Genomic DNA, 144,179 nt, shown 5'->3' with positions numbered 1-144,179 from the left:
AGACGCATAACTATGTGACGGTATACGTTAAACCGTAATTCTATATGACGTCATCCGTTATGACGTAGTACTATATGACGTTATACGTTATGACGTTATACTTTAGAACGTTACAAGTCATGGCGCAATACTATATGACGTTATACGTTGTACTGTAATTTTACATGAAGTTATACGTTATGACGTCACACAATATAACGTTATACGTCATGACTTATTACTAAGTGACGTTATACGCTATACCTTAATACTACATGACATTATACGTTATGACGTATTACTATGTGACGTTATACGTTATGGCGCAATACAACATAGCGCTATACGTTATGACGTATTGCTATGTGGCGGTATAGGTTAAACCGTAACTCTATATGACGTTATGCGTTATGACGTTATGCTTTATAACGTTATACGTCATGGCGCAATACTATATGTCGTTATACGTTGTACCGTAATTCTATATGACGTTATACGTTATGTTGTCACACAATATAACGTTATACGTCATGACGTATTACTATGTGACGTTATACGATATACCTTAATACTACATGACATTATACGTTATGACGTATTACTATGTGACGTTATACGTTATTACACAATAACATATAACGTTGAACGTCATGTCGCAATACTATATGCCGTTATACGTTATGACGTAATACAATATAGCGCTATACGTTATGACGTATAACTATGTGACGGTATACGTTAAACCGTAATTCTATATGACGTTATACGTTATGACGATATATTTTATAACGTTATACGTTACGGCGCAATACTATTTGACGTTGTACGTTATGACGTATTTCAATATGACGTTACACGTCATGGCGCAATTCTATGTGACGTCATCCGTTCTGACGTAGAACTATGTGACGTTATACGTTATGACAAAATACCATATAACGTTATACGTCATGACGCAATACTATATGACGTTATACGTTATGACGTAATTCTATATGACGTTATACGCTATGACGCTATACAATATAGCGCTATACGTTTTGACGTATTACTATGTGACGTTATACGTTATTACACAATAACATATAACGTTGTACGTCATGTCGCAATACTATATGCCGTTATACGTTATGACGTAATACAATATAGCGCTATACGTTATTACATATAACTATGTGACGGTATACGTTAAACCGTAATTCTATATGACGTTATACGTTATGACGTATTACTATGTCGCGATATACGTAATGACGTTATACTTTATAACGTTATACGTTACGACGCAATACTATATAACGTTATACGTTATGACGTTGCACTTTATAACGTTATACGTTATGACGTAGTACTATGTGACGTTATACGTTATGACGCAATACAATATAGCGCTATACGTTATGACGTGTTACTATGTGACGTTATACCTTATTACACAATAACATATAACGTTATACGTCATGACGCAATACTATATGACGTTCTACGTTATGACGTAATACAATATAGCGCTGTACGTTATGACGTATAACTATGTGACGGTATACGTTAAACCGTAATTCTATAGGACGTTCTACGTTATGTCGTATTACTATGCGACGTTATACGTTATGACGTAATATCATATGACGTCATTCGTAATGACGCCATACTATATGAGGTTATACGTTATGACGTTATACTTTATAACGTTATTCGTCATGGCGCAATACTATATGACGTTATACGTTATGACGGAATACCATGTGACGGTATACGTTAAACCGTAACTCCGTATGACGTTATGCGTTATGACGTTATACTTTATAACGTTATACGTCATGGCGGAATACTATATGACGTCATTCGTAATGACGCAATACTATATGACGTTATACGTTATATCGTAGTACTTTATAACGTTATACGTCATGGCGCAATATTATATGACGTTATAAGTTATGAAGTAAATCAATATGACGTTATACGTCATGGCGTGTTGCTATGTGACGGTATACGTTATACCTTAATACTGTACAACGTTAAACATTATTACGTTATACCATATAACGCTACACGTTATGACGTAACTCTATATAACGTTATACGTCATGACGCAATACTACATGACATTATACGTTATGACGTAATACTATGTGATGTTATACGTTATGCAGCAATACAAAATAGCGCTATACGTTATGACGTATTACTATGTGACGTCATACGGTATACCTTAATACTACATGACATTATACATTATTACGTAGTACTATGTGACGTCACACGTTGTGACTCTATACAAAATAGCGCTATACATTACGACGCATTACTATGTGACGTTATACGTTATAACACAATAACATATAACGTTGTACGTCATGTCGCAATACTCTGTGACGCTATACGTTATGACGTTATACTTTATAACGTTATACGTTAGGACGCAATACTATATGACGTTATACGTCATGACGCAATAGTATATGTCGTTATACGTTATGAAGTAAATCAATATGACGTTATACGTCATGGCGTGTTGCTATGTGACGGTATACGTTATACCTTAATACTGTACAACGTTAAACATTATTACGTTATACCATATAACGCTACACGTTATGACGTAACTCTATATAACGTTATACGTCATGACGCAATACTACATGACATTATACGTTATGACGTAATACTATGTGATGTTATACGTTATGACGTAATTATATATGACGTTATACGTTATGACGTAATAATGTACGACGTTGCACGTTATACCGTAGTTCTATATGACGTCATACGTTATGACGTAATACAACACAGCATTATATTATGACGTAATACTATGTGACGTTATACGTTATTACGCAATACCATATAACGTTATTCGCCATGACGCAATACTATATGACGGTATACGTTATGTCGTTATACTTTATAACGTTATAAGTCATGGTGCAATACTGTTTGACGTTATACGTTATGACGTAATACAACACAGCATTATATTATGACGTAATACTATGTGACGTTATACGTTATTACGCAATACCATATAACGTTATTCGTCATGACGCAATACTATATGACGGTATACGTTATGTCGTTATACTTTATAACGTTATAAGTCATGGTGCAATACTGTTTGACGTTATACGTTATGACGTAATTCTATATGACGTTATACGTTATGACGTCACACAATATAAAGTTATACGTCATGACGTATTACTACGTGATGTTATACGTTATACCCTAATACTACTTGATATTATACGTTATGACGTATTACTATGTTACGTTGTACGTTATGACGTAAATCTATATGACGTTATAAGTTATGTCGTTATACTTTATAACGTTATACGTCATGGCGCAATACTATTTCACGTTATACGTTATGACGTAATTCAATATGACGTTATATGTCATGACGTAATTCCATATGACGTCATCCGTTGTGGCGTAGTACTATGTGAAGTTATACGTTATGACGTAATTCTATACGACGTCATAGGTTGTGGCGTAGTACTATGTGACGTTATACGTTATGACGCAATACTATATGACGTCATACGTTGTACCGTAATTCTATATGACGTTACACGTCATGACGTAATTCTTTATGACGTCATCCGTTCTGACGCAATATTATATGACGTTATACGTTATGACGTATTTCTATATGACGTTATAAGTTATGACGCTATACAATATAGCCCTATACGCTATGACGTATTACTATGTGATGGTATACGTTAAACCGTAACTCTATATGACGGTATATGTTATGACGTTATACATTACAACGTTATACGTCATGGCGGAATACTATATGACGTTATACGTTATTACGCAGTACTATATGACGATATACGTTATGACCTTATACTTTATAACGTTATACGTTACGACGTAATTCTTTATGAGGTCATCCGTTCTGACGCAATACTATATGACGTTATACGTTATTACGCAATACCATATAACGTTATACGTCATGACGCAATACTATATGACGTTATGCGATATGACGTTATACTTTATAACGTTATACGTCATGGCGGAATTCTATATGACGTTATACGTTATGACGTCTTACTATGTGACGTTATACGTTATACCTTAATACTACATGACATTATACGTTATGACGTATTACTATGTTACGTTATACGTTATTACACAATATCATATAACGTTGTACGTCATGACGCAGTACTATGTGACGATATACGTTATGACGTTATACTTTATAACGTTATACGTCATGGCGCAATACTATATGACTTTATACGTTATCAAGTAATTCTATATGACGTCTTCCGTTGTGGCATAGTACCATGTGACGTAGTACGTTATGACGTAATTCAATACGACATCTTCCGTTGCGGCATATTACCATGTGACGTTATGCGTTATGACGCAATATAATATGACGTCATTCGTAATGACGCAATACTATATGACCTTATATTTTATAACGTTATACGTCATGGCGCAATACTATATGACGTTATACGTTGTGACGTTATACTTTATAACGTTATACATCATGGCGCAGTACTATATGATGTTCTACGTTATGACGTAGAACTGTGTGACGTTATACGTTATGACGGAATAGTATGTGACGGTATACGTTAAACCGTAACTATATATGACGTTATACTTTATAACGCTATACGTCATGGCGCAATAATATATGACGTTACACGTTATGACGTAATTCTATATGACGTTATATGTCATGGCGTAATATTATATGACGTCATCCGTTCTGACGTAGTACTATGTGATGTTATACGTTATGACGTAATACTATGTGACGTTGTACGTTATGACGCAATACAATATAGCGCTATTCGTAATGACGTATTACTATGTGACAGTATACGTTAAACCGTAACTCTATATGACGTTATGCGATATGACGTTATACATTATAACGTTATACGTCATGGCCGATTACGATATGACGTCATACGTTATGACCTAATACAATATAGCGCTATACGTTAAGACGCATAACTATGTGACGGTATACGTTAAACCGTAATTCTATATGACGTCATCCGTTATGACGTAGTACTATATGACGTTATACGTTATGACGTTATACTTTAGAACGTTACAAGTCATGGCGCAATACTATATGACGTTATACGTTGTACCGTAATTTTACATGAAGTTATACGTTATGACGTCACACAATATAACGTTATACGTCATGACTTATTACTAAGTGACGTTATACGCTATACCTTAATACTACATGACATTATACGTTATGACGTATTACTATGTGACGTTATACGTTATGGCGCAATACAACATAGCGCTATACGTTATGACGTATTGCTATGTGGCGGTATAGGTTAAACCGTAACTCTATATGACGTTATGCGTTATGACGTTATGCTTTATAACGTTATACGTCATGGCGCAATACTATATGTCGTTATACGTTGTACCGTAATTCTATATGACGTTATACGTTATGTTGTCACACAATATAACGTTATACGTCATGACGTATTACTATGTGACGTTATACGATATACCTTAATACTACATGACATTATACGTTATGACGTATTACTATGTGACGTTATACGTTATTACACAATAACATATAACGTTGAACGTCATGTCGCAATACTATATGCCGTTATACGTTATGACGTAATACAATATAGCGCTATACGTTATGACGTATAACTATGTGACGGTATACGTTAAACCGTAATTCTATATGACGTTATACGTTATGACGATATACTTTATAACGTTATACGTTACGGCGCAATACTATTTGACGTTGTACGTTATGACGTATTTCAATATGACGTTACACGTCATGGCGCAATTCTATGTGACGTCATCCGTTCTGACGTAGAACTATATGACGTTCTACGTTATGACGTAGTACTATGTGACGTTATACGTTATGACGCAATACAATATAGCGCTATACGTTATGACGTGTTACTATGTGACGTTATACCTTATTACACAATAACATATAACGTTATACGTCATGACGCAATACTATATGACGTTCTACGTTATGACGTAATACAATATAGCGCTGTACGTTATGACGTATAACTATGTGACGGTATACGTTAAACCGTAATTCTATAGGATGTTCTACGTTATGTCGTATTACTATGCGACGTTATACGTTATGACGTAATATCATATGACGTCATTCGTAATGACGCCATACTATATGAGGTTATACGTTATGACGTTATACTTTATAACGTTATTCGTCATGGCGCAATACTATATGACGTTATACGTTATGACGGAATACCATGTGACGGTATACGTTAAACCGTAACTCCGTATGACGTTATGCGTTATGACGTTATACTTTATAACGTTATACGTCATGGCGGAATACTATATGACGTCATCCGTTCTAACGCAATATTACATGACGTTATACGTTATGACGTATTACTATGTGACGTTATACGTTATGACGCAATATTACATGACGTCATTCGTAATGACGCAATACTATATGACGTTATACGTTATATCGTAGTACTTTATAACGTTATACGTCATGGCGCAATATTATATGACGTTATGAGTTATGAAGTAATTCAATATGACGTTATACGTCCTGGCGTAATTCCATATCATGTCATCCGTTATGACGTATTACTATGTGATGTTATATGTTATGACGCAATATTATATGACGTCGTTCGCAATGACGCAATACTATATGTCGATATACGTTATGGCGTTATACTTTATAACGTTATACGTCATGGCGCATTACTATATGACGTTATACGTTATGACGTAATTCAATATGACGTTATACGTCATGGCTAATACTATATGACGTCATCCGTTCTGACGTAGAACTATGTGACGTTATACGTTATGACGGAATACTATGTGACGGTATACGTTAAACCGTAACTCTATATGACGTTATGCGTTATGACGTTATACTTTATAACGTTATACGTCATGGCGGAATACTATATGACGTTATACGTTATGACGTAATACTATATGACGTTATACGTTATGACCTTATACTTCATAACGTTATACGTTATGACGCAACACTATATGACGTCATTGTTATGACGTAATACTATGTGACGTTATACGTTATGACGGAATACCATGTGACGTTATACGTTATACCTTAATACTGTACAACGTTCAACATTATTACGTTATACCATATAACGTTATACCATATAACGTTATACCATATAACGTTATACGTTATGTCGTAATTCTATATGACTTTATACGTCACGACGTTATTAGATATGACGTCATCCGTTCTGACGAAGTACTATGTGACTTTATACGTTATAAATTAATACTACATGACATTATACGTTATGACATATTACTATGTGACGTTGTACGTTATGACGTAATTCTGTATGACGTTATACGTCATGACGTAAGTCTATATGACGTCATCCGTTGTGGCGTAGTACTAGCTGACGTTATACGTTATAACGCTATACAATATAGCGCTGTACGCTATGACGTATTACTATGTGACGTTATACATTATACCTTAATACTACATGACATTATGCGTTATGACGTATTACTATGTTACGTTGTACGTTATGACGTAATTCTGAATGACGTTGTACGTCATGACGTAATTCTATATGACGTCATCCGTTATGACGCAATACTATGTGACGTTATACGTTATGACGCTATACAATATAGCGCTATACGTTATGACGAATTACTTTGTGACGTTATACGTTATTACACAATAACATATATTGTTGTACGTCATGACGCAATACTATATGACGTTAAACGTTATGACGTAATACTATGACGTTATACGGCATGGCGCAATACTATATGACGTCATCCGTTGTGGCGTAGTACTATGAGACGCTATACGTTATGACTCAATACTATATGACGTCATACGTTATGACGTAATTCTGTATGACGTTGTACGACATGACGTAATTTTATATGACGTCATCCGTTGTGGCGTATTACTATGAGACGCTATACGTTATGACGCAATACTATATGACGTCATACGTTATGACGTAATTCTGTATGACGTTGTACGACATGACGTAATTCTATATGACGTCATCCGTTGTGGCGTATTACTATGTGACGTTGTACGTTATGACATAATTCTGTATGACGTTACACGTCATGACGTAATTCTATATGACGTCGTCAGTTGTGGCGTAGTACTATGTGACGCTATACGTCATGACGCAATACTTTATGACGTCATACGTTATGACGAAGTACTATGTGACTTTATACGTTATAAATTAATACTACATGACATTATACGTTATGACGTATTACTTTGTGACGTTGTACGTTATGACGTAATTCTATATGACGTTATACGTCATGACGTAAGTCTATATGACGTCATCCGTTGTGGCGTAGTACTAGCTGACGTTATACGTTATAACGCTTTACAATATAGCGCTGTACGCTATGACGTATTACTATGTGACGTTGTACGTTATGACGTAATTCTGAATGACGTTGTACGTCATGACGTAATTCTCTATGACGTCATCCGTTATGACGCAATACTATGTGACGTTATACGTTATGACGCAATACAATATAGCGCTATACGTTATGACGAATTACTTTGTGACGTTATACGTTATTACACAATAACATATAACGTTATACGGCATGGCGCAATACTATATGACGTTATACGTTGTACCGTAATTCTATATGACGTTATACGTTATGACGTCACACAATATAACGTTATGCGTCAAGACGTATTACTGTGTGACGTTATACGTTCTACCATAATACTACATGACATTATAAGATATGACGTATTACTATGTGACGTGCGTTATGACGTAATACTATATGGCGTCATCCGTTGTGGCGTAGTACTATGTGACGTTATACGTTACACCTTAATACTACATGAAATTATGCGTTATGACGTAGTACTATGTGACGTCATACGTTATGACGCTATACAATATAGCGCTATACGTTATGACGTATTACTATGGGACGTTATAGGTTATTACACAATAACATATAACGTTGTACGTCATGGCGCAATACTAAATAACGTTATACGTCATGACGTATTTCTATATGACGTCATCCGTTATGACGTAGTACTATGTGACGTTATACGTTATGACGTAATACTATATGTCGTTATACGTTATTACGCAATACCATATAACGTTATACGTCATGACGTAATACAATATAGCGCTATACGTTATGACGTATAACTATGTGACGGTATACGTTAAACCGATATTCTATATGACCCTATACCTTGTGACGTATTACTATGTGACGTTATACGTTATGACGCAATATTATATGACGTCATTCGGACTGGCGCAATACTATATGACGTTATACGTTGTGACGTTATACTTTATATCGTTATACGCCCTGGCGCAATACTATATGAGGTTATACGTTGTTACGTAATTCTATATGACGTTATACGTTATGACGTCACACAATATAACGTTATACATCATGACGTATTACTATGTGACGTTATACGTTATACCTTAATACTACATGACATTATACGTTATGACGTATTACTATGTTACATTGTACGTTATGACGTAATTCTGTATGACGTTGTACGTCATGACGTAATTCTATATGACGTCATCCGTTGTGGAGTATTACGATGTGACGTTATACGTTATGACGCAATATTATATGACGTCATACGTTATGACGTAATACCATGTGACGTTATACGTTATCGCGCAATTCAGCATAGCGCTATATGTTATGACGTATTACAATGTGACGTTATACGGTATGACGCAATACAATATAGCGCTATACGTTATGACGAATTACTTTGTGACGTTATACGTTATTACACAATAACATATAACGTTGTACGTCATGACGCAATACTATATGACGTTAAACGTTATGACGTAATACTATGACGTTATACGGCATGGCGCAATACTATATGACGTTATACGTTGTACCGTAATTCTATATGACGTTATACGTTACGACGTCACACAATATAACGTTATACATCATGACGTATTACTGTGTGACGTTATACGTTATACCTTAATACTACATGATATTAAACGTTATGACGTATTACTATGTGACGTTCTGCTTTATGACGTAATTCTATATGACGTTATACGTCATGACGTTATTCTATATGACGTCATTCGTTGTGGCTTAGTTCTATGTGACGTCATACGTTATGACGCAATACTATATGACGTCATACGTTATGACGTAATACTCTGAAACGTTGTACGTCATGACGCAATACTATATGACGTTATATGTTATGACGCAATACTATATGACGTCATCCATTATGACGTAGTACTATGTGACGTTATACGTTATGACGCTATACAATATAGCGCTATACGTTATGACGTAATACTATGTGATGTTATACGTTATGACGCAATACTATATGACGTCATCCGTTCTGACGTAGAACTATGTGACGTTATACGTTATGACGTAATTTAATATGACGTTATACGTTATGACGTAATTCAATATGACGTTATACGTCATGGCGTAATTCTATATGACGTCATCCGTTCTGACGTAGAACTGTGTGACGTTATACGTTATGACGTAATTCAATATGACGTTATACGTCATGACGGAATACTATATGACGTCATTCGGAATGACGCAATACTACGTGACGTTATCCGTTATGAGGCAATACAATATAGCGCTATACGTTATGACGTTATACTTTATAACGTTATACGTCATGGCGCAATACTATATGACGTTATACGTTATGACGTAATTCTATATGACGTCATCCGTTGTGGCGTAGTACTATGTGAAGTTATACGTTATGACGTAATTATATATGACGTCAGCCGTTGTGGCGTAGTACTATGTGACGTTATACGTTATGACCTTATACTTTATAACGTTATACGTTATTACGCAATACGATATGACGTTATACGTAAGGACGCTATACAATATAGCGCTATACGTTATGAGGTATTACTATGTGACGTTATACGTTATAAATTAATACTACATGACATTATACGTTATGGCGTATTACCTTGTGACGTTATACGTTATAACACAATAACATATAACATTGTACGTCATGGCGCAATGCTATATGACGTTTTGCGTTATGACGTAATACTATATGACGTTATACGTTATGACGTTATACTTTATAACGTTATACGTTCTGGCGCAATACTATATGACGTTATACGTTGTAACGTAATTCTATATGACGTTATACGTTATGACGTCACACAATATAACGTTATACGTCATGACGTATTACTGTGTGACGTTATACGTTATACCTTAATACTACATGACATTATACGTTATGACGTGTTACTATGTTACATTGTACGTTATGACGTAATTCTGTATGACGCTGTACGTCATGACGTAACTCTATATGACGTCATCCGTTGTGGCGTATTACTATGTGACGTTATGCGTTGTGACGCAATATTATATGACGTCATATGTTATGACGTAATACTATGTGACGTTATACGTTATCGCGCAATTCAATATAGCGCTATATGTTATGACGTATTACTATGTGACGTTATACGTTCCACCTTATTACTACATGACATTATACGTTATGACGTATTACTATGTGACGTTGTACGTTATGACGCAATATTATATGTCGTCATTCGGAATGACACAATACTATATGCCGTGATACGTTATGGCGTATTACTATGTGAAGTTATACGTTATGACGCAATATTATATGACGTTGTACGTCATGGCGCAATACTATATGACCTTATACGTTTTACCGTAATTCTATATGACGTTAGACGTTATGACGTAACACAATTTAACGTTATACGTCATGACGTGTTACTATGGGACGATATACGTTATACCTTAATACTACATGACATTATACGTTATGACGTAATTCAATATGACGTTATACGTCATGGCGGAAGACTATATGACGTCATTCGGAATGACGCAATACTATGTGACGTTATCCGTTATGACGCAATACAATATAGCGCTATACGTTATGACGTATTACTATGTGACGTTATACGTAATTACACAATAACATATAACGTTGAACGTCATGACACAATACTATATGACGTTATACGTCATGGCGCAATATTATATGACGTCATTCGGAATGACGCAATACTATATGACGTTATACGTTATGGCGTATTACTATGTTACGTTATACATTATTACACATTAAAATATAACGTTGTTCGTCATGACGCAATACTATATGACGTGATACGTTATGGCGTATTACTGTGTGACGTTATACGTTATGACGCAATATTATATGACGTCATTCGGAATGACACAATACTATGAGACGTTATCCGTTATGACGCAATACAATATAGCGCTATACGTCATGGCGTATTACTATTTGACGTTATACGTCATGGCGTAATTCTATATGACGTCATCCGTTCTGACGTAGAACTATGTGACGTTATACGTTATGAGATAATTATATATGACGTTATACGTTATGACGTAATACTATATGACGTCATACGTCATGACGTAATACAATATAGCGCTATACGTTATGACGTATTACTATGTGACGTTATACGTTATGACGCAATACCATATAGCGCTATATGTTATGACGTATTACTATGTGACGTTATACGTTATACCTTAGTACTACATGACATTGTACGTTATGGCGTTTTACTCTGTGACGTTGTGCGTTATGACGTAATTCTGTACGACGTCATTCGTTGTGGCTTACTTCTATGTGACGTTATACGTTATGACGCAATACTATATGACGTCATACGTTATGACGTAATACTATGTGACTTTATACGTTATGGCGCAATACAATATAGCGCTATACGTTATGACGAATTACTTTGTGACGTTATACGTTATTACACAATAACATATAACGTTGAACGTCATGACACAATACTATACGACGTTATATGTTATGACGTAATACTATATGACGTTATACGTCATGGCGCAATATTATATGACGTCATTCGGAATGACGCAATACTATATGCCATTATACGTTATGGCGTATTACTATGTGACGTTATACGTTATGACGCAATATTATGTGACGTCATTCGGAATGACGCAATACTATGTGACGTTATGCGTTATGACGTCACACAATATAACGTTATACGCCATGACGTATTACTACGTGACGTTATACGTTATTATGTCACACAATATAACGTTATGCATCAAGACGTACTACTATGTGACGTTATACGTTATGACGCAATATTATATGACGTTGTACGTCATGGCGCAATACTATATGACGTTATACGTTTTACCGTAATTCTATATGGCGTTACACGTTATGACGTAACACAATTTAACGTTATACGTCATGACGTGTTACTATGGGACGATATACGTTATACCTTAATACTACATGACATTATACGTTGTGACGTATTACTATGTGACGTTATAAGTTATGACGTAATACTCTGGAGCGTTGTACGTCATGACGTAATACTATATGACGTTATACGTCATGACGTAATTCTGTAGTACGTCATCCGTTGTGGCGTAGTACTATGTGTCGTTATAAGTTATTACGCAATACCATATAACGTTACACGTCATGACGTAATTCTTTATGACATCATCCGTTCTGACACAATATTATATGACGTTATACGTTATTACGCAATACCATATAACGTTATACGTCATGGCGCAATACTATATGACGTTATACGTAGTACCGTACTTCTATATGGCGTTATACGTTACGACGTCACACAATATAACGTTATACGTCATGACGTATTACTATGTGACGTTATACGTTATGCCTTAATACTGCATGACATTATACGTTATGACGTAATTCAATATGACGTTATACGTCATGGCGGAATACTATATGACGTCATTCGGAATGACGCAATACTATGTGACGTTATCCGTTATGACGCAATGCAATATAGCGCTATACGTTATGACGTATTACTATGTGACGTTATACGTTATTGCACAATAACAAATAACGTTGAACGTCATGACACAATACTATATGACGTCAATCGGAATGACGCAATACTATATGCCGTTATACGTTATGACGTTAAACTATATGACGTTATACGCCATGGCGCAATACTATATGACGTTATACGTTATGGCGCAATACAATATAGCGCTATACGTTATGACGAATTACTTTGTGACCTTATACGTTATTACACAATAACATATAACGTTGAACGTCATGACACACTACTATATGACGTTATACGTTATGACGTAATACTATATGACGTTATACGTCATGGGGCAATATTATATGACGTCATTCGGAATGACGCAATACTATATGACGTTATACGTTATGGCGTATTACTATGTTACGTTATACGTTATTACACATTAAAATATAACGTTGTTCGTCATGACGCAATACTATGTGGCGTTATCCGTTATGACGCAATACAATATAGCGCTATACGTTATGACGTATTACTATGTGACGTTATACGTCATGGCGTAATTCTATATGACGTCATCCGTTCTGACGTAGCACTATGTGACGTTATACGTTGTACCGTAACTCTATATGACGTTATACGTTATTACGTCACACAATATAACGTTATGCGTCAAGACGTATTACTGTGTGACGTTATACGTTCTACCTTAATACTACATGACATTATAAGATATGACGTATTACTATGTGACGTGCGTTATGACGTAATACTATATGACGTCATCCGTTGTGGCGTAGTACTATGTGACGTTATACCTTTTTACACAATAACACATAACGTTATACGTCATGGCCGCAATACTATATGACGTTATACGTTATGACGTAATTCAATATGACGTTATACGTCATGGCGTAATTCTATATGACGTCATCCGTTCTGACGTAGAACTGTGTAACGTTATACGTTATGACGTAATTCAATATGACGTTACACGTCATGGCGGAATACTATATGACGTCAATCGGAATGACGCAATACTATATGCCGTTATACGTTATGACGTTATACTATATGACGTTATACGCCATGGCGCAATACTATATGACGTTATACGTTATACCTCAATACTACATGACATTATACGTTATGACGTATTACTATGTGACGTTGTGCTTTATGACGTAATTCTATATGACGTTATTCTATATGACGTCATTCGTTGTGGCTTAGTTCTATGTGACGTTATACGTTATGACGCAATACTATATGACGTCATACGTTATGACGTATTACTGTGTGACGTTATACGTTATGGCGCAATACAATATAGCGCTATACGTTATGACGAATTACTTTGTGACGTTATACGTTATTACACAATAACATATAACGTTGAACGTCATGACACAATACTATATGACGTTATACGTTATGACGTAATACTATATGACGTTATACGTCATGGCGCAATATTATATGACGTCATTCGGAATGACGCAATACTATATGACGTTATACGTTATGGCGTACTACTATGTTACGTTATTCGTTATTACACATTAAAATATAACGTTGTTCGTCATGACGCAATACTATATGACGTTATACGTTATGGCGTATTACTATGTGACGTTATACGTTATGACGCAATATTATATGACGTCATTCGGAATGACACAATACTATGTGACGTTATCCGTTATGACGCAATACAACATAGCACTATACGTTATGACGGATTACTATGTGACGTTATACGTCATGGCGTAATTCTATATGACGTCATCCGTTCTGACGTAGAACTGTGTGACGTTATACGTTATGACGTAATTCAATATGACGTTATACGTTATGACGTAATTCAATATGACGTTATACGTCATGACGGAATACTACATGACATTATACGTTATGGCGTATTACTATGTGACGTTATACGTTATGACGTAATTTAATATGACGTTATACGTTATGACGTCATTCAATATAACGTTATACGTCATGGCGCAATACTATATGACGATATACGTTTTACCGTAATTCTATATGACGTTATACGTTATGACGTCACACAATTTAACGTTATACGTCATGACGTGAAACTGTGTGACGTTATACGTTATACCTTGATACTACATGACATTATACGTTATGACGTATTACTATGTGACGTTGTGCTTTATGACGTAATTCTATATGACGTTATACGTCATGGCGGAATACTACATGACATTATACGTTATGGCGTATTACTATGTTGCGTTATACGTTATGACGTTATTCTATATGACGTTATACGTCATAACGTAATACTATATGACATCATCCGTTACGAAGTAATACTATGTGACGTTATACGTTATACCTTAATACTGTACAACGTTCAACATTATTACGTTATATCATATAACGTTATACCATATAACGTTATACGTTATGACGTTACTCTATATCACGATATACGTCATGACGCAATACTACATGACATTCTACGTTATGACGTATTACTATGTGATGTTATACGTTATGAGATAATTATATATGACGTTATACGTTATGACGCAGTACTATATGACGTCATCCGTTATGACGTATTACTATGTGACGTTATTCGTTATTTCACAATAACACATAACGTTGTACGTCATGACGCAATACTATATGACGTTATACGTTATGACGTAATACAATATAGCGCTACACGTTATGACGTATTAGTATGTGACGTTATACGTTGTTACACAATAACATACAACGTTGTACGTCATGATGCAATACTAAATGACGTTATACGTTATGACTCAATACAATATACCGCCAAACGTTGTGACGTATAACTATGTGACGGCATACGTTAAACAGTAATTCTATATGACGTTATACGTTATGACGTATTACTATGTGACGTTATACGTTATGACGTAATACAATATAGCGCTATATGTTATGACGTATTACTATGTGACGTTATACGTTATTACACAAGAACATATAACGTTCTACGTCATGACGCAGTACTATATGACGTCATCCGTTATGACGTATTACTATGTGACGTTATTCGTTATTTCACAATAACACATAACGTTGTACGTCATGACGCAATACTATATGACGTTATACGTTATGACGTAATACAATATAGCGCTACACGTTATGACGTATTACTATGTGACGTTATACGTTATACCTTAATCCTACATGACATTATACGTTATGACGTATTACAATGCTACGATGTACGTTATGACGTAATTCTATATGACGCTATACGTCATGACGTAATTCTATATCACGTTATACGTCATGACGCAATACTACATGACATTCTACGTTATGACGTATTACTATGTGATGTTATACGTTATGAGATAATTATATATGACGCTATACGTTATGACGTAATACTCTGAAACGTTGTACGTCATGACGCAATACTATATGACGTTATACGTTATGACGCAATACTATATGACGTCATCCGTTATGACGTAGTACTATGTGACGTTATACGTTATGACGCTATACAATATAGCGCTATACGTTATGACGTAATACTATGTGACGTTATACGTTATGACGCAATACTATATGACGTCATCCGTTATGACGTAGTACTATGTGACGTTATACGTTATGACGCCATACTATATAGCGCTATACGTTATGACGTATTACTATGTGACGTAATACGTTATTTCACAATAACACAAACGTTGTACGTCAGGACGCAATACTATATGACGTTATACGTCATGGCGCAATATTATATGACGTCATTCGGAATGACGCAATACTATATGACCTTATACGTTATGGTGTATTACTATGTGACGTTATACGTTATTACACATTGAAATATAACGTTGTTCGTCATGACGCAATACTATATGACGTTATACGTTATGACGCAATACTATATGACGTCATCCGTTATGACGTAGTACTATGTGACGTTATACGTTATGACGCTATACTATATAGCGCTATATGTTAAGACGTATAACTATGTGATGGTATACGTTAAACCGTAATTCCATATGACGTTATACGTTATGGCGTATTACTATGTGACGTTATACGTTATGACGTAATACAATATAGCGCTATATGTTATGACGTATTACTATGTGACGTTATACGTTATTACACAAGAACATATAACGTTGTACGTCATGACGCAGTACTATATGACGTCATCCGTTATGACGTATTACTATGTGACGTTATTCGTTATTTCACAATAACACATAACGTTGTACGTCATGACGCAATACTATATGACGTTATACGTTATGACGTAATACAATATAGCGCTACACGTTATGACGTATTACTATGTGACGTTATACGTTATACCTTAATCCTACATGACATTATACGTTATGACGTATTACAATGCTACGATGTACGTTATGACGTAATTCTATATGACGCTATACGTCATGACGTAATTCTATATCACGTTATACGTCATGACGCAATACTACATGACATTCTACGTTATGACGTATTACTATGTGATGTTATACGTTATGAGATAATTATATATGACGCTATACGTTATGACGTAATACTCTGAAACGTTGTACGTCATGACGCAATACTATATGACGTTATACGTTATGACGCAATACTATATGACGTCATCCGTTATGACGTAGTACTATGTGACGTTATACGTTATGACGCTATACAATATAGCGCTATACGTTATGACGTAATACTATGTGACGTTATACGTTATGACGCAATACTATATGACGTCATCCGTTATGACGTAGTACTATGTGACGTTATACGTTATGACGCCATACTATATAGCGCTATACGTTATGACGTATTACTATGTGACGTAATACGTTATTTCACAATAACACAAACGTTGTACGTCAGGACGCAATACTATATGACGTTATACGTCATGGCGCAATATTATATGACGTCATTCGGAATGACGCAATACTATATGACCTTATACGTTATGGTGTATTACTATGTGACGTTATACGTTATTACACATTGAAATATAACGTTGTTCGTCATGACGCAATACTATATGACGTTATACGTTATGACGCAATATTATATGACGTCAATCGGAATGACGCAATACTATAAGACGTTATACGTCATGACGTTATCCTATATGACGTCATTCGTTGTGGCTTAGTTCTATGTGACGTTATACGTTATGACGCAATACTATATGACGTCATACGTTATGACGTAATACTATGTGACGTTATACGTTGTGGCGCAATACAATATAGCGCTATACGTTATGACGAATTACTTTGTGACGTTATACGTTATTACACAATAACATATAACGTTGAACGTCATGACACAATACTATATGACGTTAAACGTTATGACGTAATACTATATGACGTTATACGTCATGGCGCAATATTATATGACGTCATTCGGAATGACGCAATCCTATATGCCATTATACGTTATGGCGTATTACTATGTGACGTTATACGTTATGACGCAATATTATATGACGTCATTCGGAATGACGCAATACTATGTGACGTTATACGTTATGGCGCAACACAATATAACGTTATACGTTGTACCATAAATCGATATGACGTTATACGTTATGACGTCACACAATATAACGTTATACATCATGACGTATTACTGTGTGACGTTATACGTTATGACGCTATACAATATAGTGCTATACGTTATGACGTAATTCTATATAACGTTATACGTAATGACGTAATTCTATATGCCGTCATCCGTTGTGGCGTAGTACTATGTGACGCTATACGTTATGACGCAACACTATATGACGTCATCCGTTATGACGTATTACTATGTGACGTTATATGTTATACCTTAATACTACATGACGTTATACGTAATGACGTATTACTATGTGACGTTATACCTTATGACGCAATATTATATGACGTCATTCGGAATGACGCAATAATATATGACGTTATACGATATGACGTCACTCAATATAACGTTATACGTCATGGCGCAATACTATATGACGTTATACCTTTTACCGTCCTTCTATATGACGTTATACGTTATGACGTCACACAATTTAACGTTATACGTCATGACGTGAAACTGTGTGACGATATACGTTATACCTTAATACTACATGACATTATACATTATGACGTATTACTATGTGACGTTATAAGTTATGACGTAATACTCTGAAACGTTGTACGTCATGACGTAATACTATATGACGTTATACGTCATGGCGTAATTCTGTAGTACGTCATCCGTTGCGGCGTAGTACTATGTGTCGTTATGCGTTATTACGCAATACCATATAACGTTATACGTCATGGCGCAATACTATATGACGTCATACGTTGTACCGTAATTCTATATGACGTTATACGTTACGACGTCACACCATATAACGTTATACGTCATGACGTATTACTATGTGACGTTATACGTTATATCTTAATACTGCATGACATTATACGTTATGACGTAGTACTATGTGACGTTGTACGTTATGACGTAATTCCATATGACGTTATACATTATGGCGTATTACTATGTGACGTTATACGTTATGACGCAATATTATATGACGTCATTCGGAATGACGCAATACTATATGCCGTTATACGTTATGGCGTATTACTATGTGACGTTATACGTTATGACGCAATATTATATGACGTCATTCGGAATGACGCAATACTATATAACGTTATACGTTATGACGTAATTCTATATGACGTCATCCGTAACGAAGTAATGCTATGTGACGTTATACGTTATGACGCAATACAATATAGCGCTATACGTTATGACGTATTACCTTGTGACGATATACGTTATGACGTTATACTTTATAACGTTATACGTCATGCCACAATACTATATGACGTTATACGTTATGACGTATTACTATGTGACGTTATGCCTTATTACACAATAAAATATAACTTTATACGTCATGACGCAATACTATATGACGGTATGCGTTATGACGTAATAAAATATAGCGCTATTCGTTATGACGTGTAACTATGTGACGGAATACGTTAAACCGTAATTCTGTATGACGTTATACGTTATGACGTATTACCATGTGACGTTATACGTTATGACGTATTACTATGTGACGTTATACGTTATGACGTATTACTATGTGACGTTATACGTTATGACGCTGTATTAAATGACGTCATTCGGAATGACGCAATACGATATGACCTTATACGTTATGACGTTATACTTTGTAATGTTATACGTCATGGCGCAATACTATATGAAGCTATACGTTGTACCGTAATTCTATATGACGTTCTACGTTATGACGTCACACAATATAACGTTATACGTCATGACGTATTACTATATGACGTTATACGTTATACCTTGATACTACATGACACTATACGTTATGACGTATTACTATGTTACGTTGCACGTTGTGACGTAATTCTGTATGACGTTGTACGTTATACCTTAATACTACATGACATTATACGTTATGACGTATTACTATGTGACGTTGTACGTTATGACGTAATTCTATATGACGTTATACGTAATGACGTAATTCTATATGACAAGATCCGTTGTGGCATAGTACTATGTGACGTTATACGTTATGACGCAATACTATATGACGTTATACGTCATGACGTAATTCTATATGACGTCATCCATTGTGTTCGTAGTACTATGTGGCGCTGTACTTTATGACGTAAAATTATATGACGTCATTCGGCATGACGCAATACTATATGACGTTATATGTTATTACGCAGTACCATATAACGTTATACGTCATGACGCAATACTACATGACATTCTACGTTATGACGTATTGCTATGTGACGTTGTGCGTTATGACGTAATTATATATGACGTTATACGTTATGACGTAATACTCTGAAACGTTGTACGTCATGACGCAATACTATATGACGTTATAAGTTATGACGTAATACTATATGACGTTATACGTCATGGCGGAATACAATATGACGTTATACGTTGTACCTTAATACTACATGACATTATACGTTATGACGTATTACTATGTGACGTTATACGTTATAAATTAATACTACATTACATTGTACGTTATGACGTATGACTATGTGACGTAGTACGTTATGACGTAATATTATATGACGTCATACCTTGTACCGTAATTCTATATGACGTTATACGTTATGATGTCACACAATATAACGTTATACGTCATGACGTATTACTGTGTGACGTTATACGTTATACCTTAATACTACATGACATTATACGTTATGACGTATTACTGTGTGACGTTGTGCGCTATGACGCAATTCTGTATGACGTTATACTTCATGACGTAATTCTCTATGACGTCATCTGTTATGGCGTAGTACTATGTGACGTTATACGTTATTACACAATAACATATAACGTTCTATGTCATGACGCAATACTATATGACGTCATCCGTTATGACGTAGTACTATGTGACGTTATACGTGATGACGCTATACTATATAGCGCAATACGTTATGACGTATTACTATGTGACGTTCTACGTTATTACACAATAACATATAACGTTGGACATCATGACGCAATACTATATGACGTTATACGTTACGAAGTAATACTATGTGACGTTATACGTTATGACGCATTACAATATAGCGCTATGCGTTATAACGTATTACTATGTGACGTTATACGTTATGACGTTATACTTTATAACGTTATCCGTCATGGCGCAATACTATATGACGTTATACGTTGTACCGTAATTCTATACGACGTGATACGTTATGACGTAACACTATGTGACGTTATACGTTATGACGCAATACAATATAGCGCTATACGTTATGACGTATTACTTTCTGACGTTATACGTTATTACACAATAACACATATCGTTGTACGTCATGACGCAATACTATAGGGCGTTATACGTTATGACGTAATACTACATGACATTATACGTTATGACGTATTACTATGTGACGTTGTGCGTTATGACGTGATTCTATATGACGTTATACGTCATGACGTAATTCTATATGACGTTATACGTCATGACGTAATTCTATATGACGTCATCCGTTGTGGCGTAGTACTATGTGACGTTATACGTTATGGCGCAATACAATATAGCGCTAGACGTTATGACGTATTACTATGTGACGTTATACGTTATAAATTAATACTACATGACATTATACGTTATGACGTATTACTATGTGTCGTTGTACGTTATGACGCACTACTATATGACGTCACACACTATAACGTTATACGTCATGACGTATTACTATATGACGTTATACGTTATACCTTAATAATACATGACATTATACGTTATGACATATTGCTATGTGAAGTTATACGTTATGACGTAATTGTATATGACGTTATACGTTATGACGTATTACTATGTGACGTTGTACGTTATGACGTAATTCTATATGCCGTTATACGTTATGGCGTATTACTATGTGACGTTATATGTTATGACGCAATATTATATGACGTCATTCGGAATGACGCAATACTATGTGACCTTATACGTGATGACGCAATACAATATAGCGGTATACGTTATGACGTATTACTTGGTGACGTTATGCGTTATTACACAATAACATATAACGTTGTACGACATGACACAATACGATATGATGTTATACGTTATGACGTAATATTATATGACGTTATACGTCATGGCATAATACTATATGACGTTATACGTTGTACCGTAATTCTATATGACGTTATACGTTATTACGCAATACCATATAACGTTACACGTCATGACGTAATTCTTTATGACGTCATGCGTTCTGACGCAATATTTTATGACGTTATACGTTATTACGCAATACCATATAACGTTATACGTCATGACGCAATACTATATGACGTTATACGTTATGACGCTATACTATATGACGTTATACGTTATGACGTAATTCTATATGACTTTATACGACATGACGCAATACTATATGACGTTATACGTTATGACGTCACACAATTTAACGTTATACGTCATGACGTGAAACTGTGTGACGATATACGTTATACCTTAATACTACATGACATTATACGTTATGACGTATTACTATGTGACGTTATAAGTTATGAAGTAATACTCTGAAACGTTGCACGTCATGACGTAATACTATATGACGTTATACGTCATGACGTAATTCTGTAGTACGTCATCCGTTGTGGCGTAGTACTATGTGTCGTTATGCGTTATTACGCAATACCATATAACGTTATACGTCATGGCGCAATACTATATGACGTTATACGTTGTACCGTAATTCTATATGACGTTATACGTTACGACGTCACGCAATATAACGTTGTACGTCATGACGTATTACTGTGTGACGTTATACGTTATACCTTAATACTACATGACATTATACGTTATGACGTATAACTCAGTGACGTTGTGCGTTATGACGTAATTGTGTATGACGTTATACGTCATGACGTAATTCTATATCACGTCATCCGTTGTGGCGTAGTACTATGTGACGTTATACGTTATGACGCAATACTATGTGACGTTATACGTTATGACGCTATACTATATAGCGCTATATGTTAAGACGTATAACTATGTGACGGTATACGTTAAACCGTAATTCCATATGACGTTATACATTATGGCGTATTACTATGTGACGTTATACGTTATGACGCAATATTATATGACGTCATTCGGAATGACGCAATACTATATGCCGTTATACGTTATGGCGTATTACTATGTGACGTTATACGTTATGACGCAATATTATATGACGTCATTCGGAATGACGCAATACTATATAACGTTATACGTTATGACGTAATTCTATATGACGTCATCCGTAACGAAGTAATGCTATGTGACGTTATACGTTATGACGCAATACAATATAGCGCTATACGTTATGACGTATTACCTTGTGACGATATACGTTATGACGTTATACTTTATAACGTTATACGTCATGCCACAATACTATATGACGTTATACGTTATGACGTATTACTATGTGACGTTATACGTTATGACGTATTACTATGTGACGTTATACGTTATGACGCTGTATTAAATGACGTCATTCGGAATGACGCAATACGATATGACCTTATACGTTATGACGTTATACTTTATAATGTTATACGTCATGGCGCAATACTATATGAAGCTATACGTTGTACCGTAATTCTATATGACGTTCTACGTTATGACGTCACACAATATAACGTTATACGTCATGACGTATTACTATGTGACGTTATACGTTATACCTTGATACTACATGACACTATACGTTATGACGTATTACTATGTTACGTTGCACGTTGTGACGTAATTCTGTATGACGTTGTACGTTATACCTTAATACTACATGACATTATCCGTTATGACGTATTACTATGTGACGTTGTACGTTATGACGTAATTCTATATGACGTTATACGTAATGACGTAATTCTATATGACAAGATCCGTTGTGGCATAGTACTATGTGACGTTATACGTTATGACGCAATACTATATGACGTTATACGTCATGACGTAATTCTATATGACGTCATCCATTGTGTTCGTAGTACTATGTGGCGCTGTACTTTATGACGTAATATTATATGACGTCATTCGGCATGACGCAATACTATATGACGTTATATGTTATTACGCAGTACCATATAACGTTATACGTCATGACGCAATACTACATGACATTCTACGTTATGACGTATTGCTATGTGACGTTGTGCGTTATGACGTAATTATATATGACGTTATACGTTATGACGTAATACTCTGTAACGTTGTACGTCATGACGCAATACTATATGACGTTATAAGTTATGACGTAATACTATATGACGTTATACGTCATGGCGCAATACAATATGACGTTATACGTTGTACCTTAATACTACATGACATTATACGTTATGACGTATTACTATGTGACGTTATACGTTATAAATTAATACTACATTACATTGTACGTTATGACGTATTACTATGTGACGTAGTACGTTATGACGTAATATTATATGACGTCATACGTTGTACCGTAATTCTATATGACGTTATACGTTATGATGTCACACAATATAACGTTATACGTCATGACGTATTACTGTGTGACGTTATACGTTATACCTTAATACTACATGACATTATACGTTATGACGTAATACTATATGACGTTATACGTCATGGCGCAATACAGTATGACGTTATACGTTGTACCGTAATTCGACATGACATTATACGTTATGACGTATTACTATGTGACGTTATACGTTATAAATTAATACTACATTACATTGTACGTTATGACGTATTACTATGTGACGTAGTACGTTATGACGTAATATTATATGACGTCATACGTTGTACCGTAATTCTATATGACGTTATACGTTATGATGTCACACAATATAACGTTATACGTCATGACGTATTACTGTGTGACGTTATACGTTATACCTTAATACTACATGACATTATACGTTATGACGTATTACTGTGTGACGTTGTGCGCTATGACGCAATTCTGTATGACGTTATACTTCATGACGTAATTCTCTATGACGTCATCTGTTATGGCGTAGTACTATGTGACGTTATACGTTATTACACAATAACATATAACGTTCTATGTCATGACGCAATACTATATGACGTCATCCGTTATGACGTAGTACTATGTGACGTTATACGTGATGACGCTATACTATATAGCGCAATACGTTATGACGTATTACTATGTGACGTTCTACGTTATTACACAATAACATATAACGTTGTACGTCATGGCGCAATACTATATAACGTTATACGTCATGACGTATTTCTATATGACGTCATCCGTTATGACGTAGTACTATGTGACGTTATACGTTATGACGCAATACTATATGACGTTATACGTTATTACGCAATACCATATAACGTTGTACGTCATGACGCAATACTATATGACGTTATACGTTATGACGTAATACAATATAGCGCTATACGTTAAGACGTATAACCTTGTGACGGTATACGTTAAGCCGTAGTTCTATATGACGTTATACGTTATGGCGTATTACTATGTGACGTTATAAGTTATTACGCAATACCACATAACGTTATACGTCATGACGCAATACTGTATGACGGTATACGTTATGACGTAATTCTATATGACTTTATACGTCATGACGTAATTCCATATGACTTCATCCGTTACGAAGTAATACTATGTGACGTTTTACGATATGACGTAACACTATGTGACGTTATACGTTATGACGCAATACAATATGGCGCTATACGTTATGACGTATTACTTTGTGACGTTATACGTTATTACACAATAACATATAACGTTGTACGTCATGACGAATACTATATGACGTTATACGTTATGACGTAATACTATATGACGTTATACGTCATGGCGCAATACTATATGACGTTATACGTTATAGCGCAATACTATATGACGTCGTACGATATGACGTAATTCTATATGACGTTATACGTATTGACGTAATTCTAAATGACGTCATCCGTAGCGGGGTAATACTATGTGACGCTATACCTTATGACGCAATATTATATGACGTCATCCGTTGTGGCGTAATACTATGTGACGCTATACGTTATGACGCAATACTATATGACGTTATACGTTATGACGTCACACAATAGAACGTTATGCGTCATGACGTATTACTATGTGACGCTATAAGTTATACCTTAATCCTACATGACATATACGTTATGACGTATTACTATGTTACGATGTACGTTATGACGTAATTCTATATGACGTTATACGACATGACGTAATACAATATAGCGCTATATGTTATGACGAATTACTTTGTGACGCTATACGTTATTACACAATAACATATAACGTTGTACGTCATGACGCAATACTTTATGACGTCATACGTTATGACGTAGTACTATGTGACTTTCTACGTTATAAATTAATACTACATGACATTATACGTTATGACGTATTACTATGTGACGTTGTACGTTATGACGTAATTCTATATGACGTTATACGTTACGAAGTAATACTATGTGACGTTATACGTTATGACGCATTACAATATAGCGCTATACGTTATAACGTATTACTATGTGACGTTATACGTTATGACGCTATACTACATAGCGCTATACGTTATGACGTATTACTATGTGACGTTATACGTTATACCTTAATACTACATGACATTATACGTTATGACGTATTACTGTGTGACGTTGTACGTTATGACGTAATTCTATATGACGTTATACGTAATGACGTAATTCTATATGCCGTCATCCGTTGTGGCGTAGTACTATGTGGCGCTATACTTTATGACGCAATATTATATGACGTCATTCGGAATGACGCAATACTATATGACGTTATATGTTATTACGCAGTACTATATAACGTTATACGTCATGACGCAATACTACATGACATTCTACGATATGACGTATTGCTATGTGAAGTTATACGTTATGACGTAATTATATATGACGTTATACGTTATGACGTAATACTCTGAAACGTTGTACGTCATGACGCAATACTATATGACGTTATACGTCATGGCGCAATACAATATGACGTTATACGTTGTACCGTAATTCGACATGACATTATACGTTATGACGTATTACTATGTGACGTTATACGTTATAAATTAGTACTACATTACATTGTACGTTATGACGTATTACTGTGTGACGTTGTGCGCTATGACGTAATTCTGTATGACGTTATACTTCATGACGTAATTCTATATGACGTCATCTGTTATGGCGTATTACTATGTGACGTTATACGTTATAAATTAATACTACATTACATTGTACGTTATGACGTATTACTGTGTGACGTTGTACGTTATGACGTAATATTATATGACGTCATACGTTGTACCGTAATTCTATATGACGTTATACGTTATGATGTCACACAATATAACGTTATACGTCATGACGTATTACTGTGTGACGTTATACGTTATACCTTAATACTACATGACATTATACGTTATGACGTATTACTGTGTGACGTTGTGCGCTATGACGTAATTCTGTATGACGTTATACTTCATGACGTAATTCTATATGACGACATCTGTTATGGCGTAGTACTATGTGACGTTATACGTTATTACACAATAACATATAACGTTCTATGTCATGACGCAATACTATATGATGTCATCCGTTATGACGTAGTACTATGTGACGTTATACGTGATGACGCTATACTATATAGCGCAATACGTTATGACGTATTACTATGTGACGTTCTACGTTATTACACAATAACATATAACGTTGGACATCATGACGCAATACTATATGACGTTATACGTTACGAAGTAATACTATGTGACGTTATACGTTGTACCGTAATTCTATATGACGTTATACGTTATGACGTCACACAGTATAACGTTATATGTCATGCCGTATTACTATGTGACGTTATATGTTATCTCTTAATACTACATGACATTATACGTTATGACGTATTACTATGTGACATTGTGCGTTATGACGTAATTCCGTATGACGTTATACGTCATGACGTAAGTCTATATGACGTCATCCGTTGTGGCGTAGTACTAGCTGACGTTATACGTTATAACGCTATACAATATAGCGCTATACGTTATGACGTATTACTATGTGACGTTATACGTTATTTCACCATAACGCATAACGGTGTACGTCATGACGCAATACTATATGACGTTATACGTAATGACGTAATACAATATAGCGCTATACGTTATGACGTATTACTATGAGACGTTATACGTTATTACACAATAACATATAACATTGCACGTCATGACGTATTACTATGTGACGTTATAAGTTATGACGTTATACTTTATAACGTTATACGTCATGGCGCAGTACTGTATGACATTATACGTTGTACCGTAAATCTATACGACGTGATCCGTCATGACGTAATTCTATATGACGTCATCCGTTACGAAGTAATACTATGTGACGTTATACGTTATGACGCAATACAATATAGCGCTATACGTTATGGCGTATTACTTGGTGACGTTATACGTTGTAACACAATAACATATAACGTTGTATGTCATGACGCAATACTATCAGACGTTATACGTTGTACCGTAATTCTATATGACGTTACACGTTATTACGCAATACCACATAACGTTATACGTCATGACGCAATACTATATGACGTTACACGTTATGACTCAATACAATATACCGCCATACGTTATGACGTATAACTATGTGACGGTATACGTTAAACCGTAATTCCATATGACGTAATACGTTATGACGTATTACTATTTGACGTTATATGTTATGACGTATTACTATGTGACCTTGTGCGTTATGACGTAATTCTGTACGACGTTTAACGTCATGACGTAATTCTATATGACGTCATCCGTTGTGGCGTAGTACTATGTGACGCTATTCGTTATGACGCAATACTATATGACGTCATCCGTTATGAAGTAGTACTATGTGACGTTAATCGTTATGACGCTATACAATATAGCGCTATACGTTATGACGTATTACTAGGTGACGTTATACCTTATTACACAATAACACATAACATTATACGTCATGGCGCAATACTATATGACGTTATACGTTATGACGTCATACAATATAGCGCTATACGTTATGACGTATAACTATTTGACGGTATACGTTAAACCGTAATTCTATAGGACGTTCTACGTTATGAAGTATTGCTACGTGACGTTATACGTTATGACGTAATACTATGTGACGTTATACGTTATGACGTAATACAACATAGCGCTATACGTTATGACGTATAACTATGTGACGGTATACGTTAAACCGTAATTCTATAGGACGTTCTACGTTATGAAGTATTGCTACGTGACGTTATACGTTATGACGTAATACTATGTGACGTTATACGATACGACGCAATACAATATGACGTCATACGTTATGACGTAATTCTATATGACGTCATCCGTTGTGGCGTAGTACTATGTGAAGTTATACGTTATGACGTAATACAACATAGCGCTATACGTAATGACGTATAACTATGTGACGGTATACGTTAAACCGTAATTCTATAGGACGTTCTACATTATGAAGTATTGCTACGTGACGTTATACGTTATGACGTAATACTATGTGACGTTATCCGTTACGACGCAATACAATATGACGTCATACGTTATGACGTAATTCTATATGACGTCATCCGTTGTGGCATAGTACTATGTGAAGTTATACGTTATGATGTAATACAACATAGCGCTATACGTTATGACGTATAACTATGTGACGGTATACGTTAAACCGTTATTCTATAGGACGTTCTACGTTATGAAGTATTGCTACGTGACGTTATACGTTATGACGTAATACTATGTGACGTTATACGTTATTACGCAATACCATATAACGTTATACGACATGACGCATTACTATATGACGTTGTACGTTATGACGTATTACTATGTGACGATATACGTTATGACGTTATACTTTATAACGTTATACGTTACGACGCAATACTATATGACGTTGTACGTTATGACGTATTTCAATATGACGTTACACGTCATGGCGTAATTCTATATGACGTCATCCGTTCTAACGTAGAACTATGTGACGGTATACGTTAAACCGTAATTCTATATGACGTTATACGTTATGACGCAATACAATATGGCGCTATACGTTATGACGTATAACTATGTGACGTTATACCGTATTACACAATAACATATAACGTTATACGTCATGACGCAATATTATATGACGTTATACGTTATGACGTAATTCTATATGACGTTATACGTTATGACGTTACAATTTATAACGTCATCCGTTGTGGCGTAGTACTATGTGAAGTTATACGTTATGACGTAATACAACATAGCGCTATACGTTATGACGTATAAGTATGTGACGGTATACGTTACACCGTAAGTCTATATGACGTTATACGTTATGACGTAATTCTATATGACGTCATCCGTTATGACGTAATACTATGTGGCGTTATACGTTATTACACAATAACATATAACGTTATACGTTATGACGTTATACTTTATAACGTTGTACGTCATGGCGCAATACTATATGACGTTATACGTTATGTCGTATTACTATGTTACGTTGTACGTTATGACGTAATTTAGTATGATGTTGTACGTCATGATGTAATTCTGTATGACGTCATCCGTTGTGGCGTAGTACTATCTGACGCTATACGTCATGACGCAATACTATATGACGTCATACGTTATGACATAGTACTATGCGACTTTATACGTTATAAATTAATACTACATGACATTAGACGTTATGACGCGATATTATTTGTCGTCATACGTTATGACGTATTACTATGTGACGTTATACGTTATAAATTAATACTACATGACATTATACGTTATGACGTACTACTATGTGACGTTGTACGTTATGACGTAATACTATATGACGTCATCCGTTGTGGCGTAGTACTATGAGACGCTATACGTTATGACGCAATACTATATGTCGTCATACGTTATGACGTATAACTATGTGACGTTATACGTTATGCCTTAATACTACATGACACTATACGTTATGACGTAGTACTATGTGACGTCATACGTTATGACGCTATACAATATAGCGCTATACGTTACGACGAGTTACTATGTGACGTTATACGTTATACCTTAATACTACATGACATTATGCGTTATGACGTAATACTGTGTGACGTCATACGTTATGACGCTATACAATATAGCGCTATACGTTATGACGTATTACTATGAGTCGTTATACGTTATTACACAATAACATATAACGTTGTACGTCATGGCGCAATACTATATAACGTTATACGTCATGACGTATTTCTATATGACGTCATCCGTTATGACGTAGTACTATGTGACGTTATACGTTATGAGGCAATACTATATGACGTTATACGTTATTACGCAATACCATATAACGTTGTACGTCATGACGCAATACTATATGACGTTATACGTTATGACGTAATACAATATAGCGCTATACGTTAAGACGTATAACCTTGTGACGGTATACGTTAAGCCGTAATTCTATATGACGTTATACGTTATGGCGTATTACTATGTGACGTTATAAGTTATTACGCAATACCACATAACGTTATACGTCATGACGCAATACTGTATGACGGTATACGTTATGACGTAATACTATATGACGTTATACGTCATGGCGCAATACTATATGACGTTATACGTTAGAGCGCAATACTATATGACGTCGTACGATATGACGTAATTCTATATGACGTTATACGTATTGACGTAATTCTACATGACGTCATCCGTAGCGGGGTAGTACTATGTGACGCTATACCTTATGATGCAATATTATATGACGTCATCCGTTGTGGCGTAATACTATGTGACGCTATACGTTATGACGCAATACTATATGACGTTATACGTTATGACGTCACACAATAGAACGTTATGCGTCATGACGTATTACTATGTGACGCTATAAGTTATACCTTAATCCTACATGACATATACGTTATGACGTATTACTATGTTACGATGTAAGTTATGACGTAATTCTATATGACGTTATACGACATGACGTAATACAATATAGCGCTATACGTTATGACGAATTACTTTGTGACGTTATACGTTATTACACAATAACATATAACGTTGTACGTCATGACGCAATACTTTATGACGTCATACGTTATGACGTAGTACTATGTGACTTTCTACGTTATAAATTAATACTACATGACATTATACGTTATGACGTATTACTATGTGACGTTGTACGTTATGACGTAATTCTATATGACGTTATACGTTACGAAGTAATACTATGTGACGTTATACGTTATGACGCATTACAATATAGCGCTATACGTTATAACGTATTACTATGTGACGTTATACGTTATGACGCTATACTATATAGCGCTATACGTTATGACGTATTACTATGTGACGTTATACGTTACACCTTAATACTACATGACATTATACGTTATGACGTATTACTGTGTGACATTGTACGTTATGACGTAATTCTATATGACGACATCTGTTATGGCGTAGTACTATGTGACGTTATACGTTATTACACAATAACATATAACGTTCTATGTCATGACGCAATACTATATGATGTCATCCTTTATGACGTAACACTATGTGACGTTATACGTTATGACGCAATACAATATAGCGCTAGACGTTATGACGTATTACTATGTGACGTTATACGTTATAAATTAATACTACATGACATTATACGTTATGACGTATTACTATGTGTCGTTGTACGTTATGACGCACTACTATATGACGTTGTACGTTATGACGTCACACACTATAACGTTATACGTCATGACGTATTACTATATGACGTTATACGTTATACCTTAATAATACATGACATTATACGTTATGACATATTGCTATGTGACGTTATATGTTATGACGCAATATTATATGACGTCATTCGGAATGACGCAATACTATGTGACCTTATACGTGATGACGCAATACAATATAGCGGTATACGTTATGACGTATTACTTGGTGACGTTATACGTTATTACACAATAACATATAACGTTGTACGACATGACACAATACGATATGATGGTATACGTTATGACGTAATATTATATGACGTTATACGTTATGGCATAATACTATATGACGTTATACGTTGTACCGTAATTCTATATGACGTTATACGTTATTACGCAGTACCATATAACGTTACACGTCATGACGTAATTCTTTATGACGTCATCCGTTCTGACGCAATATTTTATGACGTTATACGTTATTACGCAATACCATATAACGTTATACGTCATGACGCAATACTATATGACGTTATACGTTATGACGTAATACAATATAGCGCTACACGTTATGACGTATTAGTGTGTGACGTTATACGTTATTACACAATAACATACAACGTTGTACGTCATGATGCAATACTATATGACGTTATACGTTATGACTCAATACAATATAGCGCCAAACGTTGTGACGTATAACTATGTGACGGCATACGTTAAACAGTAATTCTATATGACGTTATACGTTATGACGTAATGCAATATAGCGCTATATGTTATGACGTATTACTATGTGACGTTATACGTTATTACACAATAACATATAACGTTGTACGTCCTGACGTATTACGATGTGACGATATACGTTATGACGTAATACTATATGACGTTATACGTTATGACGTAATACAATATAGCTCTATACGTTAAGACGTATAACTATGTGACGGTATACGTTAAACCGTAATTCCATATGACGTTATACGTTATGGCGTATTACTATGTGACGCTGTGCGTTATGACGTAATTCTGTATGACGTTATACGTCATGACGTAATTCTATATGACGTCATCCATTGTGGCGTAGTACTATGTGACGCTATACGTTATGACGCAATACTATATGACGTCATACGTTATGACGTATTACTATGTGACGTTATACGTTATATCTTAATTCTACATGACATTATAAGTTATGACGTATTACTATGTTACGTTGTACGTTATGACGTAATTCTCTATGACGTTGTACGTTATGACGTACTTCCAGATGACGTCATCCGTTGTGGCGTATTACTATGTGACGTTGTACGTTATGACGTAATTCTGTATGACGTTATCCGTCATGACGTAATTCTATATGACGTCATCCGTTGTGGCGTAGTACTATGTGACGCTATACGTCATGACGCAATACTTTATGACGTCATACGTTATGACGTAGTACTATGTGACTTTATACGTTATAAATTAATACTACATGACATTATACGTTATGACGTATTACTATGTGACGTTGTACGTTATGACGTAATTCTATATGACGTCATACGTCATGACGTAAGTCTATATGACGTCATCCGTTGTGGCGTAGTACTAGCTGACGTTATACGTTATAACGCTATACAATATAGCGCTGTACATTATGACGTCTTACTATGTGACGTTATACCTTATTACACAATAACACATAACGTTATACGTCATGGCGCAATACTATATGACGTTATACGTTATGACGTAATTCTGAATGACGTTGTACGTCATGACGTAATTCTATATGACGTCATCCGTTGTGGTGTAGTACTATGTGACGTTATACGTTATGACGCAATATTATATGACGTCATACGTTATGACGCAATACTATGTGACGTTATACGTTATGACGCAATACAATATAGCGCTATACGTTATGACGTATTACTATGTGACGTTATACGTTATGACGTCAATCTATATGACGTTATACGTCATGACGTAATACTATATGACATCATCCGTTACGAAGTAATACTATGTGACGGTATACGTTATACCTTAATACTGTACAACGTTCAACATTATTACGTTATAACGTATAACGTTATACCATATAACGTTATACGTTATGACGTAACTCTATATCACGTTATACGTCATGACGCAATACTACATGACATTCTACGTTATGACGTATTGCTATGTGATGTTATACGTTATGAGGTAATTATATATGACGTTATACGTTATGACGTAACACTCTGAAACGTTGTACGTCACGACGCAATACTATATGACGTTATACGTCATGACGCAATAATATATGACGTCATCCGTTATGACGTAGTACTATGTGACGTTATACGTTATGACGCTATACAATATAGCGCTATACGTTATGACGTAATACTATGTGACGTTATACGTTATGACGCAATACTATATGACGTCATCCGTTATGACGTAGTACTATGTGACGTTATACGTTATGACGCAATACTATATGACGTCATCCGTTATGACGTAGTACTATGTGACGTTTTACGTTATGACGCCATACTATATAGCGCTATACGTTATGACGTATTACTATGTGACGTTATACGTTATTTCACAATAACACATAACGTTGTACGTCATGACGCAATACTATATGACGTTATACGTTATGACGTAATACAATATAGCGCTATACGTTATGACGTATTACTATGTGACGTTATGCGTTATTACACAATAACATATAACATTGCACGTCATGACGTATTACTATGTGACGTTATAAGTTATGACGTTATACTTTATAACGTTATACGTCATGGCGCAGTACTGTATGACATTATACGTTGTACCGTAAATCTATACGACGTGATACGTCATGACGTAATTCTATATGACGTCATCCGTTACGAAGTAATACTATGTGACGTTATACGTTATGACGCAATACAATATGGCGCTATACGTTATGACGTATAACTATGTGACGTTATACCTTATTACACAATAACATATAACGTTATACGTCATGACGCAATACTATATGACGTTATACGTTATGACGTAATTCTATATGACGTTATACGTTATGACGTTACACTTTATAACGTCATCCGTTGTGGCGTAGTACTATGTGAAGTTATACGTTATGACGTAATACAACATAGCGCTATACGTTATGACGTATAAGTATGTGACGGTATACGTTAAACCGTAAGTCTATATGACGTTATACGTTATGACGTAATTCTATATGACGTCATACGTTATGACGTAATAGTATGTGACGTTATACCTTATTACACAATAACATATAACGTTATACGTCATGACGCAATACTATATGACGTCATACGTTATGACGTAATACAATATAGCGCTATACGTTAAGACGCATTACTACGTGACGGTATACGTTAAACCATAATTTTATATGACGTCATCCGTTATGACGTAGTACTATATGACGTTATACGTTATTACACAATAACATATAACGTTATACGTCATGACGCAATACTATATGGCGTCATCCGTTATGACGTAGTACTATATGACGTTATACGTTATTACACAATAACATATAACGTTATACCTTATGACGTTATACTTTATAACGTTATACGTCATGGCGCAATACTATATGACGCTATACGTTATGACGTAGAACTATGTGACGTTATACGTTATGACGGAATACTATCTGACGGTATACCTTAAACCGTAACTCTATATGACGTTATGCGATATGACTTTATACATTATAACGTTATACGTCATGGCGGATTACTATATGACGTTATACGTTATTACGCAATACCATATAACGTTATACGTCATGACGCAATACTATATGACGTTATATGTTATGACGTAATTCTATATGACGTTTAACATTATGACGCAATACAATATAGCGCTATACGTTACGCCGTATTAGTATGTGACGTTATACGTCTGGCGCAATACTATATGACGTTATACTTTGTACCGTAATTCTATATGACGTCATCCGTTATGACGTATTACTATGTGACGTTATACGTTATACCTTAATACTACGTGACATTGTACGTTATGACGTATTACTATGTGCGGTTGTACGTTATGATGTATTACTATGTGACGTCATACGTTATTACACATTAACATATAACGTTGTACGTCATGTCGCAATACTATATGCCGTTATACGTTATGGCGCACTACAATATAGCGCTATACTTATTGACGTATTACTGTGTGATGTTATACGTTATTCCTTAATACTACATAACATTATACGTTATGACGTATTACTATGTGACGTTGTACGTTATGACTCAATATTATATGACGTCAGTCGTAATGACGCAATACTATATGACGTTATACATTATGACGATACACTTTATAACGTTATACGTTATGACGTAGTACTATGTGACGTTATACGTTATTACGCAATACAATATAGCGCAATACGTTGTGACGTGTTACTATGTGACGTTATACCTTATACACAATAACATATAACGTTACACGTCATGACGCAATACTATATGACGTTATACGTTATGGCGTAATACATAACAGCGCTGTACGTTATGACGTATAACTATGTGACGGTATACGTTAAACCGTAATTATATAGGACGTTCTACGTTATGAAGCATTACGATGCGACGTTATACGTTATGACGCAATATTATATGACGTCATTCGTAATGACGCCATAATATATGACGTTATACGTCATGGCGCAATACTAAATGACGTTATACGTTATGAAGTTATTCAATATGACGTTATACGTCATGGCGTATTTCGATATGACGTCATCCGTTCTGACGTAGAGCTATGTGACGTTATACGTTATGACGCAATATTATATGACGTCATTCGGAATGACGCAATACTATATGACGTTATACGTTATGACATTCTACTTTATAACGTTATACGTCATGGCGCAATACTATATGACGTTATACGTTGTACCGTAATTCTATATGACGTTATACGTCATGACGTAATACTTTATGACGTCATCCGTTCTGACGCAATACTATATGACGTTATACGTTATGACGTAATTCTATATGACGTTATACGTTATGACATTATACTTTATAACGTTATACGTCATGGCGCTATACTATATGACGTTATAAGTTATGCGTAATACAATATAGCGCTATACGTTATGACGTATAACTATGTGACGGTATACGTTAAACCGTAATTCTATATGACGTTATACGTTATGACGTAATTCTATATGACGTTATACGTTATGACGCTATACAATATAGCGCTATAGGTTATGATGTATCACTATGTGACGTTATACGTTATTACACAATAGCATATAACGTTGTACGTCATGTCGCAATACTATATGACGTTATACGTCGTGGCTCAATACTATATGACGTTATACGTTGTACCGTAATTCTATATGACGTTATACGTTATGACGTATTACTATCAGACGCTATACGTTATGACGTTATTCTTTAGAACGTTATATGTTAGGAGGCATTACTATATGACGTTATACGTCGGACGTATTACTATGTGACGTTATACGTTATGACGTAATTCTATATGACGTTAAACGTTATGACGCTATACAATATAGCGCTATACGTTATGACGTATTACTATGTGACGTCATACTTTATTACACAATAACATATAACGTTGTACGTCATGTCGCAATACTATATGCCGTTATACGTTATGACGTAATAGAATATAGCGCTATACGTTATGACGTATTACTATGTGACGATATACGTATTCCTTAATACTACATGACATTGTACGTTATAACGTATTAATAAGTGCGGTTGTACGTTATGACGTATGACTATGTGACGTTATACGTTATGACGCAATATTATATGACGTCATTTGGAATGACGCAATACTATGTGACGTTATACGTTATGACGCAATATTATATGACGTCATTCGGAATGACGCAATACTATATGACGTTATACGTTATGACATTATACTTTATAATGTTATACGTCATGGCGCAATACTATATGACGTTATACGTTGTACCCTAATTCTATATCACGTTATATGTCATGACGTAATTCTTTATTGCGTCATCCGATCTGACGCAATATTATATGACGTTATACGTTATTACGCAATACCATATAACGTTATACGTCATGACGCATTACTATATGACGTTGTACGTTATGACGTATTACTATGTGGCGATATACGTTATGACGTTATACTTTATAACGTTATACGTTACGACGCAATACTATATGACGTTGTACGTTATGACGTATTTCAATATGACGTTACACGGCATGGCGTAATTCTATATGACGCCATCCGTTCTGACGTAGAATTATGTGACGGTATACGTTAAACCGTAATTCTATATGACGTTATACGTTATGACGTATTACTATGTGACGATATACGTAATGACGTTATACTTTATAACGTTATACGTTACGACGCAATACTATATAACGTTATACGTCATGACGTAATTCTACATGACGTCATCCGTTGTGGCGTAGTACTATGTGACGTTATACGTTATGACGTTAAACTTTATAACGTTATACGTCATGGCGCAATACTCTATGACGTTATACGTTATGACGTAATTCAATATGACGTTATACGTCATGGCGTAATTCTATATGACGTCATCCGTTCTGACGTAGTACTATATGACGATATACGTTATTACGCAAAACCATATAACGTTATACGTCATGGCGCAATACCATATAACGTTATACGTTATGACGTATCTCTATATAACGTTATACATCATGACGCAATACTACATAACATTACACGTTATGACGTATTACTATGTGAAGTTATTCGTTATAACGAAATTATATATGACGTTATAAGTCATGACGTACTATTGTGAGACGTTGTACGTTATGACGTAATTCTATATGACGTTATACGTCATGACGTATTTCTATATGACGTCATCCGTTGTGGCGTAGTACTATGTGACGTTATACGTTATGGCGCAATACTCTATGACGTTATACGTTATTACGCAATACCATATAACGTTATACGTTATGGCGCAATTCCATATGACGTTATACGTCATGACGTAATACAATATAGCGCTATACTTATGACGTGTAACTATGTGACGGAATACGTTAAACCGCAATTCTATATGACGTTATACGTTGTACCGTAATTCTATATGACGTTATACGTCATGACGTAATACTTTATGACGTCATCCGTTCTGACGCAATACTATATGGCGTTATACGTTATGACGTCATTCTATATGACGTTATACGTTATGACATTATACTTTATAACGTTATACGTCATGGCGCTATACTATATGACGTTATAAGTTATGCGTAATACAATATAGCGCTATACGTTATGACGTATAACTATGTGACGGTATACGTTAAACCGTAATTCTATAGGACGTTATACGTTATGACGTAATTCTATATGACGTTATACGTTATGACGCTATACAATATAGCGCTATACGTTATGATGTATCACTATGTGACGTTATACGTTATTACACAATAGCATATAACGTTGTACGTCATGTCGCAATACTATATGACGTTATACGTCGTGGCTCAATACTATATGACGTTATACGTTGTACCGTAATTCTATATGACGTTATACGTTATGACGTATTACTATCAGACGCTATACGTTATGACGTTATTCTTTAGAACGTTATATGTTAGGAGGCATTACTATATGACGTTATACGTCGGACGTATTACTATGTGACGTTATACGTTATGACGCAATATTATATGGCGTCATTCGGAATGGCGCAATACTATATGACGTTATACGTTATGACGTAATTCTATATGACGTTAAACGTTATGACGCTATACAATATAGCGCTATACGTTATGACGTATTACTATGTGACGTCATACTTTATTACACAATAACATATAACGTTGTACGTCATGTCGCAATACTATATGCCGTTATACGTTATGACGTAATAGAATATAGCGCTAAACGTTATGACGTATTACTTTGTGACGGTATACGTTAAACCGTAAATCTATATGACGTTATGCGTTATGACGTTATACATTATAACGTTATACGTCATGGCGGAATACTATGTGACGTTATACGTTATGACGCAATACAATATGACGTCATACGTTATGACGTAATTCTATATAACGTCATCCGTTGTGTCGTTGTACTATGTGAAGTTATACGTTATGACGTAATTCTATATGACGTTATACGTCATGGCGGAATACTATGTGACGTTATACGTTATGAAATAACTCTATATGACGTTATACTGTCATGGCGTAATAATATATGACGTCATCCGTTCTGACGTAGTACTATGTGATGTTATACGTTATGACGTAATACTGTGTGACGTTAAACGTTATGACGTCACACAATATAACACTATACGTCACGACGTATTACTATGTGACGATATACGTATTCCTTAATACTACATGACATTGTACGTTATAACGTATTACTATGTGGCGATATACGTTATGACGTTATACTTTATAACGTTATACGTTACGACGCAATACTATATAACGTTATACGTCATGACGTAATTCTACATGACGTCATCCGTTGTGGCGTAGTACTATGTGACGTTATACGTTATGACGTTAAACTTTATAACGTTATACGTCATGGCGCAATACTCTATGACGTTATACGTTATGACGTAATACAATACAGCGCTATACGTCATGACGTATAGCTATGTGACGGTATACGTTAAACCGTAATTCTATGCGACGTTATACGTTATGACGCAACACTATATGACGTTATACGTTATGACGTTATACTTTATAACGTTATACGTCATGGCGCAGTACTCTATGACGTTATACGTTATGACGTAATTCAATATGACGTTATACGTCATGGCGTAATTCTAAATGACGTTATCCGTTATGGCGTAGTACAATATAGGGCTACACGTTATGACATATAACTATGTGACGGCATACGTTAAACCGTAATTCTAGGTGACGTTATACGTCATGGCGTAATTCTATATGACGTCATCCGTTCTGCCGTAGTACTATATGACGATATACGTTATTACGCAAAACCATATAACGTTATACGTCATGGCGCAATACCATATAACGTTATACGTTATGACGTAACTCTATATAACGTTATACATCATGACGCAATACTACATAACATTACACGTTATGACGTATTACTATGTGAAGTTATTCGTTATAACGAAATTATATATGACGTTATAAGTCATGACGTACTATTGTGAGACGTTGTACGTTATGACGTAATTCTATATGACGTTATACGTCATGACGTATTTCTATATGACGTCATCCGTTGTGGCATAGTACTATGTGACGTTATACGTTATTACGCAAAACCATATAACGTTATACGTCATGACGCAGTACTATATGACGTTATATGTTATGACGTTATATTTTATAACGTTATACGTCATGGCGCAATACAATATGACGTTATACGTCATGACGTAATACAATATAGCGCTATACTTATGACGTATAACTATGTGACGGAATACGTTAAACCGCAATTCTATATGACGTTATACGTCATGACACCATACTATATAACGCCATTCGTAATGACGCAATAATATATGACGTTATACGTTATGACGTTATACTTTATAACGTGATACGTCGTGGCGCAATACTCTATGACGTTATACGTTATGACGTAATACAATATAGCGCTGTACGTTATGACATATAACTATGTGACGGAATACGTTAAACCGTAATTCTATGTGACGTTATGCGTAATGATGAATTACTATATGACGCTATACGATATGACGTTATTCTTTATGACGTTATACGTCATGGCGCAATACTATATGTCGCTATACGTTATAACGTAGTTCAATATGACGTTATACGTCATGGCGTAATTCTATATGACGTCATCCGTTGCGACTAATTACTATGTGACGTTATACGTTATGACGCAATACTATATGACGTTATACGTTATGACGATATACTTTATAACGTTATACGTCATGGCGCAATACTCTATGACGTTATACGTTATGACGTACTTCAATATGACGTTATACGTCATGACGTCATTCTATATGAAGTCATCGATTACCAAGTGATACTATGTGACGTTATACGTTATTACGAAATACCATATAACGTTATACGTCATTACGCAATACTATATGACGTTATACGTTATGATGTAATGCAATATAGCGCTATACGTTATGACGTATAACTATGTGACGGAATACGTTCTGACGATGTACTATGTGACGTTATGCGTTATACCTTAATACTGTACAACGTTAAACATTATTACGTAATACCATGTAACGTTATACGTTATGAAGTAATACAATATAGCGCTATACGTTATGACGTATGACTATGTGACGGTATAGGCTAAACCGTATTTTATATGACGTAATCCGTTGTGGCGTATTACTATGTGACGTTATACGTTATGACGCGATACTATGTGACGTTATACGTTATGACGCAATACAATATAGCGCAATACGTTATGACGTATAACTATGTGACGGTATACGTTAAACCGTAATTCTATATGACATTATACGTCATGACGCAATACTATATGACGTTATACGTTATGACGTATTACTATGTGACGTTGTACGTTATGACTCAATATTATATGACGTCAGTCGTAATGTCGCAATACTATATGCCGTAATACGTTATGGCGCAATACAATATAGCGCTATACTTATTGACGTATTACTGTGTGATGTTATACGTTATTCCTTAATACTACATAACATTATACGTTATGACGTATTACTATGTGACGTTGTACGTTATGACTCAATATTATATGACGTCAGTCGTAATGACGCAATACTATATGACGTTATACATTATGACGATACACGTTATAACGTTATACGTTATGACGTAGTACTATGTGACGTTATACGTTATTACGCAATACAATATAGCGCAATACGTTGTGACGTGTTACTATGTGACGTTATACCTTATTACACAGTAACATATAACGTTACACGTCATGACGCAATACTATATGACGTTATACGTTATGACGTAATACATAACAGCGCTGTACGTTATGACGTATAACTATGTGACGGTATACGTTAAACCGTAATTATATAGGACGTTCTACGTTATGAAGTATTACGATGCGACGTTATACGTTATGACGCAATATTATATGACGTCATTCGTAATGACGCCATAATATATGACGTTATACGTTATGACGTTATACTTTATGACGTTATACGTCATGGAGCAATACTATATGACGTTATACGTTATGAAGTAATTCAATATGACGTTATACGTCATGGCGTATTTCGATATGACGTCATCCGTTCTGACGTAGAGCTATGTGACGTTATACGTTATGACGCAATATTATATGACGTCATTCGGAATGACGCAATACTATATGACGTTATACGTTATGACATTCTACTTTATAACGTTATAAGTCATGGCGCAATACTATATGACGTTATACGTTGTACCGTAATTCTATATGACGTTATACGTCATGACGTAATACTTTATGACGTCATCCGTTCTGACGCAATCCTATGTGACGTTATACGTTATGACGCAATATTATATGGCGTCATTCGGAATGGCGCAATACTATATGACGTTATACGTTATGACGTAATTCTATATGACGTTAAACGTTATGACGCTATACAATATAGCGCTATACGTTATGACGTATTACTATGTGACGTCATACTTTATTACACAATAACATATAACGTTGTACGTCATGTCGCAATACTATATGCCGTTATACGTTATGACGTAATAGAATATAGCGCTAAACGTTATGACGTATTACTTTGTGACGGTATACGTTAAACCGTAAATCTATATGACGTTATGCGTTATGACGTTATACATTATAACGTTATACGTCATGGCGGAATACTATGTGACGTTATACGTTATGACGCAATACAATATGACGTCATACGTTATGACGTAATTCTATATAACGTCATCCGTTGTGTCGTTGTACTATGTGAAGTTATACGTTATGACGTAATTCTATATGACGTTATACGTCATGGCGGAATACTATGTGACGTTATACGTTATGAAATAATTCTATATGACGTTATACTGTCATGGCGTAATAATATATGACGTCATCCGTTCTGACGTAGTACTATGTGATGTTATACGTTATGACGTAATACTGTGTGACGTTAAACGTTATGACGTCACACAATATAACACTATACGTCACGACGTATTACTATGTGACGATATACGTATTCCTTAATACTACATGACATTGTACGTTATAACGTATTACTATGTGGCGATATACGTTATGACGTTATACTTTATAACGTTATACGTTACGACGCAATACTATATAACGTTATACGTCATGACGTAATTCTACATGACGTCATCCGTTGTGGCGTAGTACTATGTGACGTTATACGTTATGACGTTAAACTTTATAACGTTATACGTCATGGCGCAATACTCTATGACGTTATACGTTATGACGTAATACAATACAGCGCTATACGTCATGACGTATAGCTATGTGACGGTATACGTTAAACCGTAATTCTATGCGACGTTATACGTTATGACGCAACACTATATGACGTTATACGTTATGACGTTATACTTTATAACGTTATACGTCATGGCGCAGTACTCTATGACGTTATACGTTATGACGTAATTCAATATGACGTTATACGTCATGGCGTAATTCTAAATGACGTTATCCGTTATGGCGTAGTACAATATCGGGCTACACGTTATGACATATAACTATGTGACGGCATACGTTAACCCGTAATTCTAGGTGACGTTATACGTCATGGCGTAATTCTATATGACGTCATCCGTTCTGCCGTAGTACTATATGACGATATACGTTATTACGCAAAACCATATAACGTTATACGTCATGGCGCAATACCATATAACGTTATACGTTATGACGTAACTCTATATAACGTTATACATCATGACGCAATACTACATAACATTACACGTTATGACGTATTACTATGTGAAGTTATTCGTTATAACGAAATTATATATGACGTTATAAGTCATGACGTACTATTGTGAGACGTTGTACGTTATGACGTAATTCTATATGACGTTATACGTCATGACGTATTTCTATATGACGTCATCCGTTGTGGCGTAGTACTATGTGACGTTATACGTTATTACGCAAAACCATATAACGTTATACGTCATGACACAATACTATATGACGTTATATGTTATGACGTTATATTTTATAACGTTATACGTCATGGCGCAATACAATATGACGTTATACGTTAGGAAGTAATACAATACATGGCTATACGTTATGACGTATAAGTAGGTGACGGTATACGTCAAACCGTAATTCTATATGACGTCTTCCGTTGCGGCGTATTACTATGTGACGTTATACGTTATGGCACAATACTCTATGACGTTATACGTTATTACGCAATACCATATAACGTTATACGTTATGGCGCAATTCCATATGACGTTATACGTCATGACGTAATACAATATAGCGCTATACTTATGACGTATAACTATGTGACGGAATACGTTAAACCGCAATTCTATATGACGTTATACGTCATGACACCATACTATATAACGCCATTCGTAATGACGCAATAATATATGACGTTATACGTTATGACGTTATACTTTATAACGTGATACGTCGTGGCGCAATACTCTATGACGTTATACGTTATGACGTAATACAATATAGCGCTGTACGTTATGACATATAACTATGTGACGGAATACGTTAAACCGTAATTCTATGTGACGTTATGCGTAATGATGAATTACTATATGACGCTATACGATATGACGTTATTCTTTATGACGTTATACGTCATGGCGCAATACTATATGTCGCTATACGTTATAACGTAGTTCAATATGACGTTATACGTCATGGCGTAATTCTATATGACGTCATCCGTTGCGACTAATTACTATGTGACGTTATACGTTATGACGCAATACTATATGACGTTATACGTTATGACGATATACTTTATAACGTTATACGTCATGGCGCAATACTCTATGACGTTATACGTTATGACGTACTTCAATATGACGTTATACGTCATGACGTCATTCTATATGAAGTCATCGATTACCAAGTGATACTATGTGACGTTATACGTTATTACGAAATACCATATAACGTTATACGTCATTACGCAATACTATATGACGTTATACGTTATGATGTAATGCAATATAGCGCTATACGTTATGACGTATAACTATGTGACGGAATACGTTCTGACGATGTACTATGTGACGTTATGCGTTATACCTTAATACTGTACAACGTTAAACATTATTACGTAATACCATGTAACGTTATACGTTATGACGTAATACAATATAGCGCTATACGTTATGACGTATGACTATGTGACGGTATAGGCTAAACCGTATTTTATATGACGTAATCCGTTGTGGCGTATTACTATGTGACGTTATACGTTATGACGCGATACTATGTGACGTTATACGTTATGACGCAATACAATATAGCGCAATACGTTATGACGTATAACTATGTGACGGTATACGTTAAACCGTAATTCTATATGACATTATACGTCATGACGCAATACTATATGACGTTATACGTTATGACGTATTACTATGTGACGTTGTACGTTATGACTCAATATTATATGACGTCAGTCGTAATGTCGCAATACTATATGCCGTAATACGTTATGGCGCAATACAATATAGCGCTATACTTATTGACGTATTACTGTGTGATGTTATACGTTATTCCTTAATACTACATAACATTATACGTTATGACGTATTACTATGTGACGTTGTACGTTATGACTCAATATTATATGACGTCAGTCGTAATGACGCAATACTATATGACGTTATACATTATGACGATACACTTTATAACGTTATACGTTATGACGTAGTACTATGTGACGTTATACGTTATTACGCAATACCATATAGCGCAATACGTTGTGACGTGTTACTATGTGACGTTATACCTTATTACACAGTAACATATAACGTTACACGTCATGACGCAATACTATATGACGTTATACGTTATGACGTAATACATAACAGCGCTGTACGTTATGACGTATAACTATGTGACGGTATACGTTAAACCGTAATTATATAGGACGTTCTACGTTATGAAGTATTACGATGCGACGTTATACGTTATGACGCAATATTATATGACGTCATTCGTAATGACGCCATAATATATGACGTTATACGTTATGACGTTATACTTTATGACGTTATACGTGATGGAGCAATACTATATGACGTTATACGTTATGAAGTAATTCAATATGACGTTACACGTCATGGCGTATTTCGATATGACGTCATCCGTTCTGACGTAGAGCTATGTGACGTTATACGTTATGACGCAATATTATATGACGTCATTCGGAATGACGCAATACTATATGACGTTATACGTTATGACATTCTACTTTATAACGTTATAAGTCATGGCGCAATACTATATGACGTTATACGTTGTACCGTAATTCTATATGACGTTATACGTCATGACGTAATACTTTATGACGTCATCCGTTCTGACGCAATCCTATATGACGTTATACGTTATGACGTAATTCTATATGACGTTATACGTTATGACATTATACTTTATAACGTTATACGTCATGGCGCTATGATATATGAGGTTATAAGTTATGCCGCTATACAATATAGCGCTATACGTTATGACGTAATTCTATATGACGTTGTACGTCATGACGTCACGCAATATAACGTTATACGTCATGACGTATTACTATGTGACGTTATACGTTATGACGCAATACAATATGACGTCATACGTTATGACGTAATTCTATATAACGTCATCCGTTGTGTCGTTGTACTATGTGAAGTTATACGTTATGACATAATTCTATATGACGTTATACGTCATGGCGGAATACTATGTGACGTTATACGTTATGAAATAATTCTATATGACGTTATACTGTCATGGCGTAATACTATATGACATCATCCGTTACGAAGTATTACTATGTGACGTTATACGTTATACCTTAATACTGTACAACGTTCAACATTATTACGTTATACCATATAACGTTATACCATATAACGTTATACGTTATGACGTAACTCTATATCACGTTATACGTCATGACGCAATACTATATGACGTCATCCGTTATGACGTAGTACTATGCGACGTTATACGTTATGACGCTATACCATATAGCGCTATACGTTATGACGTATTACTATGTGACGTTATACGTTATTACACAATAACATATAACGTTATACGTCACAACGTAATTCTATATAACGTTATACGTTATGACGCAATACTATATGACGTCATCCGTTATGACGTAGTACTATGTGACATTATACGTTATGACGCTATACTATATTGCGCTATATGTTAAGACGTATAACTATGTGATGGTATACGTTAAACAGTAATTCCATATGACGTTATACGTTATGGCGTATTAATATGTGACGTTATACGTTATGACGCAATATTATATGACGTCAATCGGAATGACGCAATACTATAAGCCGTTATGCGTTATGACGAAACACGATATGACGTTATACGCCATGGCGCAATACTATATGACGTTATCCGTTGTACCGTAATTCTATATGACGTTATACGTTATGACGTCACACAGTATAACGTTATACGTTGTACCATAATTCGATATGACGTTATACGTTATGACGTCACACAATATAACGTTATACATCATGACGTATTACTGTGTGACGTTATACGTTATACCTTAATACTACATGACATTATACGTTATGACGTATTACTATGTGACGTTGTGCTTTATGACGTAATTCTATATGACGTTATACGTCATGACGTTATTCTATATGACGTCATTCGCTGTGGCTTAGTTCTATGTGACGTTATACGTTATGACGCAATACTATATGACGTCATACGTTATCACGTAATACTATGTGACGTTATACGTTATGGCGCAATACAATATAGCGCTATACGTTATGACGAATTACTTTCTGACGTTATACGTTATTACACAATAACATATAACGTTGAACGTCATGACACAATACTATATGATGTTATACGTTATGACGTAATACTATATGACGTTATACGTCATGGCGCAATATTATAAGACGTCATTCGGAATGACGCATTACTATCTGCCATTAAACGTTATGGCGCATTACTATGTGACGTTATACATTATAAATTAATACTACATGACATTATACGTTATGACGTATTACTATGTGACGTTATACGTTATACCTTAATACTGTACAACGTTCAACATTATTACGTTATACCATATAACGTTATACCATATAACGTTATACGTTATGACGTAACTCTATATAACGTTACAAGTCATGACGCAATACTACATGACATTCTACGTTATGACGTATTACTATGTGATGTTATACGTTATGAGGTAATTATATGTGACGTTATACGTTATGACGTAATACTCTGAAACGTTGTACGTCATGACGCAATACTATATGACGTTATACGTTATGACGCAATACTATATGGCGTCATCCGTTATGACGTAGTACTATGTGACGTTATACGTTATGACGCTATACAATATAACGTTATACGTTATGACGTAATACAATATAGCGCTATACGTTATGACGTATATCTATGTGACGTTATACGTTATTACACAATAACATATAACGTTGTACGTCATGACGCAATACTATAAGACGTTATAGGTTGTACCGTAATTCTATATGACGTTACACGTTATTACGCAATACCACATAACGTTATACGTCATGACGCAATACTATATGACGTTATACGTTATGACTCAATACAATATACCGCCATACGTTATAACGTATAACTATGTGACGGTATACGTTAAACCGTAATTCTATATGACGTTATACGTTATGACGTATTACTATGTGACGTTATACGTTATGACGCAACACTATATGACGTCATCCGATATAACGTATTACTATGTGACGTTATACGTTATACCTTAATACTACATGACGTTATACGTTATGACGTATTACTATGTGACGTTATACCTTATGACGCAATATTATATGACGTCATTTGGAATGACGCAATACTATATGACGTTATACGTTATGACGTCACACAATATAACGTTATACGTGATGGCGCAATACTATATGACGTTATACGTTTTACCGTAATTCTATATGACGTTATACGTTATGACGTCACACAATTTAACGTTATACGTCATGACGTGTTACTATGTGACGATATACGTTATACCTTAATACTACATGACATTATACGTTATGACGTATTACTATGTGACGTTATAAGTTATGACGTAGTACTCTGAAACGTTGTACGTCATGACTTAATACTATATGACGTTATACGTCATGACGTAATTCTGTAGTACGTCATCCGTTCTGACGCAGTATTATATGACGTTATACGTTATTACGCAATACCATATAACGTTATACGTCATGGCGCAACACTATATGACGTTATACGTTATACCTTAATACTGCATGACATTATACGTTATGACGTATTACTATGTGATGTTGTACGTCATGACGTAATTCTGTACGACGTTATACGTCATGACGTAATTCTATATGACGTCTTCCGTTATGACGTATTACTATGTGACGTTATGCCTTATTACACAATAACATATAACTTTATACGTCATGACGCAATACTATATGGCGTTATACGTTATGACGTAATAGAATATGGCTCTATACGTTATGACGTAATAGAATATGGCTCTATACGTTATGACGTATAACTATGTGACGGTATACGTTAAACCGTAATTCCATATGACGTTATACGTCATGACGTATTACTATGTGACGTTATACGTTATACCTTAATACTACATGACATTATATGTTATGACGTATTACTATGTTATATTGTACGTTCTGACGTAAAACTATGTGACGTTATACCTTATGACGCAATATTATATGACGTCAGTCGTAATGACGCAATACTATATGACGTTATACGTCATGGCGTAATTCTACATGACGTCATCCGTTTTGACGTAGTACTATATGACGTTATACGTTATGACGTAATACTGTGTGACGTTATACGTTATGGCGCAATACAATATAGCGCTATAAGTTATGACGTATTGCTATGTGACAGTATACGTGAACCGTAACTCTATATGACGTTATGCGATATGACGTTATACTTTATAACATAATACGTCATGACACAATACTATATGACGTTATACGTTATGGCGTAATACTATATGACGTGATACGTCATGGCGCAATATTATATGACGTCATTCGGAATGACGCAATACTATATGACGTTATACGCTATGGCGTATTACTATGTGACGTTATACATTATTACACAGTAACATATAACGTTGTACGTCATGACGCAATACTATATGACGTCATCCGTTATGACGTAGTACTATGTGACGTTATACGTTATGACGCTATACTATATAGCGCTATATGTTAAGACGCATAACTATGTGATGGTATACGTTAAACCGTAATTCCATGTGACGTTATACGTTATGGCGTATTAATATGTGACGTTAAACGTTATGACGCAATATTATATGACGTCAATCGGAATGACGCAAAGATATAAGCCGTTATACGTTTTGACGTAATACTATATGACGTTATACGCCATGGCGCAATACTATATGACGTTATACGTTGTACCGTAATTCTATATGACGTTATACGTTATGACGTCACACAATATAACGTTATAATTTGTGCCGTAATTCGATATGACGTTATACGTTATGACGTCACACAATATAACGTTATACGTCATGACGTATTACTGTGTGACGTTATACGTTACACCTTAATGCTACATGACATTATAGGTTATGACATATTACTATGTGACGTTATACGTTATGACACAATAAAATATAACGTTGAACGTCATGACACAATACTATATGACGTTATACGTTATGACGCAATATTATATGACGTCATTCGGAATGACGCAATACTATGTGACGTTATCCGTTATGACGCAATACAATATAGCGCTATACGTTATGACTTATTACTATGTGACGTTATGCGTTATAAATTAATACTACATGACATTATACGTTATGACGTATTACTATGTGACGTTATACGTTATGACGTTATTCTATATGACGTTATACGTCATGACGTAATACTATATGACATCATCCGTTACGAAGTAATACTATGTGACGTTATACGTTATAACTTAATACTGTACAACGTTCAACATTATTACGTTATACCATATAACGTTATACCATATAACGTTATACGTTATGACGTATAACTATGTGACGGTATACGTTAAACCGTAATTCCATATGACGTTATACGTCATGACGTATTACTATGTGACGTTATACTTTATACCTTAATAGTACATGACATTATATGTTATGACGTATTATTATGTTACATTGTACGTCATGACGCAATATTATATGACGTCAGTCGTAATGACGCAATACTATATAACGTTATACGTCATGGCGTAATTCTACATGACGTCATCCGTTTTGACGTAGTACTATATGACGTTATACGTTATGACGTAATACTGTGTGACGTTAATCGTTATGACGCAATACAATATAGCGCTATAAGTTATGACGTATTACTATGTGACAGTATACGTTAAACCGTAACTCTATATGACGTTATACGTTATGACGTCACACGATATAACGTTATACGTCATGACGTAGTACTATGTGACGACATACGTTATGACGCTATACAATATATCGCTATACGATTTGACGTATTGCTATGTGACGTTATACGTTAAACCGTAACTCTATATGACGTTATACGTTATGACGTATTACTATGTGACGTTATACGTTATACCATAATACTCTATGACATTATCCGTCATGACGTATTACTATGTGACGTTGTACGTTATGACGTAATTCTATATGACGTTATACGTAATGACGTAATTCTATATGACGTCATCCGCTATGTCGTAATACTACGTGACGTTATACGTTATGACTCAATACACTATAGCGCCATACGTTATGACATATACCTATGTGACGGTATACGTTAAACCGTAATTCTATATGACGTTATACGTTATGACGTATTACTATGTGACGTTATTCGTTATACCTTAATACTACATGACATTATTCGTTATGCCGTATTATAATGTGACGTTGTACGTTATGACGTAATTCTATATGACGTTATACGTAATGACGTAATTCTATATGCCGTCATCCGTTGTGGCGTAGTACTATGTGACGCTATACGTTATGACGCAACACTATATGACGTCATGCGTTATGACGTATTACTATGTGACGTTATACGTTATACCTTAATACTACATGACGTTGTACGTTATGACGTATTACTATGTGACGTTATACCTTATGACGCAATATTATATGACGTCATTTGGAATGACGCAATACTATATGACGTTGCACGTTATGACGTCACACAATATAACGTTATACGTCATGGCGCAACACTATACGACGTTATACGTTGTACCGTAATTCTATATGACGTTATACGTTACGACGTCACACAATATAACGTTATACGTCATGACGTATTACTATGTGACGTTATACGTTATGCCTTAATACTGCATGACATTGTACGTTGTGGCGTAGTACTATGTGACGCTATACGTTATGACGCAATACTATATGACGTTATACGTCATGACGCAATACAATATAGCGCTATAAGTTATGACGTATTACTATGTGACAGTATACGTTAAACCGTAACTCTATATGACGTTATGCGATATGACGTTATACTTTATAACATTATACGTCATGGCGCAATACTATATGACGGTAAACGTTGTACCATAATTCTATATGACGATATACGTTATGACGTCACACTATATAACGTTATACGTCATGACGTATTACTATGTGACGTTATACGTTATACCTTAATACTACATGACATTATATGTTATGACGTATTACTATGTTACATTGTACGTTATGACGTAAATCTATATGACGTCATCTGTTGTGGCGTAGTACTATGTGACGTTATACGTTATGACGTAATACTATATGACGTCATACGTTATGACGTAATACTATATGACGTCATTCGTTATGACGTATTACTATGTGACGTTATACGTTATACCTTAATAGTACATGACATTGTACGTTATGACGTATTACTATGTTACGTTGTACGTCATGGCGTAATTCTATATGATGTCATCCGTTCTGACGTAGAACTATTTGACGTTATACGTTATGACGGAAAACTATGTGACGGTATACGTTAAACCGCAACTCTATATGACGTGATGCGTTATGACGTTATACTTTATAACGTTATACGTCATGGCGGAATACTATATGACGTTATACATTATTACGCAGTACTATATGACGTTATACGTTATGACGGACTACAATATAGCGCTATACGTTATGACGTATTACTGTGTGACGTTATACGTTATACCTTAATACTACATGACGTTATACGTTATGACGTATTACTATGTGACGTTGTACGTTATACCTTAATACTACATGACATTATTGGTTATGCCGTATTATTATGTGACGTTGTACGTTATGACGTAATTCTATATGACGTTATACGTTATGACGTAATTCTATATGCCGTCATCCGTTGTGGCGTAGTACTATGTGACGCAATACGTTATGACGCAACACTATATGACGTCATCCGTTACGACGTATTACTATGAGACGTTATACGTTATACCTTAATACTACATGACGTTATACGTTATGACGTATTACTATGTGACGTTATACCTTATGACGCAATATTATATGACGTCATTTTTAATGACGCAATACTATATGGCGTTGTACGTTATGACGTCACACAATATAACGTTATACGTCATGGCGCAATACTATATGGCGTTATACGTTTTACCGTAATTCTATATGACGTTATACGTTATGAAGTCACACAATTTATCGTTATACGTCATGACGTGTTACTATGTGACGATATACGTTATACCTTAATACTACATGACATTATACGTTATGACGTATTACTATGTAACGTTATATGTTATGACGTAATACTCTGAAACGTTGTACGTCATGACGTAATACTATATGACGTTATACGTCATGACGTAATTCTGTAGTACGTCATCCGTTGTGGCGTAGTACTATGTGTCGTTATGCGTTATTACGCAATACCATATAACGTTACACGTCATGCCGTAATTCTTTATGACGTCATCCGTTCTGACGCAATGCAATATAGCGCTATACGTTATGACGTATTACAATGTGACGTTATAAGTTATTACACAATAACATATAACATTGTACGACATGACGTATTACTATGTGACGCTATACGTTATGACGCTATACAATATAGCGCTATACGTTATGACGTATTACTATGTGACGTTATACGTTATGACGTCACACAATATAACGTTATACGTCATGACGAATTACTATGTGACGTTATACGTTATACCTTAATACTACATGACATTATACGTTATGACGTATTACTATGTGAAGTTATATGTTATGACGTTATACTATATGACGTCATCCGTTGTGCCGTAGTACTATGTAACGTTATACGTTATGACGCACTACCATATAGCGCTATACGTTATGACGTATTACTATGTGACGTTATACGTTATTACACAATAACATATAACGTTGAACGTCATGACACAATACTATATGACGTTATACGTTATGGCGTAATACTATATGACGTGATACGTCATGACGCAATACTATATGACGTCATCCGTCATGACGTAGTACTATGTGAAGTTATACGTTATGACGCTATACTATATAGCGCTATATGTTAAGACGTATAACTATGTGATGGTATACGTTAAACCGTAATTCCATATGACGTTATACGTTATGGCGTATTAATATGTGACGTTATACGTTATGACGCAATATTATATGACGTTATACGTTGTACCGTAATTCTATATGACGTTATACGTTATGACGTCACACAATATAACGTTATACGTTGTACCGTAATTCTATATGACGTTATACGTTATGACGTCACACAATATAACGTTATACGTTGTACCGTAATTCGATATGACGTTATACGTTATGACGTCACACAATATAACGTTATACGTCATGACGTGTTACTTTGTGACGCTATACGTTATTACACAATGTCATATAACGTTATACGTTATGACGCAATACAATATAGCGCTATACGTTATGACGTATTACTTTGTGACGCTATACGTTATTACACAATATCATATAACGTTATACGTTATGACGCAATACAATATAGCGCTATACGTTATGACGTATTACTATGTGACGTTATACGTTATACCTTAATACTACATGATATTATACGTTATGACGTATTACTATGTTACGTTGTACATTATGACGTTATTCTATATGACGTCATCCGTTGTGGCGCAGTACTATGTGACGTTGTACCTTATGACGTAATTAAATATGACGTTATACGTTATTACGCAATACCAGATAACGTTATACGTCATGGCGCGATACTATATGACGTTATACGTTGTACCGTAATTCTATATGATGTTATACGTTATGACGTAATACAATATAGCGCTATACGTTATGACGTAATACAATATAGCGCTATACGTTATGACGTATAACTATCTGACGGTATACGTTAAACCGTAATTCAATATGACGTTATACGTCATGGCGTAATTCCATATGACGTCATCCGTTATGACGTATTACTATGTGAAGTTATACGTTATGACGTAATTATTTATGCCGTTATACGTTATGACGTAATACTCTGAAACGTTGTACGTCATGACGTAATTCTTTATGACGTCATCCGTTCTGACGCAATATCGTATGACGTTATACGTTATTACGCAATACCACATAACGTTATGATTCATGACGCAATACTATATGACGTTATACGTTACGACGTAATTCTATATGACTTTATACGTCATAACGTAATTCTATATGACGTCATCCGTTACGAAGTAATACTATGTGACGTTATACGATATGACGTAACACTATGTGACGATATACGTTATGACGCAATACAATATAGCGCTATACGTTATGTCGTATTACTTTGTGACGTTATACGTTATTACACAATAACATATAACGTTGTACGTCATCACGCAATACCATATGACGTTATACGTTATGACGTAATACTATATGACGTTATGCGTTATGGCGCAATACTATATGACGTTATACGTTACGACGTAATTCTATATGACTTTATACATCATGACGTAATTCTATATGACGTCATCCGTTTTGACGTAGTACTTTTTGACGTTATACGTTATGACGGAATACTATGTGACGGCATACATTAAACCGTAACTCTATATGACGTTATGCGTTATGACGTCATACTTTATAACGTTATACGTCATGGCGGAATACTATATGACGTTATACGTTATTACGCAGTACTATATGACGTTATACGTTATGACGTAATACAATATATCGCTATACGTTATGACGTATTACTGTGTGACGTTATACATTATACCTTAATACTACATGACATTATACGTCATGACTTATTACTATGTGACGTTGTACGTTATGACGTAATTCTATATGACGTTATACGTAATGACGTAATTCTATATGCCGTCATCCGTTGTGGCGTAATACTATGTGATGTTGTACGTTATGGTGCAATACAATATTGCGCTATACGTTATGACGTAGTACTATGTGACGACATACGTTACGACGCTATACAATATAGCGCTATACGTTATGACGTATTACTTTGTAACGCTATACGTTATGACCCAATACTATATGACGTCATCCGTTATGACGTATTACTATGTGACTTTATACCTTATGGCGCAATATTATATAACGTCATTCGGAATGACGCAATACTATATGCCATTATACGTTATGGCGTATTACTATGTGACGTTAAACGTTATGACGCAATATTATATGACGTTAGTCGCAAGGACGCAATACTATATGACGTTATACGTTATGACGTTATACTTTATAACGTTATACGTCATGGCGGAATACTATATGACGTTATACGTTATGACGTAATACATTATAGCGCTATACGTTATGACGTAATACAATATAGCGCTATACGTTAAGACGTATAACTATCTGACGGTATACGTTAAAGCGTAATTCAATATGACGTTATACGTCATGGCGTAATTACATATGACGTCATCCGTTATGACGTATTTCTATGTGACGTTATACGTTATGACGCAATATTATATGACGTCATTCGTAATGACGCAATACTATATGACGTTATACGTTATGGCGTAATTCAATATGACGTTATACGTCATGGCGTAATTATATATGACGTCTTCCGTTCTGACGTAGAACAATGTGACGTCATACGTTATGACGGAATACTATGTGACGCTATACGTTAAACCGTAACTCTATATGACGTTATGCGTTATGACGTTATACTTTATAACGTTATACGTCATGGCGCAATACTATCTGACGTTATACGTTGTACCGTAATTCTATATGAGGTTATACGTTATGACGTCAAACAATATAACGTTATACGTTATACCTTAATACTACATGATATTATACGTTATGACGTATTACTATGTTACGTTGTACGTCATGACGTAATTCTATATGACGTCATCCCTTGTGGCGTAGTACTATGTGACGTTATATGCTATGACGCAATACTATATGACGTCATACGTTATGACGTAATACTACATGACGTCATACGTTATGACGTATTACTATGTGACGTTATACGTTATTACACAATATCATATAACGTTGTACGACATGACGCAATACTATATGACATTATACGTTATGACGTAATACAATATAGCGCTAAACGTTATGACGTATAACTGTGTGACGGTATACGTTAAACCGTAATTCAATATGACGTTATACGTCATGGCGTAATTATATATGACGTCATCCGTTCTGACGTGGAACAATGTGACGTTATACGTTATGACAGAATACTATGTGATGGTATACGCTAAACCGTAACTCTGTATGACGTTATACACTATGACGTATTACTATGTCACGTTCTACGTTATGACGTCATTCTATATGACGTTATACGTCATGACGCAATACAATTTAGCGCTATACGTTATGACGTATTACTTTGTGACGTTATACGTTATTACACAATAACATATAACGTTGTACGTCATGACGCAATACTATATGACGTTATACGTTATGACGTAATACTATATGACGTCATACGTTATGGCGCAATACTATATGACGTTATACGTTGTACCGTAATTCTATGTGACGTTATACGTTATGTCGTCACACAATATAACGTTATACGTCATGGCGCAATACTATATGACGTTGTACGTTATGACGTAACTCTATATGACGTTATACGTCATGACGTATTACTATGTGACGCTATACGTTATGACGCAATACTATATGACGTCATACTTTATGACGTAATTCTATATGACGTTATACGTTATAACATTATACTTTATAATGTTATACGTCATGGCGCAATACTATATGACGTTATACGTTATGACGTAATTCTATATGACGTTATACGTTATGAAATAATTCAATATGACGTTATACGTCATGGCGTAATACAATATAGCGCTATACGTTATAACGTATTACTATGTGAGGTTATACGTTATGACGCAATATTATATGACGTCAGTCGTAATGACGCAATACTATATGACGTTATACGTTATAACATTATACTTTATAATGTTATACGTCATGGCGCAATACTATATGACGTTGTACGTTATGACGTAATTCTATATGACGTTATACGTTATGACGCTACACAATATAGCGCTATACGTTATGACGTATTACTATGTGACGTTATACGTTATTACACAATAACATATAACGTTGTACGTCATGTCGCAATACTATATGACGTTATACGTCATTACGCAATACCATATAACGTTAAACGTCATGGCGCAATACTATATGACGTTACACGTTATGACGTTATTCTATATGACGTTATACGTTATGAAATAATTCAATATGACGTTATACGTCATGGCGTAATACAATATAGCGCTATACGTTATAACGTATTACTATGTGAGGTCATACGTTATGACGCAATATTATATGACGTCAGTCGTAATGACGCAATACTATATGACGTTATACGTTATAACATTGTACTTTATAATGTTATACGTCATGGCGCAATACTATATGACGATATACGTTATGACGTAATTCTATATGACGTTATACGTCATGACGCTATACAATATAGCGCTATACGTTATGACGTATAACTTTGTGACGGTATACGTTAAACCGTAATTCTATATGACGTTATACGTTATGACGTAACACTATGTGACGTTATACATTATGACGCTATACAATATATAGCTATACGTTATGACGTATTACTATGTGACGTCATACTCTATTACACAATAACATATAACGTTGTACGTCATGACGCAATACTATATGACGTTATACGTTAGGACGTAATTCTATATGACGTTATACGTCATGACACAATACTATATGACGTTATACGTTGTACCGTAATTCCATATGACATTATACATTATGATGTCACACAATATAGCGCGATACGTTATGACGTATAACTATGTGACGGTATACGTTAAACCGTAATTCTGTATGACGTTATACGTTATGACGTATTACTGTGTGACGTAGTACGTTATGACGCAATACTATATGACGTCAAACGTGATGACGTATTACTATGTGACGCTATACGTTATGACGCATTACTATATGACCTCATACGTTATGACGTAATACTACGTGACGTTATACGTTATGCCGCAATACAATATAGCGCTATACGTTATGACGTATTACTATGTGACGTTGTACGTTATTACACACTAACATATAACGTTATACGTCATAACGTATTACTTTGCGACGTTATACGTTATTACACAATAACATATAACGTTGTACGTCATGACGCAATACTATATGACGTTATACGTTATGACGTAATACAATATACCGCTATACGATATAGCGTATATCTATGTGACGGTATACGTTAAACCGTAATTCTGTATGACGTTATACGTTATGACTTATTACTATGTGACGTTGTACGTTATGACGCAATACTACATGACATTCTGCGTTATGACGTATTACTATGTGAAGTTATACGTTATGGCGTAATTATATATAACGTTATACGTTATCACGTAATACTCTGAAACGTTGTACGTTATGACGCAATTCTGTATGACGTGGTACGTCATGACGGAATTCTATATGACTTCATCCTCTGTGGCGCAGTACTATGTGACGTTATACGCTATGACGCAATATTATATGACGTCATACGTTATGACGTAATACTATGTGACGTTATACGTTATGGCGCAATACAATATAGCGCTATAAGTTATGAGGTATTACTATGTGACGTTATAAGTTAGAAATTAATACTACATGACAGTATACGTTATGACGTATTACTATGTGACGTTATACGTCATGACGCAATACTATATGACGTTATACGATATGACGTAATTCTATATGACTTTATACGTCATGACGTAATTCTATATGACGTCATCCGTTACGAAGTAATACTATGTGACGTTATACGTTATGACGTAGAACTATGTGACGTTATACGTTATGACGGAATACTATGTGACGGTATACGTAAAACCGCAACTCTATATGACGTTATGCGCTATGACGTTATACTTTATAACGTTATACGTCATGGCGCAATACTATATGACGTTATACGTTATGACGTAATTCTATATGACGTTATACGTTATGACGTCAAACAATATAACGTTATACATCATGACGTATTACTATGTGAGGTTATACGTTATACCTTAATACTACATGACATTATACGTTATGACGTATTACGAAGTTACATTGTACGTTATGACGTAATTCTGTATGACGTTGTACGTCATGACGTAATTCTATATGACGTCATCCGTTGTGGAGTATTACGATGTGACGTTATACGTTATGACGCAATATTATATGACGTCATACGTTATGACGTAATACCATGTGACGTTATACGTTATCGCGCAATTCAATATAGCGCTATATGTTATGACGTATTACAATGTGACGTTATACGTTCTACCTTAATACTACATGACATTATACGTTATGACGTATTACAATTTGACGTTATACGTTATGACGCAATATTATATGACGTCATTCGGAAGGACACAATACTATATGCCGTTATACGGTATGGCGTATTACTATGTGACGTTGTACGTCATGACGTAATTCTATATGACGTCATCCGTTGTGGCGTAGTACTATGTGACGCTATACGTCATGACGCAATACTTTATGACGTCATACGTTATGACGTAGTACTATGTGACGTTATACGTTATACCTTAATACTACATGACATTATACGTTATGACGTATTACTATGTTACGTTGTACGTTATGACGTAATTCTGAATGACGTTGTACGTCATGACGTAATTCTATATGACGTCATCCGTTATGACGCAATACTATGTGACGTTATACGTTATGACGTTATTCTATATGACGTTATACGTCATGACGCAATACTACATGACATTCTACGTTCTGACGTATTACTATGTGAAGTCATACGTTATGACGTAATTATTTATGACGTTATACGTTATGACGTAATTCTCTGAAACGTTGTACGTCATGACGTAATTCTTTATGACGTCATCCGTTATGGCGTTATACTTTATAACGTTATACGTCATGGCGCAATACTATATGACGTTGTACGTTATGACGTAACTCTATATGACGTTATACGTCATGACGTATTACTATGTGACGCTATACGTTATGACGCAATACTATATGACGTCATACTTTATGACGTAATTCTATATGACGTTATACGTTATAACATTATACTTTATAATGTTATACGTCATGGCGCAATACTATATGACGTTATACGTTATGACGTAATTCTATATGACGTTATACGTTATGAAATAATTCAATATGACGTTATACGTCATGGCGTAATACAATATAGCGCTATACGTTATAACGTATTACTATGTGAGGTTATACGTTATGACGCAATATTATATGACGTCAGTCGTAATGACGCAATACTATATGACGTTATACGTTATAACATTATACTTTATAATGTTATACGTCATGGCGAAATACTATATGACGTTATACGTTATGACGTAATTCTATATGACGTTATACGTTATGACGTCAAACAATATAACGTTATACATCATGACGTATTACTATGTGAGGTTATACGTTATACCTTAATACTACATGACATTATACGTTATGACGTATTACGAAGTTACATTGTACGTTATGACGTAATTCTGTATGACGTTGTACGTCATGACGTAATTCTATATGACGTCATCCGTTGTGGAGTATTACGATGTGACGTTATACGTTATGACGCAATATTATATGACGTCATACGTTATGACGTAATACCATGTGACGTTATACGTTATCGCGCAATTCAATATAGCGCTATATGTTATGACGTATTACAATGTGACGTTATACGTTCTACCTTAATACTACATGACATTATACGTTATGACGTATTACAATTTGACGTTATACGTTATGACGCAATATTATATGACGTCATTCGGAATGACACAATACTATATGCCGTTATACGGTATGGCGTATTACTATGTGACGTTGTACGTCATGACGTAATTCTATATGACGTCATCCGTTGTGGCGTAGTACTATGTGACGCTATACGTCATGACGCAATACTTTATGACGTCATACGTTATGACGTAGTACTATGTGACGTTATACGTTATACCTTAATACTACATGACATTATACGTTATGACGTATTACTATGTTACGTTGTACGTTATGACGTAATTCTGAATGACGTTGTACGTCATGACGTAATTCTATATGACGTCATCCGTTATGACGCAATACTATGTGACGTTATACGTTATGACGCAATACAATATAGCGCTATACGTTATGACGAATTACTTTGTGACGTTATACGTTATTACACAATAACATATAACGTTGTACGTCATGACGCAATACTATATGACGTTAAACGTTATGACGTCACACAATACAACGTTATGCGTCATGACGTATTACTGTGTGACGTTATACGTTCAACCTTAATACTACATGACATTATACGTTATGACGTAATACTATATGACGTCATCCGTTGTGGCGTAGTACTATGAGGCGCTATACGTTATGACGCAATACTATATGACGTCATACGTTATGACGTATTACTATGTGACGTTATACATTATACCTTAATCCTACATGACATTATACGTTATGACGTATTACTATGTTACGTTGTACGTTATGATGTAATTCTGTATGACGTTGTACGACATGACGTAATTCTATATGACGTCATCAGTTGTGGCGTAGTACTAGGTGTCGCTATACGTCATGACGCAATACTTTATGACGTCATACGTTATGACGTAGTACTATGTGACTTTATACGTTATAAATTAATACTACATGACATTATACGTCATGACGTATTACTATGTGACGTTGTACGTTATGACGTAATTCTATATGACGTTATACGTCATGACGTAAGTCTATATGACGTCATCCGTTGTGGCGTAGTACTAGCTGACATTATACGTTATAACGCTATACAATATAGCGCTGTACGCTATGACGTATTACTATGTGACGTTATACGTTATACCTTAATACTACATGACATTATGCGTTATGACGTATTACTATGTTACGTTGTACGTTATGACGTAATTCTGAATGACGTTGTACGTCATGACGTAATTCTATATGACGTCATCCGTTATGACGCAATACTATGTGACGTTATACGTTATGACGCAATACAATATAGCGCTATACGTTATGACGAATTACTTTGTGACGTTATACGTTATTACACAATAACATATAACATTATACGGCATGGCGCAATACTATATGACGTTATACGTTGTACCGTAATTCTATTTGACGTTATACGTTATGACGTCACACAATATAACGTTATGCGTCAAGACGTATTACTGTGTGACGTTATACGTTCTACCATAATACTACATGACATTATAAGATATGACGTATTACTATGTGACGTGCGTTATGACGTAATACTATATGACGTCATCCGTTGTGGCGTAGTACTATGTGACGTTATACGTTACACCTTAATACTACATGAAATTATGCGTTATGACGTAGTACTATTCGACGTCATACGTTATGACGCTATACAATATAGCGCTATACGTTATGACGTATTACTATGGGACGTTATAGGTTATTACACAATAACATATAACGTTGTACGTCATGGCGCAATACTAAATAACGTTATACGTCATGACGTATTTCTATATGACGTCATCCGTTATGACGTAGTACTATGTGACGTTATACGTTATGACGTAATACTATATGTCGTTATACGTTATTACGCAATACCATATAACGTTATACGTCATGACGTAATACAATATAGCGCTATACGTTATGACGTATAACTATGTGACGGTATACGTTAAACCGATATTCTATATGACCTTATACCTTGTGACGTATTACTATGTGACGTTATACGTTATGACGCAATATTATATGACGTCATTCGGACTGACGCAATACTATATGACGTTATACGTTGTGACGTTATACTTTATATCGTTATACGTCCTGGCGCAATACTATATGAGGTTATACGTTGTAACGTAATTCTATATGACGTTATACGTTATGACGTCACACAATATAACGTTATACATCATGACGTATTACTATGTGACGTTATACGTTATACCTTAATACTACATGACATTTTACGTTATGACGTATTACTATGTTACATTGTACGTTACGACGTAATTCTGTATGACGTTGTACGTCATGACGTAATTCTATATGACGTCATCCGTTGTGGAGTATTACGATGTGACGTTATACGTTATGACGCAATATTATATGACGTCATACGTTATGACGTAATACCATGTGACGTTATACGTTATCGCGCAATTCAATATAGCGCTATATGTTATGACGTATTACAATGTGACGTTATACGGTATGACGCAATACAAGTTAGCGCTATACGTTATGACGAATTACTTTGTGACGTTATACGTTATTACACAATAACATATAACGTTGTACGTCATGACGCAATACTACATGACGTTAAACGTTATGACGTAATACTATGGCGTTATACGGCATGGCGCAATACTATATGACGTTATACGTTGTACCGTAATTCTATATGACGTTATACGTTATTACGTCACACAATATAACGTTATGCGTCAAGACGTATTACTGTGTGACGTTATACGTTCTACCATAATACTACATGACATTATAAGATATGACGTATTACTATGTGACGTGCGTTATGACGTAATACTATATGACGTCATCCGTTGTGGCGTAGTACTATGTGACGTTATACCTTTTTACACAATAACACATAACGTTATACGTCATGGCGCAATACTATATGACGTTATACGTTATGACGTAATTCAATATGACGTTATACGTCATGGCGTAAGTCTATATGACGTTATACGTATTGACGTAATTTCATATGACGTCATCCGTTGCGGGGTAGTACTATGTGACGCTATACCTTATGACGCAATATTATATGACGTTATTCGTTGTGGCGTAGTACTATGTGACGCTATACGTCATGACGCAATATTATATGACGTCATACGATATGACGCAATACTATGTGACGTTATACGTTATGACGCAATACAATATAGCGCTATACGTTATGACGAATTACTTTGTGACGTTATACGTTATTACACAATAACATATAACGTTGTACGTCATGACGCAATACTATATGACTTTCTACGTTATGACGTATTACTATGTTACGATGTACGTTATGACGTAATTCTGTATGACGTTGTACGTCGTGACGTAATTCTATATGACGTCATCTGTTGTGGCGTATTACTATGTGACCTTGTACGTTATGACGTAATTCTGTATAACGTTATACGTCATGACGCAATTCTATATGACGTCATCCGTTGTGGCGTAGTACTATGTGACGCTATACGTTATGACGCAATACTATATGACGTTATACGTTATGACGTCACACAATATAACGTTATGCGTCATGACGTATTACTATGTGACGCTATAAGTTATACCTTAATCCTACATGACATTATACGTTATGACGTATTACTATGTTACGATGTACGTTATGACGTAATTCTATATGACGTTATACGACGTGACGTAATTTTATATGACGTCATCCGTTGTGGCGTAGTACTATGTGACGCTATACGTCATGACGCAATATTTTATGACGTCATACGTTATGACGTAGTACTATGTGACTTTATACGTTATAAATTAATACTACATGACATTATACGTTATGACGTATTACTATGTGACGTTGTACGTTATGACGTAATTCTATATGACGTTATACGTCATGACGTAAGTCTATATGACGTCATCCGTTGTGGCGTAGTACTAGCTGACGTTATACGTTATAACGCTATACAATATAGCGCTGTACGTTTTGACGTATTACTATGTGACGTTATACGTTGTACCTTAATACTACATGACATTATACGTTATGACGTATTACTATGTTACGTTGTACGTGATGACGTAATTCTGAATGACGTTGTGCGTCATGACGTAATTCTATATGACGTCATCCGTTATGACGCAATACTATGTGACGTTATACGTTATGACGCAATACAATATAGCGCTATACGTTATGACGAATTACTTTGTGACGTTATACGTTATTACACAATAACATATAACGTTGTACGTCATTACGCAATACTATATGACGTTATACGTTATGACGTAATACTATGGCGTTATACGGCATGGCGCAATACTATATGACGTTATACTTTGTACCGTAATTCTATATGACGTTATACGTTATTACGTCACACAATATAACGTTATGCGTCAAGACGTATTACTGTGTGACGTTATACGTTCTACCTTAATACTACATGACATTATACGTTATGACGTATTACTATGAAACGTTGTACGTTATGACGCAATATTATATGTCGTCATTCGGAATGACACAATACTATATGCCGTGATACGTTATGGCGTATTACTATGTGGCGTTATAAGTTATGACGTAATACTCTCAAACGTTGTACGTCATGACGTAATACTATATGACGTTATACGTCATGACGTAATTCTGTAGTACGTCATCCGTTGTGGCGTAGTACTATGTGTTGTTATGCGTTATTGCGCAATACCATATAACGTTACACGTCATGACGTAATTCTTTATGACGTCATCCGTTCTGACACAATATTATATGACGTTATACGTTATTACGCAATACCATATAACGTTATACGTCATGGCGCAATACTATATGACGTTATACGTTGTACCGTAATTCTATATGACGTTATACGTTACGACGTCACACAATATAACGTTATACGTCATGACGTATTACTATGTGACGTTATACGTTATACCTTACTACTGCATGACATTATACGTTATGACGTATAACTCAGTGACGTTGTGCGTTATGACGTAATTGTGTATGACGTTATACGTCATGACGTAATTCTATATGACGTCATCCGTTCTGACGTAGAACTATGTGACGTTATACGTTATGGCGCAATACAATATAGCGCTATACGTTATGACGAATTACTTTGTGACGTTATACGTTATTACACAATAACATATAACGTTGAACGTCATGACACAATACTATATGACGTTCTACGTTATGACGTAATACTATATGACGTTATACGTCATGGCGCAATATTATATGACGTCATTCGGAATGACGTAATACTATATGACGTTATACGTTATGGCGTATTACTATGTTACGTTATACGTCATTACGTCACACAATATAACGCTATGCGTCAAGACGTATTACTGTGTGACGTTATACGTTCTACCTTAATACTACGTGACATTATAAGATATGACGTATTACTATGTGACGTGCGTTATGACGTAATACTATATGACGTCATCCGTTGTGGCGTAGTACTATGTGACGTTATACCTTTTTACACAATAACACATTACGTTATACGTCATGGCGCAATACTATATGACGTTATACGTTATGACGTATTACTATGTGCCGTTATACGTCATGGCGTCATTCTATATGACGTCATCCGTTCTGACGTAGAACTATGTGACGTTATACGTTGTACCGTAATTCTATATGACGTTATACGTTATTACGTCACACAATATAACGTTATGCGTCAAGACGTATTACTGTGTGACGTTATACGTTCTACCTTAATACTACATGACTTTATAAGATATGACGTATTACTATGTGAGTGCGTTATGACGTAATACTATATGACGTCATCCGTTGTGGCGTAGTACTATGTGACGTTATACCTTTTTACACAATAACACATAACGTTATACGTCATGGCGCAATACTATATGACGTTATACGTTATAACGTAATTCAATATGACGTTATACGTCATGGCGTAATTCTATATGATGTCATCCGTTCTGACGTAGAACTGTGTGACGTTATACGTTATGACGTAATTCAATATGACGTTATACGTTATGACGTAATTCAATATGACGTTATACGTCATGGCGGAATACTATATGACGTCATTCGGAATGACGCAATACTATGTGACGTTATCCGTTATGACGCAATACAATATAGCGCTATACGTCATGACGTATTACTATGTGACGTTATACGTTATAAATTAATACTACATGACATTATACGTTATGGCGTATTACCTTGTGACGTTATACGTTATAACACAATAACATATAACGTTGTACGTCATGGCGCAATGCTATATGACGTTTTACGTTATGACGTAATACTATATGACGTTATACGTTATGACGTTATACTTTATAACGTTATACGTCCTCGCGCAATACTATATGACGTTATACGTTGTACCGTAATTCTATATGACGTTATACGTTATGACGTTATTCTGTATGACGTTATACGTTATGACGTAATTCTATACGACGTTTTACGTCATGACGCAATGCCATATAACGTTATACGTCATGGCGCAATACTATATGACGTTATACGTTGTACCGTAATTCTATATGACGTTATACGTTACGACGTCACATAATATAACGTTATACGTCATGACGTATTACTATGTGACGTTATACGTTATACTTTACCACTGCATGACATTATACGTTATGACGTATAACTCAGTGACGTTGTGCGTTATGACGTAATTGTGTATGACGTTATACGTCATGACGTAATTCTATATGACGTCATCCGTTCTGACGTAGAACTATGTGACGTTATACGTTATGACGCTATACTATATAGCGCTATATGTTAAGACGTATAACTATGTGATGGTATACGTTAAACCGTAATTCCATATGACGTTATACGTTATGGCGTATTAATATGTGACGTTATACGTTATGACGCAATATTATATGACGTCAATCGGAATGACGCAATACTATAAGCCGTAATACGTTATGACGTAATACTATATGACGTTATAGGCCATGGCGCAATACAATATAGCGCTATACGTTATGACGTATTACTTTGTGACGTTATACGTTATTACACAATAACATATAACGTTGTACGTCATGACGCAATACTATATGACGTTATACGTTATGACGTATAACTATGTGACGGTATACGTTAAACCGTAATTCAATATGACGTTATACGTTATGACGTATTACTATGAGACGTTATACGTTATGACGCAATATTATATGACGTCAGTCGTAACAACGCAATACTATATGACGTTTTGCGTTATGACGTAATTCAATATAGCGCTATAAGTTATGACGTATTACTATGTGACAGTATACGTTAAACCGCAACTCTATATGACGTTATGCGATATGACGTTATACTTTATAACCTTATACGTCGAGGCGCAATACTATATGACGTTATACGTTGTACCGTAATTCTATATGAGGTTATGCGTTATGACGTCAAACAATATAACGTTATACGTTATACCTTAATACTACATGATATTATACGTTATGTCGTATTACTATGTTACGTTGTACGTCATGACGTAATTCTATATGACGTCATCCCTTGTGGCGTAGAACTATGTGACGTTATATGCTATGACGCAATACTATATGACGTCATACGTTATGACGTAATACTACATGACGTCATACGTTATGACGTATTACTATGTGACGTTATACGTTACACCTTAATAGTACATGACATTATACGTTATGACGTATTACTATGTTACGCTGTACGTTGTGACGTAATTTTATATGACGTCATCCGTTGTGGCGCAGTACTATGTGACGTTATACCTTATGACGTAATTACATATGACGTTATACGTTATTACGCAATACCAGATAACGTTATACGTCATGGCGCAATACTATATGACGTTATACGTTAAACCGTAATTCAATATGACGTTATACGTCATGGCGTAATTACATGTGACGTCATCCGTTATGACGTATTACTATGTGACGTTATACGTTATGACGCAATATTATATGACGTCATTCGTAATGACGCAATACTATATGACGTTATACGTTATGGCGTAATTCAATATGACGTTATACGTCATGGCGTAATTATATATGACGTCTTCCGTTCTGACGTAGAACAATGTGACGTCATACGTTATGACGGAATACTATGTGACGGTATACGTTAAACCGTAACTCTATATGACGTTATGCGTTGTGACGTTATACTTTATAACGTTATACGTCATGGCGAAATACTATATGACGTTATATGCTATGACGCAATACTATATGACGTCATACGTTATGACGTAATACTATATGACGTCATACGTTATGACGTATTACTATGTGACGTTATACGTTATACCTTAATAGTACATGACATTATACGTTATGACGTATTACTATGTTACACTGTTCGTTATGACGTAATTTTATATGTCGTCATCCGTTGTGGCGCAGTACTATGTGACGTTATACCTTATGACGTAATTACATATGACGTTATACGTTATTACGCAATACGAGATAACGTTATACGTCATGGCGCAATACTATATGACGTTATACGTTGTACCGTAATTCTATACGAAGTTATACGTTATGACGTAATACAATATAGCGCTATACGTTATGACGTATAACTATCTGACGGTATACGTTAAACCGTAATTCAATATGACGTTATACGTCATGGCGTAATTACATATGACGTCATCCGTTATGACGTATTACTATGTGACGTTATACGTTATGACGCAATATTATATGACGTCATTCGTAATGACGCAATACTATATGACGTTATACGTTATGGCGTAATTCAATATGACGTTATACGTCATGGCGTAATTATATATGACGTCATCCGTTCTGACGTAGAACAATGTGACGTTATACGTTATGACGGAATACTATGTGATGGTATACGTTAAACCGTAACTCTGTATGACTTTATACATTATGACGTATAACTATGTGACGCTATACGTTAAACCGTAACTCTATATGACGTTATGCGTTATGACGTTATACTTTATAACGTTATACGTCATGGCGAAATACTATATGACGTTATACGTTATTACGCAGTACTATATGACGTTATACGATATGACGTAATACAATATGGCGCTATACGTTATGACGTATAACTATGTGACGGTATACATTAAACCGTAATTCCATATGACATTATACGTTATGACGTATTACTATGTTACGTTGTACGTTATGACGTAATTCTATATGACGTCATCCGTTGTGGCGTAGTACTATGTGACGTTATACCTTACGACGTAATTACATATGACGTTATACGTTATTACGCAATACCAGATAACGTTATGCGTCATGGCTCAATACTATATGACGTTATACGTTGTACCGTAATTCTATATGATGTTATACGTTATGACGTCACACAATATAACGTTATACGTTATGACGTATTACTATGTGTCGTTATACGTTATTACACAATATCATATAACGTTGTACGACATGACGCAATACTATATGACATTATACGTTATGACGTAATACAATATAGCGCTATACGTTATGACGTATAACTATGTGACGGTATACGTTAAACCGTAATTCAATATGACGTTATACGTCATGGCGTATTTCCATATGACGTCATCCGTTATGACGTATTACTATGTGACGTTATACCTCCTGACGCAATATTATATGACGTCATTCGTAATGACGCAATACTATATGACGTTATACGTTATGACGTAATTCAATATGACGTTATACGTCATGGCGTAATTATATATGACGTCATCCGCTCTGACGTAGAACAATGTGACGTTATACGTTATGACGGAATACTGTGTGATGGTATACGTTAAACCGTAACTCTATATGACGTTATGCGATATGACGTTATACTTTATAACATTATACGTCACGGCGCAATACTATATGACGTTATACGTTGTACCGTAATTCTATATGAGGTTATACGTTATGACGTCAAACAATATAACGTTATACGTTATACCTTAATACTACATGATATTATACGTTATGACGTATTACTATGTTACGTTGTACGTCATGACGTAATTCTATATGACATCATCCCTTGTGGCGTAGTACTATGTGACGTTATATGCTATGACGCAATACTATATGACGTCATACGTTATGACGTAATACTACATGACGTCATACGTTATGACGTATTACTATGTGTCGTTATACGTTATTACACAATATCATATAACGTTGTACGACATGACGCAATACTATATGACATTATACGTTATGACGTAATACAATATAGCGCTATACGTTATGACGTATAACTATGTGACGGTATACGTTAAACCGTAATTCAATATGACGTTATACGTCATGGCGTAATTATATATGACGTCATCCGTTCTGCCGTGGAACAATGTGACGTTATACGTTATGACAGAATACTATGTGATGGTATACGTTAAACCGTAACTCTGTATGACGTTATACATTATGACGTATTACTATGTCACGTTATACGTTATGACGTCATTCTATATGACGTTATACGTCATGACGCAATACAATATAGCGCTATACGTTATGACGTATTACTTTGTGACGTTATACGTTATTACACAATAACATATAACGTTGTACGTCATGACGCAATACTATATGACGTTATACGTTATGACGTAATACTATATGACGTTATACGTTATGGCGCAATACTATATGACGTTATACGTTGTACCGTAATTCTATGTGACGTTATACGTTATGACGTCACACAATATAACGTTATACGTCATGACGTATTACTGTGTGACGTTATACGTTCTACCTTAATACTACATGACATTATACGTTATGACGTAATACTATATGACGTCATCCGTTGTGGCGTAGTACTATGAGGCGCTATACGTTATGACGCAATACTATATGACGTCATACGTTATGACGTATTACTATGTGACGTTATACATTATACCTTAATACTACATGACATTATACGTTATGACGTATTACTATGTTACGTTGTACGTTATGATGTAATTCTGTATGACGTTGTACGACATGACGTAATTCTATATGACGTCATCAGTTGTGGCGTAGTACTAGGTGACGCTATACGTCATGACGCAATACTTTATGACGTCATACGTTATGACGTAGTACTATGTGACTTTATACGTTATAAATTAATACTACATGACATTATACGTTATGACGTATTACTATGTGACGTTGTACGTTATGACGTATTACTATGTGACGTGCGTTATGACGTAATACTATATGACGTCATCCGTTGTGGCGTAGTACTATGTGACGTTATACGTTACACCTTAATACTACATGAAATTATGCGTTATGACGTAGTACTATTCGACGTCATACGTTATGACGCTATACAATATAGCGCTATACGTTATGACGTATTACTATGGGACGTTATAGGTTATTACACAATAACATATAACGTTGTACGTCATGGCGCAATACTAAATAACGTTATACGTCATGACGTATTTCTATATGACGTCATCCGTTATGACGTAGTACTATGTGACGTTATACGTTATGACGTAATACTATATGTCGTTATACGTTATTACGCAATACCATATAACGTTATACGTCATGACGTAATACAATATAGCGCTATACGTTATGACGTATAACTATGTGACGGTATACGTTAAACCGATATTCTATATGACCTTATACCTTGTGACGTATTACTATGTGACGTTATACGTTATGACGCAATATTATATGACGTCATTCGGACTGACGCAATACTATATGACGTTATACGTTGTGACGTTATACTTTATATCGTTATACGTCCTGGCGCAATACTATATGAGGTTATACGTTGTAACGTAATTCTATATGACGTTATACGTTATGACGTCACACAATATAACGTTATACATCATGACGTATTACTATGTGACGTTATACGTTATACCTTAATACTACATGACATTTTACGTTATGAAGTATTACTATGTTACATTGTACGTTACGACGTAATTCTGTATGACGTTGTACGTCATGACGTAATTCTATATGACGTCATTCGTTGTGGAGTATTACGATGTGACGTTATACGTTATGACGCAATACAATATAGCGCTATACGTTATGACGAATTACTTTGTGACGTTATACGTTATTACACAACAACATATAACGTTGTACGTCATGACGCAATACTATATGACTTTATACGTTATGACGTATTACTATGTTACGATGTACGTTATGACGTAATTCTGTATGACGTTTTACGTCGTGACGTAATTCTATATGACGTCATCTGTTGTGGCGTATTACTATGTGACCTTGTACGTTATGACGTAATTCTGTATAACGTTATACGTCATGACGCAATTCTATATGACGTCATCCGTTGTGGCGTAGTACTATGTGACGCTATACGTTATGACGCAATACTATATGACGTTATACGTTATGACGTCACACAATATAACGTTATGCGTCATGACGTATTACTATGTGACGCTATAAGTTATACCTTAATCCTACATGACATTATACGTTATGACGTATTACTATGTTACGATGTACGTTATGACGTAATTCTATATGACGTTATACGACGTGACGTAATTCTATATGACGTCATCCGTTGTGGCGTAGTACTATGTGACGCTATACGTCATGACGCAATATTTTATGACGTCATACGTTATGACGTAGTACTATGTGACTTTATACGTTATAAATTAATACTACATGACATTATACGTTATGACGTATTACTATGTGACGTTGTACGTTATGACGTAATTCTATATGACGTTATACGTCATGACGTAAGTCTATATGACGTCATCCGTTGTGGCGTAGTACTAGCTGACGTTATACGTTATAACGCTATACAATATAGCGCTGTACGTTATGACGTATTACTATGTGACGTTATACGTTGTACCTTAATACTACATGACATTATACGTTATGACGTATTACTATGTTACGTTGTACGTGATGACGTAATTCTGAATGACGTTGTACGTCATGACGTAATTCTATATGACGTCATCCGTTATGACGCAATACTATGTGACGTTATACGTTATGACGCAATACAATATAGCGCTATACGTTATGACGAATTACTTTGTGACGTTATACGTTATTACACAATAACATATAACGTTGTACGTCATTACGCAATACTATATGACGTTATACGTTATGACGTAATACTATGGCGTTATACGGCATGGCGCAATACTATAGGACGTTATACGTTGTACCGTAATTCTATATGACGTGATACGTTATTACGTCACACAATATAACGTTATGCGTCAAGACGTATTACTGTGTGACGTTATACGTTCTACCTTAATACTACATGACATTATACGTTATGACGTATTACTATGAAACGTTGTACGTTATGACGCAATATTATATGTCGTCATTCGGAATGACACAATACTATATGCCGTGATACGTTATGGCGTATTACTATGTGGCGTTATAAGTTATGACGTAATACTCTCAAACGTTGTACGTCATGACGTAATACTATATGACGTTATACGTCATGACGTAATTCTGTAGTACGTCATCCGTTGTGGCGTAGTACTATGTGTTGTTATGCGTTATTACGCAATACCATATAACGTTACACGTCATGACGTAATTCTTTATGACGTCATCCGTTCTGACACAATATTATATGACGTTATACGTTATTACGCAATACCATATAACGTTATACGTCATGGCGCAATACTATATGACGTTATACGTTGTACCGTAATTCTATATGACGTTATACGTTACGACGTCACACAATATAACGTTATACGTCATGACGTATTACTATGTGACGTTATACGTTATACCTTACTACTGCATGACATTATACGTTATGACGTATAACTCAGTGACGTTGTGCGTTATGACGTAATTGTGTATGACGTTATACGTCATGACGTAATTCTATATGACGTCATCCGTTCTGACGTAGAACTATGTGACGTTATACGTTATGGCGCAATACAATATAGCGCTATACGTTATGACGAATTACTTTGTGACGTTATACGTTATTACACAATAACATATAACGTTGAACGTCATGACACAATACTATATGACGTTCTACGTTATGACGTAATACTATATGACGTTATACGTCATGGCGCAATATTATATGACGTCATTCGGAATGACGTAATACTATATGACGTTATACGTTATGGCGTATTACTATGTTACGTTATACGTTATTACGTCACACAATATAACGTTATGCGTCAAGACGTATTACTGTGTGACGTTATACGTTCTACCTTAATACTACATGACATTATAAGATATGACGTATTACTATGTGACGTGCGTTATGACGTAATACTATATGACGTCATCCGTTGTGGCGTAGTACTATGTGACGTTATACCTTTTTACACAATAACACATAACGTTATACGTCATGGCGCAATACTATATGACGTTATACGTTATGACGTATTACTATGTGCCGTTATACGTCATGGCGTCATTCTATATGACGTCATCCGTTCTGACGTAGAACTATGTGACGTTATACGTTGTACCGTAATTCTATATGACGTTATACGTTATTACGTCACACAATATAACGTTATGCGTCAAGACGTATTACTGTGTGACGTTATACGTTCTACCTTAATACTACATGACTTTATAAGATATGACGTATTACTATGTGAGTGCGTTATGACGTAATACTATATGACGTCATCCGTTGTGGCGTAGTACTATGTGACGTTATACCTTTTTACACAATAACACATAACGTTATACGTCATGGCGCAATACTATATGACGTTATACGTTATAACGTAATTCAATATGACGTTATACGTCATGGCGTAATTCTATATGATGTCATCCGTTCTGACGTAGAACTGTGTGACGTTATACGTTATGACGTAATTCAATATGACGTTATACGTCATGGCGGAATACTATATGACGTCATTCGGAATGACGCAATACTATGTGACGTTATCCGTTATGACGCAATACAATATAGCGCTATACGTCATGACGTATTACTATGTGACGTTATACGTTATAAATTAATACTACATGACATTATACGTTATGGCGTATTACCTTGTGACGTTATACGTTATAACACAATAACATATAACGTTGTACGTCATGGCGCAATGCTATATGACGTTTTACGTTATGACGTAATACTATATGACGTTATACGTTATGACGTTATACTTTATAACGTTATACGTCCTCGCGCAATACTATATGACGTTATACGTTGTACCGTAATTCTATATGACGTTATACGTTATGACGTAATTCTGTATGACGTTATACGTTATGACGTAATTCTATACGACGTTTTACGTCATGACGCAATACCATATAACGTTATACGTCATGGCGCAATACTGTATGACGTTATACGTTGTACCGTAATTCTATATGACGTTATACGTTACGACGTCACATAATATAACGTTATACGTCATGACGTATTACTATGTGACGTTATACGTTATACCTTACCACTGCATGACATTATACGTTATGACGTATAACTCAGTGACGTTGTGCGTTATGACGTAATTGTGTATGACGTTATACGTCATGACGTAATTCTATATGACGTCATCCGTTCTGACGTAGAACTATGTGACGTTATACGTTATGACGCTATACTATATAGCGCTATATGTTAAGACGTATAACTATGTGATGGTATACGTTAAACCGTAATTCCATATGACGTTATACGTTATGGCGTATTAATATGTGACGTTATACGTTATGACGCAATATTATATGACGTCAATCGGAATGACGCAATACTATAAGCCGTAATACGTTATGACGTAATACTATATGACGTTATAGGCCATGGCGCAATACAATATAGCGCTATACGTTATGACGTATTACTTTGTGACGTTATACGTTATTACACAATAACATATAACGTTGTACGTCATGACGCAATACTATATGACGTTATACGTTATGACGTATAACTATGTGACGGTATACGTTAAACCGTAATTCAATATGACGTTATACGTCATGGCGTAATTCCATATGACGTCATCCGTTATGACGTATTACTATGTGACGTTATACCTCATGACGCAATATTATATGACGTCATTCGTAATGACGCAATACTATATGACGTTATACGTTATGACGTAATTCAATATGACGTTATACGTCATGGCGTAATTATATATGACGTCATCCGTTCTGACGTAGAACAATGTGACGTTATACGTTATGACGGAATACTATGTGACGGTATACGTTAAACCGTAATTCAATATGACGTTATACGTTATGACGTATTACTATGAGACGTTATACGTTATGACGCAATATTATATGACGTCAGTCGTAACGACGCAATACCATATGACGTTTTGCGTTATGACGTAATTCAATATAGCGCTATAAGTTATGACGTATTACTATGTGACAGTATACGTTAAACCGTAACTCTATATGACGTTATGCGATATGACGTTATACTTTATAACCTTATACGTCGAGGCGCAATACTATATGACGTTATACGTTGTACCGTAATTCTATATGAGGTTATACGTTATGACGTCAAACAATATAACGTTATACGTTATACCTTAATACTACATGATATTATACGTTATGACGTATTACTATGTTACGTTGTACGTCATGACGTAATTCTATATGACGTCATCCCTTGTGGCGTAGTACTATGTGACGTTATATGCTATGACGCAATACTATATGACGTCATACGTTATGACGTAATACTACATGACGTCATACGTTATGACGTATTACTATGTGACGTTATACGTTACACCTTAATAGTACATGACATTATACGTTATGACGTATTACTATGTTACGCTGTACGTTGTGACGTAATTTTATATGACGTCATCCGTTGTGGCGCAGTACTATGTGACGTTATGCCTTATGACGTAATTACATATGACGTTATACGTTATTACGCAATACCAGATAACGTTATACGTCATGGCGCAATACTATATGACGTTATACGTTAAACCGTAATTCAATATGACGTTATACGTCATGGCGTAATTACATGTGACGTCATCCGTTATGACGTATTACTATGTGACGTTATACGTTATGACGCAATATTATATGACGTCATTCGTAATGACGCAATACTATATGACGTTATACGTTATGGCGTAATTCAATATGACGTTATACGTCATGGCGTAATTATATATGACGTCTTCCGTTCTGACGTAGAACAATGTGACGTCATACGTTATGACGGAATACTATGTGACGGTATACGTTAAACCGTAACTCTATATGACGTTATGCGTTGTGACGTTATACTTTATAACGTTATACGTCATGGCGAAATACTATATGACGTTATATGCTGTGACGCAATACTATATGACGTCATACGTTATGACGTAATACTATATGACGTCATACGTTATGACGTATTACTATGTGACGTTATACGTTATACCTTAATAGTACATGACATTATACGTTATGACGTATTACTATGTTACACTGTTCGTTATGACGTAATTTTATATGTCGTCATCCGTTGTGGCGCAGTACTATGTGACGTTATACCTTGTGACGTAATTACATATGACGTTATACGTTATTACGCAATACGAGATAACGTTATACGTCATGGCGCAATACTGTATGACGTTATACGTTGTACCGTAATTCTATACGAAGTTATACGTTATGACGTAATACAATATAGCGCTATACGTTATGACGTATAACTATCTGACGGTATACGTTAAACCGTAATTCAATATGACGTTATACGTCATGGCGTAATTACATATGACGTCATCCGTTATGACGTATTACTATGTGACGTTATACGTTATGACGCAATATTATATGACGTCATTCGTAATGACGCAATACTATATGACGTTATACGTTATGGCGTAATTCAATATGACGTTATACGTCATGGCGTAATTATATATGACGTCTTCCGTTCTGACGTAGAACAATGTGACGTCATACGTTATGACGGAATACTATGTGACGCTATACGTTAAACCGTAACTCTATATGACGTTATGCGTTATGACGTTATACTTTATAACGTTATACGTCATGGCGAAATACTATATGACGTTATACGTTATTACGCAGTACTATATGACGTTATACGATATGACGTAATACAATATGGCGCTATACGTTATGACGTATAACTATGTGACGGTATACATTAAACCGTAATTCCATATGACATTATACGTTATGACGTATTACTATGTTACGTTGTACGTTATGACGTAATTCTATATGACGTCATCCGTTGTGGCGTAGTACTATGTGACGTTATACCTTACGACGTAATTACATATGACGTTATACGTTATTACGCAATACCAGATAACGTTATGCGTCATGGCTCAATACTATATGACGTTATACGTTGTACCGTAATTCTATATGATGTTATACGTTATGACGTCACACAATATAACGTTATACGTTATGACGTATTACTATGTGTCGTTATACGTTATTACACAATATCATATAACGTTGTACGACATGACGCAATACTATATGACATTATACGTTATGACGTAATACAATATAGCGCTATACGTTATGACGTATAACTATGTGACGGTATACGTTAAACCGTAATTCAATATGACGTTATACGTCATGGCGTATTTCCATATGACGTCATCCGTTATGACGTATTACTATGTGACGTTATACCTCATGACGCAATATTATATGACGTCATTCGTAATGACGCAATACTATATGACGTTATACGTTATGACGTAATTCAATATGACGTTATACGTCATGGCGTAATTATATATGACGTCATCCGCTCTGACGTAGAACAATGTGACGTTATACGTTATGACGGAATACTGTGTGATGGTATACGTTAAACCGTAACTCTATATGACGTTATGCGATATGACGTTATACTTTATAACATTATACGTCACGGCGCAATACTATATGACGTTATACGTTGTACCGTAATTCTATATGAGGTTATACGTTATGACGTCAAACAATATAACGTTATACGTTATACCTTAATACTACATGATATTATACGTTATGACGTATTACTATGTTACGTTGTACGTCATGACGTAATTCTATATGACATCATCCCTTGTGGCGTAGTACTATGTGACGTTATATGCTATGACGCAATACTATATGACGTCATACGTTATGACGTAATACTACATGACGTCATACGTTATGACGTATTACTATGTGTCGTTATACGTTATTACACAATATCATATAACGTTGTACGACATGACGCAATACTATATGACATTATACGTTATGACGTAATACAATATAGCGCTATACGTTATGACGTATAACTATGTGACGGTATACGTTAAACCGTAATTCAATATGACGTTATACGTCATGGCGTAATTATATATGACGTCATCCGTTCTGACGTGGAACAATGTGACGTTATACGTTATGACAGAATACTATGTGATGGTATACGTTAAACCGTAACTCTGTATGACGTTATACATTATGACGTATTACTATGTCACGTTATACGTTATGACGTCATTCTATATGACGTTATACGTCATGACGCAATACAATATAGCGCTATACGTTATGACGTATTACTTTGTGACGTTATACGTTATTACACAATAACATATAACGTTGTACGTCATGACGCAATACTATATGACGTTATACGTTATGACGTAATACTATATGACGTTATACGTTATGGCGCAATACTATATGACGTTATACGTTGTACCGTAATTCTATGTGACGTTATACGTTATGACGTCACACAATATAACGTTATACGTCATGACGTGTTACTATGTGACGCTATACGTTATGAAGCAATACTATATGACGTCATACGTCATGACGTCATACTATGTGACGTTATACGATATGACGTAACACTATGTGACGATATACGTCATGACGCAATACAATATAGCGCTATTCGTTATGACGTTATACTTGATAACGTTATACGTCATGGCGCAATACTATATGACGTTATATGTTATGACGTAATTCAATATGACGTCATCCGTTGTGGCGTAGTACTATCTGACGTTATACGTTATTACACAATAACATATAACGTTGAACGTCATGACGCAACACTATATGACGTTATAAGTTATGACGTAATACAATATAGCGCTATACGTTATGACGTATAACTATGTGACGTTATACGTTAAACCGTAATTCTATATGACTTTATACGTTATGACGAATAACTATGTGACGGTATACTTTAAACCGTAATTCCATATGACGTTATACGTTATGACGTATTACTATGAGACGTTATACGTTATGACGCAATATTATATGACGTCAGTCGTAATGACGCAATACTATATGACGTTTTGCGTTATGACGTTATACTTTATAACGTTCTACGTCAGGGCGCAATACTATATGACGTTATACGTCGTGGCTTAATTCTATATGACGTTATCCGTTCTGACGTAGAACTATGTGACGTTATACGTTATGACGGAGTACTATGTGACGGTATACGTTAAACCGTAACTCTATATGACGTTATGCGTTATGACTTTATACTTTATAACGTTGTACGTTATGGCGTAATTCTATATGGCGTCATCCGTTTTGACGCAGTACTATGTGACGTCATCCTTTACGAAGTAATACTATGTGACTCTATACGTTATGACGTAATACTATGTGACGTTATACGTTATACCTTAATACTACATGACATTATACGTTATGACGTATTACTATGTTACGTTATACGTTATTACACAATATCATATAACGTTGTACGTCATGATGCAATACTATATGACGTTATACGTTATGACGTTATACTTTATAACGTTATACGTCATGGCGCAATACTATATGACGTTATACGTTGTGACGTAATTCTATATGACGTTATATGTCATGGCGTAATTATATATGACGTCATCCGTTCTGACGAAGTACTGTGTGATGTTATTCGTTATGGCGTAATACTATGTGACGTTGCACGTTATGACGCAATACAATATAGCGCTATGCGTTATGACGTATTACTATGTGACAGTATACGTTAAACCGTAACTCTATATGACGTTATGCGATATGACGTTATGCATTATAACGTTATACGTCATGGCGGATTACTATATGACGTTATACGTTATTACGCAATACCATATAACGTTATACGTCATGACGAAATACTATATGACGTTATACTTTATGTCGGAATACTATGTGACGGTATACGTTAAACCGTAACTCTATATGGCGTTATGCGTTATGACGTTATACTTTATAACGTTATACATCATGGCGCAGTACTATATGACGTTCTACGTTATGACGTAGAACTGTGTGACGTTATACGTTATGACGGAATAGTATGTGACGGTATACGTTAAACCGTAACTCTATATGACGTTATGCGTTATGACGTTATGCTTTATAACGTTATACGTCATGGCGCAATACTATATGTCGTTATACGTTGTACCGTAATTCTATATGACGTTATAAGTTATGACGTAATACAATATAGCGCTATACGTTATGACGTATAACTATGTGACGTTATACGTTAAACCGTAATTCTATATGACTTTATACGTTATGACGAATAACTATGTGACGGTATACTTTAAACCGTAATTCCATATGACGTTATACGTTATGACGTATTACTATGAGACGTTATACGTTATGACGCAATATTATATGACGTCAGTCGTAATGACGCAATACTATATGACGTTATGCGTTATGACGTTATGCTTTATAACGTTATACGTCATGGCGCAATACTATATGTCGTTATACGTTGTACCGTAATTCTATATGACGTTATACGTTATGACGATATACTTTATAACGTTATACGTTACGACGCAATACTATTTGACGGTGTACGTTATGACGTATTTCAATATGACGTTACACGTCATGGCGTAATTCTATGTGACGTCATCCGTTCTGACGTAGAACTATGTGACGTTATACGTTATGACAAAATACCATATAACGTTATACGTCATGACGCAATACTATATGACGTTATACGTTATGACGTAATTCTATATGACGTTATACGTTATGACGCTATACAATATAGCGCTATACGTTTTGACGTATTACTATGTGACGTTATACGTTATTACACAATAACATATAACGTTGTACGTCATGTCGCAATACTATATGCCGTTATACGTTATGACATAATACAATATAGCGCTATACGTTATGACGTATAACTATGTGACGGTATACGTTAAACCGTAATTCTATATGACGTTATACGTTATGACGTATTACTATGTGACGATATACGTTATGACGTTATACTTTATAACGTTATACGTTACGACGCAATACTATATGACGTTGTACGTTATGACGTATTTCAATATGACGTTACATGTCATGGCGTAATTCTATATGACGTCATCCGTTCTGACGTAGAACTATGTGACGTTATACGTTATGACGGAATACTGTGTGACGGTATACGTTAAACCGTAACTCTATTGGACGTTCTACGTTATGAAATATTGCTACGTGACGTTATACGTTATGACGTATAACTATGTGACGGTATACGTTAAACCGTAATTCTATAGGACGTTCTACGTTATGAAGTATTGCTACGTGACGTTATACGTAATGACGTAATTCTGTATGACGTCATCCGTTGTGGCACAGTACTATGTGAAGTTATACGTTATGACGTAATACAACATAGCGCTATACGTTATGACGTATAACTATGTGACGGTATACGTTAAACCGTAATTCTATAGGACGTTCTACGTTATGAAATATTGCTACGTGACGTTATACGTTATGACGTATAACTATGTGACGGTATACGTTAAACCGTAATTCTATAGGACGTTCTACGTTATGAAGTATTGCTACGTGACGTTATACGTTATGACGTAATATTATATGACGTCATTCGGAATGACGCAATACTATATGACGTCACACTTTATAACGTTATGCGTTATGACGTAGTACTATGTGACGTTATACGTTATGACGCAATACAATATAGCGCTATACGTTATGACGTGTTACTATGTGACGTTATACCTTATTACACAATAACATATAACGTTATACGTCATGACGCAATACTATATGACGTTCTACGTTATGACGTAATACAATATAGCGCTGTACGTTATGACGTATCACCATGTGACGGTATACGTTAAACCGTAATTCTATATGACGTTATACGTTATGACGTATTACTATGTGACGATATACGTAATGACGTTGTACTTTATAACGATATACGTTACGACGCAATACTATATAACGTTATACGTTATGACGTTACACTTTATAACGTTATACGTTATGACGTAGTACTATGTGACGTTATACGTTATGACGCAATACAATATAGCGCTATACGTTATGACGTGTTACTATGTGACGATATACCTTATTACACAATAACATATAACGTTATACGTCATGACGCAATACTATGTGACGTTCTACGTTATGACGTAATACAATATAGCGCTGTACGTTATGACGTATAACTATGTGACGGTATACGTTAAACCGTAATTCTATAGGATGTTCTACGTTATGTCGTATTACTATGCGACGTTATACGTTATGACGTAATATCATATGACGTCATTCGTAATGACGCCATACTATATGAGGTTATACGTTATGACGTTATACTTTAAGACGTTATACGTCATGGCGCAATACTATATGACGTTATACGTTGTACCGTAATTCTATATGACGTTATACGTTATGACTGCACACAATATAAAGTTATACGTCATGACGTATTACTACGTGACGTTATACGTTATGACGCAATTCTTTATGACGTCATCCGTTCTGACGCAAAATTATATGACGTTTAACGTTATGACGCAATACAATATAGCGCTATACGTTACGCCGTATTAGTATGTGACGTTATACGTCTGGCGCAATACTATATGACGTTATACTTTGTACCGTAATTCTATATGACGTTATGCATTATGACGTTATACTTTGTAACGTTATACGTCATGGCGCAATACTATATGACGTTATACGTTATGACGTAATTCTATATGACGTCATCCGTTGTGGCGTAGTACTATGTGAAGTTATACGTTATGACGTAATTCTATATGACGTCATACGTTGTGGCGTAGTACGTTGTGACGTTATATCTTATGACGCAATACTATATGACGTCATACGTTATGACGTAATACAATATAGCGCTATACGTTAAGACGCATTATTACGTGACGGTATACGTTAAACCGTAATTTTATGTGACGTCATCCGTTATGACGTAGTACTATGTGACGTTATACGTTATTACACAATAACATATAACGTTATACGTCATGACGCAATACTATATGACGTTATACGTTATGACGTAATACATTATAGCGATATATATGACGTTATACGTTATGACGTAATACTATATGACGTTATACGTTATGACGATATACTTTAGAACGTTATACGTCATGGCCCAATACTATATGACGTTATACGTTATACCGTAATTCTATATGACGTTATACGTTATGACGTAACACTATGTGACGTTATACATTATGACGCTATACAATATATCGCTATACGTTATGACGTATTACTATGTGACGTTGTACGTTATTACACACTAACATATAACGTTATACGTCATGACGCAATACTATATGACGTTATACGTTAGGACGTAATTCTATATGACGTTATACGTTAGGACGTACTTCTATATGACGTTATACGTCATGACACAATACTATATGACGTTATACGTTGTACCGTAATTCCATATGACGTTATACATTATGATGTCACACAATATAGCGCTATACGTTATGACGTATAACTATGTGACGGTATACGTTAAACCGTAATTCTGTATGACGTTATACGTTATGACGTATTACTATGTGACGTAGTACGTTATGACGCAATACTATATGACGTCAAACGTGATGACGTATTACTATGTGACGCTATACGTTATGACGCATTACTATATCACCTCATACGTTATGACGTAATACTACGTGACGTTATACGTTATGCCGCAATACAATATAGCGCTATACGTTATGACGTATTACTATGTGACGTTGTACGTTATTACACACTAACATATAACGTTATACGTCATGACGTATTACTTTGCGACGTTATACGTTATTACACAATAACATATAACGTTGTACGTCATGACGCAATACTATATGACGTTATACGTTATGACGTAATACAATATACCGCTATACGATATAGCGTATATCTATGTGACGGTATACGTTAAACCGTAATTCTGTATGACGTTATACGTTATGACTTATTACTATGTGACGTTGTACGTTATGACGCAATACTACATGACATTCTGCGCTATGACGTATTACTATGTGAAGTTATACGTTATGGCGTAATTATATATAACGTTATACGTTATCACGTAATACTCTGAAATGTTGTACGTTATGACGCAATTCTGTATGACGTGGTACGTCATGACGGAATTCTATATGACTTCATCCTTTGTGGCGTAGTACTATGTGACGTTATACGCTATGACGCAATATTATATGACGTCATACGTTATGACGTAATACTATGTGACGTTATACGTTATGGCGCAATACAATATAGCGCTATGAGTTATGAGGTATTACTATGTGACGTTATAAGTTAGAAATTAATACTACATGACAGTATACGTTATGACGTATTACTATGTGATGTTATACGTTTTGACGCAATACTATATGACGTCATACGGAATGACGCAATACTATATGACGTTATACGTTATGGCGTATTACTATGTGACGTTATACGTTATGGCGCAATATTATATGACGTCATTCGGAATGACGCAATACTATATAACGTTATACGTTATGACGTAATTCTATATGACGTTATACGTCATGAATTATTTCTATATGACGTCTTCCGTTACGAAGTAATACTATGTGACACTATACGATATGACGTAACACTAAGTGACGTTATACGTTATGACGCAATACAATATAGCGCTATTCGTTATGACGTAATACTATGTGACGTTATACGTTATGACTCAATAAAATATAGCGCCATACCTTATGACGTATAACTATGTGACGGCATACGTTAAACCGTAATTCTATATGACGTTATACGTTATGACGTAATACTATGTGACGTTATACGTTATTACGCAATACCACATAACGTTATACGTCATGACGCAATACTATATGACGTTATACGTTAAACCGAAATTCTATATGACGTTATACGTTATGACGTATTACTATGTGACGTAGTACGTTATGACGCAATACTATATGACGTCAAACGTGATGACGTATTACTATGTGACGCTATACGTTATGACGCATTACTATATCACCTCATACGTTATGACGTAATACTACGTGACGTTATACGTTATGCCGCAATACAATATAGCGCTATACGTTATGACGTATTACTATGTGACGTTGTACGTTATTACACACTAACATATAACGTTATACGTCATGACGTATTACTTTGCGACGTTATACGTTATTACACAATAACATATAACGTTGTACGTCATGACGCAATACTATATGACGTTATACGTTATGACGTAATACAATATACCGCTATACGATATAGCGTATATCTATGTGACGGTATACGTTAAACCGTAATTCTGTATGACGTTATACGTTATGACTTATTACTATGTGACGTTGTACGTTATGACGCAATACTACATGACATTCTGCGCTATGACGTATTACTATGTGATGTTATACGTTATGACGTTATTCTATATGACGTTATACGTCATGACGCAATACTACATGACATTCTACGTCATGACGCAATACTATATGACGTTGTACGATACGACGTAATACATTATAGAGCTATACGTTATGGCGTATAACTATGTAACGGTATACGTTAAACCGTAATTCTATATGACTTTATACGTTATGACGTTATTCTATATGACGTTATACGTCATGACGCAATACTACATGACATTCTACGTTCTGACGTATTACTATGTGAAGTCATACGTTATGACGTAATTATTTATGACGTTATACGTTATGACGTAATACTCTGAAACGTTGTACGTCATGACGTAATTCTTTATGACGTCATCCGTTATGGCGTTATACTTTATAACGTTATACGTCATGGCGCAATACTATATGACGTTGTACGTTATGACGTAACTCTATATGACGTTATACGTCATGACGTATTACTATGTGACGCTATACGTTATGACGCAATACTATATGACGTCATACTTTATGACGTAATTCTATATGACGTTATACGTTATAACATTATACTTTATAATGTTATACGTCATGTCGCAATACTATATGACGTTATACGTTATGACGTAATTCTATATGACGTTATACGTTATGAAATAATTCAATATGACGTTATACGTCATGGCGTAATACAATATAGCGCTATACGTTATAACGTATTACTATGTGAGGTTATACGTTATGACGCAATAATATATGACGTCAGTCGTAATGACGCAATACTATATGACGTTATACGTTATAACATTATACTTTATAATGTTATACGTCATGGCGCAATACTATATGACGTTATACGTTATGACGTAATTCTATATGACGTTATACGTTATGAAATAATTCAATATGACGTTATACGTCATGGCGTAATACAATATAGCGCTATACGTTATAACGTATTACTATGTGAGGTTATACGTTATGACGCAATATTATATGACGTCAGTCGTAATGACGCAATACTATATGACGTTATACGTTATAACATTATACTTTATAATGTTATACGTCATGGCGCAATACTATATGACGTTATACGTTATGACGTAATTCTATATGACGTTATACGTTATGAAATAATTCAATATGACGTTATACGTCATGGCGTAATACAATATAGCGCTACACGTTATAACGTATTACTATGTGAGGTTATACGTTATGACGCAATATTATATGACGTCAGTCGTAATGACGCAATACTATATGACGTTATACGTTATAACATTGTACTTTATAATGTTATACGTCATGGCGCAATACTATATGACGATATACGTTATGACGTAATTCTATATGACGTTATACGTTATGACGCTATACAATATAGCGCTATACGTTATGACGTATAACTTTGTGACGGTATACGTTAAACCGTAATTCTATATGACGTTATACGTTATGACGTATTCCTATGAGACGCTATACGTCATGACGTAATTCTGTATGACGTTATACATCATGACGTAATACTATATGACGTCATCCGTTGTGGCGTAGTACTATGAGACGCTATACGTTATGACGCAATACTATATGACGTCATACGTTATGACGTAGTACTATGTGACTTTATACGTTATAAATTAATACAACATGACATTATACGTTATGACGTATTACTATGTGACGTTGTACGTTATGACGTAATTCTATATGACGTTATACGTCATGACGTAAGTCTATATGACGTCATCCGTTGTGGCGTAGTACTAGCTGACGTTATACGTTATAACGCTATACAATATAGCGCTGTACGTTATGACGAATTACTTTGTGACGTTATACGTTATTACACAATAACATATAACGTTGTACGTCATGACGCAATACTATATGACGTTAAACGTTATGACGTAATACTATGACGTTATACGGCATGGCGCAATACTATATGACGTTATACGTTGTACCGTAATTCTATATGACGTTATACGTTATGACGTCACACAATATAACGTTATGCGTCAAGACGTATTACTGTGTGACGTTATACGTTCCTCCATAATACTACATGACATTATAAGATATGACGTATTACTATGTGACGTGCGTTATGACGTAATACTATATGACGTCATCCGTTTTGGCGTAGTACTATGTGACGTTATACGTTATACCTTAATACTACATGAAATTATGCGTTATGACGTAGTACTATGTGACGTCATACGTTATGACGCTATACAATATAGCGCTATACGTTATGACGTATTACTATGGGACGTTATAGGTTATTACACAATAACATATAACGTTGTACGTCATGGCGCAATACTAAATAACGTTATACGTCATGACGTAATACGATATAGCGCTATACGTTATGACGTATAACTATGTGACGGTATACGTTAAACCGATATTCTATATGACCTTATACGTTGTGACGTATTACTATGTGACGTTATACGTTATGATGCTATACAATATAGCGCTATACGTTATGACGTATTACTATGGGACGTTATAGGTTATTACACAATAACATATAACGTTGTACGTCATGGCGCAATACTAAATAACGTTATACGTCATGACGTAATACAATATAGCGCTATACGTTATGACGTATAACTATGTGACGGTATACGTTAAACCGATATTCTATATGACCTTACACCTTGTGACGTATTTCTATGTGACGTTATACGTTATGACGCAATATTATATGACGTCATTCGGACTGACGCAATACTATATGACGTTATACGTTATGACGTTATACTTTATATCGTTATACGTCCTGGCGCAATACTATGTGAGGTTATACGTTATACCTTAATACTACATGACATTATACGTTATGACGTATTACTAAGTTACATTGTACGTTATGACGTAATTCTGTATGACGTTGTACGTCATGACGTAATTCTATATGACGTCATCCGTTGTGGAGTATTACGATGTGACGTTATACGTTATGACGCAATATTATATGACGTCATACGTTATGACGTAATACCATGTGACGTTATACGTTATCGCGCAATTCAATATAGCGCTATATGTTATGACGTATTACAATGTGACGTTATACGTTCTACCTTATTACTACATGACATTATACGTTATGACGTATTACAATTTGACGTTATACGTTATGACGCAATATTATATGACGTCATTCGGAATGACGCAATACTATATGACGATATACGTTATGACGCATTACTATATGACGTTATACGTCATGACGCAATACTATATGATGTTATACGTTATGACGTATTACTATGTGCCGTTATACGTCATGGCGTCATTCTATATGACGTCATCCGTTCTGACGTAGAACTATGTGACGTTATACGTTGTACCGTAATTCTATATGACGTTATACGTTATTACGTCACACAATATAACGTTATGCGTCAAGACGTATTACTGTGTGACGTTATACGTTCTACCTTAATACTACATGACTTTATAAGATATGACGTATTACTATGTGAGTGCGTTATGACGTAATACTATATGACGTCATCCGTTGTGGCGTAGTACTATGTGACGTTATACCTTTTTACACAATAACACATAACGTTATACGTCATGGCGCAATACTATATGACGTTATACGTTATAACGTAATTCACTATGACGTTATACGTCATGGCGTCATTCTATATGATGTCATCCATTCTGACGTAGAACTGTGTGACGTTATACGTTATGACGTAATTCAATATGACGTTATACGTTATGACGTAATTCAATATGACGTTATACGTCATGGCGGAATACTATATGACGTCATTCGGAATGACGCAATACTATGTGACGTTATCCGTTATGACGCAATACAATATAGCGCTATACGTCATGACGTATTACTATGTGACGTTATACGTTATAAATAAATACTACATGACATTATACGTTATGGCGTATTACCTTGTGACGTTATACGTTATAACACAATAACATATAACGTTGTACGTCATGGCGCAATGCTATATGACGTTTTACGTTATGACGTAATACTATATGACGTTATGCGTTATGACGTTATACTTTATAACGTTATACGTCCTCGCGCAATACTATATGACGTTATACGTTGTACCGTAATTCTATATGACGTTATACGTTATGACGTAATTCTGTATGACGTTATACGTTATGACGTAATTCTATACGACGTTTTACGTCATGACGCAATACCATATAACGTTATACGTCATGGCGCAATACTATATGACGTTATACGTTGTACCGTAATTCTATATGACGTTATACGTTACGACGTCACATAATATAACGTTATACGTCATGAAGTATTACTATGTGACGTTATACGTTATACCTTACCACTGCATGACATTATACGTTATGACGTATAACTCAGTGACGTTGTGCGTTATGACTTAATTGTGTATGACGTTATACGTCATGACGTAATTCTATATGACGTCATCCGTTCTGACGTAGAACTATGTGACGTTATACGTTATGACGCTATACTATATAGCGCTATATGTTAAGACGTATAACTATGTGATGGTATACGTTAAACCGTAATTCCATATGACGTTATACGTTATGGCGTATTAATATGTGACGTTATACGTTATGACGCAATATTATATGACGTCAATCGGAATGACGCAATACTATAAGCCGTTATACGTTATGACGTAATACTATATGACGTTATACGCCATGGCGCAATACTATATGACGTTATACGATATACCTCAATACTACATGACATTATACGTTATGACGTATTACTATGTGACGTTGTGCTTTATGACGTAATTCTATATGACGTTATTCTATATGACGTCATTCGTTGTGGCTTAGTTCTATGTGACGTTATACTTTATGACGCAATACTATATGACGTCATACGTTATGACGTAATACTATGTGACGTTATACGTTATGGCGCAATACAATATAGCGCTATACGTTATGACGAATTACTTTGTGACGTTATACGTTATTACACAATAACATATAACGTTGAACGTTATGACACAATACTATATGACGTTATACGTTATGACGTAATACTATATGACGTTATACGTCATGGCGCAATATTATATGACGTCATTCGGAATGACGCAATACCATATGACGTTATACGTTATGGCGTATTACTATGTTACGTTATACGTTATTACGTCACACAATATAACGTTATGCGTCAAGACGTATTACTGTGTGACGTTATACGTTCTACCTTAATACTACATGACATTATAAGATATGACGTATTACTATATGACGTGCGTTATGACGTAATACTATATGACGTCATCCGTTGTGGCGTAGTACTATGTGACGTTATACCTTTGTACACAATAACACATAACGTTATACGTCATGGCGCAATACTATATGACGTTATACGTTATGACGTATTACTATGTGCCGTTATACGTCATGGCGTAATTCTATATGACGTCATCCGTTCTGACGTAGAACTATGTGACGTTATACGTTGTACCGTAATTCTATATGACGTTATACGTTATTACGTCACACAATATAACGTTATGCGTCAAGACGTATTACTGTGTGACGTTATACGTTCTACCTTAATACTACATGACATTATACGTTATGACGTGTTACTATGTTACATTGTACGTTATGACGTAATTCTGTATGACGCTGTACGTCATGACGTAATTCTATATGACGTCATCCGTTGTGGCGTATTACTATGTGACGTTATACGTTATGACGCAATATTATATGACGTCATATGTTATGACGTAATACTATGTGACGTTATACGTTATCGCGCAATTCAATATAGCGCTATATGTTATGACGTATTACTATGTGACGTTATGCGTTATTACGTCAATACCATATAACGTTACACGTCATGACGTAATTCTTTATGACGTTATACGTTTTAACGTAATTCTATATGACGTTATACGTTATGACGTAACACAATATAACGTTATACGTCATGACGTATTACTATGTGACGTTATACGTTATACCTTAATATTGCATGACATTATACGTTATGACGTATAACTCTGTGACGTTGTGCGTTATGACGTAATTGTGTATGACGTTATACGTCATGACGTAATTCTATATGACGTCATCCGTTCTGATGTAGAACTATGTGACGTTATACGTTATGACGTAATTCAATATGACGTTATACGTTATGACGTAATTCAATATGACGTTATACGTCATGACGGAATACTATATGACGTCATTCGGAATGACGCAATACTCTGTGACGTTATCCGTTATGAGGCAATACAATATAGCGCTATACGTTATGAGGTATTACTATGTGACGTTATACGTTATAAATTAATGCTACATGACATTATACGTTATGGCGTATTACCTTGTTACGTTATACGTTATTACACATTAAAATATAACTTTGTTCGTCATGACGCAATACTATATGACGTTATACGTTATGACGCAATACTATATGACGTCATCCGTTATGACGTAGTACTATGTGACGTTATACCTTATGACGCTATACTATATAGCGCTATATGTTAAGACGTATAACTATGTGATGGTATACGTTAAACCGTAATTCCATATGACGTTATACGTTATGGCGTATTAATATGTGACGTTATACGTTATGACGCAATATTATATGACGTCATTCGGAATGACGCAATACTATATGACGTTATACGTTATGGCGTATTACTATGTTACGTTATACGTTATTACACATTAAAATATAACGTTGTTCGTCATGACGCAATACTATATGACGTTATACGTTATGGCGTATTACTATGTGACGTTATACGTTATGACGCAATACCATATAGCGCTATATGTTATGACGTATTACTATGTGACGTTATACGTTATACCTTAGTACTACATGACATTGTACGTTATGGCGTATTACTCTGTGACGTTGTCCGTTATGACGTAATTCTGTACGACGTTATTCTATATGACGTCATTCGTTGTGGCTTAGTGCTATGTGACGTTATACGTTATGACGCAATACTATATGACGTCATACGTTATGACGTAATACTATGTGACGTTATACGTTATGGCGCAATACAATATAGCGCTATACGTTATGACGAATTACTTTGTGACGTTATACGTTATTACACAATAACATATAACGTTGAACGTCATGACACAATACTATATGACGTTATACGTTATGACGTAATACTATATGACGTTATACGTCATGGCGCAATATTATATGACGTCATTCGGAATGACGCAATACTATATGACGTTATACGTTATGGCGTATTACTATGTTACGTTATACGTTATTACACATTAAAATATAACGTTGTTCGTCATGACGCAATACTATATGACGTTATACGTTATGGCGTATTACTATGTGACGTTATACGTTATGACGCAATATTATATGACGTCATTCGGAATGACACAATACTATGTGACGTTATCCGTTATGACGCAATACAATATAGCGCTATACGTTATGACGTATTACTATGTGACGTTATACGTTATGACGCAATACCATATAGCGCTATATGTTATGACGTATTACTATGTGACGTTATACGTTATACCTTAGTACTACATGACATTGTACGTTATGGCGTATTACTCTGTGACGTTGTGCGTTATGACGTAATTCTGTACGACGTTATACGTCATGACGTAATTCTATGTGACTATGTGACGCTATACGTTATGACGCTATACAATATAGCGCTATACGTTATGACGTATTACTATGTGACGTTATACGTTATGACGTTGTCACGTCGGAGGCACAAAAGATCGCGAAATTAACAAATCGCAAAAGATATCCTCGCGCCGCGGCACGAATGAAACGATTCTTTCACAAATAGGGTGAAGAAAATAGAATTTGATACGCAAAGATCAAATTTATTATAGAAAATCCAACTGAGTAACGGTTACAACGGATAGATTCGAAGTATCACAATAGACTGTATTTACGCTCGTTTTGGAAGGTCGCTCTACCGAGGATCTAGTCCCTTTGGAGGGGGTCTCGTTAATCCATTGTTTCAACGGGTGTGGCCTTTAGAGTGTTCGGTCTATTTATTTACTAATCAGATGATTCCTTGAGTGTGTGACAACGTCACACAATATAACGTTATACGTCATGACGTATTACTATGTGACGTTATACGTTATACCTTAATACTACATGACATTATACGTTATGACGTATTACTATGTGACGTTGCACGTTATGACGTAATTCTGTATGACGTTATACGTCATGACGTAATTCTATATGACGTCATCCGTTATGACGTAGTACTATGTGTCGTTATGCGTTATTACGCAATACCATATAACGTTACACGTCATGACGTAATTGTTTATGACGTCATCCGTTCTGACACAATATTATATGACGTTATACGTTATTACGCAATACCATATAACGTTATACGTCATGGCGCAATACTATATGACGTTATACGTTGTACCGTAATTCTATATGACGTTATACGTTACGACGTCACACAATATAACGTTATACGTCATGACGTATTACTATGTGACGTTATACGTTATACCTTAATATTGCATGACATTATACGTTATGACGTATAACTCAGTGACGTTGTGCGTTATGACGTAATTGTGTATGACGTTATACGTCATGACGTAATTCTATATGACGTCATCCGTTCTGACGTAGAACTATGTGACGTTATACGTTATGACGTAATTCAATATGACGTTATACGTTATGACGTAATTCAATATGACGTTATACGTCATGACGGAATACTATATGACGTCATTCGGAATGACGCAATACTATGTGACGTTATCCGTTATGAGGCAATACAATATAGCGCTATACGTTATGAGGTATTACTATGTGACGTTATACGTTATAAATTAATACTACATGACATTATACGTTATGGCGTATTACCTTGTTACGTTATACGTTATTACACATTAAAATATAACTTTGTTCGTCATGACGCAATACTATATGACGTTATACGTTATGACGCAATACTATATGACGTCATCCGTTATGACGTAGTACTATGTGACGTTATACCTTATGACGCTATACTATATAGCGCTATATGTTAAGACGTATAACTATGTGATGGTATACGTTAAACCGTAATTCCATATGACGTTATACGTTATGGCGTATTAATATGTGACGTTATACGTTATGACGCAATATTATATGACGTCATTCGGAATGACGCAATACTATATGACGTTATACGTTATGGCGTATTACTATGTTACGTTATACGTTATTACACATTAAAATATAACGTTGTTCGTCATGACGCAATACTATATGACGTTATACGTTATGGCGTATTACTATGTGACGTTATACGTTATGACGCAATACCATATAGCGCTATATGTTATGACGTATTACTATGTGACGTTATACGTTATACCTTAGTACTACATGACATTGTACGTTATGGCGTATTACTCTGTGACGTTGTGCGTTATGACGTAATTCTGTACGACGTTATACGTCATGACGTAATTCTATGTGACTATGTGACGCTATACGTTATGACGCTATACAATATAGCGCTATACGTTATGACGTATTACTATGTGACGTTATACGTTATGACGTCACACAATATAACGTTATACGTCATGACGTATTACTATGTGACGTTATACGTTATACCTTAATACTACATGACATTATACGTTATGACGTATTACTATGTGACGTTGCACGTTATGACGTAATTCTGTATGACGTTATACGTCATGACGTAATTCTATATGACGTCATCCGTTATGACGTAGTACTATGTGACGTTATACGTTGTGACGCTATACCATATAGCGCTATACGTTATGACGTATTACTACGTGACGTTATACGTTATTACACAATAACATATAACGTTGAACGTCATGACACAATACTATATGACGTTATACGTTATGACGTATTACTATGTGACGTTATTCGTCATGGCGTAATTCTATATGACGTCATCCGTTCTGACGTAGAACTATGTGACGTTATACGTTGTACCGTAATTCTATATGACGTTATACGTTATTACGTCAGACAATTTAACGTTATACGTCATGACGTGTTACTATGGGACGATATACGTTATACCTTAATACTACATGACATTATACGTTATGACGTATTACTATGTGACGTTATAAGTTATGACGTAATACTCTGGAGCGTTGTACGTCATGACGTAATACTATATGACGTTATACGTCATGACGTAATTCTGTCGTACGTCATCCGTTGTGGCGTAGTACTATGTGTCGTTATGCGTTATGACGCTATACTATATAGCGCTATATGTTAAGACGTATAACTATGTGATGGTATACGTTAAACCGTAATTCCATATGACGTTATACGTTATGGCGTATTAATATGTGACGTTATGCGTTATGACGCAATATTATATGACGTCAATCGGAATGACGCAATACTATAAGCCGTTATACGTTATGACGTAATACTATATGACGTTATACGCCATGGCGCAATACTATATGACTTTATACGTTATACCTCAATACTACATGACATTATACGTTATGACGTATTACTATGTGACGTTGTGCTTTATGACGTAATTCTATATGACGTTATTCTATATGACGTCATTCGTTGTGGCTTAGTGCTATGTGACGTTATACGTTATGACGCAATACTATATGACGTCATACGTTATGACGTATTACTATGTGACGTTATACGTTATGACACAATATTATATGACGTCATTCGGAATGACACCATACTATGTGACGTTATCCGTTATGACGCAATACAATATAGCGCTATACGTTATGACGTATTACTATGTGACGTTATACGTCATGGCGGAATACTACATGACATTATACGTTATGGCGTATTACTATGTGACGTTATACGTTATGACGTTATTCTATATGACGTTATACGTCATGACGTAATACTATATGACATCATCCGTTACGAAGTAATACTATGTGACGTTGTACGTTATTCCTTAATACTGTACAACGTTCAACATTATTACGTTATACCATATAACGTTATACCATATAACGTTATACGTTATGACGTAACTCTATATCACGTTATACGTCATGACGCAATACTACATGACATTCTACGTTATGACGTATTACTATGTGATGTTATACGTTATGAGATAATTATATATGACGTTATACGTTATGACGTAATACTCTGAAACGTTGTACGTCATGACGCAATACTATAAGCCGTTATACGTTATGACGTAATACTATATGTCGTTATACGCCATGGCGCAATACTATATGACGTTATACGTTGTACCGTAATTCTATATGACGTTATACGTCTTGACGTTGTTCTATATGACGTCATTCGTTGTGGCTTAGTTCTATGTGACGTTATACGTTATGACGCAATCCTATATGACGTCATACGTTATGACGTAATACTATGTGACGTTATACGTTATGGCGCAATACAATATAGCGCTATACGTTATGACGAATTACTTTGAGACGTTATACGTTATTACACAATAACATATAACGTTGAACGTCATGACACAATACTATATGACGTTATACGTTATGACGTAATACTATATGACGTTATACGTTATAAATTAATACTACATGACATTATACGTTATGACGTATTGCTATGTGACGTTATACGTTATGACGATATTCTATATGACGTTATACGTCATGACGTAATACTATATGATATCATCCGTTACGAAGTAATACTATGTGACGTTATACGTTATGACGCAATATTGTATGACGTCATTCGGAATGATGCAATACTATGTGACGTTATCCGTTATGACGCAATACAATACAGCGCTATACGTTATGACGTATTACTATGTGACGTTATACGTTATAAATTAATACTACATGACATTATACGTTATGACGTATTACTATGTGACGTTATACGTTATACCTTAATACTGTACAACGTTCAACATTATTACGTTATACCATATAACGTTATACGTTATGACGTAACTCTATATAACGTTATACGTCATGACGCAATACTACATGACATTCTACGTTATGACGTATTACTATGTGATGTTATACGTTATGAGGTAATTCTGTAGTACGTCATCCGTTGTGGCGTAGTACTATGTGACGTTATGCGTTATTACGCAATACCGTATAACGTTACACGTCATGACGTAATTCTTTATGACGTCATCCGTTCTGACGCAATGTTATATGACGTTACACGTTATTACGCAATACCATATAACGTTATACGTCATGGCGCAATACTATATGACGTTATACGTTGTACCGTAATTCTATATGACGTTATACGTTACGACGTCACACAATATAGCGTTATACATCATGACGTATTACTGTGTGACGTTATACGTTATACCTTAATACTACATGACATTATACGTTATGACGTATTACTATGTGACGTTCTGCTTTATGACGTAATTCTATATGACGTTATACGTCATGACGTTATACTATATGACGTCATTCGTTGTGGCTTAGTTCTATGTGACGTTATACGTTATGACGCAATACTATATGACGTCATACGTTATGACGTAATACTCTGAAACGTTGTACGTCATGACGCAATACTATATGACGTTATACGTTATGACGCAATACTATATGACGTCATACGTTATGACGTAATACTATGTAACGTTATACGTTATGGCGCAATACAATATAGCGCTATACGTTATGACGAATTACTTTGTGACGTTATACGTTATTACACAATAACATATAACGTTGAACGTCATGACACAATACTATACGACGTTATACGTTATGACGTAATACTATATGACGTTATACGTCATGGTGCAATATTATATGACGTCATTCGGAATGACGCAATACTATATGCCATTATACGTTATGGCGTATTACTATGTGACGTTATACGTTATGACGCAATATTATATGACGTCATTCGGAATGACGCAATACTATATGACGTTATGCGTTATGACGCAATACAATATAGCGCTATAAGTTATGACGTATTACTATGTGACGTTATACGTCATGGCGTAAATCTATATGACGTCATCCGTTCTGACGTAGAACTATGTGACGTTATACGTTATGACGTAATTTAATATGGCGTTATACGTTATGACGTAATTCAATATGACGTTATACGTTATGGCGTAATTCTATATGACGTCATCCGTTCTGACGTAGAACTGTGTGACGTTATACGTTATGACGTAATTCAATATGACGTTATACGTTATGACGCAATATTATATGACGTCATTCGGAATGACACAATACTATGAGACGTTATCCGTTATGACGCAATACAATATAGCGCTATACGTCATGGCGTATTACTATGTGACGTTATACGTCATGGCGTAATTCTATATGACGTCATCCGTTCTGACGTAGAACTATGTGACGTTATACGTAATGACGTAATTTAATATGACGTTATACGTTATGACGTAATTCAATATGACGTTATACGTCATGGCGGAATACTACATGACATTATACGTTATGGCGTATTACTATGTGACGTTATACGTTATGACGTTATTCTATATGACGTTATACGTCATGACGTAATACTATATGACATCATCCGTTACGAAGTAATACTATGTGACGTTATACGTTATTCCTTAATACTGTGCAACGTTCAACATTATTACGTTATACCATATAACGTTATACCATATAACGTTATACGTTATGACGTAACTCTATATCACGTTATACGTCATGACGCAATACTACATGACTTTCTACGGTATGACGTATTACTATGTGATGTTATACGTTATGAGATAATTATATATGACGTTATACGTTATGACGTAATACTCTGAAACGTTGTACGTCATGACGCAATACTATATGACGTTATACGTTATGACGCAATACTATATGACGTCATCCGTTATGATGTAGTACTATGTGACGTTATACGTTATGACGCCATACTACATAGCGCTATACGTTATGACGTATTACTATGTGACGTTATACGTTATGACGTCACACAATATAACGTTATACGTCATGACGTATTACTATGTGACGTTATACGTTATACCTTAATACTACATGACATTATACGTTATGACGTATTACTATGTGACGTTGTGCGTTATGACGTAATTCTGTATGACGTTATACGTTATGAGATAATTATATATGACGTTATACGTTATGACGTAATACTCTGAAACGTTGTACGTCATGACGCAATACTATGTGACGTTATACGTTATGACGCAATACTATACGACGTCATCCGTTATGATGTAGTAGTATGTGACGTTATACGTTATGACGCCATACTACATAGCGCTATACGTTATGACATATTACTATGTGACGTTATACGTTATACCTTAGTACTACATGACATTGTACGTTATGGCGTATTACTCTGTGACGTTGTGCGTTATGACGTAATTCTGTACGACGTTATACGTCATGACGTAATTCTATGAGACTATGTGACGCTATACGTTATGACGCTATACAATATAGCGCTATACGTTATGACGTATTACTATGTGACGTTATACGTTATGACGTCACACAATATAACGTTATACGTCATGACGTGTTACTATGTGACGTTATACGTTATACCTTAATACTACATGACATTATACGTTATGACGTGTTACTATGTGACGTTGTACGTTATGACGTAATTCTATATGACGTTATTCTATATGACGTCATTCGTTGTGGCTTAGTTCTATGTGACGTTATACGTTATGACGCAATACTATATGACGTCATACGTTATGACGTAATACTATGTGACGTTATACGTTATGGCGCAATACAATATAGCGCTATACGTTATGGCGTATTACTATGTTACGTTATACGTTATTACACATTAAAATATAACGTTGTTCGTCATGACGCAATACTATATGACGTTATACGTTATGGCGTATTACTATGTGACGTTATACGTTATGACGCAATATTATATGACGTCATTCGGAATGACACAATACTATGTGACGTTATCCGTTATGACGCAATACAATATAGCGCTATACGTTATGACGTATTACTATGTGACGTTATACGTCATGGCGTAATTCTATATGACGTCATCCGTTCTGACGTAGAACTATGTGACGTTATACGTTATGACGTTATTCTATATGACGTTATACGTCATGACGTAATACTATATGACATCATCCGTTACGAAGTAATACTATGTGACGTTATACGTTATTCCTTAATACTGTACAACGTTCAACATTATTACGTTATACCATATAACGTTATACCATATAACGTTATACGTTATGACGTAACTCCATATCACGTTATACGTCATGACGCAATACTACATGACATTCTACGTTATGACGTATTACTATGTGATGTTATAGGTTATGAGATAATTATATATGACGTTATACGTTATGACGTAATACTCTGAAACGTTGTACGTCATGACGCAATACTATATGACGTTATACGTTATGACGCTATTCTGTATAGCGCTATATGTTAAGACGTATAACTATGTGACGGTATACGTTAAACCGTAATTCCATATGACGTTATACGTTATGGCGTATTAATATGTGACGTTATAAGTTATGACGTAATACTCTGAAACGTTGTACGTCATGACGTAATACTATATGACGTTATACGTTATTATGCAATACCATATAACGTTATACGTCATGGCGCAATACTATATGACGTTATACGTTGTACCGTAATTCTATATGACGTTATACGTTACGACGTCACACAATATAACGTTATACATCATGACGTATTACTGTGTGACGTTATACGTTATACCTTAATACTACATGACATTATACGTTATGATGTATTACTATGTGCCGTTGTACGTTATGACGTAATTCTATATGACGTTATACGTCATGACGTATTTCTATATGACGTCATCCGTTATGACGTAGTACTATGTGACGTTATACGTTATGACGCAATATTATATGACGTCATTCGGAATGACGCAATACTATATGACGTTATACGTTATGACGTAATACTATATGCCGTAATACGTTATGACGATATACTTTATAACGTTATACGTCATGGCGCAATACTATATGACGTTATACGTTGTACCGTAATACTATACGACGTTATACGTCATGACGTAATTCTTTATGATGTCAACCGTTCTGACTTAATATTGTATGACGTTATACGTTATTACGCAATAACATATAACGTTGTACGTCATGACGCAATACTATATGACGTTATACGTTATGACGTAATACAATATAGCGCTACACGTTATGACGTATTAGTATGTGACGTTATACGTTATTACACAATTACATACAACGTTGTACGTCATGATGCAATACTAAATGACGTTATACGTTATGACTCAATACAATATACCGCCAAACGTTGTGACGTATAACTATGTGACGGCATACGTTAAACAGTAATTCTATATGACGTTATACGTTATGACGTATTACCTTGTGACGTTATACGTTATGACGTAATACAATATAGCGCTATATGTTATGACGTATTACTATGTGACGTTATACGTTATTACACAAAAACATATAACGTTGTACGTCCTGACGTATTACTATGTGACGTTATACGTTATACCTTAATCCTACATGACATTATAAGTTATGACGTATTACAATGTTACGATGTACGTTATGACGTAATTCTATATGACGCTATACGACATGACGTAATGCTATATGACGTCATCCGTTGTGGCGTAGTACTATGTGACTTTATACGTTATAAATTAATACTACATGACATTATACGTTATGACGTATTACTATGTGACGTTGTACGTTATGACGTAATTCTGTATGACGTTATACGTCATGACGTAAGTCTATATGACGTCATCCGTTGTGGCGTAGTAGTAGCTGACGTTATACGTTATAACGCTATACAATATAGCGCTGTACGTTATGACGTATTACTATGTGACGTTATACGTTATACCTTAATACTACATGACATTATACGTTATGACGTGTTACTATGTTACATTGTACGTTATGACGTAATTCTGAATGACGTTGTACGTCATGACATAATTCTATATGACGTTATACGTCATGACGTAATTCTATATCACGTTATACGTCATGACGCAATACTACATGACATTCTACGTTATGACGTATTACTATGTGATGTTATACGTTATGAGATAATTATATATGACGCTATACGTTATGACGTAATACTCTGAAACGTTGTACGTCATGACGCAATACTATATGACGTTATACGTTATGACGCAATACTATATGACGTCATCCGTTATGACGTAGTACTATGTGACGTTATACGTTATGACGCTATACAATATAGCGCTATACGTTATGACGTAATACCATGTGACGTTATACGTTATGACGCAATACTATATGACGTCATCCGTTATGACGTAGTACTATGTGACGTTATACGTTATGACGCCATACTATATAGCGCTATACGTTTTGACGTATTACTATGTGACGTAATACGTTATTTCACAATAACACATAACGTTGTACGTCAGGACGCAATACTATACGACGTCATACGTCATGACGTAATACAATATAGCGCTATACGATATGACGTATTACTATGTGACGTTATACGTTATGACGCAATACCATATAGCGCTATATGTTATGACGTATTACTATGTAACGTTATACGTTATACCTTAGTACTACATGACATTGTACGTTATGGCGTATTACTCTGTGACGTTGTGCGTTATGACGTAATTCTGTAGGACGTTATACGTCATGACGTAATTCTATGTGACTATGTGACGCTATACGTTATGACGCTATACAATATAGCGCTATACGTTATGACGTATTACTATGTGACGTTATACGTTATGACGTCACACAATATAACGTTATACGTCATGACGTATTACTATGTGACGTTATACGTTATACCTTAATACTACATGACATTATACGTTATGATGTATTACTATGTGACGTTGTACGTTATGACGTAATTCTGTATGACGTTATACGTCATGACGTTATCCTATATGACGTCATTCGTTGTGGCTTAGTTCTATGTGACGTTATACGTTATGACGCAATACTATATGACGTCATACGTTATGACGTAATACTATGTGACGTTATACGTTATGGCGCAATACAATGTAGCGCTATACGTTATGACGAATTACTTTGTGACGTTATACGTTATTACACAATAACATATAACGTTGAACGTCATGACACAATACTAGATGACGTTATACGTTATGACGTAATACTATATGACGTTATACGTCATGGCGCAATATTATATGACGTCATTCGGAGTGACGCAATACTATATGCCATTATACGTTATGGCGTATTACTATGTGACGTTATACGTTATGACGCAATATTATATGACGTCATTCGGAATGACGCAATACTATGTGACGTTATGCGTTATGACGCAATACAATATAGCGCTATACGTTATGACGTATTACTATGTGACGTTATACGTCATGGCGTAATTCTATATGACGTCATCCGTTCTGACGTAGAACTATGTGACGTTATACGTTATGACGTAATTTAATATGACGTTATACGTTGTGACGTAATTCAATATGACGTTATACGTCATGGCGGAATACTACATGGCATTATACGTTATGGCGTATTACTATGTGACATTGTACGTTATGACGTTCTTCTATATGACGTTATACGTCATGACGTAATACTATATGACATCATCATCATAGTATTACGAAGTAATACTATGTGACGTTATACGTTATACCTTAATACTGTACAACGTTCAACATTATTACGTTATACCATATAACGTTATACCATATAACGTTATACATTATGACGTTACTCTATATCACGTTATACGTCATGACGCAATACTATATGACGTCATCCGTTATGACGTAGTACTATGTGACGTTATACGTTATGACGCTATACAATATAGTGCTATACGTTATGACGTAATTCTATATAACGTTATACGTAATGACGTAATTCTATATGATGTCATCCGTTGTGGAGTAGTACTATGTGTCGTTATACGTTATTACGCAATACCATATAACGTTAATCGTCATGTCGATATACTATATGACGTTATACGTTATGACGTAATACTATATGACGTTATACATTATGACGATATACTTTATAACGTTATACGTCATGGCGCAATACTATATGATGTTATACGTTCTACCGTAATACTATACGACGTTATACGTCATGACGTAATTCTTTATGATGTCAACCGTTCTGACGCAATATTGTATGACGTTATACGTTATTACGCAATAACATATAACGTTTACGTCATGACGAAATACTATATGACGTTATACGTTATGACGTAATACTATGACGTTATACGGCATGCCGCAACACTATATGACGTTATAAGTTGTACCGTAATTCTATATGACGTTATACGTTACTGCGTCACACAATATAACGTTATGCGTCAAGACGTATTGCTGTGTGACGTTATACGTTCTACCTTAATACTACATGACATTATAAGATATGACGTATTACTATGTGACGTGCGTTATGACGTAATACTATATGACGTCATCCGTTGTGGCGTAGTACTATGTGACGCTACACGTCATGGCGCAATACTAAAGAACGTTATACGTCATGACGTATTTCTATATGACGTCATCCGTTATGACGTAGTACTATGTGACGTTATACGTTATGGCGTAATACTATATGTCGTTATACGTTATTACGCAATACCATATAACGTTATACGTCATGACGTAATACTATATGAGGTTATACGTTGTAACGTAATTCTATATGATGTTATACGTTATGACGTCACACAATATATCGTTATACGTCATGACGTATAACTATGTGACGGTATTCGTTAAACCGTAATTCTATATGACCTTATACGTTGTGACGTATTACTATGTGACGTTATACGTTATGACGCAATATTATATGACGTCATTCGGACTGACGCAATACTATATGACGTTATACGTTATGACGTTATACTTTATAACGTTATCCGTCCTTGCGCAATACTATATGAGGTTCTACGTTGTAACGTAATTCTATATGACGTTATACGTTATGACGTCACACAATATAACGTTATACGTCATGACGTATTACAATGTGACGTTATACGTTATACCTTAATACTACATGACATTATACGTTATGACGTATTACTATGTGACGTTGTCAATACTATATGACGTTATACGTTATGACGTATTACTATATGACGTTATACGTCATGGCGCAATATTATATGACGTCATTCGGAATGACGCAATACTATATGACGTTATACGTTATGGTGTATTACTATGTGACGTTATACGTTATTACACATTGAAATATATCGTTGTTCGTCATGACGCAATACTATATGACGTTATACGTTATGACGCAATACTATATGACGTCATCAGTTATGACGTAGTACTATGTGACGTTATACGTTATGACGCTATACTATATAGCGCTATATGTTAAGACGTATAACTATGTGATGGTATACGTTAAACCGTAATTCCATATGACGTTATACGTTATGGCGTATTAATGTGTGACGTTATACGTTATGACGCAATATTATATGACGTCAATCGGAATGACGCAATACTATAAGCCGTTATACGTTATGACGTAATACTATATGACGTTATACGCTATGGCGCAATACTATATGACGTTATACGTTGTACCGTAATTCTATATGACGTTATACGTTATGACGTCACACAATATAACGTTATACGTTGTACCGTAATTCGATATGACGTTATACGTTATGACGTCACACAATTTAACGTTATACGTCATGACGTGAAACTGTGTGACGTTATACGTTACGACGTCACACAATATAACGTTGTACATCAAGACGTATTACTGTGTGACGTTATACGTTATACCTTAATACTACATGACATTATACGTTATGACGTATTACTATGTGACGTTGTGCTTTATGACGTAATTCTATATGACGTTATACGTCATAACGTTATCCTATATGACGTCATTCGTTGTGGCTTAGTTCTATGTGACGTTATACGTTATGACGCAATACTATATGACGTCATACGTTATGACGTAATACTATGTGACGTTATACGTTATGGCGCAATACAATATAGCGCTATACGTTATGACGAATTACTTTGTGACGTTATACGTTATTACACAATAACATATAACGTTGAACGTCATGACACAATACTATATGACGTTATACGTTATGACGTAATACTATATGACGTTATACGTCATGGCGCAATATTATATGACGTCATTCGGAATGACGCAATACTATATGCCATTATACGTTATGGCGTATTACTATGTGACGTTATACGTTATGACGCAATATTATATGACGTCATTCGGAATGACGCAATACTATGTGACGTTATGCGTTATGACGCAATACAATATAGCGCTATACGTTATGACGTATTACTATGTGACGTTATACGTCATGGCGTAATTCTATATGACGTCATCCGTTCTGACGTAGAACTATGTGACGTTATACGTTATGACGTAATTTAATATGACGTTATACGTGATGACGTAATTCAATATGACGTTATACGTCATGGCGGAATATTACATGACATTATACGTTATGGCGTATTACTATGTGACGTTGTACGTTATGACGTTCTTCTATATGACGTTATACGTCATGACGTAATACTATATGACATCATCCGTTACGAAGTGATACTATGTGACGTTATACGTTATACCTTAATACTGTACAACGTTCAACATTATTACGTTATACCATATAACGTTATACCATATAACGTTATACGTTATGACGTTACTCTATATCACGTTATACGTCATGACGCAATACTACATGACATTCTACGTTATGACGTATTACTATGTGATGTTATACGTTATGAGATAATTATATTAGACGTTATACGTTATGACGTAATACTCTGAAACGTTGTACGTCATGACGCAATACTATATGACGTTATACGTTATGACGCAATACTATATGACGTCATCCGTTATGACGTAGTACTATGTGACGTTATTAGTTATGACGCTATACATTATAGCGCTATACGTTATGACGTAATACTATGTGACGTTATACGTTATGACGTATTACTATGTGACGTTGTGCTTTATGACGTAATTCTATATGACGTTATTCTATATGACGTCATTCGTTGTGGCTTAGTTCTATGTGACGTTATACGTTATGACGCAATACTATATGACGTCATACGATATGACGTAATACTATGTGACGTTATACGTTATGGCGCAATACAATATATCGCTATACGTTATCACGAATTACTTTGTGACGTTATACGTTATTACACAATAACATATAACGTTGAACGTCATGACACAATACTATATGACGTTATACGTTGTGACGTAATACCATATGACGTTATACGTCATGGCGTAATTCTATATGACGTCATCCGTTCTGAAGTAGAACTATGTGACTTTATACGTTATGACGTAATTTAATATGACGTTATACGTTATGACGTAATTCAATATGGCGTTATACGTCATGGCGGAATACTACATGACATTATACGTTATGGCGTATTACTATGTGACGTTATACGTTATGACGTTATTCTATATGACGTTATACGTCATGACGTAATACTATATGACATCATCCGTTACGAAGTAATACTATGTGACGTTATACGTTATTCCTTAATACTGTACAACGTTCAACATTATTACGTTATACCATATAACGTTATACCATATAACGTTATACGTTATGACGTAACTCTATATCACGTTATACGTCATGACGCAATACCACATGACTTTCTACGTTATGACGTATTACTATGTGATGTTATACGTTATGAGATAATTACATATGACGTTATACGTTATGACGCAATACTATATGACGTCATCCGTTATGATGTAGTACTGTGTGACGTTATACGTTATGACGCCATACTACATAGCGCTATACGTTATGACGTATTACTATGTGACGTTATACGTTATGACGCAATACTATATGACGTCATCCGTTATGATGTAGTAGTATGTGACGTTATACGTTATGACGCCATACTACATAGCGCTATACGTTATGACGTATTACTATGTGACGTTATACGTTATACCTTAGTACTACATGACATTGTACGTTATGGCGCATTACTGTGTGACGTTGTGCGTTATGACGTAATTCTGTACGACGTTATACGTCATGACGTAATTCTATGTGACTATGTGACGCTATACGTTATGACGCTATACAATATAGCGCTATACGTTATGACGTATTACTATGTGACGTTATACGTTATACCTTAATACTACATGACATTATACGTTATGACGTATTACAATGTGACGTTGTACCTTATGACGCAATACTATATGACGTCATACGTCATGACGTAATACAATATAGCGCTATACGTTATGACGTATTACTATGTGACGTTATACGTTATGACGCAATACCATATAGCGCTATATGTTATGACGTATTACTATGTGACGTTATACGTTATACCTTAGTACTACATGACATTGTACGTTATGGCGTTTTACTCTGTGACGTTGTGCGTTATGACGTAATTCTGTACGACGTTATACGTCATGACGTAATTCTATGTGACAATGTGACGCTATACGTTATGACGCTATACAATATAGCGCTATACGTTATGACGTATTACTATGTGACGTTATACGTTATGACGTCACACAATATAACGTTATACGCCATGACGTATTACTACGTGACGTTATACGTTATTATGTCACACAATATAACGTTATGCGTCAAGACGTATTACTGTATGACGTTATACGTTCTACCTTATTACTACATGACATTATACGTTATGACGTATTACTATGTGACGTTGTACGTTATGACGCAATATTATATGTCGTCATTCGGAATGACACAATACTATATGCCGTGATACGTTATGGCGTACTACTATGTGACGTTATACGTTATGACGCAATATTATATGACGTTGTACGTCATGGCGCAATACTATATGACGTTATACGTTTTACCGTAATTCTATATGGCGTTACACGTTATGACGTAACACAATTTAACGTTATACGTCATGACGTGTTACTATGGGACGATATACGTTATACCTTAATACTACATGACATTATACGTTGTGACGTATTACTATGTGACGTTATAAGTTATGACGTAATACTCTGGAGCGTTGTACGTCATGACGTAATACTATATGACGTTATAAGTTATACCTTAATACTACATGACATTATACGTTATGACGTATTACTATGTGACGTTATAAGTTATGACGTAATACTCTGAAACGTTATACGTCATGACGTAATACTATATGACGTTATACGTTATTATGCAATACCATATAACGTTATACGTCATGGCGCAATACTATATGACGTTATACGTTGTACCGTAATTCTATATGACGTTATACGTTACGACGTCACACAATATAACGTTATACATCATAACGTATTACTGTGTGACGTTATACGTTATACCTTAATACTACATGACATTATACGTTATGATGTATTACTATGTGACGTTGTACGTTATGACGTAATTCTATATGACGTTATACGTCATGACGTATTTCTATATGACGTCATCCGTTATGACGTAGTACTATGTGACGTTATACGTTATGACGCAATATTATATGACGTCATTCGGAATGACGCAATACTATATGACGTTATACGTTATGACGTAATACTATATGCCGTAATACGTTATGACGATATACTTTATAACGTTATACGTCATGGCGCAATACTATATGACGTTATACGTTGTACCGTAATACTATACGACGTTATACGTCATGACGTAATTCTTTATGATGTCAACCGTTCTGACTTAATATTGTATGACGTTATACGTTATTACGCAATAACATATAACGTTGTACGTCATGACGCAATACTATATGACGTTATACGTTATGACGTAATACAATATAGCGCTACACGTTATGACGTATTAGTATGTGACGTTATACTTTATTACACAATTACATACAACGTTGTACGTCATGATGCAATACTAAATGACGTTATACGTTATGACGTTATAATTTATAACGTTACACGTCATGGCGCAATAGTATATGACGTTATACGTTGTGAAGTAATTCAATATGACGTTATACGTCATGGCGAAATTCCATATGACGTCATCCGTTATGACGTATTACTATGTGACGATATACGTTATACCTTAATACTACATGACATTATACGTGATGGCGTATTACTATGTTACGTTGTACGTTATGACGTTATATTTTATAACGTTATACATTATGACGCAATACTATATGACGTTGTACGTTGTGACGTATAACTATTTGACGGCATACGTTAAACAGTAATTCTATATGACGTTATACGTTATGACGTATTACCTTGTGACGTTATACGTTATGACGTAATACAATATAGCGCTATATGTTATGACGTATTACTATGTGACGTTATACGTTATTACACAAAAACATATAACGTTGTACGTCCTGACGTATTACTATGTGACGTTATACGTTATACCTTAATCCTACATGACATTATACGTTATGACGTATTACAATGTTACGATGTACGTTATGACGTAATTCTATATGACGCTATACGACATGACGTAATGCTATATGACGTCATCCGTTGTGGCGTAGTACTATGCGACGCTATACGTCATGACGTAATTCTTTATGACGTCATCCGTTCTGACGCAACATTGTATGACGTTATACGTTATTACGCATTACCATATAACGCTATACGTCATGACGCTATTCTATATGACGTTATACGTTGTGACGTAATTCTATATGACTTTATACGTCTTGACGTAATTCTATATGACGTCATCCGTTACGAAGTAATACTATGTGACGTTATACGTTATGACGTAACACTATGTGACGTTATACATTATGACGCAATACAGTATAGCGCTATACGTTATGACGTACTACTTTGTGACGTTATACGTTATTACACAATAACATATAACGTTGTACGTCATGACGCAATACTATATGAATTTATACGTTATGACGTAATACAATATAGCGCTATACGTTATGACGAATAACTATGTGACGGTGTGCGTTAAACCGTAATTCTGTATGACGTTATACGTTATGACGTATTACTATGTGACGTTATACCTTATGACGCAATATTATATGACGTCATTCGTAATGACGCAATAGTATATAACGTTATACGTTACGAAGTAATACTATGTGACGTTATACGTTATACCTTAATACTACATGACATTATACGTTATGACGTAGTACTATGTGACGACATACGTTTTGACGCTATACAATATATCGCTATACGTCATGACGTAATACTATATGACGTTATACATTATGACATAATACTATATGACGTTATACGTCATGACGAAATACTATATGACGTAATTCGGAATGACCCATTACTATATGACGTTATAAGTCATGACGTTATACTTTATAACGTTATACGTCATGGCGCAATACTATATGACGTTATACGTTGTACAGTAATACTATACGACGTTATACGTCATGACGTAATTCTTTATGACATCATCCGTTCTGACGCAACATTGTATGACGTTATACGTTATTACACAATAACATATAACGTTGTACGTCATGACGCAATACTATATGACGTTACACGTTATGACCCAATACTATATCACGTCATCCGTTATGACGTAGTACTATGTGACGTTATGCGTTATGACGCTATACTATATAGCGCTATACGTTATGATGTATTACTATGTGACGTTATACGTTATTTCACAATAACACATAACGTTGTAAGTCATGACGCAATACTATATGACGTTATACGTTATGACGTAATACAATATAGCGCTATACGTTATGACGTACTACTTTGTGACGTTATACGTTATTACACAATAACATATAACGTTATACGTTATGACGTAACACTATGTGACGCTATACATTACGACGTAATACAATATAGCGCTATACGTTATGACGTATAACTATGTGACGGTGTGCGTTAAACCGTAATTCTGTATGACGTTATACGTTATGACGTATTACTCTGTGACGTTATACGTTATGACGCAAGATTATATGACGTCATTCGGAATGACGCAATACTATATGTCGTTATAAGTTATGACGTTATACTTTATACCGTTATACGTCATGGCGCAATACTATATGACGTTATACGTTGTACCGTAAATCTATATGAGGTTATACGTTATGACGTCAAACAATATAACGTTATACGTTATACCTTAATACTGCATGACATCATCCATTCTGAAGTAGTACTATGTGACGTTATACGTTATGACGCTATACAATATAACGCTATAAGTTATGACGTATTACTATGTGACGTTATACGTTATTACACAATAACATATAACGTTGTACGTCATGACGCAATACTATATGACGTTATACGTTATGACGTTATAATTTATAACGTTACACGTCATGGCGCAATACTATATGACGTTATACGTTGTACCGTAATTCTATATGACGTTATACGTTATGACGTATTACTATGTGACGTTATACGTTATTACACAATAACGTATAACGTTGTACGTCATGACGCAATACTATATGAGGTTATACGTTATGACGTAATACTATATGACGTTATACGTTATGACGTCACACAATATAACGTTATACGTCACGACGTGTTACTAAGTGACGCTATACGTTATGAAGCAATACTGTATGACGTCATACGTTATGACGTAATACAATCTAGCGCCATACGTTATGACGTATTACTATGTGACGTTATACGTTGTACCTTAATACTACATGACATTATACGTTATGACGTATTACTATGTTACTTTGTACGTTATGACGTAATTCTATATGACGTCATCCGTTGTGGCGTAGTACTATGTGACGATATACGTTATGACGCAATACAATCTAGCGCCATACGTTATGACGTATTACTATGTGACGTTATAAGTTGTACCTTAATACTACATGACATTATACGTTATGACGTATTACTATGTTACTGTGTACGTTATGACGTAATTCTATATGACGTCATCCGTTGTGGCGTAGTACTATGTGACGTTATACGTTATGACGTATTACTATATGACGTCATACGTTATGACGTATTACTATATGACCTTATACGTTATGACGTTATAATTTATAACGTTATACGTCATGGCGCAATACTATATGACGTCTTACGTTGTGAAGTAATTCAATATTACGTTATACGTCATGGCGTAATTCTATATGACGTTACCCGTTCTGACGTAGAACTATGTGACGTTATACGTTATGACGTATAACTATGTGATGGTATACGTTAAACCGTGATTCTACATGACGTTGTATATTATGACGTATTACTATGTGACGTTATACGTTATGACGCAATGTTATATGACGTCATTCGGAATGACGCAATACTATATGACGTTATACGTTATGACGTTATACTATATAACGTTATACGTCATGGCGCAATACTATATGACGTTATACGTTGTACAGTAATTCTATACGACGTTATACGTTACGACGTCACACAATATAACGTTATACGTCATGAAGTATTACTATGTGACGTTATACGTTATACCTTAATACTACATGACATTATACGTGATGGCGTATTACTATGTTACGTTGTACGTTATGACGTAATACTATATGATGTTATACGTTATGGCGCAATACTATATGACGTTATACGTTATGACGTATTACTATGTGACGTTATACGTTATTACACAATAACATATAACGTTGTACGTCATGACGCAATACTATATGACGTTATACGTTGTGACGTAATACTATGTGACATTATACGATATGACGTAACACTATGTGACGATATACGTTATGACGCAATACAATCTAGCGCCGTACGTTATGACGTATTACTATGTGACGTTATACGTTATACCTTAATACTACATGACATTATACGTTATGACGTAGTACTATGTGGCGGTATACGTTAAACCGTAATGGCATATGACGTTATACATTATGACGTATTACTATATGACGTTATACGTTATGACGCAATATTATATGACGTCATTCGGAATGACGCTATACTAAATGACGTTATACGTTATGACGTTATACTTCATAACGTTATACGTCATGGCGCAATACTATATGACGTTATACGTTATAACGTAATTTAATATGACGTTATACGTCATGGCGTAATTCTATATGACGACATCCGTTCTGACGTAGAACAATGTGACCTTATACGTTATGACGGAATACTATGTGACGGTATACGTTAAACGGTAACTCTATATGACGTTATGCGTTATGACGTTATACTTTATAACGTTATACGTCTTGGCGCAATACTAAATGACGTTATACGTTGTACCGTAATTCCATATGACGTCATCAATTGTGGCGTAGTACTATCTGACGTTATACGTTATTACACAATAACATATAACGTTGTACGTCATGACGCAACACTATATGACGTTATAAATTATGACTCAATACAATATAGCGCCATACGTTATGACGTAGAACTATGTGACGGTATACGTTAAACCGTAATTCTATATGACGTTATAAGTTCTGACGTTTTACTATGTGACGTTATACGTTATGACGTTATTCTTTATGACGTCATCCGTTCTGCCGCAATATCATATGACGTTATACGTTATTACGCAGTACCACATAACGTTATACGTCATGACGCAATACTATATGACGTTATACGTTATGACGTAATTCTATATGACTTTATACATCATGACGTAATTCTATATGACGTCATCCTTTACGAAGTAATACTATGTGACGTTATACGATATGACGTAACACTGTGTGACGTTATACGTTATGACGCAATACAATATAGCGCTATACGTTATGACGTATTACTTTGTGACGTTATACGTTATTACACAATAACATATAACGCTGTACGTCATGACGCAATACTATATGACGTTATACGTTATGACGTAATACTATATGACGCTATACGTCATGGCGCAATACTATATGACGTCATTCGCAATGACGCAGTACTATATGACGTTATACGTTATGACTCAATACAATATAGCGCCATACGTTATGACGTATAACTATGTGACGGTATACGTTACACCGTAATTCTATATGACGTTATACGTTATAGCGTCACACAATATAACGTTATACGTCATGATGTATTACTATGTGACGTTATACGATATACCTTAATATTACATGACATTATACGTTCTGAAGTAGTACTATGTGACGTTATACGTTATGACGCCATACAATATAACGCTATAAGTTATGACGTATTACTATGTGACGTTATACGTTATTACACAATAACATATAACGTTGTACGTCATGACGCAATACTATATGACGTTATACGTTATGACGTTATAATTTATAACGTTATACGTCATGGCGCAATAGTATATGACGTTATACGTTGTGAAGTATTTCAATATGACGTTATACGTCATGGCGAAATTCCATATGACGTCATCCGTTATGACGTATTACTATGTGACGATATACGTTATACCTTAATACTACATGACACTATACGTGATGGCGTATTACTATGTTGCGTTGTACGTTTTGACGTAATACTATATGACGTTATATATTATGACGTATTACTATGTGACGTTATACATTATGACGCAATGTTATATGACGTAATTCGGAATGACGCAATACTATATGACGTTATACGTTATGACGTTATACTATATAACGTTATACGTCATGGCGCAATACTATATGACGTCATACGTTATGACGTAATACTATGTGACGTTGTACGTTATGCCGCAATACAATATAGCGCTATATGTTATGACGTATAACTATGTGACGGTATACGTTAAACCGTAATTCTATATGACGTTATACGTTATGGCGTATTACTATGTGACGTTATACGTTATGACGCAATATTATATGACGTCATTCGGAATGACGCAATACTATGTGACGTTATACGTTATGACGTTATACTATATAACGTTATACGTCATGGCGCAATACTATATGACGTTATACGTTGTACAGTAATTCTATATGACGTTATACGTTACGACGTCTCACAATATAACGTTATACATCATGACGTATTACTATGTGACGTTATACGTTATACCTTAATACTACATGACATTATACGTGATGGCGTATTACTATGTTACGTTGTACGTTATGACGTTATATTTTATAACGTTATACATTATGACGCAATACTATATGACGTTGTACGTTATGACGTAATACTATATGATGTTATACGTTATGGCGCAATACTATATGACGTTATACGTTGTACCGTAATTCTATATGACGTTATACGTTATGACGTATTACTATGTGACGTTACACGTTATTACACAATAACATATAACGTTGTACGTCATGACGCAATACTATATGACGTTATACGTTATGACGTAATACTATATGATGTTATACGTTATGGCGCAATACTATATGACGTTATACGTTGTACCGTAATTCTCTATGACGTTATACGTTATGACGTCACACAATATAACGTTATACGTCATGACGTGTTACTAAGTGACGCTATACGTTATGAAGCAATACTATATGACGTCATACGATATGACGTAATACTATGTGACATTATACGACATGACGTAACACTATGTGTCGATATACGTTATGACGCAATACAATCTAGCGCCGTACGTTATGACGTATTACTATGTGACGTTTTACGTTATTACACAATAACATATAACGCTGTACGTCATGACGCAATACTATATGACGTTATACGTTATGACGTAATTCTATATGACTTTACACATCATGACGTAATTCTATTTGACGTAATCCTTTACGAAGTAATACTATGTGACGTTATACGATATGACGTAACACTGTGTGACGTTATACGTTATGACGCAATACAATATAGCGCTATACGTTATGACGTATTACTTTGTGACGTTATACGTTATTACACAATAACATATAACGCTGTACGTCATGACGCAATACTATATGACGTTATACGTTATGACGTAATACTATATGACGCTATACGTCATGGCGCAATACTATATGACGTCATTCGGAATGACGCAGTACTATATGACGTTATACGTTATGACTCAATACAATATAGCGCCATACGTCATGACGTGTTACTATGTGACGTTATACGTTATACCTTAATACTACCTGACATGATACGTTATGACGTATTACTATGTGACGTTCTACGTTATCACGTAATTCTATATGACGTTATACGTCATGACGTAATTCTATATGACGTCATCCGTTATGGCGTAGTACTATGTGACGTTATACGTTATGACGCAATACAATATAGCGTTAAACGTTATGACGTAATACTATGTGACGGTATACGTTAAACCGTAATTCTATATGACGTTATTCGTTATGACGTAATACTATGTGACGTTATACGTCATGACGTTATTCTATATGACGTTATACGTCATGACGTAATACTATGTGACATCATCCGTTACGAAGTAATACTATGTGACGTTATACGTTATACCTTAATACTGTACAACGTTCAACATTATTACGTTATACCATATAATGCCATACCATATAACGTTATACGTTATGACGTAACTCTATATAACGTTATACGTCATGACGCAATACTACATGTCATTTTACGTTATGACGTATTACTATGTGACGTTGTGCGTTATGACGCAATACTATATGACGTCACTCGTTATGAAGTGAATCTATATGACGTTATACGTTATGACGCAATACAAAATAGCGCTATACGTTACGCCGTATGAGTATGTGACGTTATACGTTATGACGTAATTCTAAATGACGTTATACGTTATGCCGCAATAGAATGTAGCGCTATACGTTATGACGTATTACTATATGACGTTACACGTTATGACGCAATACCATACAACGTTATACGTCAAGTGACGTTATACGTTTTACCTTATTGCTTCAAGACATTATACGTTATGACGTATTACTATGTGACGTTGTACGTTATGACGCAATACTAAATGACGTCATACGTTATGACGTATTACTATGTGACGTTATACGTTATACTTTATACTACATGACAAAATAGTTATGACGTAGTACTATGAGACGTCATACGTTATGACGCTACACAATATAGCGCTATACGTTACGACGTATTACTATGTGAAGTTATACGTTATTACACAATAACATATAACGTTGTACGTCATGACGCAATACTATATGACGTCATACGTTATGACGTATTACTATGTGACGTTATACGTTATACTTTATACTACATGACAAAATAGTTATGACGTAGTACTATGAGACGTCATACGTTATGACGCTACACAATATAGCGCTATACGTTACGACGTATTACTATGTGAAGTTATACGTTATTACACAATAACATATAACGTTGTACGTCATGACGCAATACTATATGACGTCATACGTTATGACGTATTACTATGTGACGTTATATGTTATGGTGCAATACAATATAGCGCTATACGTTATGACGTACTACTATGCGACGTTATACGTTATACCTTAATACTACATGACATTATACGTTATGACGTATTACTATGTTACGTTGTACGTCATGACGCAATACTATATGACGTTATACGTCATGACTCAATACAATATACCGCCATACGTTATGACGTATAACTATGTGACGGTACTCGTTAAACCGTAAATCTATATACGTTTTACCGTAATGCTATATGACGTTATACGTTGTTACGCAATACCATATAACGTTATCCGTCATGACGCAATACTATATGACGTTATACGTTATGACGTAATACAATATAGCGCTATACGTTATGACGTATAACTATGTGACGGAATACGTTAAACGGTATTTCTATATGACGTTATACGTCATGACACAATACTATATGACGTTATACGTTATGACGTAATACAATATAGCGCTATACGTTATGACGTATAACTATGTGACGGAATACGTTAAAAAGTAATTCTATATGACGTTATACGTTATGACGCAATACTATATGACGTCATACGATATGACGTAATTCTATATGACGTTATACGTTACGACGTAATACAATATTACTCTATACGTTATGACATATAACTATGTGACGGAATACGTTAAACCGTAATTATATATGACGTTATACGTCATGTCGTAATGCTTTATGACGTCATCCGTTCTGCCGCAATATTATATGACATTATACGTTATTACGCAATACCAATTAACTTTATACGTCATGACGCAATACTATATGACGTTATACGTTATGACGTAATTCTATATGACTTTATACGTCATGACGTAATTATATATGACGTCATCCGTTACGAAGTAATACTATGTGACGTTATACGTTATGACGTAGCACTAAGTGAAGTGATACGCTATGACGCAATACAATATAGCGCTATACGTTATGACGTATTACTTTGTGACGTTATACGTTATTACACAATAACATGTAACGTTGTACGTCATGACGCAATACTATATGACGTTATACGTTATGGCGCAATACAATAAGGCGCTATACGTTATGACGTATTACTATATGACGTTATACGTTATGACACAATACAATATACCGCCATACGTTATGGCGTAATACTATGTGACGTTATACATTATGGTGCAATACAATATAGCGCTATACGTTATGACGTATAACTATGTGACGTTATACGTTATACCATAATACTACATGACATTATACGTTATGACGTATTACTATGTGACGTTATACGTTATAACGCTATACAATATAGCGCTGTACGTTATGACGTATTACTATGTGACGTTATACGTTGTATCTTAATACTACATGACATTATACGTTATGACGTATTACTATGTTACGTTGTACGTTATGACGTAATTCTGAATGACGTTATTCTATATGACGTCATTCGTTGTGGCTTAGTTCTATGTGACGTTATACGTTATGACGCAATACTATATGACGTCATACGTTATGACGTAATACTATGTGACGTTATACGTTATGGCGCAATACAATATAGCGCTATACGTTATGACGAATTACTTTGTGACGTTATACGTTATTACACAATAACATATAACGTTGAACGTCAGGACACAAGACTATATGACGTTATACGTTATGACGTAATACTATATGACGATATACGTCATGGCGCAATATTATATGACGTCATTCGGAATGACGCAATACTATATGACGTTATACGTTATGGCGTATTACTATGTTACGTTATACGTTACTACGTCACACAATATAACGTTATGCGTCAAGACGTATTGCTGTGTGACGTTATACGTTCTACCTTAATACTACATGACATTATAAGATATGACGTATTACTATGTGACGTGCGTTATGACGTAATACTATATGACGTCATCCGTTGTGGCGTAGTACTATGTGACGTTATACCTTTTTACACAATAACACATAACGTTATACGTCATGTCGCAATACTATATGACGTTATACGTTATGACGTATTACTATGTGCCGTTATACGTCATGGCGTAATTCTATATGACGTCATCCGTTCTGACGTAGAACTATGTGACGTTATACGTTGTACCGTAATTCTATTTGACGTTATACGTTATTACGTCACACAATATAACGTTATGCGTCAAGACGTATTACGGTGTGACGTTATACGTTCTACCTTAATACTACATGACATTATAAGATATGACGTATTACTATGTGACGTGCGCTATGACGTAATACTATATGACGTCATCCGTTGTGGCGTAGTACTATGTGACGTTATACCTTTTTACACAATAACACATAACGTTATACGTCATGGCGCAATACTATATGACGTTATACGTTATAACGTAATTCAATATGACGTTATACGTCATGGCGTAATTCTATATGACGTCATCCGTTCTGACGTAGAACTGTGTGACGTTATACGTTATGACGTAATTCAATATGACGTTATACGTTATGACGTAATTCAATATGACGTTATACGTCATGGCGGAATACTATATGACGTCGTTCGGAATGACGTAATACTATGTGACGTTATCCGTTATGACGCAATACAATATAGCGCTATACGTTATGACGTATTACTATGTGACGTTATACGTTATAAATTAATACTACATGACATTATACGTTATGGCGTATTACCTTGTGACGTTATACGTTATAACACAATAACATATAACGTTGTACGTCATGGCGCAATGCTATATGACGTTTTACGTTATGACGTAACACAATTTAACGTCATACGTCATGACGTGTTACTATGGGACGATATACGTTATATCTTACTACTACATGACATTATACGTTATGACATATTACTATGTGACGTTATAAGTTATGACGTAATACTGTGAAACGTTGTACGTCATGACGTAATACTATATGACGTTATACGTCATGACGTAATTCTGTAGTACGTCACCCGTTGTGGCGTAGTACTATGTGTCGTTATGCGTTATTACGCAATACCATGCAACGTTACACGTCATGACGTAATTCTTTATGACATCATCCGTTCTGACACAATATTATATGACGTTATACGTTATTACGCAATACCATATAACGTTATACGTCATGGCGCAATACTATATGACGTTATAAGTTGTACCGTAATTCTATATGACGTCATCCGTTCTGACGTAGAACTATGTGACGTTATACGTTATGACGTAATTCTATATGACGTTATCCTATATGACGTCATTCGTTGTGGCTTAGTTCTATGTGACATTATACGTTATGACGCAATACTATATGACGTCATACGTTATGACGTAATACTATGTGACGTTATACGTTATGGCGCAATACAATATAGCGCTATACGTTATGACGAATTACTTTGTGACGTTATACGTTATTACACAATAACATATAACGTTGAACGTCATGACACAATACTATATGACGTTAAACGTTATGACGTAATACTATGACGTTATACGGAATGGCGCAATACTATATGACGTTATACGTTCTACCGTAATTCTAGATGACATTATACGTTATAACGCTATACAATATAGCGCTGTACGTTATGACGTATTACTATGTGACGTTATACGTTATACCTTAATACTACATGACATTATACGTTATGACGTATTACTATGTTACGTTGTACGTTATGACGTAATTCTGAATAACGTTGTACGTCATGACATAATTCTATATGACGTCATCCGTTGTGGCATAGTACAAGCTGAGGTTATACGTTATAACGCTATACAATATAGCGCTGTACGTTATGACGTATTACTATGTGACGTTATACGTTATACCTTAAAACTACATGACATTATACGTTATGACGTATTACTATGTTACGTTGTACGTTATGACGTAATTCTGAATGACGTTGTACGTCATGACGTAATTCTATATGACGTCATCCGTTATGACGCAATACTATGTGACGTTATACGTTATTACGTCACACAATATAACGTTATGCGTCAAGACGTATTACTGTGTGACGTTATACGTTCTATCTTAATACTACATGACATTATAAGATATGACGTATTACTATGTGACGTGCGTTATGACGTAATACTATATGACGTCATCCGTTGTGGCGTAGTACTATGTGACGTTATACCTTTTTACACAATAACTCATAACGTTATACGTCATGGCGCAATACTATATGACGTTATACGTTATGACGTAATTCAATATGACGTTATACGTCATGTCGTAAGTCTCTATGACGTTATACGTATTGACGTAATTCCATATGACTTCATCCGTTGCGGGGTAGTACTATGTGACGCTATACCTTATGACGCAATATTATATGACGTCATCCGTTGTGGCGTAATACTATGTGACGCTATACGTCATGACGCAATACTTTATGATGTCATACGTTATGACGTAGTACTATGTGACTTTATACGTTATAAATTAATACTACATGACATTATACGTTATGACGTATTACTATGTGACGTTGTACGTTATGGCGTAATTCTATATGACGTTATACGTCATGACGTAAGTCTATATGACGTCATCCGTTGTGGCGTAGTACTAGCTGACGTTATAAGTTATAACGCTATACGATATAGCGCTGTACGTTATGACGTATTACTATGTGACGTTATACGTTGTACCTTAATACTACATGACATTATACGTTATGACGTATTACTATGTTACGTTGTGCGTTATGACGTAATTCTGAATGACGTTGTACGTCATGACGTAATTCTATATGACGTCATCCGTTATGACGCAATACTATGTGACGTTATACGTTATGACGCAATACAATATAGCGCTATACGTTATGACGAACTACTTTGTGACGTTATAGGTTATTACACAATAACATATTACGTTGTACGTCATGGCGCAATACTAAATAACGTTATACGTCATGACGTATTTCTATATGACGTCATCCGTTATGACGTAGTACTATGTGACGTTATACGTTATGACGTAATACTATATGTCGTTATACGTTATTACGCAATACCATATAACGTTATACGTCATGACGTAACACAATATAGCGCTATACGTTATGGCGTATAACTATGTGACGGTATACGTTAAACCGATATTCTATATGACCTTATACGTTGTGACGTATTACTATGTGACGTTGTACGTTATGACGTAATTCTATATGACGTTATACGTCATGACGTAAGTCTATATGACGTCATCCGTTGTGGCGTAGTACTACCTGACGTTATACGTTATACCTTAATACTACATGACATTATACGTTATGACGTATTACTATGTTACGTTGTACGTTATGACGTAATTCTGAATGACGTTGTACGTGATGACATAATTCTATATGACGTCATCCGTTGTGGCGTAGTACTAGCTGACGTTATACGTTATAACGTTATACAATATAGCGCTGTACGTTATGACATATTACTATGTGACGTTATACGTTATACCTTAATACTACATGACATTATACGTTATGACGTATTACTATGTTACGTTGTACGTTATGACGTAATTCTAAATGACGTTGTACGTCATGACATAATTCTATATGACGTCATCCGTTATGACGCAATACTATGTGACGTTATACGTTATGACGTAATACAATATAGCGCTATACGTTAAGACGTATAACCTTGTGACGGTATACGTTAAGCCGTAATTCTATATGACGTTATAAGTTATGGCGTATTACTATGTGACGTTATACGTTATTACGCAATACCACATAACGTTATACGTCATGACGCAATACTATATGACGTTATACGTTATGACGTAATTCTATATGACTTTATACGTCATGACGTAATTCCATATGACGTCATCCGTTACGAAGTAATACTATGTGGCGTTTTACGATATGACGTAACACTATGTGACGTTATACGTTATGACGCAATACAATATAGCGCTATACGTTATGACGTATTACTTTGTGAAGTTATACGTTATTACACAATAACATATAACGTTGTACGTCATGACGAATACTATATGACGTTATACGTCATGACGTAATACTATATGACGTTATACGTTATGACGCCACACAATATAACGTTATGCGTCATGACGTATTACTATGTGACGCTATAAGTTATACCTTAATCCTACATGACATTATACGTTATGACGTATTACTATGTTACGATGTACGTTATGACGTAATTCTACATGACGTTATACGACATGACGTAATTCTATATGACGTCATCCGTTATGACGCAATACTATGTGACGTTATACGTTATGACGCAATACAATATAGCGCTATACGTTATGACGAATTACTTTGTGACGTTATACGTTATTACACAATAACATATAACGTTGTACGTCATTACGCAATACTATATGACGTTATACGTTATTACACAATAACATATAACGTTGTACGTCATTACGCAATACTATATGACGTTATACGTTATGACGTAATACTATGGCGTTATACGGCATGGCGCAATACTATATGACGTTATACGTTGTACCGTAATTCTATATGACGTTATACGTTATTACGTCACACAATATAACGTTATGCGTCAAGACGTATTACTGTGTGACGTTATACGTTCTACCTTTATACTACATGACATTATACGTTATGACGTATTACTATGAAACGTTGTACGTTATGACGCAATATTATATGTCGTCATTCGGAATGACACAATACTATATGCCGTGATACGTTATGGCGTATTACTATGTGGCGTTATAAGTTATGACGTAATACTCTGAAACGTTGTACGTCATGACGCAATACCATATAACGTTAAACGTCATGACGTAATTCTTTATGACGTCAGCCGTTCTGACACAATATTATATGACGTTATACGTTATTACGCAATACCATATAACGTTATACGTCATGGCGCAATACTATATGACGTTATACGTTGTACCGTAATTCTATATGTCGTTATACGTTACGACGTCACACAATATAACGTTATACGGCATGACGTATTACTATGTGACGTTATACGTTATACCTTACTACTGCATGACATTATACGTTATGACGTATAACTCAGTGACGTTGTGCGTTATGACGTAATTGTGTATGACGTTATACGTCATGACGTAATTCTTTATGACGTCATCCGTTCTGACACAATATTATATGACGTTATACGTTATTACGCAATACCATATAACGTTATACGCCATGGCGCAATACTATATGACGTTATACGTTATACCTCAATACTACATGACATTATACGTTATGACGTATTACTATGTGACGTTGTGCTTTATGACGTAATTCTATATGACGTTATTCTATATGACGTCATCCGTTGTGGCGTAATACTATGTGACGCTATACGTCATGACGCAATACTTTATGACGTCATACGTTATGACGTAGTACTATGTGACTTTATACGTTATAAATTAATACTACATGACATTATACGTTATGACGTATTACTATGTGACGTTGTACGTTATGGCGTAATTCTATATGACGTTATACGTCATGACGTAAGTCTATATGACGTCATCCGTTGTGGCGTAGTACTAGCTGACGTTATACGTTATAACGCTATACAATATAGCGCTGTACGTTATGACGTATTACTATGTGACGTTATACGTTGTACCTTAATACTACATGACATTATACGTTATGACGTATTACTATGTTACGTTGTACGTTATGACGTAATTCTGAATGACGTTGTACGTCATGACGTAATTCTATATGACGTCATCCGTTATGACGCAATACTATGTGACGTTATACGTTATGACGCAATACAATATAGCGCTATACGTTATGACGAATTACTTTGTGACGTTATAGGTTATTACACAATAACATATTACGTTGTACGTCATGGCGCAATACTAAATAACGTTATACGTCATGACGTATTTCTATATGACGTCATCCGTTATGACATAGTACTATGTGACGTTATACGTTATGACGTAATACTATATGTCGTTATACGTTATTACGCAATACCATATAACGTTATACGTCATGACGTAATACAATATAGCGCTATACGTTATGGCGTATAACTATGTGACGGTATACGTTAAACCGATATTCTATATGACCTTATACGTTGTGACGTATTACTATGTGACGTTGTACGTTATGACGTAATTCTATATGACGTTATACGTCATGACGTAAGTCTATATGACGTCATCCGTTGTGGCGTAGTACTACCTGACGTTATACGTTATAACGCTATACAATATAGCGCTGTACGTTATGACGTATTACTATGTGACGTTATACGTTATACCTTAATACTACATGACATTATACGTTATGACGTATTACTATGTGATGTTATAAGTTATGACGTAATACTCTGAAACGTTGTACGTCATGACGTAATACTATATGACGTTATACGTCATGACGTAATTCTGTAGTACGTCATCCGTTGTGGTGTATTACTATGTGACGTTATACGTTATGACGCAATATTATATGACGTCATATGTTATGACGTAATACTATGTGACGTTATACGATATCGCGCATTTCAATATAGCGCTATATGTTATGACGTATTACTATGTGACGTTATACGTTCTACCTTATTACTACATGACATTATACGTTATGACGTATTACTATGTGACGTTGTACGTTATGACGCAATATTCTATGTCGTCATTCGGAATGACACAATACTATATGCCGTGATACGTTATGGCGTACTACTATGTGCCGTTATACGTTATTACACATTAAAATATAACGTTGTTCGTCATGACGCAATACTATATGACATTATACGTTATGACGTATTACTATGTGACGTTGTACGTTATGGCGTAATTCTATATGACGTTATACGTCATGACGTAAGTCTATATGACGTCATCCGTTGTGGCGTAGTACTAGCTGACGTTATACGTTATAACGCTATACAATATAGCGCTGTACGTTATGACGTATTACTATGTGACGTTATACGTTGTACCTTAATACTACATGACATTATACGTTATGACGTATTACTATGTTACGTTGTACGTTATGACGTAATTCTGAATGACGTTATTCTATATGAGGTCATTCGTTGTGGCTTAGTTCTATGTGACGTTATACGTTATGACGCAATACTATATGACGTCATACGTTATGACGTAATACTATGTGACGTTATACGTTATGGCGCAATACAATATAGCGCTATACGTTATGACGAATTACTTTGTGACGTTATACGTTATTACACAATAACATATAACGTTGAACGTCAGGACACAAGACTATATGACGTTATACGTTATGACGTAATACTATATGACGATATACGTCATGGCGCAATATTATATGACGTCATTCGGAATGACGCAATACTATATGACGTTATACGTTATGGCGTATTACTATGTTACGTTATACGTTACTACGTCACACAATATAACGTTATGCGTCAAGACGTATTGCTGTGTGACGTTATACGTTCTACCTTAATACTACATGACATTATAAGATATGACGTATTACTATGTGACGTGCGCTATGACGTAATACTATATGACGTCATCCGTTGTGGCGTAGTACTATGTGACGTTATACCTTTTTACACAATAACACATAACGTTATACGTCATGTCGCAATACTATATGACGTTATACGTTATGACGTATTACTATGTGCCGTTATACGTCATGGCGTAATTCTATATGACGTCATCCGTTCTGACGTAGAACTATGTGACGTTATACGTTGTACCGTAATTCTATTTGACGTTATACGTTATTACGTCACACAATATAACGTTATGCGTCAAGACGTATTACGGTGTGACGTTATACGTTCTACCTTAATACTACATGACATTATAAGATATGACGTATTACTATGTGACGTGCGCTATGACGTAATACTATATGACGTCATCCGTTGTGGCGTAGTACTATGTGACGTTATACCTTTTTACACAATAACACATAACGTTATACGTCATGGCGCAATACTATATGACGTTATACGTTATAACGTAATTCAATATGACGTTATACGTCATGGCGTAATTCTATATGACGTCATCCGTTCTGACGTAGAACTGTGTGACGTTATACGTTATGACGTAATTCAATATGACGTTATACGTTATGACGTAATTCAATATGACGTTATACGTCATGGCGGAATACTATATGACGTCGTTCGGAATGACGTAATACTATGTGACGTTATCCGTTATGACGCAATACAATATAGCGCTATACGTTATGACGTATTACTATGTGACGTTATACGTTATAAATTAATACTACATGACATTATACGTTATGGCGTATTACCTTGTGACGTTATACGTTATAACACAATAACATATAACGTTGTACGTCATGGCGCAATGCTATATGACGTTTTACGTTATGACGTAACACAATTTAACGTCATACGTCATGACGTGTTACTATGGGACGATATACGTTATATCTTACTACTACATGACATTATACGTTATGACATATTACTATGTGACGTTATAAGTTATGACGTAATACTGTGAAATGTTGTACGTCATGACGTAATACTATATGACGTTATACGTCATGACGTAATTCTGTAGTACGTCACCCGTTGTGGCGTAGTACTATGTGTCGTTATGCGTTATTACGCAATACCATGCAACGTTACACGTCATGACGTAATTCTTTATGACATCATCCGTTCTGACACAGTATTATATGACGTTATACGTTATTACGCAATACCATATAACGTTATACGTCATGGCGCAATACTATATGACGTTATAAGTTGTACCGTAATTCTATATGACGTCATCCGTTCTGACGTAGAACTATGTGACGTTATACGTTATGACGTAAATCTATATGACGTTATCCTATATGACGTCATTCGTTGTGGCTTAGTTCTATGTGACATTATACGTTATGACGCAATACTATATGACGTCATACGTTATGACGTAATACTATGTGACGTTATACGTTATGGCGCAATACAATATAGCGCTATACGTTATGACGAATTACTTTGTGACGTTATACGTTATTACACAATAACATATAACGTTGAACGTCATGACACAATACTATATGACGTTAAACGTTATGACGTAATACTATGACGTTATACGGAATGGCGCAATACTATATGACGTTATACGTTCTACCGTAATTCTAGATGACATTATACGTTATAACGCTATACAATATAGCGCTGTACGTTATGACGTATTAGTATGTGACGTTATACGTTATACCTTAATACTACATGACATTATACGTTATGACGTATTACTATGTTACGTTGTACGTTATGACGTAATTCTGAATAACGTTGTACGTCATGACATAATTCTATATGACGTCATCCGTTGTGGCATAGTACAAGCTGACGTTATACGTTATAACGCTATACAATATAGCGCTGTACGTTATGACGTATTACTATGTGACGTTATACGTTATACCTTAAAACTACATGACATTATACGTTATGACGTATTACTATGTTACGTTGTACGTTATGACGTAATTCTGAATGACGTTGTACGTCATGACGTAATTCTATATGACGTCATCCGTTATGACGCAATACTATGTGACGTTATACGTTATTACGTCACACAATATAACGTTATGCGTCAAGACGTATTACTGTGTGACGTTATACGTTCTATCTTAATACTACATGACATTATAAGATATGACGTATTACTATGTGACGTGCGTTATGACGTAATACTATATGACGTCATCCGTAGTGGCGTAGTACTATGTGACGTTATACCTTTTTACACAATAACTCATAACGTTATACGTCATGGCGCAATACTATATGACGTCATCCGTTGTGGCGTAATACTATGTGACGCTATACGTCATGACGCAATACTTTATGATGTCATACGTTATGACGTAGTACTATGTGACTTTATACGTTATAAATTAATACTACATGACATTATACGTTATGACGTATTACTATGTGACGTTGTACGTTATGGCGTAATTCTATATGACGTTATACGTCATGACGTAAGTCTATATGACGTCATCCGTTGTGGCGTAGTACTAGCTGACGTTATACGTTATAACGCTATACGATATAGCGCTGTACGTTATGACGTATTACTATGTGACGTTATACGTTGTACCTTAATACTACATGACATTATACGTTATGACGTATTACTATGTTACGTTGTGCGTTATGACGTAATTCTGAATGACGTTGTACGTCATGACGTAATTCTATATGACGTCATCCGTTATGACGCAATACTATGTGACGTTATACGTTATGACGCAATACAATATAGCGCTATACGTTATGACGAACTACTTTGTGACGTTATAGGTTATTACACAATAACATATTACGTTGTACGTCATGGCGCAATACTAAATAACGTTATACGTCATGACGTATTTCTATATGACGTCATCCGTTATGACGTAGTACTATGTGACGTTATACGTTATGACGTAATACTATATGTCGTTATACGTTATTACGCAATACCATATAACGTTATACGTCATGACGTAACACAATATAGCGCTATACGTTATGGCGTATAACTATGTGACGGTATACGTTAAACCGATATTCTATATGACCTTATACGTTGTGACGTATTACTATGTGACGTTGTACGTTATGACGTAATTCTATATGACGTTATACGTCATGACGTAAGTCTATATGACGTCATCCGTTGTGGCGTAGTACTACCTGACGTTATACGTTATACCTTAATACTACATGACATTATACGTTATGACGTATTACTATGTTACGTTGTACGTTATGACGTAATTCTGAATGACGTTGTACGTCATGACATAATTCTATATGACGTCATCCGTTGTGGCGTAGTACTAGCTGACGTTATACGTTATAACGTTATACAATATAGCGCAGTAGGTTATGACATATTACTATGTGACGTTATACGTTATACCTTAATACTACATGACATTATACGTTATGACGTATTACTATGTTACGTTGTACGTTATGACGTAATTCTAAATGACGTTGTACGTCATGACATAATTCTATATGACGTCATCCGTTATGACGCAATACTATGTGACGTTATACGTTATGACGTAATACAATATAGCGCTATACGTTAAGACGTATAACCTTGTGACGGTATACGTTAAGCCGTAATTCTATATGACGTTATACGTTATGGCGTATTACTATGTGACGTTATACGTTATTACGCAATACCACATAACGTTATACGTCATGACGCAATACTATATGACCTTATACGTTATGACGTAATTCTATATGACTTTATACGTCATGACGTAATTCCATATGACGTCATCCGTTACGAAGTAATACTATGTGGCGTTTTACGATATGACGTAACACTATGTGACGTTATACGTTATGACGCAATACAATATCGCGCTATACGTTATGACGTATTACTTTGTGAAGTTATACGTTATTACACAATAACATATAACGTTGTACGTCATGACGAATACTATATGACGTTATACGTCATGACGTAATACTATATGACGTTATACGTTATGACGCCACACAATATAACGTTATGCGTCATGACGTATTACTATGTGACGCTATAAGTTATACCTTAATCCTACATGACATTATACGTTATGACGTATTACTATGTTACGATGTACGTTATGACGTAATTCTACATGACGTTATACGACATGACGTAATTCTATATGACGTCATCCGTTATGACGCAATACTATGTGACGTTATACGTTATGACGCAATACAATATAGCGCTATACGTTATGACGAATTACTTTGTGACGTTATACGTTATTACACAATAACATATAACGTTGTACGTCTTTACGCAATACTATATGACGTTATACGTTATTACACAATAACATATAACGTTGTACGTCATTACGCAATACTATATGACGTTATACGTTATGACGTAATACTATGGCGTTATACGGCATGGCGCAATACTATATGACGTTATACGTTGTACCGTAATTCTATATGACGTTATACGTTATTACGTCACACAATATAACGTTATGCGTCAAGACGTATTACTGTGTGACGTTATACGTTGTACCTTAATACTACATGACATTATACGTTATGACGTATTACTATGTTACGTTGTGCGTTATGACGTAATTTTGAATGACGTTGTACGTTATGACGTAATTCTATATGACGTCATCCGTTATGACGCAATACTATGTGACGTTATACGTTATGACGCAATACAATATAGCGCTATACGTTATGACGAATTACTTTGTGACGTTATAGGTTATTACACAATAACATATTACGTTGTACGTCATGGCGCAATACTAAATAACGTTATACGTCATGACATATTTCTATATGACGTCATCCGTTATGACGTAGTACTATGTGACGTTATACGTTATGACGTAATACTATATGTCGTTATACGTTATTACGCAATACCATATAACGTTATACGTCATGACGTAACACAATATAGCGCTATACGTTATGGCGTATAACTATGTGACGGTATACGTTAAACCGATATTCTATATGACCTTATACGTTGTGACGTATTACTATGTGACGTTGTACGTTATGACGTAATTCTATATGACGTTATACGTCATGACGTAAGTCTATATGACGTCATCCGTTGTGGCGTAGTACTACCTGACGTTATACGTTATACCTTAATACTACATGACATTATACGTTATGACGTATTACTATGTTACGTTGTACGTTATGACGTAATTCTGAATGACGTTGTACGTCATGACATAATTCTATATGACGTCATCCGTTGTGGCGTAGTACTAGCTGACGTTATACGTTATAACGTTATACAATATAGCGCTGTACGTTATGACATATTACTATGTGACGTTATACGTTATACCTTAATACTACATGACATTATACGTTATGACGTATTACTATGTTACGTTGTACGTTATGACGTAATTCTAAATGACGTTGTACGTCATGACATAATTCTATATGACGTCATCCGTTATGACGCAATACTATGTGACGTTATACGTTATGACGTAATACAATATAGCGCTATACGTTAAGACGTATAACCTTGTGACGGTATACGTTAAGCCGTAATTCTATATGACGTTATACGTTATGGCGTATTACTATGTGACGTTATACGTTATTACGCAATACCACATAACGTTATACGTCATGACGCAATACTATATGACGTTATACGTTATGACGTAATTCTATATGACTTTATACGTCATGACGTAATTCCATATGACGTCATCCGTTACGAAGTAATACTATGTGGCGTTTTACGGTATGACGTAACACTATGTGACGTTATACGTTATGACGCAATACAATATAGCGCTATACGTTATGACGTATTACTTTGTGAAGTTATACGTTATTACACAATAACATATAACGTTGTACGTCATGACGAATACTATATGACGTTATACGTCATGACGTAATACTATATGACGTTATACGTTATGACGCCACACAATATAACGTTATGCGTCATGACGTATTACTATGTGACGCTATAAGTTATACCTTAATCCTACATGACATTATACGTTATGACGTATTACTATGTTACGATGTACGTTATGACGTAATTCTACATGACGTTATACGACATGACGTAATTCTATATGACGTCATCCGTTATGACGCAATACTATGTGACGTTATACGTTATGACGCAATACAATATAGCGCTATACGTTATGACGAATTACTTTGTGACGTTATACGTTATTACACAATAACATATAACGTTGTACGTCATTACGCAATACTATATGACGTTATACGTTATTACACAATAACATATAACGTTGTACGTCATTACGCAATACTATATGACGTTATACGTTATGACGTAATACTATGGCGTTATACGGCATGGCGCAATACTATATGACGTTATACGTTGTACCGTAATTCTATATGACGTTATACGTTATTACGTCACACAATATAACGTTATGCGTCAAGACGTATTACTGTGTGACGTTATACGTTCTACCTTAATACTACATGACATTATACGTTATGACGTATTACTATGAAACGTTGTACGTTATGACGCAATATTATATGTCGTCATTCGGAATGACACAATACTATATGCCGTGATACGTTATGGCGTATTACTATGTGGCGTTATAAGTTATGACGTAATACTCTGAAACGTTGTACGTCATGACGCAATACCATATAACGTTAAACGTCATGACGTAATTCTTTATGACGTCAGCCGTTCTGACACAATATTATATGACGTTATACGTTATTACGCAATACCATATAACGTTATACGTCATGGCGCAATACTATATGACGTTATACGTTGTACCGTAATTCTATATGTCGTTATACGTTACGACGTCACACAATATAACGTTATACGTCATGACGTATTACTATGTGACGTTATACGTTATACCTTACTACTGCATGACATTATACGTTATGACGTATAACTCAGTGACGTTGTGCGTTATGACGTAATTGTGTATGACGTTATACGTCATGACGTAATTCTTTATGACGTCATCCGTTCTGACACAATATTATATGACGTTATACGTTATTACGCAATACCATATAACGTTATACGCCATGGCGCAATACTATATGACGTTATACGTTATACCTCAATACTACATGACATTATACGTTATGACGTATTACTATGTGACGTTGTGCTTTATGACGTAATTCTATATGACGTTATTCTATATGACGTCATCCGTTGTGGCGTAATACTATGTGACGCTATACGTCATGACGCAATACTTTATGACGTCATACGTTATGACGTAGTACTATGTGACTTTATACGTTATAAATTAATACTACATGACATTATACGTTATGACGTATTACTATGTGACGTTGTACGTTATGGCGTAATTCTATATGACGTTATACGTCATGACGTAAGTCTATATGACGTCATCCGTTGTGGCGTAGTACTAGCTGACGTTATACGTTATAACGCTATACAATATAGCGCTGTACGTTATGACGTATTACTATGTGACGTTATACGTTGTACCTTAATACTACATGACATTATACGTTATGACGTATTACTATGTTACGTTGTACGTTATGACGTAATTCTGAATGACGTTGTACGTCATGACGTAATTCTATATGACGTCATCCGTTATGACGCAATACTATGTGACGTTATACGTTA

Source organism: Bombus fervidus, unplaced genomic scaffold (genome assembly GCF_041682495.2).
Source record: "Bombus fervidus isolate BK054 unplaced genomic scaffold, iyBomFerv1 scaffold0025, whole genome shotgun sequence".
Classification (NCBI taxonomy): Eukaryota; Metazoa; Arthropoda; class Insecta; order Hymenoptera; family Apidae; genus Bombus; species Bombus fervidus.
The sequence above is the reverse complement of the archived record's forward strand: the minus strand, read 5'-3'. Positions refer to the sequence as shown.